Source organism: Dromaius novaehollandiae, chromosome 27, assembly GCF_036370855.1.
Source record: "Dromaius novaehollandiae isolate bDroNov1 chromosome 27, bDroNov1.hap1, whole genome shotgun sequence".
NCBI classification, from domain to species: domain Eukaryota; kingdom Metazoa; phylum Chordata; class Aves; order Casuariiformes; family Dromaiidae; genus Dromaius; species Dromaius novaehollandiae.
Genome location: NC_088124.1, coordinates 2,042,230 through 2,176,864, shown reverse-complemented (window position 1 = coordinate 2,176,864; position 134,635 = coordinate 2,042,230). Strand labels below are relative to the sequence as shown.

The window sequence follows — 134,635 nt, the reverse complement described above, 5'->3', positions numbered from 1 at the left end:
CAGCCTCTGCTTAGCTGTCGTTAACCCACAGCTTGAGGATTTTATTTACCAGCCTGACTCTTGCACCACTGAAACATCCTTAGGGGTTTGCTGGGGAGGGGAAATATGACTCAACTGAGGCTATTTCAGGCTGCTGTTGTTACTGCAATGCTCTGCCCGCTCCGGACAGGGTTAGCTCATTTTGCCCGAGAGCTGAGCGATTCCCAGGATAGGCCACGTGCCGTTGCCGTCGGCCGGGAAGAGCCAGGCCTGCAGGAGCTCGGGGGCCGGACGGGTGATGGGGTAGCGGCTGCTGCCACTGCCCAGAGGGCAGCTCTTTGCCCATATTTAAGCAGCAGCATGGAAACACACGCGGGGGACGTCTTGGCTTGGGGACGTTTTGTCTGGGAAGAGGCTTCGGCCAGGGTTGTGACTTGGGGGGGGGTGCAGGACTGGCTGTAAGGACTGCCTGGGAGGCAGGGAACCCCTCACCCCTCTGTACCGTAGCAGGCCTGAGGTGAGCTTTATTCCACCTGTATGCCCTACAGGGTAGCAGGGCCTGCGCGGAGAGCTCCCTGGCTGTCCTCCACCTGGATCCGACCTGCCCTCGGGATCCGAGGAGGAAAGGCAGCAGCTCCCGCTGCCCTGTGGGGCAACACGGTCGGTGGCTGGGGAAGGGCTTCCTGCCCTGTTATCTCTGCGCTGCCTAAGAGCTTCCTGCGTTTTAGTGCTGATGTTGGGGCCGTCTAACTCACTGCTGCGGCTGGGAGGAATCGCACTGCTCCTGCCTCCGAGTGCTTGAGGGGGCTCAGAGCTCCCTTTGCGGCAGCCACCCACCCCCTGTACAGTCCCTTCTCTACACCCACCCCCTGGGTACCCGGATTAGTGCAGACAGCGCTCCAGGAGACTCCGTGCTGCATCCCAACACCCAGAAGCACAGCCACAGCCATCCTCTAGCCATCCAGCTCCCCGCCTCATCTCTGCAATAGCACAGCTAGAGAGGAGCGTCTTCCAGGCCCCCGGACACCCAAGAAACGAGACAGAGGCTACCAGCACGACAATAACTATTGACCTTTTTATTTCAATCAGCTACAGCAGCTCTACATTCTCCTAAAACACTGTCCTTCCTTTACTACCACAGACAGCGAGGGAGCCAAGTACACTGCAGTGGCAGCAAGTCTTTTTAAAGCTTAGTATTAAATATTAAATATTCTCTCATTTATGTTTACATTACTTTGTCAAGGAAAGGAGAAAAAAAAAAGACAATTAAAACTTAAGTTACATGAATCTGTGCCCGTGCCCCTGGGCAGCAGCGCTGGGGGCTGCAGGGCTGCCCCCAGCAAGGCAGCTCTGCTGCAGAGGGATATGCAAACTCTCCGGCCCCTCGGCCTGGTAGTGCGTGACTCTGCTCGCTCCGGCGGTGAGCTATGGAAGGGGGTGCTCGGCTGTGCCGGGAGTGGGGTATCCGTGCCCTTTGCTTTCGGAAATCAGCATGCCTGGAAAGGTCGGACAACCCCGGTGCAGCTAAAACACCGTCTGGAGGAGGTGAGGCCTTAGAGCCAGCCCTGCCGCGTGCTCTGTCGCCTCCCCTCAGCCCCAGCAAAGTGCATGGGAAAGGGGGTGAGGATTTGGTCAACAGGAACTTCGCTAAGAATTTTTCTGTTTCTTTTTCCTCTCTCTCTTTTCTTTTCTATTTTTTTTTTAAAAAACAACCCCAAACAGTTTTGAGTCTTCCTTTGATTTTTTTTTTAGCAAAGACAGAGTTTAAAAAGCACTTAGGAAGCTTGTACTAAAATCACCAGCTGTTCTCAGAGGAGAGAGTCATCTGTGCACCCCCCTTCAAGTCCGTAACGAAATTCCTGCAAGTTCGAGACGCCGTAGAAGTGGACAAAGGCCGCAGCCACCACAAGGACGTGGAAGATCTGATGCGACTGGAACTGTGGGGAAGCAGAAAAGCCCTTTGAGTTAGACCAAAGGGGGACAAAGCAATGCCAGGAAGATCTCCTCCATGCTGCTCTCTGCACCACCCTGGAACCGTCCTCTGAGCTGCGCTTTCCCCCTCCTTGTTGCTCTGAGGCAGCGCTTTCTGCCTCATATTTTAGCCCTGCTCTCTGCAGCTGTTCAAGGCAGGCTGCCAGCGCACACGCTGGAGCACATTGCAACAGCCTGCCCCGTGGCGGGACACCTCCCAGCCGCCTTCTCCTCATCTCAGGGCAGAGGAAAGGCCACATCCTGCACCCCTTCACCCCCAAACTCGCCGCTGCTTCCCCGAAACACCCCGCTCACCACTTCTGCCCAGACCCCATCGCGCTAGAGCGAGCCGCACTCACCCAGATGTCGAACTTGCCCGGGAAGAAGCGCTCGGGTATGCGGGCGGCGTACAGCCCCGCTCCCGTGATGTACATCACGGCCATGAGGAAGAACCAGCCCATCTGGCCGACAGTGGTGGCTTTCACAAACCCTTCGGCGATGGTGAAGTGCATCGTGGGCACGACGCCGCTAAGCCCCAGCCCCAGAAAGACGCCTGGGGTGGAGAGATCAGCAAAGGGGAGCTCAGCGTGGGCAGGGCTTGCCTCCCGCCAGCTCCCCTCACACCCTCGTCCTGCACAAAGGGAAGCCCCCAGAGGAACTAGCACCTTTTCTTCACTCAGTCCTGAAATATCCAGCCCCTCGAGGAGAGACGGCCGCCAGTCATTTGTTCGGTGAAGCCGCGTGGAGCTCAAAGGGCAGGTGCTAATTAGCAGTGCTCAAATTTTCAGCTTTCACATCTAATTAATTCAGTCGAAAGCAAGCGGCGCTGCAGCGAGACAACAGCCCAGAGAGGCTGCAGCTCGTACTCGCAGCGGGAGACTGACTGCCCAGCGGGCAGGCAGGATTTGGCCCAGCCGGCGGTCTCGCTGCACTCCCACAGCGGAAAGCGATCCTTTCCACGAGCGGGGAGCTGCGATCCTGCTGCGTGCCAGCACCCGCACCCAAGAGGCCCCGCGTGAGAGTCTGGGCTGCCGCGGGGGGTAACGGCAGGGCTGGGAGTCCCATCGTGTCCCCTGCCCTCTTCCGAGGGGGTCTTGACACACCGCGCTCGTGTGGGTCACAAGCCGGTTGTGCCACCCGGCCTCCTGCTCAGCGCGTCTCTCATCAGGTAGCGAGGACGAGGCGACGAGAGACATTTTGCTGCAGGACCCCCCGGAATGCAAGTTCAGGCAGAGGCATTTCCATGCTCTGGTGCTCAGCGCGTAGCTGGCAGGGGGACGGACAAGGGAATCTCTTCCTCTGGATGAGCTGCGGCTTCGTGCTGCCAAAGCGCTTCCCGGAGAAGGCGGCTTCGCGCAGCACAGCCCCAGACCTCCCAACCACCACTTACAGGGCTATTTTTAAACCCTGCCTGCCTGTTCCAAACCTCAGGAGCGCTGAGTGCCAGGTGGAGCTCAGCCCTGCTCGGCAATGGATTCAAACCCCCGGCACAGCAAGAGGAGGAAGGAGACCTCTCACTGCTGGGAGCTGCTGCAGGGCAGTGCGGTGGTCTGGGGGGAACTAATTCTGCCTGTGCAGGTGCTCAGAGCTTTTTGGGGTACCCGGGGGCCTCGCTCCAGGATCCCGGCCATGCAGGCCCTCTGGGAACAGCTCTCCGAGTACCGGCACGCGCGCGGGGCTCTCCTACCTGCTCTTGTCTGCCTGTGCTTGGGGGTCGCAAACCGGTCCCACTGGGCCACGATGATCGCGGAGATGCCCAGGACACAAACGATGGAGAGGTAGATGAGTCTTGGCTGCGGGGAGCAGTAGAACGAATAATACAGCCACGGGACGAAGCTCCCCATGATCAGCAGTGCAATTCCTGAATAATCCAACCTGCAGCCAAGGTGCAAAGAGAGAGCGTGTCACGGGTAAGCCTGGAAACCCGTCCCCCACCTGTGTCCTCTTGGCAACAGCGTGTTGGTACCCTCTACCCTGTCTGCTCCCTAACGGAGTCACCACGGCCAGACAGGCAGCCACGGCCGCCCGGGTGAACGCGACAACGAACTAAAGCAGCGCGTTGAGAGAGGAGAGGGGCACAGTCAGGTCTCATCAACACAGAGGGGAGACAGGAGAAAGATCCCAGGCCTGTGGCTTCTCAGGATGCAAGTGGAGCTTGGCAGGAGCGCCAGAGATGAACGGCAACTTGCTGGATACGCAGAAACCGCCCGGGGAGGATGTGCACTCAAGCAGCCACAGCAGGATGCAGGGGACATTAGCCCTTGCGCATACGGATTTGCCTGCTGTCCTTCACTGCAAAGTGCTTTCGATCTATTGATCGAGGAACTGTTCCACCACCAAAATGCAGCCACTTGTGTTACCCCCCGCCACCACGGCAGCTGTGCGAGTGCTCTGCCCGAGTACGCAAGGACGTTTCTGCTCAGGGCACTGCAGCACTGTCTGTTTGGAAGACACGAGCCCACAGGATCTCGGGGGGTTGTGCAAAGGAGATTGGCAGGATTTCCTAGCAAGCAGCACGCAAGTCAACACCCCTGAGAGACTTGCGTGTGCAAGGTCTTACTTGAAAGCTTTGCTGCTGTTCTCCCCGCACCGTGAAGGCTGATGCGAGCTTAATTCTAAGAGCAGTCCGTGTGCTGACCTCAGAGAAGAGCATTGGCCACAGCCCAACATTTCCACTTTGCTGGGAATTCTGTTTGTTTTGTTTTCTTCCAGTTTGGTTTTAGGCCAAGTTGGATCCAAACCAAAGATTTTGAGAACATCCAGTAAATTGGAAGCTCCCTAGTTGCATGGCTGACCTGCAAGACTGAGACCCCTCCTCATTTCACTGCCACGAGAGGCACGAAGGCCTTGGGACCCTTGGGAATCACAGGTTCCCAGGGTCCCTGTCCTCATAGACCCATATTCTCAGGGGGCTTTTGAGTCAGCAGCTCCAAGGTGCCCCAGCACAGGGCAGAGCCATCCAGGATCCAGCTGTGGTTCCCTCTGAACTCCACGCTGGACTCGCTGAACTCTCCCTTCCCCCAAGTATAAGACATGTGGGACTCAGCAGTGCAGCATTTTCCAAGAGGAAATGCTGTGAGAAGTCAAAACCGCCTACGAGACCACTCCACCACACTTTTGCTGACTCACTTTGAAAAAGTCCGCGAGACCTTCTCCGAGTGACAGTAGACAGTGTGGAAAAGCCAGGAGAAGCTGAGGCACAGCACTGCTCCGAGGAAGAACATCCCAAACACCACCTTCTCCTGGAGGGGAGCCATGAAATACATGTTGGGCCGCAGCATGGTCAGGATCCCCAAGCAGAGGAACAACACGAAACCTGTGGACAGCACACCAAGCCGGCAGTCAGTAAGACGAGGCAGAACCAGGGTGGCCCAACGCAGAGGCAAGAGGAACCTCATGGCATGGCAGGGTCAGAGGCACGATGAGACTTGGGGTTATTTTAAGGGCCATTAGCCCATCCCTGAGCTTCAGAGGAAAGTGTTATGAGGTACTTTGTTACACCAAACATATATTTTTCCTTCCCTAGATAGAAACGGCTCACTTGACCTGTGCTGGCAGATCCAGCAAGCAGCGCTGGCAGAATGGCCACAGCGCAGCCTGGTCTCGCCCTAGCCAGCCCCTAAAGCCTCGGCTCTCCGTGCTGCCCCTCCGGGAGAGGGTCCTCCCGGTCCTCAGCTCAGGTCGGGGCTCTCTGCAGAGAACCAGGCAGGCACGTGTCTGACCAGGCGTCCCGGCAGCCTGTCAGAAACCAGCAGATCCTGATCCTCCCCAACCCATCCGTCAGCTCTTGGGGAGCGCGGGCAAAGCCACAAACCGTTGCCAAGCTCAGACCTCGGGCCCTGCAACGCTGCTGTGAGGAAGTGCCCTCTTCTCCCCACACAGTCCCTTCACCCAACGCCCCAGGTGCTTGTAGCAACCACAGCCACAAGGAATCAAACTGCTTTTCCAGTGCTGCTGGATCCAAGCTGATTCAGAGGAAGTGGAATTGGCCCTGAAAGAACCTATTCCGAGTCTGTCAGGACTCCTTTAAATACAGTCCTTGGGCAAGATGAGGCCTGGGGGTTCTCACTCTCAGGCATCTCATGACTGAGCTGCTTGTGAGCAGGACCAGGTGGGCACAACCGGTCCTGAAAGAGGCCTCAGGAGGCCTAAAATAGCAACCAAGGAGGCCTTGAGGCAGGGTAAAGCGGGAATTCCCTCTCTGGTGCGACACACCAACCCCACTAAGCCTGGGTGCTTCACGACCACACGAGTTTTGCTTTGGGAGCTCCACCCTGCATCGGAAGCGAAGCATGGAGCGACGCAGCCGCGATGCCAGCCCAGGAACCCGCGAGCAAAGCAACCACAAGCCGTGTCCCCTGCTCCTCTGCCAAAAGGCTCGTTTGGAGGCAGCGAGGGGTGGACCAGAAGACCAAGCAAGTCCCAATTCTTAAGCAAGCCGGCCTAGAAGCAAACCCAGCGTGAAAGGCCTCCCTTTGCTGCGTGCATCCAGGGCAAAGCACATCTTCCGCCCCACGGCAGCGCCGCTCAGCCCCACGGCTACCGACCCCGCCTCAGGCACCTAGCAAGTGCGTCCAGATGTTGCCCGTCTCAGTGTGTATTCGGAAGATGCTCTTGAAGCAGGCTCGGAAGGACGGCATCGGAGGTCTGTGTCCATGCAGGAGGTAATCGTTATCCTTCAGCCAGTCAGGCAGCACGTCGTAGGGGATCACACGCCAGCGCCCTTCCCACACCTGCAACACACCAACCCGTGCTGGTGGCCGCTGGGGCTGGCACTTGCCAAAGCATCAAGGCAGCCCAGAAGCTCGGGTTTACTCGCCCCAGGGAGCTTAAAGTCACACACAGAACAAAACCACCAAGACTCTTCCCTACAACCAAGGCTGAAAAGGCCCCGTCACTCTCCCCTGGAAGAGGAAGTTCAACTTTTGCAACATCAGACACCCTGTGGGACCCCTTAAACCACCCACATCCTGCAGAGAACTTGCCACATCCCACCTCGGGGAGCTGGAGACGATCCGCACCCTCTCATTTAACCCGTCAGCACCATGAGCAACCTCTCTGCTCTCTGCAGCGGGGAGCTCCCTTCGAGTTTGGTCAGGGAAAAGGGATCTCAGCCTTGTGACAGAACTGCCTGGACCTCAGCCTTATGTCACCACTCACCCAAAACAGGAGGCTGAGAGTGCAGGGGGTCAGAGCGAAGGCACCAGGCAAAACCAGCAGCAGGGCTTCACGCTCCCCTTCCCTGCCTGGATGCACGCAGAGGCTCTCCAAACCGCTCCTGAGGCTGGGCACAACCTCCAGCCGCTGATCGGGAGCGCCGACGCTTCCCAGCTGCCGCCATCCACTTCCCCCATCTCTCCCCAGAGACGCTGCTGGGTGCAGGCCCAGGCGGTGAGCGGAGCCGGAGCAGGCCGTGGGCAGAGCCACCCGGCTGCGCGGCCCAGCCCCACACTGGGGCGTTTGGGCTCCTCTTATCTCCAAAATCGGGGTCCAGGGATGACTACAAACTCCTGTACCTTATATACAAACTCTTCCATCTTCTCCATCGCGTGGTGAGCCTGCAGGGGCAGAGTCAGCACACGGACCACCTCCTCCTCTTCCTCGCGGGTCGCTTGGCATGGCGGGTCTTCAGTCTAGAGGGAGAAACACCAGGAGGAAATCATTCCGGCTCACTGGAGGAACGGGAGCACCGGAGAACAAGTCCTTCCTAAGAGCACCTGGGGGCTTCATCCCTCCCTGAGGGGAGGGACAGGACCCACCGGTCACCACTGCTTACGCAACGTGTTACTGTCTTAACCATCCCAGGCAGGCTAATCCCAGATTTATTCTTGTTTAAAGGCAGGATTACAGGGGAGGATTTTCATCCTTACAACCATGCCTGCAGGCTGAAACGGCCACTCGGTCCAGCCAGGCCGACTGGCCCAGGAAATCCGACTGTCTGTCTGGGCGATCATCCTTCCCAGTGCTCTTCCGCAACTGCGGCGAACAATCTGCTCGTCCGGCCTCAATTTCCTCTCTCCTCTTTTTCCACTAGCAGGTCTGAGGTGGTGATTTCTAGCCCTAAGGGCCACAAAGCAGCTGAATGACTAAGAACACCCCGCTCGCTCCAAGCAGCCGTGCTGGCATGCAAAGACAGCACATCTTGGCTGACACCTCTGCACAAAGTCTATGCCTGCACAATAAGAGAAGTTTTCGGGCCGGATGCTTGGACAGCTTTGAGCCCAGCGCGGGCAACTCGTCAGCTTTTTGGGTGACGAACACCTCACGCCCTTTCTGCGCCGACTCAAAGCAACTACTAGATTCAGGGCTTTGAAAAACACACTCCGTTTCCAGCCTGCGCCCTCCAAGCTGCTAATGGGATAAGGGGCAAATTTCTAGGTTAATCCTCAAGGACAGCGTTGCGGAGTCTGGGCAAGGAGGAGCGGATCCGGCCCCACCGAGGCCGCTCGCCAGCTTTGGGCCGAGCAACGGGGCGAGACACTAGCGGAGCGGGAGGGGTTGAGGGGCGCTGGGGGCTTACGCTGGCCGAGCCGGCGGCTCCCTGGTCCCCCTTCTCCTCCAGGAGCGGCCCCAGCTCGGCCAGCTCCAGGTGGGCTCGCTCCCGGCCGGCGGCAGCCGCCAGCCCGTTGCCCTGCCCGGCGGCGGCGGCTTTGCGGGACGCCATAGGGGCGGCGGCGGGAAGCTCCTGGTGGCCGAGGGCTGGGGCGACGCCGCGGCTGCCGGTGCAGGTCCCCTCCGCGTCCGTGTGCCGCCGCGCTGCCGGGGGAGGAAGAGCAGAGTCACCGCCACCGGCCCCGGCAGCCCCCCCCACCCCCCCCCGTTACCGGGCGCGGGCCCTCAGCGCGGCTCCCCACGCCCACAAACCGCCCGCGACCGACGGGGACCGGGACGGGGACGGGGACCGGGAACCCCCCCCACCCCCACCCGGGCGCTCCCGGCGGCGGCACCGACCTCCCCCCCGGGCCGGGCCGGGCGCCGCGCCTGGCCCGGGGCCGCCGCCACGACCGCAGGCGGAGCCGCAGCGGGGCAGCGGCAGGCCTGGACACCCCGCTCAAAGCCCCGGGGCCGCCGCGGCGCCGCTGCCGGCGGAGCCTCCCCGCGCCGGGCGCGCACTCACCGGCCGCTACATCCCGCGCACGGGCGGCGGCGGCGGCGGCAGCACCGGAAGCGACGCTAAGGGAACGAGCTGCTTCCGGCCCGCGGCGCCCCGCCCCGCGGAGGAGAGCTCCTCCGAGAGGGCGGGGCTACGCGCTCTCGTATTCTGATTGGCCAGCGTCGCCGTCTCTCCCTCTCTCTCCCCGCCCCACCGGCCGCGGTGATTGGGCCAACCGCGGGGGAGCCTCGCGCCGCGGGGAGACGCTCTAGCCCGGCGGCGCGCCTCGCTGGCCGCGCGCGCGGCCGCCCTCTGCGGGCGCGGAGGAAGAGAGAGGGACGAAGGGGGGGGCGCCAGCTGCGGGAGTCCCGTGATGGCGGCGGGGATGGGGGGGGGGGAGGCGAGGCCGGGAGGGGGTCCTCACCCCGCGGCCTGACCGGGGAGCGGCGGGATGGACACCCGGGGCACGAGGGCTGGGCCTAGCGCTGCCTTGGGGCCTGCGTTACCATGACAACATGCCCCGTTACCGTGGCAACGGGATGGAGACCACCAGGCCCCTGGGCCTGCTCAGTGGCTCAGGCCTGGCGTCGCACTCAATACTGATGAGGCTTCCCCCGGGGGGGCCGCGAACACCCCACGCAAATGTCCCCAGCAATAATTCATGGCAGAGCTGGCCCTCGGCCCGCCGCGGCCGGATCCTCTTTCCCCGCTCGCCAGGGCCCAGATTTAATTACCTCCGCTCGCGCCAGCCCGGGGCCGGGCTCCCTCCTGCCCTGCATCCACCTGCCCGCACAATGGCGGATCCTGTTCCCCATCAATCATTCATGGCGCCGTGGGTGGAAGGGGGTTTCTCGGGGGGCTGCTGTCAGGGGGAGGGGGGGATTTTTCCAGCCTTTCTAGCGTCGAATAGGCGCAGGCAGAACCGAAGCGAGTTGGAGGTGTCCAGGTCGCCCGCTGCCGCTGTCGGGTGAGCGATGGTGGGATCCTGTAGGGCTCGAACCATTTGGGGAGCAGCGGGGCAAGGGCAGGCAGACAGACCGCGCTGGGGACATGGATTTCCGTGGGGACGTGCCGCGACCCTGGGGAACCGGGGGGCCTGTGGGGCTCAGCGCCTTTGTGAGGATGCTGCGGCTCGGCCCTGTCTGCGCCCGGAAATCTCCAGTGCGGCTTTGGGGGCCCTTGGGAAGGGGGCAGTGTCTTGCCATGGGACCGCCGCTGACCAGCTCCCCACGGCGCCCTGGCTATCACTGCCCCCCATAAGGAGCTGGGGCTGGAAAAGCTGGGAAGCTGGGAAGCATGGAGGAAGTTTGCAAGCAGCCAGCATCCTCCCAGCCCTTTCCCAGGGCCTGTCCCCATCTGTGCCCCCACGGTGGCAAGGGAGGTCCCACCTCCCACCGGAGCTGGGGTGCAGGATGGGTGCTGGGACCAGCTGTGGTCCAGGGCTCTGCTGTCCTCTCCGCAGGGACGAACGCTGCCGACGTGCTGCCGTGTCTGCAGAGTTGTGACCACCTCATCCCCTCGGCATCCCCATGGGTGTCCTGAGCTGCGTGAAGTACCTGATGTTCATCTTCAATGTGCTGGTGTTTGTGAGTCCACCTGGGTCCGGTGGGATGGGTGAAGGGGAGCTGGTGCCGTGCCTGGAGCTAGAGATGGCTGGTCCCATCCGAGCAGAGCCGGTGCACGACGCTCTGGTCTCTGTCACACTCAGGGGACGGGTGGCACCAGCCTAAGGGAGGTGACCCCAGGGGACACTAGAGCATCCCCAGTCCCCTGTGGGATAGCCGGGGCTGGTCCCTGCTCCCCGTGACCACAGCGTGTCCCGCAGGCTGGGGGCACCTGCCTGTCAGGCGTGGGGGTCTGGGTGGCCGTGGACCCAGCTGGTTTCCAGGACATCGTGGCCTCCAAGGCCGTGCTGAGCGCGGGTGCTTATCTCCTGCTGGCTGCGGGCATCGCCCTCTCGCTGCTGGGCTTCCTGGGCTGCTGTGGGGCCCTTCGCCGGAGCCGGCCGCTGCTGCTGGCGGTGAGTGAGAGGAGTCGCAAAGGGAACCGCGGGATGCAGGGAGCCACGTGGGCCGGGTGCCGCTGGACGTGGGGCGTTATGGGATGCAGGGAGCCGGGGGATACAGGGTGCTGTAGGATGCTGGGGGTTGCAGGACCCAGGGTAGCTTCAGGTGAGTCTAGAAACCTGTTTCTAGGCAGACACCACAATTTCTGTGGTATTCCCCGACTCTGACAGCTGGTGCTCATTTTTAATGCTCAGCCTTGGAGCTGTGGTGCTAAGGCATGTGTCGGTCCCCACAAACTGCACGCTGGTCCCTGCTCCCCGTATGCCTCCGTTCGCCGGTCTCGAGGGCGGAGGGGATGCACAGGACAGGCAAGAACGGCTGCAGAGGCAGGGAGGAACAGCCGGAGCGAGCTGTACTTGGAGTCAGGCTGGTTTCCGACCCCTCCGTCTCTCTGCCTTCCAGTTCTTCATCCTCGTGAGCCTTGTCTTCCTCACGCAGCTCGTGGGGGCCGTCCTCTTCCTGGTGCACTGGAAACAGGTACCATCCCCCTGCCCTGCCGCGGTGCCCGGCGTGGCCAGCCCCACTGCTCCCCGCGTCGTGCCGTGGGGTGCAGCGCTGGGCAGGGGTGGTTGGGGGGGGCGCGTGGGCCCCTGCGGCCCCCGTCCCTGGTGCTGGTCCTGTGACAGACCACACTGATCCTGCAGATCAGGCCAGAGCTCTTCCTGTCTGAGCTGCGGAGGAGCTATTGCGGGGACGAGGACGCCGAGGTCTTCTCCACGGCCTGGAACACCCTCATGATCACGGTGAGCGGCTGGGGATGGCCACCAGACTGCTGAGGGGTGCGAAGCACCTGTGGGCCCTGCTGCGGCCCACCGCCCTCAGCTCGGGGTCACCCTGAAAGCGGGGAACAGGCTCATGGACCCCAGAGAGAAACTGAGCCGCCCACTTGGCTTTTCCCCCTGCCAGGATGCCCTCCCTCTGTCATCTCCCTGGTGTTTTGACAGCACGTTGATGGCATTTCCCTTCCATTTCAGTTCTCGTGCTGTGGCGTTTTAGGGCCTGAGGACTTCGGGAACGGGTCCCGGTTCCAGGAGCTGCACCCGGGGACGCCCTGGCCACAGGCGTGCTGCACCCGGGATGGGCTCCTGCCCGTGGGTGAGCTGCGGGGCTGGGAGCAGTGCCGGGAGAGGAGCCCTGGCTACATCCACGAGCAGGTAGGGCCGCACGGGCACCCACCCTGCCCCACCGCTTCCCAGGCACGTGCCGATGGGGCCTCACCACCCTCTGCCCTGAGCCAGAGCCTGGTGCACTGCCTGTGCTGTGGGTCTGCAGCCCAAAAGTTCCCCAACTCTCTGGCTCATCCCATCCCACCACGATGCCCTCCCACATCCTGATCCCCCCCAGACCTTGGTGGCTCTCTGAAGCTCCTTGTGCCTGCTGCAATGGAGTCCCTGAATCATCTCCCTCCACCCTAGGGCTGCTTCTCCACCGTCGGCAGGAGCTTGCAGAAATACACCTCTGTCCCGGGGGCTTGTGGCTTGGCCGTGCTGGGCATCGAGGTACCGAGCGAGGGGCTGATGGGAACGGTACCGGTTATAACCCAGGACGGGGTGGGAAGGGACAGTGCTCTGCACACATGGAGGGACCACAGATCTGCTCAGGCAGGACCCACTCGTGCCTCTAAGTCCCATAAGCACAGCCACGAAGCGGGTGCACCTCCAGCAAGGCTGTCTCCGGGGTATAAAGCTCTTGCCAAACTCCTGCTCCCTGGGGCAGAGACAGATAAATGGAGGGATGGCTCCAGGACTGAGGGAAGGGGGAGGTTTATTTTGCTCCCACAGCACAGGCCCAGGAGAGGGAGGGTAGCTGCTCAGCAGATCTCACCGGAGTCAGAGGTGCCTCCTCAGTGACAGCTTTTGCTGCGCAGCATATGGACAGCTGGTGCACGGACCTGCGAGGGGGCACAGCCACCACCCCCTGCCTTGCTTAGGCCAGGAACAGATGCACTGCAGGATCCTGTAGTCCTCAGGCTCTCAGATTTCAGCTGGGGGCTGCCACAAGGGGCTGGGGTGGTTGCAGGCTGCTCTTGCCCTCCAGCAGGGAGATAACCGGCTCCCCCTCTCCTTTTATTTCAGATCTTTGCCATGTTCTTTGCCTTTTGCCTTTATTACAACTTCGACTGAGCAGGACGCTAGGCGCAGCGCTCCACGACCACTGTGAGTGCAGCAGAGACAGGACAAGTGCTTTGGAAACAGCAGCAGGCCAGGACACTCCACTCTCTTGCACATCAGAGCACGGCTCTTTAGTTTAGCACTGCGATTACTTCCCCAGGCAGGAGCCTGGAGTCCTGCATCTGCTCCAGTGGTCAATTAAGGATGGCCTGATCCGCTTTCCTTGGAGCAGAGACAGGACACAGGTTAAATTCCTCGCAGACAAACACGCAGACTCACTAGGAAAGAATTTCCACAGTTTAGCACTACAAACTAGTTCAAATACATCTACTGCTTAGCTTCTGCTTTCAGCTTGCTTTGATGCAGAGACAGCAAACTAGAAGCTGCAATGCTTGATCCCATCCTCCCTCCTCCAAGAGGATGCTGGAGATCAAACGCTGAATTGGTATTTCCAGTCTTGCTTTCTTCAGCATGACAAACCAGGAAGAAATGCATATAAATTAAAGCTGTGTTTTATTTATGAGAATTATTCACAAAAAGCTAAGAAACAGAAAAGTGAAACCTGCTGCTGCTACATAGCCATTAAAAGATTTAGTTATACCTTTGTAAAGAGAAAAGAACAGTGCACAGCCACGAAAACCACTTAAGAATCTAGGCGAGATTTCTTCTCCTTCTTGATGATATTACTCCCTTTTCTTTTCTGTGGGATAGATTCTTTGGTACTCATTTCACTTTGGTTCATTTCCTTTTCCGAAGCCTTGGAAGCCTGAGATAACAAGAAATAAAGCTAACGGGTTTGAATAATTCAGTTTTACAAGCTATTAGCACTGTTGTGTAATCCCAGCGCTGCGTGGGTGCGTACACCTTAGAACATCGTGCACTCCATGAAGATCAGAATGACTGCGCTTCCAGCGTTTATGCAGTGACCCTTAATTATCCTGCTCCCACTGCTGGAAATTTTGGAAAGGGGAAAATGAATGGCACATCCAGCTACAGACTGGAGATTTCACATACAGAGGGAAAGTAGAGGGAGAATTTTGACAGGAAAGCAGGATTACAGTTCTGCCTAGAAGTGCTAGATACATTTATGAGCCAGGTCTCTATGGGGCTAAGTGTGTTACTGTAAAGATCTCTTCACCTTGTGTCTTTCTAACAACCACAGCAATTAACTTGCAAATGTGCTTGGTAGAGTTGGAGTAGCGAGCACCAGTCATGGAGCTTTCAGGTTAATAAACAAAAAAACCCTCATTCCTTTCTCGGAAAGCACATTGTCCAAATGAGGTGTAGGGAAAGAAAGCAGCCAGGTAAAGGAGAAGGCCAAACAGAAGCTTCAAAAAACTTTTCAGAGCAGGTTTTTTTCCTGCTTAAATGCAGTTTATTTTTATGCCACCAATCTGAGCTAGGTCAGGGTGCAGAATGAAGAAAATAGGAAGCGTGATAGCAGGAAGGCTGCATTCCGCTGGGGATTAGGGAGACTAGTCAGTGCTGGAGGAGATATTTGCAGGAGGAGGAGGAAACCAGCACTAGCTGAGCATAAGGCACAACCACAGCAGAAGACTGAGTTTGGAAGGAAGCTCAGGCAGAAGCAGGGCTGCAGAATCCCAGGGGAAGGGTTTTGTCATACTTCAATCCCACTCGCCCCTCATTCTTCTCAGAGAACACTGCAATTATCTGTGACTGAACAAATCATTTATTTGGGAGGAGGGATAATTTGTCCTCCACACAACCTTTCCCCTTCAGCTGGGGCTGCTCAAATACTTATCAAAGAAGTAGATTCTCCGAAGGAGACAGAAATCTTGCCTCGTTGGAGAGTCTGGGGAGCAGAAACACCACTTAGCCACTCAGTGGCCGAGGCACCAGCTCCACCTGCTGTTACAGCTTACAGGTTATTAGTTGCAGCAGCTCAGCTCTTCCCAGCAAGCTGAATATTTGCCTGGCAACAAAGGCAACGTTGCTAGCCAAAACAGAGAGCTGCCTTTGATCAAGGTTCCTGAAAAGCTAATACAGGGAAGACACTGTACAAGTGCCACCCTTCAAGTGCTACGAGAGCCCCAAGTAAGGATCCCTCCCAGTGGAGAGGGACAGAAAGGAGACACCTACTTCCCCCTCCTCCATCCAGACTTCAGGGCTGACATTTTCAGTCACTACATCAGATACTACAAAGTGAATCTAATAACCTTAAAAAAAAATTAAGAATAATGAAATTAAATACACCATCCAAGAACAGAACAGAAGGGGAGGAAGGAAAGAAAGCTGCTAAAGATGGCCTCACAAAGTAATTGTAAGAGAGGCAAATTCAGGCAAGAAACTGTTTGCAAACATTGAGCTACACTCAGCAGAGAAAACATGGTGTTTCTTACCCTTTTTTGCTGGCTTGCATATTTCTTAGTCCACTCTTTGGCATTTGTCAAGAACAGTTGCTTGTTGTACTTATACTCTGAGGACTAAACGTTAACAAGCAAGACAAAGACAGAGACTTGGTTTAATACAAACATCATGCAGCGCAAGATACAGAGAAGCCGAGACCGAGGTCTGGCTTTAGGACTCCCAGAACCATACCCAAAACACTGCAACCACCTGACACAAAGCACTGATCCAACTTAAAAATCATTTTGCCTGTTTTGGTTTGCTTGGAGAACGCACACTACTGTTTGTACTGGCAGGCTTGATGGCAAGACATTTATGGTCTCTTTTCCACTGCTGGCATGAGCTCCCCATCACATGCCCTGGCTGCTTTAGGGAAAGGCAATCATGTGCCCAGGCCTGATCCAGATCAAAGTTGCACCACTGCGTAATCTGCTAGTGTGCTAATCCCAGGCGAGCAAAGGAAGCACAGCCTAAATCTAACGTGCTGTTCCACCCCAGTTTGTGGCCCGCAGCCACGAGAAGGGAAGAGAGGAGATCACATACTATGTCTGCCATGAGAGGGTCGTCAGGGTTGGGCTCTGCCATCAGCAGCTGTATGGAGGTCAGCAGCGTGGAGATATTCAGGGAAGGCCTCCATGCACCCTTCACAGAAACAGGGCAAAAGCAGCAGTTAAACAGGGAGAAACCTGCACACAGGCTACCTAGAGAAACCAAGATTTACAGCATTTACCAGCCTCCCCACATCCAAAAGAACTGGGAGCCACCTGTGGGAAGCAGAGCAGTTAAACCCACATGGAAAACACCTGATATTTTCTCAACACACAGGGTACAGCCTCCCTGAGGAAGCCCAAGTGACAACCACCGGTTGTGTCCTACACACCTATCACCTGTGTTGCATTGATATTGGGATATCTGGGCTGCTTTCTGAGTGCTACCTAACACCCTTTGGCTCCAATCCTTAAAAAGCCTTTGAAGCTTACATGGAACAAAGTCGCTTATGTTCCAGTCTCTAAACAAAGGAGAGGCCTCACACAACCTTTTACTCGTGTGTTCCTATGTACAGAAGTCAGTAGCAGACAGACATTTAATAAGGCTTTTACAGGCAAAAGATAAGGAGTTCATTATCCTCTTCAGGCTCACTTACCCATGCACAAGTAGCACTATCGTACCTTTGGTGGTAATTTAAGAACATCCAGGCAAATCCTTCCAGCGGAGTCAATGTTAGGATGATAGATAGGGGTCAGAAAGCGAATCTTCGGGGGCTCAAATGGGTATCTATATGGGATAAGCACCATAATAAATAAATAAATAAATCTTTTTATATTTGTACCCCATTTGCCACATCACCCAAGTAGTGCTATCATCTTCTCTCAGCCATTTACTAACTGATATCCTTTCCCACAGATTTTTGGAGGAAGCAGTGCTAGGCCTGGCCACTCTGCCTTTGATGCTTTCAGCTGTGTCTGACTAGCACTTCCTGGATAGAGAGCTTTCCATGAAGAAGCACACATGATAGGAAGTTTTCTACTCATGACTGAACTACTTTTCAGAAAGCTTTGAAACAATACAGTAAGTTAGAGATCTTCTCAAAGCATTTTTAAATTGTTAATCACACACCTTGGTGCCTCTAAAGTGAAATAAGCATATTAGCAAATGGAAACAAGTTACCTTCCATAAATGAAGGGCCTCACCTAAACTAATCAACACATTCTTTGCGAAGAGGCTGAAGGAGAGACCCAAGCAGTAGCACTCTGTGTCCAACAAGCTAATCCTGCTTTTTAGCATGCTTATATCAAACATCTTATATGAGTTAACTTATATTTGAAGGAAAAACACTACACTACCTACCTGACTAGAGTAACTTCATGTCACTGCCCACTTACCTTTCAGGAACAACTATTTCCAGGTTGAATATTCCCTTCTCATATGGTGTGTCTGCACTTCCTAAAATCTCTTAAAAGCAGACAAACAAAAAAACCACATAAGCATTACATTCAAAACACTTGAACTTGTCCAACAGTTTCGAAATACCACCCAGTAATGCAACTGTAACTCTGCTCAGATCCACCCAAAAAAGCTGCCACCTTGTCATGAAACCACTTCCACTCCACTGTAGTCAAAACAGTAGCAAGATTTACAGAAGGTCCAAACAACATTGAGTTATAAAAGCAAAATTAAAAGGGATGGGGGGGACAAGATGGTAGAAAACCAAGCAATGACAGGACTGCCACATACAGTCTGCATCACTAGTACTCTGCTGAGTTATACTCTGTGCAAGCAAGTGAAAGGCTGGGAGAAGATGTGACATTTCACTAACTCCTGGTTGATCTTTTCTCTTTGCACTTTGGCCAACTCTAGATATTCTCTCCATTTGCTGCAACACCTTAAAGCAAGTGCCAATTTCAACTTTTGAAGGAGAGAAAGATCAGGTTCTAGTCTGCAAGCCATGATATAACAACAGCTGGAAGAAACAATAGAGAACAAGCTCAGGGCCAAGAGATGACATTTTGCATAAAGGTAGGAAAACATTTAGGGTAAGGAAGGGTAAAAATGTCCAGCAGTGCTTCTTTTAAAGTTCCTTCTGGAACTCAGAGCTAAAGATTAACTATCCCTAAGAGCCATAGGCTAAGTTATATTAAAAGGAAGACTAAAAAAGAGGCTAAGCATTTTCCAAGAACTCCGCAACTCCATGCAACCTATAAAGTGTATGTTACTCCCCCAAAAATCCAGCCTAGCAGCAAATTCTAGCGTATCCCTTACTTAAAGGCCCCACCAGAGAAGTACATACGAGCTCGCAGGTCATCTAGCTGGTTTTCATCCTGCCAGCAGGTAACGCCCGGAGGCGGCTCTGCGGCCAGGAGAGCGAGCTCCCTCTTCAGCCGCGATGCTCTCTGCATGGTGCTGAAATCGTAACGGACTGAGTTTTACAGCCAGCAAAGCTGGAACTTCACAAATAGCGTTTTATATTGAGACATTTGCAGCTATGGGGAAATAACCCGCGTTAACCCCCGGCCGGCCCAACCCTGGGACTCACCTGCTCACCCCCGGGGTCAGGAGTCCTCCCTGCATTAATGCCCCCAGGACTCACTTTCTCCCCCCACAGACTGGAAGCCCCCCCCCAGCCTAAACACCCCCCCCATGGAGACGACCCCCTCCCCCAAACTGTCTCCCCTCAATGGGACCCCCCCCGGGCCTGATTCACCCCCCCCCCCACGGTCATGACCCCCCTCCCCTGGTCTCGCCATGGCCAGGACACCACCCGGGCCTGCCCCCCCCATGGCCAAGACCCCCTCTCCCCCGGCCTGGCCCCCCCGGCGGGACCCCCTCCCCCGGGCCTGACCCCCCCCCCATGGCCAAGACCCCCTCTCTCCCGGCCTGCCCCCTCCAGCGGGACCCCCTCCCCCGCTCTGGCCCCCGCCATGGCCAGGACCCCCTCCCCAACCTGCCCCCCCCATGGGACCCCCCCCTCCAACCTACCCCCCCTCCCGCGGCCTCACCCCGCAGCAGGAGGCGGCAGCAGGAGGCGGCAGCAGGCGGGAAAGCGCCACTTCCCCCAGCTGCCTGGCAACGGCGGAGCGTCCCACCCCCCTCTCCACGCACAGCCAGCGCTGATTGGACAACACCAAACCCCGCCCCCTCGCGACGGCCGCTCGAATTCGAAGGGAAGGCGCGCTGCCATTGGAGGAGCCCCGCGGGCGAGCGCGCCAGCCACGCCCCCTAGGGCAGGGCCGCGCCGCGGAGGGGGCGGGGCCTAGAGCAGCCATCCGCCTGCTGCCCGTTGGGTGGGGGCGCGGGCGGGAGTGGGGGGTGGCCGCGGGGGCCTGTGGGACACTGGGGGAGCAGGGCGGGTGGGAGCCCCCCGGCCACCCCAGCGCCGAGCTGGGCCGCACCGCGGGCCTGTCACCTTCAGCCCCCGAGTGCGCAAAAACAGCCCCCTGCCTAAAAAGGCAGGGAGAAAGCACCCAAATCACACACAAAATAAAGCATTGGCCCCCCCGGCTGGGCCCCCCCGGCCCCATGACCCCGGCGCTGGGCCGCCCGCCACCCAGCATGGTGCCCGCCATGGAGCGGCAGCGGCGGCGGCCCAGCCCAGGAGGCCCCTCCTCTGCCACGATGGATGGCCAGCGTTGCATAACCTCCCGCTGCTGCTCCCGGCAAGCCGGCTTCGGCCGCCGGCTAAGCGGCCTCGCGCGGGCGACACACACGGGCCAGGTCCGGCGGCTGCCCCCCGCGGCTCGCGCACCTCCGGGGCCGGAGGAAGGAGGTAAACATGGACGGGGTTTAATCCGGCAGCGAGGGGACGGCTGAGCCTCGGGCAGGCGTCTCGGCGACGGGGTCGGATCCGTGCCGCTGCGAAGGGCAGCTCCCACCGCTCCTCCCTGCCTGCTTCCAGCCCCTTCCCCTGCTCCGGCTGGGGAGCCCTCCTTTTCCCCGTCCCCGACACCGCGGCGGGGTCTCTGGCTGCCCGAGCCCGCGGTGGGAGCCGCGTGCTGCTGAGGACGGGCTGGGCCAAAATTACGGACACATCCCAATCCCTCGGCGCTGCGGATCCGCTTCCCGGGAAAGGCGCTGCTTGAGGGTCTTCTTTGAGCAAATACGCACGTGCACTTCAGCATTTCATTTTATTGTGCCTCATCTACCGGCGCAAGACAAATAATTTAGAGGGGTATTAGAGCAAAGCCAGCCTCAGGTCTGACTCAGTACCGAGACTGGGATTATATAATCCAGTTAATACAGAAATACATTCCGTTTCGGGGCCAACCGAGGAATTGCTCGAAAGCTGGTGAAATTAAAATACAGTTTAACAGCTTCACGGTGATGATAATTTAACTTCGAAAGCCCGAAACGCAGTTTCGGATGCTGGTTTGCAAAGCCAGCTGGCTGACACGCGCTTATTTAAAGCTCTTTAATTACAGCGCTAACGCTTCCTCAGCGGACAGGCTGTACTTTGAATAAACTGGAGGACAAAGTGTGTCCACAGAGGGAATTTTATAACCGTTGACGCTTTCCTTCCTAGAGGAGCCTGTGGGCCTCGGTTTGTACGCGGCCGGGGAGCACGCTGCAGTCCTCCTCCTCCACCGGCGACTGCACAAAAGCCTCAGGTCGCTCAGGACGTCTTTGACGCAGAATCCGCCTTGACACGTGTATTTACGCGCCGGCGTTTAGGTATGTTTAAACCTGGCTGACGAATTTCCCAACACTTGCAGGAACCGGAGCGGTGAGGCTCAATTCGGCTGGCGAGGCTCCGGGCGCCGCCGCGTCCCTCCGGCTGATCTCCGCGGATGGAGGGAAACGCTTCCCAGCGGGAGAGGTGCCATCAGTCATCGCAGCGCTCGCCCTCTCCGGAGAGGCTGCCGGCAAACCCCCGAGGTGAGGCTCAGTCTTGCAATTTGCAGTGTTCCCTGCTCTGGGTTGCGGCACGTCTCTCCCAAAGCATGTGGATACATCAGGTGCAAGGCATGTTTTCTCCAAGTTGGTTGATTTTCAGTTAACGGAGGTAACGCAGCCATGGCCGGGAATCGGCCCGCTCTTGCTGGGTGAACAGCTTCATTTCACTAGTTCATGGGGAATTAATAACTGGATAAATCCTGGCATGGAGGCGGCTGAGGGCATCTGCTCCACCTTCCCCTCCATCACCCCTGTCCCAGGGGGCCTTCCCCTTCCTCCCGACGGGGCAGCCCGTTTCGGCAGGCCACACATCTCTGCTGCCATGTCGCCTCTGGTGTAACAGCCTTGTTTCTGACTGTCCCCACCGGTGTAGTGGCCTCGTTTCTAACTGTCCCCTCCGGTGTAGCAGCCTCGTTGCCGACTGTGTCGCCTCTGGTGTAAGGAGCCTTGTGTCTGATGCTGCCGGTGGGCCTGCGCCACTGATCGCTCCCTGTTAACTCCCACCGCTGCGTCCGGTCCCAGCTCGGCCCCAGCCTCTGCCTGGGACCCCCCGCTCCCCCCCCCGGCCCCACACCAGTACCACCCATTACCCCCAGTCCCCTGTGCTGGGATCCTCCAGAGCTGCCCCCTGCCCGCACCCTGGGGCCCCCTATCGCCTCCAAGCCCCCTGCCCCAGCGCCTCTCTGATCCCCCAGACCCTGCAGCTCCCCTTGCCTCACTCCCAGTATCTCCCAGTCCCAGCACTGGTGTGCCCCCGCCGCCCACGGCTCTGCCCCGCCCGCCCCGCAGGGGGCGCCCGTGGACCGCCGCCAAAGGCCGGAAGGGGCCGCGACGCTGCCGGGGATGGGCGGGTAGCAGCCCCCCCCCCCCCCCCCCCCCCGGTGGATGGAACGGTCCAAGCGGCCCAGCCAGAGCTGCGCGGGCGGATCCATTCCCGCAGGACGGGGGCCACGGTGGCTCCTCCCGGAGTTCTGCAGGCTTTGGGGGGCCCCATGCTGGTGGCACCCCATAGGCTGCGTGGGGCCATGGCACCCTGTGCTTGGGGTGGCCCGGTAGACTGTGAGGGCTGCACAGGCTGTGTGGGGCCACAGGGCTCCATACTTGCATGAGCCCCACAGGCTGTGTGGGGCCGTGGGGCCTTATGTTTGGGGCAGCCCCCAAGGCTGTGTGGGGCTGTGATGCCCTGGGCTTGGGGTGGCTTCATGCTCAGGGTTGTCCCATGGGGCACATGGGGCCACGGGGCCCTGTCCTCACGGCAGCCCCATAGGCTATGTGGGCCCCTGGCTTGGGGTGGCCCCATATTCTGTGTGGGGCCCTGAGCTCAGGGTTGCCCCATAGGCTGTGTGGGACTGTGGGGCCCTGTGCTCACAGCTGCCCCATAGGCTCTGTGGGGCCCTAAGCTTGGCGTGGCCCCATAGGCTACGTAGGGCTATGAGGCCTCATAGGCTGTTTGGGGCCCTGAGCTCAGGGCAGCCCCATGAGCTCTGTGGGTCTGCGATGCCCCAGGCTTGGGGTGGCCCCATAGGCTGTGTGGGGTTGGGAGCTCAGGGTTGCCCCATAAGCTACGTGGGGCTGCAGAGCCCCAGCCCCAGGCAGCCCCTCCACGAGGCCAGCTGGTGCAGGCGGGCGGCTGCGCAACAGGACGCCGGGGCCCGTTTTAGTGCCCTTGCTGTGATTTGTTACCCAAAAGCGCCAGCCGGGTGCTGAGCAGCGGGAGAGACGCCTCGTTTTTCCTGTTCCTCCAGGATGAGCCGGCAGGGTGGTGCCACAGTCTCCTCCCCGGCAGCTTCAATGCCGGAACAAGGCTCAGCGCAGAGCTTCCTGCAGAGCCCAGCTCCCCGTGCTTGGCCGTGTGCTGCGCTGCTGGGCCCTCGCGAGCCTGCGAGTTTGCGGGTTTAGGTTATTGGGAAGTTGCAACGCGCTGCATCGTGGCTCGGGAGCACAATCGGGTTTGTCTCAGTAACGCTGATGGTGTTTCGGGAAGAGGGCAAGTCAGATCATCTTTTACGAGGCTGGGAAAGCTCTTGATTGTGGGCTGAGCAGGCGGCATAGTCACCTACTCGGGCCGTTTAGGTGGGTGTGAAAAGAGCAGTTTGGTTGCAGGAGCTGAACTGGATTAGAGAATATTGTTTGTTTCTGTGCTCATCTAATGCCTTAATTCTTGCTGGCCCGGTAATGCTAAAAATTAGAAGCAGGTGTGAACGCCACCTTGGAGATGGGAAATGAGCTTCACTCCTTGCACATAGCAATGGAGGGAATGTGGAAGAGAGCAGGTCGAGAAGGATGTTGTGGGGCTTTGGCACAAACCTGAGGTGCTGGCTGGGCTGGTCATGTCTGTTTGCTCTGACTCCATCACCCTGTGAGCGGGGCAACGAGCAGCTTCTCAGACCGAGAGCCAAGGTGAGCCCTCCTGCAAGTTCCCTAAACTCAGCTGAAACAGTTCAAAGGGAAATTAATGTGTGTTAATTCTTACATCAGCTTTGTCTTAGAAAAGTGGTAGTTCTGCGCAGTTATTGTCATGCAGCTCTGCTATAGGGTGAGGAAGGCTTTTCTCCTGAAATGTAGAGGCATAAGGTGATCTCCTGGGGCTAGGAAAGGTGGATAAAACCAGGGGGAAACCAATGAATTCAGATGTTCTCTCAATTCATGTGTTTGAAGGACACTTCCTCCAAGTTGCTCATGCAGGTTTTGCAGCCAGTCAGGGTAACTCTCCTTCAAATGCCTTAAAAGCCTTTTGACATGATGGAGAACATGATGTGTCACTTGGTGAGACAGTGGCAAACCTGAACTCAGGGCAGGATCTTTCTCTCACCTCTTAGGTGTTTTCCAGTCAGCACCATGATTAAGAAAGTAATTTTGTCAGAATAGCAGTATGTGCTCTTGTATCAGTGTTGGACTGCGCTTTCCTTTTCCTTATTTCACCTTGCAGCCTTGCTGCCGCGTAAGCGAGCAGACGTGTCGTGCCGTTCAGATCTGCCTCCTGCAGAAATCCAGAAAGGCTTTTCGCTCCTAGAGTGAGTGCTGCATTGGGTCTTTGATGGGCTGAAGGCTCCCGCAGAGCTGTTCTCCCTGGGAGCCCATTATGCGCCAAAGGCGGCAGAGCTCCTGCAGCCACAGGGCTCTTTGTTCCCGGATCATCCTGCTGCTGTGCACGGAGGGTTTGCTGACGGATGCCGCGGGCCCCATCAGCGATGATGTTACAGAATGTTATTGCAGTAAATGGAGCTCCGGCAGCTCTGTCTGTTTTAATTCCTTCCTTCTGGCGAGCACTATCAGCATGTAACTTAATATCAGGGTTTTAATTTTGGGTCTTGAGTGATTCATTTGGGGAAGAACTGTTCTCTTTGCAGCTAGGTGGTGATACAGCTGCTGGATGGTGGGACCTAGCACGTAGGTATGTGACGGAGAGGAGCAGCTTGGTCCTATATCTGCTTTCTTCTCTCATGAAAGCTTATTACAAAGCAGAACAGACTTGGGTGGAAAGGGCTGAGAGTTGTTCAGAGCTCTCTTTCTAATTGTCAGTTGACTTTGTTCTTTAATAGATTGGGAATCCCAAAAGACAACAGTTTCCTTTCTCTTCTGACAGATCTCAAGAAGACGCCCAGGATGCCACATCGCACCATTCATCTTTTCCGCAAAGAGCTTCGGCTTCATGACAACCCAACGCTGCTGGCTGCGCTGGAGTCCTCGGAGGTCGTGTACCCCATCTACATCCTGGACAGAAAATTCATGACGTCAGTGATGAACATAGGGGCGCTGCGTTGGCATTTTCTGCTGCAGTCCCTGGAGAATCTGCAAAAAAACTTGTTACAGCTGGACTCTTGCCTACTGGTTATTCAAGGAGAGTATGGGGCTGTTCTTCGAGATCACGTCAAAAAGTGGAACATCACGCAAGTGTCTCTGGATGCAGAGGTGGAACCGTTTTACAAAGAGATGGAGGCCAACATACGAAGTCTGGGAGAAGAGTTGGGGTTTGAAGTGCTTTCTTTGATCGGCCACAGTCTTTATGATGCCAAACGGTACGTGATTGCCCCAGACACCAAGCAAGTGTCCCAAGGAAGGTTTATTTTAGATTTAACAGCCATAAGGGAGAAAAGGCCAAGCACGTTGGTCCTTCTAGATCCTCATGTGTTCCTTTTGAGAGAACAGGGTAATCTGAGATGAACCTGGTACTGCTTGCAGGAGAGTTTTTGTGTGTTGGTCTGCTGGAAGCAAATGTGAGTAGTTTTGGTGGGTTGCACAGGTGTTAGGATGTTGGGCTGTGATTTGAGCCTAAAGAGTTTGTTAATTTTCCCCATTTCGACAGTTTAATTCACATCAAATCCTTACATTGGCTACTCTTTTAAACAGAGTGGAAGGAAGAAATTCTTTGACACATTTAACAGGATTTTATATGAATTTTTGTGTCTATTTTTTTTGATCTTTCTAAACAACTTTCACTGGGGTCTGGATACACTTGGATCCAAGATGCTATTCAGACCTGAATGACTGAAGATGCTGAAATTAAGAATAACTGGAAGGTAATCGGTAATAGTTAAAACAGTCTTAACACTCCAGTCCTGGAAAGTCCCTAATTCCTGTAAATGAATGGATGTGTGTGACTTGCTCTGTTGAATTCAAGCAGCCTGTTTGCCCACGTGGTTGTTCGCATGGAAGGGTATTCACAGCCAGGGGCCTGTTCTTTGCAATCCAGCTGCTTCTGGCAGCCTCGGATATGTCACGCATTGTGTAGGCTGCCGCAGTGGGAATGTTTGGCAGAACAAAGCTGCCCAGCTGAGGCTGTGGCTGGACTCCCAGTCCTGTGTTTGCTGCCTCAAGTCCTGGGAGACTGTCTCAGGAGGGGTGTTCATTCACCCAGGGAAGTTTTACTTGTAAAATCTGTGACTTCTGTACTCACACCCACAAGCTGGGGCTGTTCCAGCCTGTGCTGTTGCCCTCCTATTCACTGACAGCTCCAGTTTCCTTCTTGGTTTACATTATTGTGAAAAATGATGTTGTTTTATTTAGAATTTTGGACCTGAACGGTGGGACTCCCCCATTAACCTACAAGAGGTTTCTTCACATTCTGTCTCTGCTTGGGGACCCTGAGGCGCCTGTCCGAAACCTTGCAGCTGAAGACTTCCAGTAAGTAACACCTAAACAGCAAGAAACAGCAAGTCCTTTCTATCTGAAAGAAGAGCTATGGCTAAATGATAATAGGGTGGTTTAGATGTTATGCTGCGTTATTTTTATGCATGGTGAGTTATAGATTTATACGTATAGGGGATATGAAGCTACTGCTTATCCTTTAGGCTTCTGCTAGTGGGAGGGGAGAGCAGATGAGAGGTGACAACGTCCAAAAACTTAAGCTTTTGTGAGGCACGCTTAGACAAACTTTTACAGCTATGTTGACGTTTAACAGAGGAATGACTAAGGACTCATGGGTCTCTTTCTTAAAGGCATTCTCTAGCTCCCTCATGAATCACAGATTCAAGGTGGGAATTGGATGGATGGTTATGGTTTGCTATATGTGGGAAGTTCAGTGGAATGATCATGCTGTTCCTTTCCGGCTTTGTCTTCTCTCCTCCCTTCTCCTGTATGGGAAGGAGGGACCCAGCTCTTATCTCCCAGGACTTGAAGAAGCTCTAAGTCAAGTATATTCTATGTTTAGCTTTGCATGAGGAGAGGTTAGTGATTCAAAGGGAGGAAAGATCGAGGTAAGAGAGACTTGGACTGGGACTGCAGATGCTGGGGGACTTCTGTGTCAGGTGCTTCCTGTGTGAGACACCTCAGCTCTGTGTTAGTAACCTAGGCTTAGTTCTTCCAGTCTTGGAGGATCCCATTAATTCCTGCTCCCAGATAGTCCAGTGATAAGAACCATGCAAGTATTGGGATATATGGAATTTCTTGCACTGTTTTTTTTCTCCTACTTTGTTCCCACATTTTTATTTTATTTTTTTTTGAACTGATGATGAGAGATAAGTGGTTCACGTGCTTCCTGGCAGGCCTGTGTCATGCCAGTGCTGTGAGAGCTGCACTGGCCCCTCCCTCTGTAAGTGTCTGCACCAGAGCTGAGCTCAGTTTTTCCAGGTGAGTAGAAAGATCTCTCTTAGTCTCTGTCTCAGAAGGTCTGTCTTGATTCCTGCTCCCCTGGAGCAGTCATGGAAAGAGCTCTTTCTTCCCCAAGGAGAGTTTCTGGGGTTTCTGGCTGTGTTCTTGTTCCCCTTTGCTCCGGCTGTGCTGTGACGGAGGAGATTTCCTTGGCACGTGGAATGGGCAGGGGTCTACCTCCCTCTTCTGGCTCTGGTTCCCTCTTTGAAAGAAGCCTTTTTTTCACATTAGGAGATGTAGGCCCCCTGATCTGTGCCTGGCTGAGTGTTACAGGGTGCCTCTCCCTGTGGATTTGAAGATCCCCACAGAGTGCCTCTCCCCCTGGAAAGGAGGGGAAACTGAAGGGCTGCAGCGCCTGGAGCAACACTTGATGAACCAGGTTGGTCCTGATTTTGTGGGTGATGCTCTTGGCTCTGGGCTGATTCAAGTTAGCATCAACTTCCCTCCTGCTTGTGGTTGTGTCTGGACCTCAAGAAACCACTGAGCCCTGGAGCCCTTTGTTCCATCTCTAACTGAGATTTTCCCTGCCAGGCCTCAGCTCCTGGCAGGCCAGATCTGCCTTGGCACTGGCTGTTTCTAAGCAGACATTTTACCTGCTCCTAATTTCATAAAGTGTAAAAGATCTTCAGGGTGGTGCTGTTGTACCTAGAGAGCTATTCCCTGCCTTCCAAAATCACCCAGCTCGCTGGGGAGAACAGAGCTTCACAGCACCCATGGATTGGACATAGCCTTGAAGCTGGTCTCAGAGGAGGCTGATGTATTTGGAGATCCTGGAAGAAGATGGCAACCTGGCCTCAAGATTTTGTTATCCTTGAGGGTAGTGTTTGTTGGAGGACTTGGTGATAGGACTATTTTCCACGCGTGGCGTTAAACAGATCTCCGTGACCAAGAAGCCAATAGCTGAGAGCTCTTCCCTGTTTTATTGCTGGATGTGTGTCACCTTGCACTGCTTAAACCCAGATTTCTGTTTTTATTTTAGGGCTGGGTGGCAAGTTTTACTAAGCCAAGAACAATTCCAAATTCGCTGCTTCCAAGCACCACAGGCCTGAGCCCGTATTTCAGTTTGGGCTGTCTGTCAGTTCGCAGCTTTTTTTATAGGTTGTCAAACATTTACGCTCAGGTAAGAAAACACTTGGTCATAGTCAAGCAAATGCAACACTCCTCCATGTCTGGCATGTGATGCTAGGCTTTAACACTCAGATCATTTTGGTAGATACCTGGTGCAAACAAAAACGCTGCCCTACTAATGTCTTCTTGCAGTGTCCTATGAAATCTGTGAAGTGCCTCTATAGGTTTTGTGAAACACCTGTAATTGTATAAGGCTTTTCCTAACTGAGTTCTAGAAATATGATAAATAGGGAGCAATGAGAGCTGGAAACAGCAGGGAATCCCAGGAAAACCGAGCTAAAATAAAAGCAGTTCAAGGTGTCTGCTTGGTGTTTAATGAGGTTTTGTTTTTTTCTTAATTAATTTAGCCTGTTCAAACACCTTTGTTTTTAGACAGTGTCTGTTTTTATCTTAGATGTTTTAAGTGTAGCATAAGCCAAAATCAGATTTTGATTTTCTTAAGAAGAAAGTATGTTTTGAACCAACCCAAGAAAATGTCACTCTGAACCTCCTTAGGGAATCTCTGAGATATGGCTGAGGCACCTGAATTCAGCTAATCAAGCAGTTAGCATATTGATAAGTACATGTTTGGTTTAAAAACATTGCAGTGTGGGTCTGCCTTGGAAGATGGATTGAGAACGCTTGAGGAAATACTGAGGTCTAGCAGAGCTCAGCTTTCTCTGCTTTGGTGCAGAAAGCATTGCTTCAGATCTTGGGTTCTTTGGCTTTCACGGTAAAGTGCTATAAAGCCAGTGATATAGTTAGATTCATCTTTATTTTATGGGCTTGGTAGACACAAAATAAGTGGAAGTGCAATGATATGTATGAACTGATGCTCTGATCTTGTGCATCTTTTGCAGTCCAAGCATCATTCTCTGCCCCCGGTGTCACTCCAAGGGCAGCTTCTGTGGAGGGAATTCTTCTACACGGTGGCAGCAGCAACACCAAACTTCACCAAAATGTCTGGGAACCCCATCTGCCTTCAGATCAATTGGTATGAGGATGCAGAGAGGCTCCACAAATGGAAAACGGTAATAAGATGCAGTGGCACAACTGCTACGTTTCAGTTCAGAGCTTTTCCATTACCTGAGATTGTTCCCTGCTGGCTTTTTGAGATGGTGCTTATAGCAGTGCACAGGAAACTGGTGTAACGAAGCTCGGTGCAGGAGGGCTGATTTTCTTTCCTGCCTTAGGCTCAAACAGGGTTTCCATGGATTGATGCGATTATGACCCAGTTGCGCCAGGAAGGCTGGATTCACCACCTTGCTCGGCACGCTGCTGCCTGCTTCCTGACACGAGGGGACCTTTGGATCAGCTGGGAAGAGGGCATGAAGGTTCAGATCTGTTCTTTTTTGCGTTTGTTTCCCCCACCACCTTTTTCATTATGTAATTCTCTATTCTGGCTGGTCTCGAGAAATCCCAGCAAAAACGTGAACCCGGCAGTAGGAAGCAGCACTGTAGAACAGTGTTTTATCACTGTTCCTCCCCAGAAAGCTCATGGTTTATAAAACTGATACTTCAAAGTCTTTCACTTGAATGTGAGCCCTGCTGTGCTGGGTGAGAGGTCATTCCCATCCCTAAGGCCCAGTGATCTTGGATGACAGTGATATTGGAGACCTGCTCTGTCCATAGCAGGCGTCGGAGCCAGAACTTTGGGATTTGGCTTCCTCTGTCGTTGTGTCCTCTTTGACTTCCTTCTGGAAAACTGTCTTGCTGGAGCATTTCCTGAGTGACAGGGGTAGCCCAGACCAGCGCAGTGCTGTGCTTTTAGCAGCAAGCTTCATCCTTCATTTCCCAGCGTTCTTTTTGCCACACAGGAAGCCATTTCAGGGGTATTTCTCTCCTTCTCTTCCCATCCCCAAAATGCAGGTGTTTGAAGAGATGCTTTTAGATGCCGACTACAGCATCAATGCAGGGAACTGGATGTGGCTGTCAGCCAGCGCGTTCTTCCACCAGTACACCCGCATCTTCTGCCCTGTCCGTTTTGGGAAACGCACGGACCCCGAGGGACAGTACATCCGGTAGGGAGATATGCAACTGCAGCACCATCTGCTTCATTAGTGCTTCCCTCTTACAGCAGGAGCAGACAAACTTGGTCAGCATGAGATGCAAGCCCTTGTGAAACAGGGGTCATAGCAACAATCTGCTTAACACATAAGGAAACTGAGGCACAGAAGCGAAGGGACAAACGTGTGGTCACGCAGGTGACAACTGAGAGGGAAATTGTATCAACTGGTGAGCGTCTGTTGGCTCCAGCCCTGTGTTCAATCATTGGCTGACTTCTTTCCCTAGATGACTTCTGTGAAACTTTTCACAGCTCCCCCTGCTCCAATTGTTTCCTGGACTTTCATTTAAAAGAAGCTTGGGTTTTATTTCCCACTCTGCTTTTAATGAGTCACATTTGCTTCTAAGTCTCAGTGTCCTTATTTTTAGAATGGGAATAATGTTAGTCTCTGAGATGTGGCTGAGCTCTGTTGATAAGATGTGCTATATATAGAAATATTGTGATTATCTCCTTGTTGCTGGTAAAGGTACTGATTAGCCTTTTCATAAGTAGTGGGTGGTTTTACAGCCTGACTTCAATAGGAGTAGGTTGTGTTGATGCCTGTCTGAGGAAATAATTCCTTTTTCCCAAATCTCCTCCTCCACGTGTTGTATCTAGCTGTGCCTCTTACTTGTTAAGATGAAGCCCACGTTGACAGTGTTGGGCAGGAAATGACTCCCATTCTGTAAGAATTTGAGGGTTCTTTTTTTTTTTTTGAAATTTAGGAAACACTAAGACAAAATGTCAGTGAAAATGCTGAAAACCAAAAAATTTGGGTAAAGTCAAAACTGAAATAATATTTAAATCAACCACTTTATTCTTTGCTGTAAAGTTAACTTTTGGAAGATATCGCCATGACGAGATTTCAGAACAAAAAAATAGTTCATTTGTGCAAAATGAATCAAAACTTCCCCATAGATTGTAGTATCAATATGATCATCAGGAATTAACATGACTTAGGTTGGTTTATACTTCTCTTAAATATATGAATATTCGTCTGCAGGGCTGTAGAAAGAAAACACTGCATTATTCCTGTTTTGTAGGAAGTACCTGCCTATACTAAAGAACTTTCCTTCCAAGTACATCTATGAGCCCTGGACAGCCTCTGAAGAGGAGCAGAAGGAAGCAGGATGTATCATAGGTAATTCTGACACCATGCAAATGGTTTTGCTCCTGACAGCTGTCCGAAATAAGTATATACATGAGATGAAAGTTTCATGCTTCCAATGAGAATCACCCATTTATCTTCTAAAATGGATTTATCGAACAGTCTAGCTTCCATCAATTCTTCTATAAAGTTGTTTACTGGAGTCTGATCTCAGAGTATATGATCTTGCCTCTACTTCACGTTCTAGGACTATTGGATCACCCCAAGTTGTTGCCTTTGCATTTTTCTGTCTTGGACACTGGCTCTCTGTAAGCAGTGTCTGAGTACCTTACGCTTTTATGCTTATTCTAACACATCTTTGAGGACAGGGCAGGGTTCTCATCCCTGTTAAGGGATGGGAAATCAAGGCCTAGAACATCTAACATAGGAATATGTCCTTTATAAGGTCATTTCTAAATGGGAGCTAGTTGGCCCTGGCTCTTACAGCTCATGGAGAAAGAGAGACAATGTGACTTACCCTTCAGAAGTGCCTATCTTGGTGCCTGATATTTTAGGAAAAGCTACTAGCTTGCTCTGGTGCAAATTCATTGAAGTGGCATTGACCAGTTCTGCAAACACTGCTGTGTGTATGTTGTGTCAGGTCAAGATTACCCCTTCCCAATGGTGAACCACAAGGAAGTCAGTGATCACAACCTGCAGCTGATGAAACAGGTCAGAGAGGAACAGTACAGAACAGCTCAGCTCACGAGAGGTAAGAGGTGCTGCAGCGCAGAGGCCATCATTGGGGAACTGATGGATTTTGGGGTTGGTTTTGTGTTTTGGGACTTGCTTAAAAACACCATGCGTTGTCATTCTAGTTATTGTTAGAGCATTTACCCCTTGGGACATCCAGAGGAATCAGTGTCCCTTCTCTTTTGGCTGCCCTTTTAGGATGGGAGCGTGCTTGTGCCTGCTAGAGGAATGCTTTCCCAAAAGCAGACCCTCTCTGCAGCACAGAGCTTCTGTAGGTCTGCATGAATGCGATTCCTAAACCCCAGTTTTGCTAGGCATATCTCCAACATGCAGAAATCTCTGCAGCCCTGCCTGCACCTCTTAAGCTGGACCTGCTGCCCAGGTGAACCAGAACATCATTGCTTGTCCTTTTTACCACAGCCTGCCCTGCTCCGTGACAGGAGATATTTGAGGTTCCCATTGGCCACAAATGAGTGAAAAGCCTTTAGGAGAGTTGAATCAAGCTTGGCTCTAAGAAGGTTACCTTTTGACCTTATTTTCTAAATGATTTAAGCACATGCATAGCATGCCGGTAGTTATCAGATAAGGCTGGAATGCTCAGGAACTCTGGGCTAGCCAGAATTGATCAGATATTTCCAGTCACACAGATGTGGCACTTATGGCACCTAGGCTTCTAACACTGAAATCCTAGACCCTCTGACAAGCTCTTTGCCTCAGAGGTGTCCCATGCAGGAAGAGAAGTGGAAACAATGCTTTTATACTTAAGAGTATGCCACAGCAGCCTGCATATATATTACAAAAATCCAACATGCAGCAGTTGATGGGAGTCTCAAGTATTTCTGCATCAATTTGTATGGTCAGATGGAGCTACCTGTTCCCAATTTTGTGTATATTAATGTATCCAGCAGATTGCAGAGTGGTACCTTCCAGACACATCTAGCATATGCTGGCAGTTCTCCCACAAGCCCTGTGGTATGTAGGGAAGTAAATGTTGCTCTGATTGTTCTTGGAGATATGGAAAGTCAAAGTCTGAAAATGGGAGTTGCCAACTCCCAGCATTGTTCTCGCTGCCTGTAAATAGAAAGCATTTACTTGCATGCTTTGTCACTGCACCTGCTATGTCATTGCTGGCTGTTGCACTGAAGTCAGAAAGTGCAAATTTTTGTTCTTGTTTCCTTCTTGCCGTAGATGATGCAGATGATCCAATGGAAATGAAGATAAAGCGTGACCACTCTGAAGAAAATGTAAAGAAAGGAAAAGTGGCTAGGACCACAGAACAAACCTAGATCCTGTTGGGGATTCCCCTCTGGGAACCGAAGAATGGCAAACAGGGAGAGCCAGAGACCAGTTCAGGGAACTCATGTATGGTAGTATCCAGTTGACCTGGACTAACTGTACTCAATACTTGGCCCTGCAAATGGTATCTCTTGTCTGTAAACTGACTCCCAACAAAGCAGTTTTTTTTATCTTGAATGTCTTTGTTAGTAGTTATTCTGAATGAAATTGCTTGTCTGTGAATGGCATTTGTTGCATATGTTAGAAAAATTCAAGCATGAACTGGTTTTGATAGGACATGTTGCTACAGCATCATACAGAATTCAGTTGATGTTCATGCATCTGTATAAATAGTTTTAATGATAAATACTAGTCTTTCCAAAATGCTAGATGAAGGCCAGTTCAAGAATATATGCACATTAATGTTTTCACACATTAGTGTTAAAGGCATGACTTCACTGTCTTGCATAGACAGAGATTTAGGGATTTTCAGATGTGGTTCTTTAATTTCACCCAGTTTGTGCACACAGTCCCCAGTTTGGCGAGATATAGAAGAATGCAGCCTGTTATAAAGTTGTGTGTAGCTCCCATGACTTAAATAGGATTCCTCATGTACTTTAAGGGCAACGTTGCAGAGTATCTTGCTGAGTTAGGACTAATGTACATCTTATTTCACCGTAACTGTCCTTCCTGGCTAGTTTCTCTGGAACTGTAGGATAGTTATTATTTTGATCATGTAGCGCATGTAAACATTTACTATTCCATTGAAACGTCTCATTGTGAAGTTTCACAAGAGTGGATTAGTCAATTATATTTGTTACGACTGGGGTTTGGGTGGGGGTGGGGGGAAGGGTGGGTTTTTAATCAGTGTGGGATGCTATTTTTGCTTTTAAAAGAAATAAATGACATGGAAAAAAAAGTAAGATCTCTAGAGCAATCCATTGTCACAACTAGCATCCGTCTGTCCTCTTCGGAAACCTGGAAGCGAGACAACTCCAGCTGCAATCCAGTGTGTCCGGAGTCCCTCACTTTGAAAGGGTCCATGGACCCAGCGGAGAAGCAGCACGTGGCCCACGTGAACCAGGAGGAAGCCAAGCACTGCTCCTAACAACTCATTTTCCAGCATTGCTGATGAACCACAGGACCTGTCAGAGAAAAGTGCAATGGCAGCAGATTGGCACTGCCTGCTGCTTTTGCAATAAATGTGAAAGATGCAAGGAGTGTCACCTGGATCTGAGAGGCTGGTTGTGTTCTCCCTGCTGCGTCAAGCCTGCATCGAGCTCCTGGAGGAGCATTTTAGCTCCTCTACAACAAACCTGATGATTGCAACGATGACCAGAAAGAAGGGCGGTTACGCAGACCCCTGATGTGGGGAAGAAGGCCAAAGCAGTGCTTGCCACTTTGGGGAAGGTGACTGCTGCTCTACCTGCCGGCATCTGTAATCTGGGAAGTTAATTGGGTTCCTTAGTAATGTATTAATTAATATATGTAATGGAATTTATTGTATCAGTGTCTGCAGTGCTGTAGCCCAGTGCAGGTGGCCACAGGAATGCAGAACTGGTTCTTGCCTCACATTTTAAGGCATAGTCATTGCCTTCAAGCCCAAAATGGGCTGGGCTTTGGTTACCTAAAACATCACTAACTTGAAGACCTTTCTGTTGCTTGAGGTTTCACCGTGAGTCCTAGGAAATGTCTAGTACAGCAAAAGACAGAGCCATCAGCAGCAGTTGGATGTCTTCTGGTGTTCAGCATCGCCACTAACCCTGTGACCCAGGAGATGATTTTTATGGATGCTTATTGGTCATGAACATGCATGCAGCCACAGGCGCATCCTCCCTTGGGGAGAGACTTCTAACTGTGCAGGTGGCACCAGTCAACTGTTAAGGGACCCAGGAGGTTCAAGGCTTCTTTGGGGCTCCTTCTGTTGCAAAGCAGCTGCACAGACAGCAGATGCCTGATCTCACTCAAAGCTTAGCCCTGGTCTTGGTTGGAAAGAACAGGGCTCATGTCTGCATAGAGATAGGGGCAGGAGCAAAGTTTTGAGCAGGAAGCTGCAAGGAAAATTGAGCTCTAAGACATCTGCTTCTGGGTAACAGGGTAGCAATGATTTTAGGAGAAGTTCCTGTGGAAGAGAAGGACCAGTGTCTAGATTATGACCGCCTCTGTTCATAGCAGAAAGACTCTAAGTAAAAATGAATTGTCCAACAAAAATGTTTGTTGGTGCGTCCCCTTCTTCTCTGCTGTTGGGAACCTGACCTGACTTACAGTATTTGCATGTGGAACTGGTCAGATTTTTAAGCCAGCAAAATGCATCTGGGCTTTCTGTTGATGCAGGTTTCTGATATCTAGGGCATGGAGACAACTGACGGCATCTTGGCTGTGCCTGTCTAGTGTGAGGCATAGCTACTCCAACGTGGTGGTGGCAGTATCTCAACCTAGATCGTGTTGAGTGCATTTAATACTGCAGGGAGAGGTGCTTTAAACTGCTGCTGATTGATATTGTTTGAGTTTTGTCATTCCTGCCCCTCCTTGGCTCCCTTGCTCCTTTGCAATATACAGAAAACCAGCTTTGAATTTCCAAGAGGTATTTCTTGTCCTTCCTTCATCCCTTATGAGGCTTACCTTTTAGCTTGCTTTATCTTGTGGGGGTTTGTGAGTCTTGGCAACAGGTGTCTTTGAGCTAGTTGTCCTTGTTTTGTGTCACAGTCTGTGGAAACAGCACTTATGATGCTGTGAATCACGCCATAGGTAGGTATCCAAATTAGGTCATCTGACCACCTGCGGTGACTTCTGCTTTGGGGAGTCTTTTCCCAGCTAGATGCAGAGCTTTTAGAGCTGCTTTAGCCTTCTGACAACAGAGGTGTTGATAAGAGAGCTTCCTTCCCTATGGTTGGAGAAACTTTCACTGGTAACACTGGTTCACCAGTTCAACCAGCTTCATTGGTTGATTTAAAGGACTGAAATCACTAGCTGAAAACAGAAGTGACTCTTTAAATTTGCCCTGGAAGACTCATCCCTGGGTGATGATGGGTGGATCTTTGCCAGGAGTGATGGCAGAGGCAGCTTCACCTCAATAAAGTCATCTCCAAGGCATGGGATCTACTAGAACGAAGCCCTACCTGGGAAGTACTGCTGCGATTGACCTGTTGGTCTTGTGCTTCTGGTGCTGAAGCATTTGGGTTCCAACATCCTTACTGAAGCAAAGCAGTAAGTGCAAATACTTCTAGATGGCTGAGGACTACATGCAGTGACTATCATGGAGATATTTCACACGAGCCTGGAGCTGACCCTGAACTTGGAGCCATCTATACTTCCTAGGGACAACGCTTTTTGGAAGATATACATTCACTCCAAACCCAAGGTACTTCAGTTTCACAGTATGCACTGGGACACAGCTTCAGCTAGCCTGGCTTGGAGTTAAGAGTTAGTTTTGGCTGTGCAGTGTGTGTTTGGATCTTCACAGGCTGTGGAGCATGAAGAACAAACTGCCTGTTCCCTAGACAACTCTATTTGTTTTAGATGAACGGCATCATTTGACTCGTGTCCTAAAACAGAGTTGTGCTTAACACGTCTCTATGGGCAAAGCATAGGCTGATGACGCTGACCAGCCTGAACCTGGAGGCAGTTTAAGGAGGAAATAGCTGGTTTCTAGACTGTGGTCAGGATTTTCTGGAGAACTAGGCTATGTTTTCTCCAGCTTCTGCTGATTGGAGCAGTTCTGAGTATTAAAATTTAAATATAAAAACTTAATCACGATCATAATTTTGGACTGTGGTGTCTGAGTTTGTTTTAAATCCTTTCCCAGATCTAGACTCAAGGGATGCAGAAATCTGCATCCTAATCACTTTTGTTACATTATACAGATAAGTGATATGTCACTTTTTAAAATGAGATTTAGAATTCTAACTAGTTTACTTGTTCTTGAATATTTTACTGAGTTCTTCGGTAGGACCAATCAGTTCATTATCCTCGTGTGTGGTGTAGCAACTAGTGGGAGGCAGTGGAGCGCGCGCCCTGTGGCAGAAAATACTCCTTTCACGCAGGATTTATCACCTCCATGCTTTAAATCATCCTGTTAAAAGTTATAATTCACTCCTCTCTTCTTTATTACTCAAATACTTTTCTTTAATCTAGAAACTTTCCACGCTTGGTCTCATCAGAAAATGTTACTCTTTAAATTAATCAAGTTTTGCATGAACCAATTACATATATAAATATAAAAATAAATATATATAATATATAAAACCAGTGCTTATAAACATGATGCTTGTAGATCCTCAAACTTCCCATTGGAATTTCAAACTTTGGATGAGTTTTGAATTCTTTGTGGTTTAGTTTTGATTGTACAAAAATCAAAAATAAGCAACATTAGCTAAGATTTGGTGGCCTTTCAATAAATTTTCACGCATTATTTTGTTTAATGTCTAGCAATCAGAACAGCGGAATGCAAAATTCTTATAAACCCCCATGAAGCCCTATTCTATTTAAAATAATGTTTTACTATGTCTAACACCAAGTTTACAGTTTCAAGCTGTATAATTAGGAGTGAATTTAGAGTCTTACTGCTTTATACTTGCAAATTTGCAACGCATGGTTGAAAACAGTAATTCCATGTACATTGCTGTGGAGGGGAAAACTACTTTTTGTAGGAGATGCACACATTTGATGACTCCTCACTAAAAATTGCATTGAGAACTAGAAGGCAGCTTATAATTCATGTAGCATTGATTGAATAAGTAGTACATGGATAAGTTTTTACATTAATTTTAAATCAGCATCATCTAGCTCTGTCACAAGTGTTACAAGACTGAAGATGTATTAGGGCATCAGTTATATTAGTCAGCTAAATTTGTTATCTTGTAAAATCTCAATGGGATCAAGTTTGACAAGAGCAAGTGTTTGCAATATCCATAGTGACTGGCAGGGGATGCATCCATCCAACTTGATTTCTTTTCTGATTGAGTTGTGAAGCCCAAAAGCCAAATAATCTTTTGCAGAGAAGACTGGACTAATAGTTAACAAAGAAATGGCTTCTCAGTTTTTGCACAAGTAACTGTTTTCATTAGGGACATAGTGAACTCATGTCAAAAAGAAGTGATGCTGTACAGTCTGGAAAAGGAAACAATCAGTTGGACTGGTATCCCTCAAAGACCAAAGACTGCATCAAAATCAATACTTGTGTGAAGTCAATGGGACTGTTTTCCAGTTTTGCTGAAGCTGAATTATGCCTGGCTTAACATGTTTGAACTTAACATGAGAAAATAATTATGACTATGAAAAAGTCTTTAAGAAATTTTTAGTCTAGCTTCTTATAAATGAAAAAGTAAAGATCTATCTTGCAGTTAACAGAGGCTAGGTTACTTTGCAAATTCAAGGGGAATTTTAAAGGTTTAACAAGAATTGCCTAAGTCTGAAGGAGCCATAAATTTTCAGAAGCCTAAGTAGCCTCAATAAAACCTCTAAGGTAAATACTGTTAGGAAACAGAGAACCTGCTGTGGCTAGAATTTCACTGTAGAGAAAAGAAATGGTTTATATCAGCTCCAATTTTAATTGTACAAAGTATCTGTAGAAAAGTAGTGTCACTGGATTGATTGGTAAATTTTGAGATCACTTTTCGGAGACTGGCTTCCTTTTAAGAAACAAAAAAATTGAGTTAATCCTAAAGATCCTTGCCTTTGAGATGTTCTAGATTAGAGGCCAGTCTCTGTCTAAAAGTGTGATTTCAAAGTACTGGCCAGAACACCATTGATCTGCTGTAAAATAGTAAAAACTTATACAGAGAGATGGAATAGTGCTTTTACTTGGCTCTCCTGGAAGAAATAATGTCCAAAATACATCAGATGCAATACTTCCAGTTCAGTCATGCACCAAACCTCACTCAACAGGATATCTAGATGTCAAGAGAGGGAAAGGAGGGGAAAAAGCTTTTGACTGGGTAGAGTGGCGATTTGTGTTGAACCCATTCATGACCAGACATTTGAGAAACTCTTCTTTGTTGACATACAGTCACGTATAAATCATTGTGAATAGCTTCAGGCAAATTCCTGCTATTTGTATGGCATGGGAGGGCAGGAAGAGCCATGAGCTTTGCCCTTTCTTTGGGTTACAATGTGTCCCTCTGTGTAAATATAATCAGATGTAGGGATATTTCCACATCCACTTGAATGGATATCACAAATTTGGGACCTATTGGGGCTATTTTCTTTAGGGTAGAAGATCGACCTTCTAGGTTAGGTGAGCTCTCAGGACAGTGGCTGTGTTAATTTACAGGAATTGTGCCCTCATTCTTATTCCTCTAAACATATCAAGTTCCTCTTCAAATGTTTACAAGCTGGCCCCTGGAAAGTTGCTTTCAAGACAATGATTTTCACTTCACCCTCCTTTTTTTCTGACTTCCAGCTTCCAATCAGTAGCACGGCCTGTGAATTTGGAACCAAAAAGTTTATTCTGTCTAGATTATTTCTTCAGTCTCCTGAAGTGGCAGCTAGCTCACTGAAGTGGTAGTTATCTCAGAGCAATGAATGAACTACATTGCTAGTCACCAATATTTAGAGAAGCAAATTCCTCAATAGCATAAAAGCCATTTCCTGCATTTACCTTATACAATTTTAACAATCACAGTTTATATTCTCAGGTCATTCTCAGAAAACAGAAAAGCTCAAAATTAACTTTTGAAGTGAAAATTCATTTTATTTATTCATTAATTTTATGGCTCTGGAGCTTTAAAGAAAACAAATTCAATAAAGAGAATAGGACTCGTAACACAATTGCAGGAGATTCACAGCTACAAAGCATGGTACAAGGGAACTCAGTTCTTGAGTTCTAACCTACTGGTCAAGCAGTGTTGCACAGGCTCCCTCCTGAACTGAAATAATGAGGTCTTTCTCCAAACATCCTGAAGTGGTTCAGAGGTTAGATCAGTTCAAGGCCTTCTCTGAGAGGTGGTATGGATGGATTGTGAAGATCATGGTGCCTCTGGTGTAATCGTCCAATGCTCTTCCAGAAGGTTTCTGTCCTCGATATTCCCATGCCATGTTCCTCAACATGAGCATACTGTTGGTTCCATGCTATACAATCAAAAGGTGGCAAGTTGCAAAGTCAACCTTCTCATTGGTTTGGACATGTTGTAGAGAAGAAAATTTTAAAGGTTATGATTTCTCAGGTATATCAAGAAATCACACAGCGTCAGGAGGTGGTCTAAACCTTTGTGGCAGTGTGCTTCAGCTAACCTAGACAAGAGAGCGGCAGGAGGGGAGAGTTTATTTAGAATTCATTTCTAAATATTACCTCAAAGGCTGTTTCCTCCATTTTCCAGCCTCTTGATAGGTTGCTTCTACTGCTTTGTGAGTCAGGTAAGTTGCAGAAGGAAACTTTCCATTCTGTGCTGAAGGTAAAGCTGTTTATGGCCATTCTAACAGAGTAATATGATACTTTAAGTTGGAAGTCCAGCCCTTGCTTGAAGCAGAGCCAACTTCAATGGCAGATCAGGTTGCTCAGGGCTTTGTTCTGCTGAATTTTGAATATTGCAAAGGAAGGCGATCCCACAGCATCCCTGGGCCTCTGTACCAGTGCTTAGCCACATACACAGTGAGTTTTTTTCTTCTATCCAGCCAGAATTTCCTTTGCTGCACCTTGTGCCTGTTGCCTCTTGCCCTTTCACTGTGCACCTCTGAGGAGAGCCTGGATTTGTCTTCCCTATTGCCCCCCAGTTAGGCAGATGAAGGTAGCAATTAGCTGCCCCTTCACCTTCTCTTCTTGAGGCTCACCAAACCGAGCTTTCCCAGTCTCTCCCTGTATGCCATATGCTCCAGCTCCTGATCATCTTAGCAGCCCTCCCCTAGAGTCTCACCAGTTTGCCAATGTCTTTTTTAGGGGAGAGCCCAAAAGTGGATGCAGTGCTCCAGATGAGCCCTCACAAATGTAATGCCTGGAGAAATTCTGCCTTCTGATTCACAAATCCTGCCACTTTTGACCCATTCTATTGCTTCAGGGGGATGGGTGGTAGAGGGAGGAAGTAATGGGAGATTATGGTCATGGAGCAAGAAGGGGAGGAAAGAATACAAGAAGGTCTTGTAGTCTGTTCCCAAGAAAAAGTTCAAAATCAGTAACAAAAAATTCCCAAACAGTTTTTTTTTTAATCTTTATTTGATAGTACGAGGTCAACTACCATGTTTGCCAATACTAGTGATTTTTGTCAGCTCTTTGGGTGGGGGCCAGCGAAATGGACGCAGTATTGGAAGGATGGGATTTGGGTTGTCATGAAACAGGCTGTATTTCATGCCACTGACAGCTACACTCCATATGTGAAGACTTTTTTCCCCAAATCTGACTAGCTCTGAGGCTCTAAATTAGAGGTCAGCCTCTGCCTCACCCAAAGCTCTTCCAATTTTATTGACTGCTGACTGTAAAGAGAGTCAAAGTCTTGGGTGTGACTGACAATCTTAGAATGGGTGTCTAAAATAAATCAGATGAACCATACTTGAAAAGAGTACATTTTTCTCCACTGCCTAAAAAGGGCAGTGGGGATGATTAGCATAGATATGGACATCTACACTGCAGATATCTAGAGATGGATGGGTTGAGGCACTCATGGGTTTTTATATAGCAGTCATACTAGCTAAGTTCTGATCAAAAAGAGAAAGCGAATCTGTCAACACAGATGGAAAAAATAGCTTTGGCAAGCTGCTCATCCACACATGGAGAGGAATCCAACATGTGCTTGAAGTTTCATGCCACTTTGACAAGCTATGGTTGGTAAAAGCAAAATTTCCAGAGATTATTTTGAAAGTTTTTCCCTCCCATGAAATACAGAGATGGATGCTGCAAATCTTGGAGGAAGTACTTATTGATTTATAAAGACATGCCATACAAAGTCATTTACATGGCAGGATGCCTCTAGGAAAGTGAAGGGGAGATAGATGATAGAGGAAAAAAGTGAGAATGAAGCGCTGTGGGTAAGGTGAGGTGGAAGTGAGTGAAGGGGGCAGCATGTGGATGAAGAATTGAGAGGTAACCTGGTGTGAAAGTGTATTTGGATGAGGTGATTAGATAAGCCATTGCCTCATATTGGTGTAAATGAAGCATGAGTAACAAGATAGACAGCATCCTATCAGGGCTGTGAATGTCAAGGAAGGATGTTAGTGAAAGCATGAAGATTCATGAGCAGAAGGAGGCTGGAGAGTCAGAGTAAGCAGAAGTCAGTGATGTAGAGGGCTGAAGAAGTCAGTTGAAGGTGATGCATGGAAAGGATAGGTAGAGAAAGACAACTCATGTTTTATGGTCTTTGGGAGGGTGGTAGGAGGTGAGGGTCATGCAGACAAACCAATAGGATAAGAGAAGACTCTGTGTGTGATGGAATCTGCAAGGGGATTCCTCGGGGAGAGGTGAGAGGTGGCCAGTGAGAGCCAATGAAACTGGAAAGTCACATACATAGCAAGTGCATGTAATTCCTCCCCTGTAATGGTCTCCCACATGTTAACAATTTGCAGGTCAGGGATTTCCTGAGGATGCTGTAGTTTGTTTTTCCAGTAATGCCTAACAGAGGTTTTGTACAAGTGTTTGTCTAGTCTCCCCTCAAACCATTCCTGGAGGGAGGGACTGGTGGAACTTATTTAATGGCAGAGGCAGACCTGAAGAGGGCAGTAACTGAAGGATGGCTGTTAATGAGATGACTTCAAAGAAGTAGGTTCAATATGAGTAAGAAGAGCTAAGTTCAAGGTAATTAGAGAACATCAGAGTGGTAACAAGGAAATGTAAGGACTGAGGAACAAGCCAAGCAGCTACTAGAGCGATAACTGGGAATAAGAGATCCACACACAGTGAAGGGGATTCCTAGTGAGGAAACACTGCAGGGCCCAGCAAAGCAGTCAGTTGGGTGGAGAAACCAGATGGGGCACGTGAGAATGATGAGGGATGCTGGACTATGGGGGCTCCCATATCCTTTGCACAGTGCTGCCCATGGCAGGATGGGTGAGTACAATGGACTTGGTACAGCTTCAAAGCTCTGCAGTCCCATGGTATCAAAGTGGCAAGCTAAGCCATGCAGGAACGCCTAGCTCCATGCTGTCTTGGGGGGCAGCCATTTGGATTTTCTCTTTGCGCCAAACTAATCACAGGAAAAAATAAAGCAGAGCCTTGTCAGTGCCTCCAGGAAATATGTCAGAGTCCAGGTGAACAGGGATGGCAAGAAAGCAACAGCATTTGTGCCTCGTCGTGAGGGCTGGAGCTTAATTGAGGAAAGTGATGGCATCGCACTCGTTGTCTGTGTCAAGGAGGCACGCTGTGGGCGATGGCGGCCCAGCCCGGTGCAGGGCTCTGAGGAAGGCGAGGTGGGTCGAGGATGGTGACACCTGGTGGGACTGTGAGGGTGGCTGGGGCGAGGCAGGGCAGCTACGGTGGCTGGGCCTCCTGTGAGGGCCGGTCTAGACCTCCCCCTCTGCCCCAGGGCCGCCGCTGGGGTGGCCTAGAGGCTCGTCCCCGGGGCCAGGCCCCGCGCAAGGGTCCACCGGGGGCACCAGGGCCATTTCCAGGGCCAAAGCAGCCACACAGGAAGCAGTTCCTCGCCTCCGGGAACTACTTCCGGGGGCGGCCGGAAGCGCCGCCGCAGCTCGCCCCGCCATTTACAGCCGCCGGGCGGCGCCGCGCGCGCTTCCTCCCTCCCCCGGAAGTGGGTGGGGCGGAAGTGGCCGCCGATTGGCGACGGGCGCGGGCGCTCCCCTCGGCGCGGCGGCGGCGGAAGGAAGCGGCGGTGGGCGCGCGGCGGGGGTGGGGAGGGGGGGCAAGGCGGAAGTGACGCGTCCGCCGCGCCCCGCCCCGGTCATTGTTCGCGCTCGCGCCCCTCGCGGCGGGGGTCCCCCCCCGCGGCGCCCGCCATGTCCCGCTGCCCGCTGGGGGCCCCGCGGAGCCGAGAGGAGCGGCCGGGCAGCGCCGCGCAGTTGTGAGTACCGGGCCGCGGGCCCTCGGCGCGGCGCGGCGCGGCCGGGCCGGCCCGGCGCTGCCCTGCTCCTCCCCGCCCGCCCGGGGCGCGGCTGGCGGCGGCGGGCGGTGGGGAGCCTCCGCGCCCCGCCGCCGCCCTCTCCCTGAGCGCGTAGGAGAGCCAGGCCCGGCTAAACAGGGAGAGACGCGCCCAGGTACGGCACCGCCGTCGCGCCCGCGGCCCGGCCCCGCCACGCGCCTCGCCGCCGCCGCCCCGGCCCCGCTGCTTCTCTCCGGGGGGGAGGGGGAGTTTCCGCCTTGCTCTCCGCGAGGGGGCCCCCGCGGGGCGGGAGCGGCGCCGCGGCGGCGGCCGGCGCGCCGAAGCGTCGCGTCGAGGTCCTGGTGCCGCACCGCCCCGTGCCATGCGCCGGGGCCTCTCCCCGCCTGGCTGCGCTCGAGGGTCCGGCTGCGGCTCGGGGGGCTCCAGCTCGGGCGCCGGCGAAACGACGCGAGAGCGCGCGGCTGCCGGGCGGTGCTCCGGCTCCTCCTGCTCTCTGCCGCAGCCGCGTGCTGCTCCCGCTGCCTTTGCTGCCCTCCCGCTCCTCGCACCTGAGCGCCGTCTTTGCCCGGCGCACGGTAGGCTGATTCAGCTCGCTGAGCTGCCGTAACATTGCTGCTTCCTTTGCTGTTAGTGTTTTGTGTTTGGGGGTTCAGGGGACTCGCAGTGTGGTGAGACTTGTGTCAGAGGCTGCTAGGATAGGAATAGGGACGGGGGGCTTAAGGGGTTAAATCCTTTCAGCGGTAGCACAATTTTACAGCGTTAATTCAGCTGTAACATAAACCCGCAGCTGTAGACTCCTGATGCTCGCTGGATGATACTTAAGTCCAACCATGCCAGGGAAATTAAGAATTATCTAAGCTGCCTAAGACTTGGTGTGTCTTTACCTTCCTGGCAGTGTACCTAAGGGACTTTAAATTGGCAGTCTAGCTCCCATGGTCTGACTGCTTGAGTGGCGACTTGGCTTCAGATGGGTTTTGTCATCTCTCTGGAGTTCTCGACTGCTGCATCTGTTTGCCTAACAGCTTCCGGTTAGCTCACTCGGCGCTAAATAACTGAGTGGTTGTTGTGGCTATGAGGTTGTAGCTTTGTCTATCTTGACCTTCTGTGCAATTCTGCCAAAAATGTCATTGCTGAAAGAAGACCTGGTCTTTGATTGGTAGAGCTGTAGGATACAGCACACAGTCTGTCTCCTGGTAATTAGCAAGTCCCGGAATAATTATCTATGCTACAAGAAATATTCTACAATGCGTGAAAAGGTTTCCCTACAGAATTATTGTCAAGAGCAAAACGTTACTTCTGCTGTCTGTGAAAGCTGCTGGATTATAATTGAGTGTTACGTCTTTAGGAATGTTCTGAACCTAAATTCTGGACAGGATTCCTAGCTTCTGTAGCTGCTTATGCAAGCTCAACGTCAGGTTCTAGATTTCATTCAGATAATAATAACAGAACTATTTTTATCAAAATACTCCATTAATACATGGATAAAACATGGCCATGTAAAATGAATAAGGACTCCAATCAATTTATTTTACTTTGTTCCTTGGTATATGCTTCCAATGTATAATCATTGTTAGTTTGCCACTTCCAGAATTCAACTTTACCCATTAAAATAAAGGAAATTGATTCTCTGGAGTTTGTAGTGGCTTGATTGTCCCTGTTTGGTTTATTCATAGAAGATAAAAGTTGCCCCAAAATATTAGTTGGGAGTAAAGACAGACTAAAATGCAACTTGGCACTACTGAAGGAGCGTGTTTCTTCTGTCAGCTTTGAAGTATAATGGAAGCTTAAGCAAGTGTTTCTGTCTTTTTGTTTTTGAGCTCCACTCATCTATTTTTAGATGGCTCTCACATTGGCCAAGATCTTGATATCTATTGCAGTAGCGTGTTGGGATACCTTGGTGGTTGCAATGGATTTGAAGAATTGTTTTATATATTTCAAATAGTCCAAAGCTATTTTTGTTAATGCCTATTTAATACATCTGTATGGCAAAAATTAGGGACATAAGATTAATTTCTAGATATTTGGCATTCTGAGATTACTTCTTAGTAAAAGTAGCAAACAATACAGAATGTGACCTTCAGACAACATTGAAATTGGTGTGTCTGATTGTATGAATGAAGAAAATGGGAGTTTTGATCCGGTTGGGGGAAACTTGGGCTATTCTTTTTATTTACCCAGACTTGTAAGAAAATAATATTAAAAACTTATTCTTAATTTCTGTAGCCTTCTATTCTCTCTGCTTTTATAGGTTGCTTAGTGCCACGCCCATTTTTGAGTTGGAAGCTTTCAATACTGCTATGCCAGCTGTCTAGCTAAAGCAAGTCTGACCTTTTTTAGTTCAAGAAAAGTGTCATCTAGTTGTCGGTCCCTCTGTGAATGTCACAAAACAACATCTTAAAAAAAAATCAACTGAATGTCATAGCTAATATGATGGCATTAGAGAAGAATTTTGACCACTCTATTCCCCCTTTTCTTCCAGGAGTTTATTGTCCTCAGGTTTTCTTCAGGGGTCTGCCTTATACTCAGGCCTTGAGCAATGCTAAAGTATCACGACACTGTAACAATTGAAAGATTTCTAAGTGCATATAAATAACATTTGGGAGAGCTTATTAGAAGAAAGAAGAGCTGTATAAAACTCTCTTGCCTTTATTTTGAGAGTAGGGAAGGGAAGGAGGATGAAGAGGAGAAAGAAAACTAATTCAGTAATTATGAAAAAATAGATTTTTTTGACAAGAGGATTGCTAAGTAATCTGAAATACTATGACATACACTTAAAAGCTGGAACCACCCTTCTGTTTGTTCTTATGCTGCCTTAACAATACTGGAGTTGCTAATCTCTGCAGAATTTGTGGGTTCCCTATTAATATTTTTTTAGAAAAAGAGATTAGCCTCATTTAAAATAAATTAATCTTGTGCTCCTAAGGGGGGGGGGTGGGGAACTGATGGAAAGATTTTTCACTCTGCTTGAGGAATTCTTAAAACATACTCTGAAAGAAAAAATGGCCTACCGAGTGGAGAAAAATAGCTTTTTACTCTCTTCTTCATCACTCAAATGTATAAAGAAGCCTGGAAATGCTTTATTTTATGTTGATAATATATGGAGTGTCAGTCCTACTTATTTCTTTGCATCACCTGAAGAGGTCTTTAGTGACATGAGATATATATGGCGAAGCATTATCAACCTGTATCTGAAGTAACAAAAGCATCTAAAATCTTTGACGATGACTTCTTTCTTTCCTGTTTCATAGATGTTTGAGGTAGATATGTATAAACAAGACTTCTCAATATCTCACCTGAATATTTCCTTTCCTTCCTTCTTTTCTATCTTTTAGCTTTTTGTATTTCTACAATCCTGTAAGTACCTGTTAAGGAATTTGTTGCAAGTAAAAGAATGTTATTGTCTAGAAAACTGTAAATTTTGGGTCTCCTGCTCTTTTTTCATGGAGCGTGAAAATAAAAAGCTACAGTTGTCCTCTGTAATCATGAAAAGTAGAATGAGTCTGGAATTCAGACAAACTGTGGGCTTTTAGGGAAGGTTTCTTCCCAAGCCAGATTACTTAAAAGATCCTGTTTCTAGCACAGCCTCAAGAACAGTTTTGAAAGTACCACTGAAAGGGAGGAGTACACTGATGCAGGGCAGAAATGAGAAGAGTGGAGGTGAGCACCAGACACTGGCTTTGCCTCTGAAGAAACTGTTTATGTAAATGCCTCCTCAGTCTTCTCTCTCTCTCTCTCTCTCTCTCCCCCTCTCTCCCTCTCTCCCCTCCCCCCCCACTCCCTCCCCTCTTTTTTTTCCCCCCTACTTTCCAGCTCTTACATCTGCCACTCCTCCTCCTGCCCCCAAAAGTAGATGTCCCCTTGCTATGACACATGAAGGAGCAGACCTGTTGAAAGGTTTCTTTTGCCCTTTGATACCTCTTTGCAGTGCTAGCTAGTTTGAGTGGAGTTTAAATGCCTGTTTGCTCTTTGAGAAATCAAAAAGGCTGTAGAGGTTCAGCAGTTCCATGTCTACAGAGCTTGTTGAAAATTTGCGTCTGAATTCTCCTTCAGAAAATTCTTATACCTAGTAGAGAAGAAGGGTAGAGAATGTAGATCGTGAGGTTGTGGGAGAAGCATTCAAAGATTCAAAGCATAGAAAGATACAGATGCAAATTACTGTCCAGGAGCTCAGTGCTGATCTTCCTAAGTCTGCATTATCAATAGCACTAGGAGGTTTAAAGTGGCTCCAAAAGTGAGCTTTTTCTGTTCTAATCATGTTCAAACATTCATATATTTCTGATTGCTGCTTTTTGTTTACGCAGAAATATTTAGATGAAGTCATTACCCTCAGTACTAGTCTTTCTCAAGTATCATTTTTGATTCCAAAACAATTCTTGTAAAACCTCTGATGACTGCTTCCACATGGAGCTATGTGGTATACTGCCCATGTCTTTCAGTTTCAGTACATTATTATTTTTAAAACGAAAGTATTGCAGAATTTCCTGCCTACTGCACAAATGTCACACAGATGTCTGCTGTGACATGCTGTATGCGTAGAAGTGAGGCTTTGTACCAAAGCATTGGACGTAGGAGTTAATTCTAAGGTTGCAGCAAGGAAAGCTCTGCGTGCCTAAAGCCTTCCATGTTTTAGACAGACAATAGCATGGTTGTGTGTATCAGCCACCTAAGGGAACCTGGCCCCTCAAACTGCAGCAAGAGCTGTGCTACTCTGGGAGTGAAGAGCACCCTTGTGGCTTCTCATTTGCTGGGAAAAGACAATATCTTGACTGACTTCTTGAGCAGAAGCAACGGTTGGACTCATGAATGGTATCTCCTATTCACTCTGTTCCATGCTGAGTTGGAAGCCTTAACTATTACTACGCTGCCAGAAAAAAATGCCAGTGTATCAAAAGTACTTGCAAGCAAACAGATCTCAGTATGGTTTTCATCTGGACTGGGATTTGGAAACAATCTCAGGTCCTTGTTCTCAGTACATTTATTGATGTAGAAAGTCAATAGGACAGAGCTAAAATGCTCTTGGTGACAGAAAATGGAGCTGGCAGCTTTGCATTTTAACAGTTCTGGATCTGACATCAAGACAGTGAAACCTACTTCCAGTTCATTGGGTCTCTTCTCTTCTGGTGAGAGAAACCCCATTTTGTTCTTATGTCTCTCAGGCTGCCATGTCACTTCTGCAATGCTTTGGGCATTAGATTGCTCTGCTGAGAATCCAGGAGTTTTTGGGGAAGATGCCTTGATTCAGGCAAACTCACGTGAAGCAGGAAAGATTCTCTGTCCCACAGTGGACTTGAAAGGTCATTACTAGCTTGGCATTTGAAATGGTCAAAAGTACGTTTGGATTGACAAAACTGTATCTGTCTGTTTGCTGTTTTGAGTTTTAATCTTCACATGCAAAAAATCTGTATTTACTCCTCGGATGCTACCGGTGCTGATTCCCTGTAATCCTGCTTTATGAAGCCCTCTACTTGCTAGAGTTTGACTTCTGTTCTCCTGAGTTCTTTAGAGCTTCCACTTGTACCTTGATCACTCTTTCTCTTTGTGCCATCTTTTTGAAGGTGACAACCTTCGTAGTCTGTATCTGCCTAAAAAATGAGTGAGTAGGTGAGGTGTAGGCATATGAGTTGGTCACCCTGTATCTCATTCCACAAAGTAGATGTATTCTGCATCTTAACTTCCTTTTCTCTGTATGTCTGAAGTAATTTCTGCTTCCATCTTTGCCATGCAACGAATCTGCTGGTATTTTCCTAAAGCTTTTCTAAAATTCATACTTCTTAGCACTAAGTAGGAGCATTAATTATAGCAGGGAGATGGGAAAGCAAAAAATACAGCTTATCTGTGAAATCTAGAGATAGCAAAATATTTTCCATTTCAGAAAGAAAGGCCCTGTAAGTAGTAGAGGAGGATAATTTAAGGTGTTTTTTGGGTCTTTTAAATTATTTTTCTCTGAAAAGGATGCCATTCCTTGCTACTCTGTGATGTAATAGTTGGATATTATTTTCAGATAGTCTGTGATATTTTGAAATGCTAACTGAGAATATACAGTAAGTAGGTCAGTATAATTTTTGCCAATGAAGTTCCTGGAGATTAGATTGGGAATTTTCATTAGTTAATGTGCTTCTAAGACATAGTGGCACTGGATATACAATTCACTGATGCACTTTGATTAAAATATCTGTGCTGTGTTCACTTATGCTATCTTTCTTTTTCTTTTCTCTTTTCTCTTTTCTTTGTTTTGTTAAGCATTGCAGGCTGTATGTACCGAGTAGTTCAGACGACGGGACCAGATGGAAAAAACCTTCTGAAATTAATTCCAATTTCTAAATCTTCAGGAAGCTTTGTGCCGATAGTTCAGTCTTCAGCCATGCCAAATAATCCTAAAGCGACTATTTCTAGTCCGGTTCATCTTACTTTTAAGACACAGCTTCCCAATACTACTACACCTTCATCTGTTAAGATACCTGTTTTCCAGTCTGCTAATCCTGGAAAGATTATTCTTACAAGGACATTAGACAAACAGGAAAGTGTCAGAGCAGCTTCTGAAAAAGAAAGTTTAACTACCAAATCAGCTGCTAACATCCAGAGCAGTTGTGTTTCAGGTGATAGACTGTCTTTACAGAACATTGCTGTAACAAGTTCATCTAACCAGAGTAACACTGCATACATGTTGGTAAACACAAAAAGTCTTCCAGTGACTGTGAAGTCTCCAGTACTGCCCTCTGGCCACCACCTCCAGATACCAGCTGATGCAGAAGTGAAATCTGTTCCAGCTTCTTTTTTGCCACCTGCAATACAGCAAAAAATACTTGCAGCTGCAGCAACAAATGCATCTGGAGGAACTGACAGTACAAAAATGCCAACTGTTATTTATGTGTCGCCAGTGAACACAGTGAAAACAGTACTTCCCAAGCGTCTGCAAACCATTTGTCCAAAACCTGCCACAGAAGTTTCAAAACCAGTAATGATGACAGCTGCACAAAAGGCAAGTAGTTCTCCTCCGGAGGCAGTGACATCTGATGGTCAGCAGTGCCAGCAAACTCCAATGAAATGGATTGTGCAATCACGTTCACAGTCATCAGCACCTTGCCTTATTCCCGTAAAGTCATCAAATAATATGGCTTCCAAGATCTTGAAGACTTTGGCAGATATGAAGAATGTAGAAGTTAACTCTGCAAATATTTTACCATTCTGTTCCAGTAGCTCTGGTGGAAGCCAAACAAAAATCACCCCTATTAAAGATAATGCTCTCGTCATGTACAATGGGAAAGTCTATTTGTTGACCAAAAGAGGCTCTGATGTTTTGTCGGCCCAAGCTGACAAACAAGCATCTTCCTCTTCTGATGTTTCACTTAAAAAGGAGACGTCCAAACTAATTGATTCTGATGCAGTCACTAAAATAACCAGTAAAGTGGTGAATCTGGTATTGTCAAAAAACAAAGCAGTGGTGCTGTCTCACAAAGATCCGAGAACATGTATAAACTCAGAACTTGCTTCACCAACTGGCTTAAGAAAAGACTTAATGTCTGCACCTGCAGTTCTGGTGACACCAAGTACTAATCAGCAGGACTCCACTGTAAACCAGGGAAAGAGTTTGCCCATCACCAAGAGCATTTCGAGTGGAGTGACCCCTATTACAGAAGTAGGGACACAGGAAAACGTATGCCAAAATGGCAAAGAGAAGAGCTATTCTCCCAAAGCAGCAACTGCTGCTTTACCTCAGTCTAAACAAGAGTGTGCTTTCAGTGAAGACTGGCAAAAGGTAACTCTCTCCAATAAAATGTGCCAATCTCAGTCTGTGCTAAATTGCTATACATTCCTGGTTCTAGTTGAATAAAATGGCTATCATTAAGTTCACGGATTTTTTATTTTTAAACCAGGTGTCCTGACACCAAAAATAATGGTCTAAAGTATGGTTCTTGCTTGGAAAAAAATGAAAATATTTTTATTCAATAAAATCTCACTCTGCAAATGAGAACACGCATAAGGAAAAGAAGAGAGCAGGGAGAAGACTATTTTTCCTCACAGGATAGATTATGTATACAAGTGGAAATGTAGGGAAGTTGTTCATTCTTTTGAGCTCTGGTAGCTGTCTTGTCTCTAATGTTGTTGATCTATAATGTGTTGCCACATTCTTGCAGCAGAGCAAGTGTTGACTGTAGCGTAGGTGTGATGCAATAATGTAAAGGAGTTTGCAGCTAAATGAGAGAGCACATGGTGGAAGAGCGGGGTTTGTCATTCTGAGACAAACTGCAGTGTTACGCTAAGTCAGCTTCTGTTTCCGGTAGCTGAGAGAAACAAAGGCAGGAGTTGCATTTCCTTCCTTTGTGCTATGATGGGGAGAGATCCACCACCTTTTCTCATGGTTTGATGTCAGGCAGAAGAAACTCCCGAGAACTTTAATGGCAACAGTTGTTTCCACCTTTATGCTGCCTACATACTCTTTTTAAATCGTGACCTAGGAAATATCTAGAAAATCCTTGACCTCACATCCCACAAACTCTGTACCCATAAAGAATTGCAGGTCAGGTTTTCAGTAGCTCAGGAGGCCAGGATGAGTTCACTTCCAGATGAAAATCGCTCTGAAGATGGTTTGTGCTTGCTTGTGTTTGACCAGGCAGAAGAAAACTGTCAGCTAAGCATATTTATGATCATTTTAGACATTTCAGTCACTTCTGTTGTTCCTCACCTGAAACATGGCTCAAATAGGCTCTTTTTCTTTTGTGCTTCGTAGTGCCCAGAGTTGGCATTCTCGTTTGCTTTAGCCTCTGTGAAAATAGTGTATCAGATATTTGCTGCTTATTTTTCCTTTTTTGGTCCATAGACTTGGAGATGCATGGGTGCTAGACATACTGATGTGAGATTGGCCTTGAAGATTAGAAACAGTTCAGGTTACAGTGAGGTTAGATACAAGAGATTACCAATTGTGCTGTGTTAATATTATCAACTACAATGCAAATATGGAATGTTTTCAACAGTCTGAAAGTGACACTGTAAAGAACATTATCTCTAGTCTTTCATCATCTTTCTTTGTTACTTTGAAGCTTTAGGATAAGTGATTCCCTTGTTGCATATTTTACTTCTATGGTTTATTAGTTGATTGTGTATTTTCTGGATGTACTTGAGATTTAAATAACTAACAACAATGTTAAATCTATGGTAATATATATGTAATTTCTCAAAATTGGCTTACATGTTAAATGTAGCTCTTGGAAAATGACAAAAAAAGCTTTCCAGTTTTGGTCCAGTGTTTTTAGTAATCCGAGATAGATATATGGAGAGACACAGAGAGACTGATGGCGCTCTCACTGTTCATATATTTCAGATCCAACGTGAGAAGATGGATTCACCAGGAAAGGTTATTCAAATCAAACACCAAGAGAAGCCACATTGGAAACAATATATGGAATTAAGGAAAAAATTTGGCCTCTCTAAGGAGGAGAGAGTATACCTTAAGAGAATACCCTTAAAGACCTCCTGTGAGATATCAGAAGAAAAAGTGTGTTCCAGTAGTAGCTTGAAAAGGAGAAATGATTCTTGCAGTTCATCTTCATTAGATATGGAAATAACAAATCAACATCAGGAATGTGTTGAAGAGGAAAAGGTATCTTGAAATTTTTCAGTGATGAAATAAGTATTCTGCAGCGCATTTAGAGAGTAGCACATGTATAGGCAGAACAGAGCTGCATGTTTATTCTGAACCCTCCCACCCCCTGGATTCATCAGGACAAATTAGTAATTGTTATGGTCCCTGTGAGAATTGTTCCTCGAACTTGTGTATGACAACAGAGCTCAGAGTTATGTGGTTTCAATATGACTTCAGTACGCTGAGAATTTTTCTCCCTTTTTTTGGGTTCAGCTGAAGGAAGTTCAGAAAAACTGAAGAAGTTGCTCTGAAGAAGACTAGATCCTGTAGTTGTGGCTGAAGAGTCAGTCAAAGCCTTTATTCAAATAGAAACCATACCTCTGTATTCTAGAGTGCAATACTTTATCTGCCTTTAGCCTTCTGCAAACAATTGTTTGTATTCTGTAGTGCAATGGATATATGAATAATAAATTCTTGTAAAGTTTTGCCTTTGAGCAGAGGAGTGTTTGAAATCAGGCACGTGCTATTATTTCAGGGCTCTTCAGTCACTCAGATGACTAGATGGGGTTGACTTCCGAAGCGAGGTATCCACTTCGTCAAGTGTGGTTTTATTGAAAGAAATGGAATTTTGTCTGTGTCTACATCTTTAGAGTTAGAAATGTCTTTATAAACTTAATCCTTGTCATCGAGGTTTTCCTGGGTCTTAAGCTGGGAACTTGCTTGGGTGTTTCTCAAAAGGTTCCCTTGATGTGAGGACTTCCATCTTAATGCATTAAAGCGATTTTTATCCATCCACAGTGGTTCTGCTTAGCTCCACAGTGCTCTAAGTTTTCCTCTGAATGTCTCTACTCTACCCAGTCAAAGGCTTTCTCAAGTTTTAATAATTCTATGTTAAAAGCCCTGCTTTGAACAGATCTACTGCCTGTTCTTAGTAAAGTACATTACATTTTAAATAAAACAGGTGAGAGGAATGCAGTCTTGTAGTGGGCAGTATCTCTGATGTTCAAAGGCTTTTTGGAAATGTGAACATGAAGAATTCTTCTAGGTTTTGAATCTTCCCATCAAGTTAGATACCCTTGATAGGCAAAACCTTTTCTCTTACACTCCCGTTAAAGAAGTTAAGCCATAGTAGGAGATGATAGTTACACACAGAGAAGGCAGAAGTGGACTGTTGACTAGGGAAGGAATTTAATACTCTGGAATTCTAAACCTGGGAATTTTTGCCAGTAGATGTTACTGTAGAAGTGTGTTTGCTCGAACTGTTAAAGGAAACTACCTCCACATAATAATCCTAAAAGCCTGCAACAAATAACTCTTGCATTATGTGTTTAATGTACTGTGATGTAATGTAGAATGATGCTCAGTTTAACAGAAGTATGTTTCTTGCCTGTACAGATAATTGTGGATCTGGAAGAGGACTTGTCTAAGAAAAGAAAAACGAAATCCTCACCACTGTTGGACAGTGGAAAAAGAAGGAAAACATCAGTCAAATCAACCACAAGTTCAAGTTCAGAAAACACCAGCCCAAGTTCTGTAGTACTTAATAAAAGCGTTTCACCTCCACCAGACCCGTTGCAGCAGAGTGTTTCCACAGACTCTGTTATATCCCCTCTAGGGAGGGACTCTGAGCAGGACCCATGCTCTCAAAATACTGATGTTACAGACTCAAGTATTCCGATTTTAGTGTCTTGTGGAAATGATGCTTCAGTTATTGAAGGTTCCTTCAGAGATGATGTTTTCCCTTTGACTCCCCCAGACTTGGATGAAACAATCAGGGATGAAAAAATAAAACGACTTAAACAGCTCTTAAGAGAACGAGAAGCAGCACTGGAAGAGATGCGCAGAAAGATGCAGCAAACCTGAAATACTGAAGCTGGTGATCTGGACCATGCTCACCTTCATGTCAGTGACTGCCACAAGAAAATCTGTGCTTAACTGAACTTGAGTTTTTCTGGTAGATGGAGGATCTTACTGAGATTTACAATATGTGTGTATTTAGGAAAGTATAAGTTTCCTCCTAGAGACCAGGAATATGAGAGCTGAATTGTCTAGAATTCTGCTTTTGGGACATCTTTATGTCTCAAAGAATGCAGAAGATAAGCGCTTTTATTAGTGTATTCTCTATATTTTGAATTGAGAGGTTTCTGTATTAGTCCTAGAAAATAAACTTTCCCACTGTGGAATTTCATGGCCTATCTCTTAGAAACTGAATGTAAATTGCAACCCCCCAATTACAGATATTTTTTTGTTTTGCTAATGTTTTATAGTGCATGACAACTTTTGTGAATTGCTGAAAACTGTCAGATTTAATTGTCATAAAAGGTCATTTGTCAGTGTTTAATAAATACTATTTAAGCAATCTGGGGCTTAGATTTTAGGCAGTAATAATGCTGATATTTATAGAAAACATCTTACAGCTCTGGAGATGGAACCAGAACTAACTGCTGAAGTGGGTCAGTGGAGTTATTAGATACATCTCTCTTGCAATTATTGTTGTAAGCCTTTGTAAGGCGTTTGCCACCTGGGCAATGTAGAAGTTTGGGGGTGTGTGTATGTGTCTTTTTTTTCTAAATGGAATTATGTTGAATCAGTACTTGTTGAAGCAGAAAGGGTACATTTCTTTAACCAGGAGTGGTATCTTTAAAAACCTTTGGTTAATTTCTCTTCCATTAACTTGTTCAGTCTTCATTTGAACCTGTCTCTTGCTACTTAAGTTTCTCATTGTAGGAGAGAATAAGCACTCAAACTGCCTTTGCCATCATGATTTTACATATCTCTATATTGCATTTTCCATTTACCTTTTTTTCCAGGATGATCAGACCCTGTATATTTTATCATTTGTTGTATGGAAGCCTTTCCTTGTCTGTCATCCTTGTCATTGAATCTCGTAAGGCCCTTCTGCAGTTCTTCAAAGTCAGGCTTTATTGTTACTGCCATGAATAACTTTGTACTGTCTGCAGCTTTGTTGCTTTAGACTCAGTTATTTTTTTTTGTCTGTTGCTGGCTGTATTTGGACATCACAGATCCCTGCAGACCTCTGCTGATGAGCTCTGTTCACTTTTCTCTGTAATTGCTTTTTCTCTACAAGGATCTTCTCTATTAGCATGTGGATACCTAGTATATGTATAGAATTTTGGTGAAAGACATTGCTGAAAAACTTTGGAAAGACAAGTAGGCTGTATTAACCATATCTCCCTTATTAATATGCACATTGACTGTTTGGAGAACAACAGTGGATTAATGAGGTAGGACAGCCTTTTACAAGGGAAGAAAGAGACGGTCCCTGTTTTGAAAAGCATAGAGTAGGCCAAATATAGAGGAGATAATACTCCAAACATACACAGTGATGGGTGAAGAAGAAAGGTATGTAATGGAACTGAGGTCTTTAATGATTAAAATTACTGTGTAAGAGGCAAGTGTCTATGATGGAGCAAGCAAGTTTGGGTGATTTTACCATGGGCATCCATGGGCTCATCGTGCAGAGTGAATGTTTTGTGGGCGAAAATCCCATAGTTTAGCATAGGGAAGCAAACACCTAATGAAGGACCAGTGCGCAGTGGAGCGAATGATGTGTAGGAATTGGCCCTGCCGGCCAAGGTATCTCATGAAATTCAGCCCCAGTGTCACAGAACTAGGAGCATCTGTTAGACAGCTGAGTGCCTGAGGAAACCACTGAGTTGGCTGGACTAGTGAACTGCAGACTCTGCCAGTGAGGCTGAGTCGCTCCTGGAGCAGGTGTGTACAGGTGTTCAGGCCCTTTATTGGTAAATATGCAAAGCAAAGAGGATAATTTGTGGGAGATTTTTTTTTCTAGCAGTGAATGGCCTCAGGCCCCTGAGGAAGACATATGTTTGCCATCTCATATGTGCATGTTCCTGAAAGCGTGGAAGAAGGATAATTTATGCTAAGCCTGCCTGTCAAATGAAGCAATAGCAAGGATGCAGTCATTTCATGTGGGAAGTGGAAAAGTTCCTCACACATGGGATAACATTCCAAAAAGGGAGTGACACTGCCTTATGTCTCATGTCTGGTGCTACAGTCGCCAGTTGTGATGTTCTTTCAGATGTCATTCGTCTAGCCTGACTGCTTTCTGGCAAAAGTCTTTCCTCTTCATTTTCCACTGATCTCTGAAGAAATTTATGAAGCTGAGTTCCTTTGGCCCTTCCTTTGGCATAGAGGATTCCAAGTATAAAGTTCTGTGATGCACCACCTTTTTACTTTCAAAGCCTCTTTTCTTCTAGCAAAATGGTCAGTTAGGCCTGAGTTTTCTCTAGAGGCAATGATAAGATAGTGAAAACTAGGAGAAGAATACTCTCTGCAAGATTTTTGAAGAAATGCAACCAGCAAGATTTAGTAGAAAAAAGTGTATGGGCTGTTTCCTTGCGAGCAAAGAATGGAAAGCACTTAGTGCAGTTCAGAAAGGCAAAGTGAAGTCATCTGTGGAAGAGAAAGAAATAACTTAGATGTTCCAAGAAAGGCAAATGGGTTACTGAGTGCCAAGAGAAAACCCGTCATGCTGATGGGTGAAAATTGAGGTAACAGCAACAGCAAAGGGATTCCAACAGCCAAGGACCTTGCAGGTTGTTGGAACTATTCCTCTTCCATCCACGTTACTATCTGTAGCACAAATTATATTTTTCTGCGCTGTTATTCCTTGAACTCCTGTGATTTACTATGAGTTTAATTATGCCACAAAGGATAGAGTTCTTTTGGGGACCTTGGCTGCAGCTCCAAGAGAAAGTTATTAGCATCTGTCATTACACACAGCCTTGGATGGCAGAAGGTTTTGCAGTTATACACCATGCTTGCTGTGTCAGGTGCATAGTATCATGAAACCCATGGATTTAGGCTATGAGTTAAAGCTATCACTTTCAAGCAAACATTCAGGAAGAGTCAGTGAAAGACCATTAAGGAATTTCTTGGTCTGAAGAGCAGAAGTGGCAATGAATGCTGGACAAAACAGAGCGGGAAGCAAAGAAAATATTGGGCCAACTGCCAACATCAACCTGGCCTGGTGACTTGGGAGTTTCTTCGTAGAAGAACTATTACTGTGCAAAGATGTAATTTTTCAGCTAGAGGACAACTCACTGAAGCTCTGGCATCTCTGTACAAGGACACAAATCTATGGAGAAGTCTGTGCCAGCTATTTAGCTTGAGAGTTCACCTGGAAGCTATCTACCCAAGAATGCGTCAGGTCTGATTTGGTCCTCACAAGTCAGCTGCTGGGGTTGGACATGTGTAGAATAACTGCAAAAGGAGTTAATCTGCAGATATTTATCATCAGGGATGTGCAGATTTGGCTTTCAAACAATGGTGCTTACAAACTGGTTTGGACCATGTTGAAGTGACCCTAGATTTCCTGCAGCAAATGTGATTTGAGTAGACAAATACTGACCAATTTCCAATGGCATGGTCAGCAGTGGGAACAGATACTGAGGCTGAGTTTGGCATAGCTGTACCTGTCCTCATCATTGGATTTGGGAGGCACAGAGCAGTTACAGTGCGGTCCAAGGAGTGCTTCTGGGATATGGAAAGGAAGATGGTGCTGCTTTCCCTAATAAGACTTAAAAGCCTAAGTAGGCTGTACTGGATCAGATCAAAGATACATCCAGCCCATTATCCTGTCTCCAACAGAGACCAGTGTGGGAAAGGAAATCAGTAAGAACAGACCAGCAGTGGATGCCTAGGAAAGAGTACAAAGACACAGCAGTCGTACATGAGACTTTGGAACTTCACTGAGATTCTCATTTTCCAATGACAGTAGCTCTTAACCAGGCATGATATCTTTAATACCCTTTGGGTTTCTTTTTCTTTTTTTGGCCTGTGAAATTTTCTAGTAACGAGGTGAGTATAATCAGTCTTCATGTCACCATCTCCAAGCAAACAATGATTTGGTAGGCCTTTGTTGCCTCATTCCTCAGTCTTCTCTTTTTCAAAACTGAGAAATTCTGTATGTGTCCCCTGAACAGAAACCATCCCAAACCGTTGGTATTTTTGTTATCCTTCTCCATAGCTTTTCCAGTTCCATCATGATCTTTTTCAGATGGATGGAGCAGAACTGCTATTCTGATCAAAATCTCATTGCACTATGGAGTAACACAGTGGCATCTTGATGTTTTCTGTTTTGTTCTCTGTGCCTCCCCTAATCTTCTTAAATTCCATTGCTCTTTACTACTGAGCTATTTTCATGGCCTGATCTACTAAACTTGATGGTCTCTTTGAATATAGTAGCTCATTCAGAGCTTATTACTGAGTATGGAAATACACAATTTTTTCCTCCACTTGAATTAATTTTTATTTGTCCCTTCTGAGTGTCATCTTTTATTGCTCAGTTATTTGGTATTATGAGAACCTTCTGCAGCTTAATTGGCTTGAGAATTATGCCATTGTCAAGTTTTGTCATCTTGCTCTTCACCTCCTTTCTAGGCAATCTCTGACTGTTGAAGAGTATAGGCTGCAACAGAAATCTTTGGGACTTGTTCCGTCCATTGATAAATCCTAGCCTTTATTTCTTTTCTTTAAACCAGCTCTTCTCCCACAGCAGCCTGTTCTGTTTTTTTGTTTTGTTTTTAAGAATCAAGGCAGAAGGAAGTTCAGGTGTATTATCAACCAGAGATCCCTGTTTGTAGGGACACCGATTCCTTCCATAACGCTAATGGACTGAGGAGACAGGTTGTCTCTTTACTAAACCCAGAGGGACTTTTCTTCAGTTGTAGAGAATTATAATAGAAAAGTGAAGACCAGTCTGAACAGAGTATGAATAGCCATGGTAGCAGCAGAAGCAGCGAGTGGCAGGAAGGCTCCAGGAACAGCTGCTGTTGATGGCACTAATATTAGCATGTCATTGACATCCCAACATGTCTCCTCCATGCAGCTACTGAGGACCTCCAGCTCTGGAAACTAAGGACAGCCTAAAAGAGGTGACAGCCAGCACTCACACTAGAATGAAAAGTCAGGTCTTCTAAGAGGTGATGGAGGGAAGATAGAGAACAAGATAGGAGTCACAAAACATCCAGATAAAGAGAGGACAGTAACTAGATCCGAATGGCTCACAGATACGGGGCAGGATGGACAGACAAAAGATCACAATCTGTCATCTCCAGAATGGCACAAAAATAGGCACATCTAAAGCCAGTTCATGGTTGCTGACCCAAAAAGAGCCCAGGAGTTGTGAGAAGGACTCAGTAGCTGGTTTCATCCTCCGTGTCATGGCAAGCAATTCTCAATGAGAATTTACTTCAGCTTGTTCATCTTTTATTCCTTTAGGGTTCTTGTATGAACATAATCTCATATGAATATATAATCCCATTCATTCATAATGCCGTTACTGTTCGTTTTGTCAATTTGTTTTGCAGCTTCTTATGCAACATCTCAATTTCAGACAGATCCATCAGCGTGTTAGCTGTAGAGAAAGGTTCTAGGATGGGAACCTTCCTAAGCTCCTCTGTGATGATCATGGATACCAGTATCTTTTCTTCTTCTTTTTTTTTTTTATAAGGTGGTAGCGTTATAATCTTTGAAGGCTCATTTTTATACCTTGGTCTACTGTTCTTAAAAACATGCCAGCAGACATCCTCCTGATGTTTGAAAATGGGTTTATTGTCCCTTAAGTCATTTGCTCATTTGGATGTGAGTTCAGCTTGTTCAATGCTTTTTTCTTGCGTCTAATGGTTGCCTTAACCCACACCAACCATGTTGGTTGTCCACTTCCATCACAAAGTCTTTTTTGGATAGGTGAGACATGTTGGCTCTGAGCCTGCAATATTGTGTCTTGAGACAATCTCCAGTGACCCGCAAGCTTTTTGCCCTTTGGGCTACAACTTTTAATTCTCTTGATCTTTTAAAATTGATGGTGGCATCAGTTACCTAGTTGTTTTTCAAATAAAAGAGTAAGAATGTAGTAAACTTTATTTTAGTGCACAATGAGACAGCTAGAAACAGCTTCCCTTCATACCACTCCGAGCTCTTAGCTAGCATCCTTACCCAACATCTCTTTATGCTCTCTGAACATAATGCTCCCAGTACTTGCGAAGTCCTCCAGTTTTGTCTTTGTATCTTTACTACATCTTTCTTCTGCGTTCTTCTCTCTTGCTAGAGCAACCCTCAGCAAAGCCATCCAGTCCAATTGGCAGCCTCCCATTTGGCTTAGTTTTGAGTGGAAATATGTACTTATTTTTGTATTCCTGCTCTCCCATGTGAGACGTGATGATTACGCTTAACACAATATGACAAACAGGCTGTCCAAGGGGAAAGGCCAGGATTCACGGAGAATTTGAGTGGCTGCTGGATGTTGCCTCCTTAGCAGGCTTTTCTTTCTTTTTAATGGATGTCTGATGTTACCATCCTGTTGATCTTAGCAAGAAGGATGTGACTCCTTGGCACACTCCAACTCTGGTGTTTAGGTGTCCACAGGTGCCTCCATCCTCAGTATCCTTGCAGTAGCTGGTGTGGTGCTCATTTCAGAGCATGCTTTGGGGCCACCTCACACACCTGCTAAGCAGCTGAGAAAACCAGTCCAGAGTTCAGTTGTGGTCTGGCAGGAAGACACTGGGGTCATTTAGGAGGAGATTTCTCTGACCCAAGCTTGTAGTACACTGCAGTCAGCAGTGACTGGAGGGAGAGCCAGTTCACAGGGCCTGGTGAGGAGAACAAGTATGAACTCAGCCACTCCATCACAGTCGTCAGCAAGGAAATGCTGGTGAACTCAATGAGGTTGCTGCAAAACCCACGCTTGTCTACAGAGCAGGTACATCTCAAGGCTTGTCCTCATCAAGGAACAGCAAGAGCACAGCTGTTCCCTTACAGAGGATGAGCTGGGAGCTGAGGGTGACCCCAGTGCAGGCAGTGCGTTACCAGCCAGGGCACAGTCCCACAGGACCTGGACTGGGTGGGCAGAGCAGGGTGCTGATAATAGGGTCTGTGGGCAGTCCCAGACAAGGTGAGATGAGGAATCGGGTCCAAGGTCCATCCAGGCAGTTCAGTCAAGAGCAGCAGGAGCTGGAGACAGGACCGCAGTGCATGCCTGAGGTCTGTGCAGAAGACAGGACTGGAGACAATGTAGGTCTGAGGACCATCCCCCCCCCCCCCCAAAAAAAAAAAAAAAAAAAAGCAAGGCTAGAGATAGGTCTGAGGGTACAACTACTGCATAGCTCAAGCTACGACTGGTGCTGAGGCCTGAGCTTAAATGGAGCTCTGGCACCATGGACAGAGGGTGTGGGAGGAGGTCCCAGGTGAGGCTGGTGAGGACAATGAAGGCCTGTAAGTGCCCTCAGGGCCATATAAGTTCTGTAGCAGGGAGGGTAATAGATTCTAGCAAGTCTTGCTTTGACTGCCTGCATCCTTGGCCTTTTCTCAACCTTCATCCCTAGCCAGCGTCATCTGAACTAGCATGGCCCTCTTCCTGTGGGAAGATGTGCCACCAAGGGCCCTCAGCAGAGGAGGTAGAGTACTGCCCATTGCTTAGCCCAGTGCTTGGAGCAGCTGTGCCTTAAGCAGCCCCTGAAGAATGATCTGTGTTGATGGGAATGGAAGGGGGGAGGTGAAGGAGGCAATGCTGGGATGGGAGCATGTGATTCAGGAACAGCTTGCTGGGAATATAAAGGAACCAGAGGGGTGTTTGAGGGTGCTACCAAAAGTTGTTGCTTTGATGAAGGGTGAGTGAGAAGGAAGAGGTTTTTCTTTCAACATGTGTGTTATATAAGCTGTTAAATGATGGACTGGGTCCTGAGAAGAGTTTGATGATCTGAGGTTGAACTTCTGTGGATCTGAAAACAAGCAAGAACCCCAGCAAGTGGTACTGAGCTGGTAGGGGGAAACCTGAAGGTGGTTTGGGTGAATCTGTGGGTTTTTCTGTGTGTATGTTTCTGTTTGTGTGTTTGTTTTTTATCTGCAAATTCAAGAATGTGCTGCTTTTCCTTCTGGCTTTAGATGGAACTAAAGCACTTGCTAGAGTTTGGACTCTGAGAAAGTCTCTTTATAGTTGATGTATAGAAATTATTATATAGTTGATGTATAGAAAAATAATTGTTGTTGTGCCCCTCTGGAGTGAGGTCTGGATAGGATGTTACCCAGGGCCAGAGGCTTCAGGTTTGCTGAGCTTCCAGCTGTGCTGGTCTGTTGTAGCCAGCTAATCAGAGCAGTGCCACTGCGGAGAGGGCTGGACTTTCTGGAGCAAATACAGCTCCCCTGGCCAGGCTGGCCAACACTTAGTGTATGTGTTTGATAGCGCTCCATGGGGGAGAGATACCAAACAGACAAGAGGAAAGCAGTGCTGGATGTCAAGGGAAAGGGGAGAAGTGCCCTATGATCAGATAAAACCCTACCAGAGTCTTCTTGAGAAGCTGAACAAAATATCTGGGCTTTTGTTTCTGCTCGTGTCAGGAAAAGGGCATCTGCTTTCTTGCAGGGGTCAAGTCTCTGCAAACCCAGGGCAGTAAAAGGCTGTTGTGATGAGCTCCTGGATAAACCTTGTGCTTGATGAGAAGTAAATAAAGGCATGGAAAAGGGGGTTTCTGCTGGCCGAAGTTTCATATTCTATAGGTTGTAATAACTAACCTTACCATAAGGGTTTACATACTGCATCACTACAGTGCATGTAGCTAACTACACAACTCTTCAGGGGGCCCTTGATCCCTGGGGATTTATCAGCAACTAATACATGATACTTGGAGAAACCTTCCCCAAGCTATGGAGCCCTTAGTGCCTGAGACTCAGTTAATGTTAATGATATTTGCTTGTCTTCTTACTCTAATGGCTTCAGTAGTTCATAAGTTTCTTTGGGGTTTGTTGTTTTTTTTGTTGTTTTTTGGTTTTTTTGGTTTTTTTTTTGCTTGCAAAACTTGTTTTTGCGCTGTGAGCCATCTGAACTCTGGGCTAAACCAGGCTGCAAGTGCTAATAAAGCCCATCTAAAACAGGGATGTCTGGTTTTAAGCTGGGAAGAAGGAAGCTGCCCAGGGCAGCTGTTGCGGAATGACCTACCTTACAGTCCCAGACTGTGTGGGTTCTGTGTGGCATAGGGGTGGGAAAGGAGACTTACTGCCTGGCTCTACAACTTGTCTCAAAGATCAAAATTTACTGCACAAGTCACAACAGTACAAAGCAACAGTTCTTACTAACAGAAACTTAGCTCACCTAGAAAGCTTTTAGTGTAATTAGAAAACAAGTAACGCTAACAGTAACTACTTAGTAAGCAGACAAAGCTAGCTAATTTATACTAACTGTGACTACCCAAATGAATGAACTAGGCAAACCAATTCTAATTAATCTTACCCAAGCGTTGCCTGAGCAGCCAATGTACACTCAATCCTGGGGAAGTAACTGCAGGAGGGTGTCTCCATCCCAAGGGGATCCACAAAGAGCCAAAGACAGCCTCCGGGGCCAACCTATTTATACCCTTAAGGTGAAGATGGAGTCATGAGGCCAGTTGCAGTTCTCTCTGCGCAGTCGCAGTCCCTAGCTCTTGGCTGCTGCAGGGTTCAACTCTCCTGCATCGTTGTTATGATGATCGCACCCGCAGTCCTGGGGTGGTGGTGGGGTGGCTGAACACCCCCAACGGCAGGCTGGCTGCCTTGAGCACTCTTCAGCACTGAAGGAATGAGTTTTGGTGACTGCAAATGACTGCTTTACTCTTGCAGTGGTGGTCCCAAGGAGAGATCCCATAGCTGGGGTAAGAAGGAGTTAATTCCAGTCCACAATGATTAACACTGCCCCAGCAGTGAAAGCAGGTGTTGTCTCTCAGGGTCCTGAGGAGGAGGAGTTAATTCCAGACCACAGTAACTAACACTGCCCCAGCAGTGAGAGCAGGCTTTGTTTCTCAAGGTCCTGGTGCTCGAGCAGGCCTTATCTCAAAGTCTTGACATCCTCCCTCTCGGAGTGTGAGGCGCAGGAATGCAGAGCGCTTGTAACTGGCACCAGATGGTGGGGGGGAAGCTGGGAGCATCCCAGTTTAAATGCCTCTCCTGGTCCTTTATGTGCCTCTGCAGGCAGAAGAGTCTTCACCACTGGCTCAGGAGAAAGCTGCCAACATCTCGTGTTCTCTAGCAGCGTGAGCCATCCTCGTGCAGGAGGAAGCACTTTCTAAAGCTTACGTAGCCATATACTCAAGTGACAATTTAGGAGGGAAGCTGGGCTATTGCTGTTAAACAGGGCTTAGGGACAGCTTTGCTTTTGTACTCCGTAGGTCTGTGTGTAATCAAATAATTAATCCTTTACTTTGGTAGAATTGGATCAACTGTGTTTTAAGGCTTCTGGCTTGAGCTTGATGAGGGAGCGTACAGGTGTGGGAGATTGTTCCTATGAAAACAACTCAGCATAAACACTGACATGTGCATGGAGCATCTCACCCTGAAAGCTTTGTGGAGCTCAACATCTGGAGCGCACACTGACAAGCTGCAAGAGCAGCTCAAGGGCTGGCAGCACAATGTATGACATCTTTTGGAAGCAGCAAGAGGAATGAGCAGATGGCTTATGGGTTGGTGACTGTCTCGTGGGAGTATTAGGGACATCAAGGCTACAAGGACATATGTCATGCTATGCTATGTGCTCAGTTTGGAGCTGGTTCTTTCCCCTTCTCTCTGGAACATGAGTAAAATGAGCAGGATGAGTGCTGCATGCTCTGAATCTTCCTAGACCTGAGCTGTAGGGACACTATGCACATGAGCTGAGGGACAGGTCCAAGAATTCAAACAACTTCAGGTGGGCTGAGAGAAAGAAGAACAAGTTTGGAATAGAGCAGTTTTACCCTGGAGCAGCCTCATTCCTTATGACTCCTCTCCAGGAGGTACTGAACACCAGAGCTGGCTACCTGTCATCTCCTGTCCTCTGGAAGAAATCGTGGTGTAAAGAGAGAACTTTCCTCATGGGTGGCTGAAGTTGGCTCTGGTGTCCTCCAGCTGTTTGCAGAGAACTTCAGCTCTGGCATAGAGTATATGTCACGGGTCAACTCCAGCTACCCAAACAAAGGTGCCACAAGCATGGGAAGGATGATGTTGGAGAGCAGCTCTGGGCTGAACTTGGGGGCTCTACACATCCAAAAGGCCTTGGCCTAGGGAACACTGGAGAGAACAGGGCAAGGGACTGAGGGGGATAAATTCTGTGCTGTTTCTCCATTGGGTGTGGAGGAAGTGATGAGGAGACCCAACTTTTTAATAACTGTCATTTAATTCTTCCATGACATCTGCATGTGTAGAAATGTTACAGGTTGGTTTACAATACTGATAACATTCGCACTGCTGAGTGGGTAGTGGATTAATAGCAAAGCCATTCATGTCAAGTTGAATACAATCACTTCTTATTTTTTTCTTATACAAAATAAATGCTTGGAAATATCAGTTATTGCTACTAAATTCCTGAGTTATGTTGAGGACATGTTCTCTTCAACTTCATTAGATACTTCCTGCTACCAGCAGTGTCTGTTCGTCATTCATAAAGCTCTGCGGTGTGTTATAAAGGGTTCGTCCGTGAAGGCTAACAACTGCACGCAAGGAGACTTTCTAGATAGGAAAAAGAAAAGCAAATGCAACTTAGGGGTTTGTCATTTCTTCAGCATGGACAGTTTCTACGGTCAAACCAAATACCCTGAAATGCAGATCACCTCCAGAACTATTAACCTGACTACCAAGCTGTTCTCCTAGAGTGACTCCACAACTTGCCATGCAATTTGATGGCAAACTTCCCCTGTGACTGTGATACAGAGCTTGAATTTCAGGAAGGAGGTGACTGTGTTATTCAGTGTTGTTAACACACTAGGAGCAGATCCTACTGAGGAAGAAAGGACTGTATTTAATGCTGTTCATGCTACAGGTCTTCCAGTCTTGATGACAATGATATAAACTGTTTAGTTTAGAAGCTGGTAAACACAGCCCATCTTGCATAATATCAGGCTATTTAGAGTTTGGTAAAGCGATGTTTAATGTAACTTCATTTTACCTGAAAGTCACGGATATAGGTGAGAAAAAAGCTGAGAAAGGAGAATGCTAATGACCACTCTGAGGCAGTACTGATGATGTGAGCTGTGTAGCCCTGTGTAAAAGAAGGGAGAAAAATCAGTGTGAGAAGCTACTCTTGAGCCTGCAATGGCACAAATAAGGTGTGCTCTGATGACATCTTGCATCTGTCAAATATTCCCTGTGGAAAAGTAAATTCTCTGGACTATCTGGAGTCTTTAAGAGTGAAGTACTGAATTCGGAGTGAGAATGACCAGGAAAACACCTGCTCAGCTCAGCTGGGATCACCCCTGCCCAGAACTGAATCTCAAGTGGCTGCAAGTGAAGGGTCCATAAAAAGGGCTTGACATGGCCAGTAACAGAACCACTACACAGAAGTACTGTCTTCCTAAAAAGATTGAGGTGCTCCCTTGGAGGTGAGCAGACTTCTGGAAAGCCCCTTGCACTTCAAAGAAGCAGGGGAAAACTCTCAGCTCAGCCTGGAGAGTATTTTCTCCAGTAGATGCCCACCCCTCCAGCAGTGGCTGGGGAGAAGGGGGAAGGCCAGGGAGGTAGGCAGAGCCATCAGGAAGTCCAGACCCTGCCCCCCCCCCCCTTTCCTCTGCTCCACTTGGGATCCCACCACTGTGGGATACTGGTACTTACCACTTCAAAAGCAGCTATATTGTTTGTGTCCTTTGACCTTTTTCTCCTCCTAACTCCACCAGACACCCATCTAACAGCAGTCAGGAACTCCTGCAACCAGCTAGCACATGCAATCCATAATTTACAGTTATAACACTGACTGTGAATCTCTGACCAGACAGACCAGTATCTTGACAACAAGTTGAGGCAGCTCAGTTACTGCCCATGAGCTTAATTTAAAATAATGCTAGAAGCTGCAATTGTTTTGCTTCAGCCTGTAGTTGCATACTGGTTCAACTGGTAAAGCTCACTGGTCCTGTGCCAGGCCAAGTACTGAAAGCACAAAGCTATCTGCAAGAGCAGTAAATTCCCAGATGGATTTGTCATTGACCTTGCAAATAACGTACATATTCCTTCACTGGAGAACCCCAAAAGGCAAGCAAATCTGTACGGTGTGATTAGAAGCCTTAGCTTACCAAGTGTTAGGTTAGACTGTATTAAACTTCATTTAAGGAACATGTTTTACAGTGCTGAGTATGGTGCTACTCCCATGAATTTGCTTTATTTTCTCCACTCGAAATCACTTACTCTCTCCTGTGGGTCCCAGTGCAACTTTTGTACTAAATTAGTTCCATACAGGCCACTATATAAAACAACAGAGGAAATAAACACTGTAAAGGAATATGTTAAGGAAGATTTAACACAAAGCATTAGAAACTTAGAAGTTTCAAACTCAGCTCTGGATTGTTTCAGCCTGAGGCTGCAAGGAGACTTTTGGGTGTTTTTTTCCCAAAGCCTCCTGAGCGTAACAAATAGTAATGGTGACGTGAAGCAGACCGTTTCACATCATTCCCTTCAACCTGTAGGTTGTTTCAACAGTCAATTACTGCCACACTAAAAAAATTAATTCTAATCTAAAATCAATCTTTGTATTCTGGATGCTAGATCTTGTTATACCTTCTTGATCAAATATAAGGTCCTTATGAAAGCATTTGGACTATGATTAAAATGTGAACCATACTATGCACCTTTTTTTTGTGATATTTTTCCAGTTTAATAGTGTCTGCACCTCTTTCTCTGATTGCTTTTCAACTTCTCAACCACCTTGAATTCTTGATGTGTGGATTATGCTCTGGCATACCGTATCCTTTGAAATAGTGCCAAATACAGGGCTATTAACTTTCCTGTTTCCCTTTTAGTCCACTCAGGGTTTGATAGCTGGTTTGGTACAACAGCCAAAAAAACTCCCAAACAAACACATGACAATGATTCCTTATTTGCCTGGAGACCTGAGGAGTTTCTGCATGTAGAACAACACAAAATCAGCAGGCTACTCTGAGCTATTAAGAAGCTGCACTTTCAACACCTTACAGAGGTGAAGATACACTACATCAAATGCTACTGCCTTTATAAATAAAACTTACATCTTAACTTCCTCAATCCTTAATGGGATTAAACATCAAGAACCTCCTAATGTCCAAGATTAATTTTGGTGGTGAACAAGGCTGATCTTGCTGGCATGTTTATGCCTTTGAGCACACAGACTTCCAAAGCTTATTAAAAATTTGATGTGAATGATCCAGGGAGCTCTTTAGTTAATGATTTGAACACTGAACGCAAGATACCCAGTTCTCCTAATTAAAATGTCCAGCTTTAGTAGTTGTGTGTTACCTGCCTGAGGTACTACTGAAATGGAAAGAATTTAATCATCCAGATACAAAAATATCTGGCTCCCACCCTCTCCCTGGTTACAGGACAGGTAACAAACTGCTTTGCTCTTCCTGTGTTGTAAATTCTGCTGTTTTAGTCCGGCAGCGCATCAGCGATTCTTAGGATTCCTTCTGTCCTCCAGTACCAGATACACTATTTCACACATGGCCATAGACTTCTCCCTCCTATTTTCTTTCCTTAATACATCTAGAGCTGCTAATGTAGAAAATACTCTGATAGCTACCCTTCCCTTCCACTTTTACAGCTGTCTTCACTTCCCTCTAATTTTGGTTAGACCACACTGGTTTGAAAACTCTATAGACTCTGGGCTTGTGGCTTTCTTTTTGGCATTTGTAAAAGGCTCTTAACTTTCATCTAGTCCATACTGTTCCATTTTAAAGTCTTCTCCTATTGTGTTTGGCTCCTAATTATTCAAAGTTGAAAAGCGTGTTCTCCTCTAGCACCCAAAATGGCCAACTTGATGCAAGCTGTAATCTGTTTGGAAAAAGGAGAACTATACAACATCACAGCTTTATTTCATGTTGCCATGCAATTCTGCAGCTAACTCCTTGTTACTCATCACAATTGTCTTCAGTATTGAAATTCCCCACTGGACTAGACAGTCCTTGAGTTAGGACTATCAACTGGCTCTTCGATGCTTCAGGATCAGACATATTTCTACTGCAGATTGAAATTCCCTGAAGTCATGCAGATGACTTCCTTATTCTGTATCAAGACTCCTCAGTAGATAAGGTTCCTTCTCTCTTCTTCATGTCTAACTACCAGTGCCCAGACTATCACTTTTTGTCTGACTGGAACAGATTATAAAATCTTGTAGGAGCAGAAATGGGAGCTCAGTGATCAGCTAGACTCTCTGCCAATGGGAAACTGGGTGTGTAGTTTCGTGTTGGTTTTGGCTGTCAGCCTAGAAATAAGTGGAATTGGTGGGGGATTAAACAGGTGGCCTTGATTCAGTTGCAGAAAGACAGCATCTAGTGATGATTTTGGACTCATGCCTTTGGAATGTAAATTCCAATCCTTAAGTTTTATAGTCCTGTTTGACACAAACATGGTCATAATTTTCAAAATACAATGTTTAACAGAGGTACTCCTGGTTCAGTTTCCTGATATTAAATGACTGGACAGAAAAAGGCTCCTCTTTCTGGAGGGGTTTGCCCACATTTCTTTAAAACCTGCAGCTGCTTCCAGCACTTCAGAAATGAAAATTACGGGAGATGATGGATTCCAGGGTCAAGAGAAGGTTTTAGGGAATGCCTGTCAGAAATTTCTTCTCTGTTGAACTACAGGATGGGCAGGGAGGAGATCAGAGGTCAAATTCCACTTCTGACTCAACCTTGGCAGAACGCTCCAGAACTTTCTCCCAAGCAGGCTTGAGACCATCAAAGGCATTACTGATAACTGCTAGCACTTTAAAGCGCCGCTGGAAGCCATCTGGCACAGTGCATCACTAATGTGCACTGATAGGTTAGTGGTAGTTTCTCTTCTGCTACGTTCTGTACTTCTTTTGGTTTTCTATAAAAAAACGTTGCAGCGTTCACACCTCCAGAGACACTTATTTCTCGCCTGGTTTTTTCCCACTAAGCTCACCTGTCTCAAGCACACTTCTTTCTCCCCATCTTCAATAATCTGTGGTCAAGACTCCTTGTGATAAATTCTTATTTTGTCATTTTCACTCCCTTGTGTGCGTGAGGAGGGGAGAGGAGAAGGGTTAACCATCCCTCTTGTCTCTTAGTAGCCAGTGACTCACTAGTGGGCTTAACCTGATGATTCCCTTTATGCTAAAGTTCCCAGGTTGCAACACAGAATATGACTACGTAGTACAATACAAGCTGTATATCTAAAGATGGCAGGTCACCTGTGGCATATTTTTTTCCTACTGGCAAGTTAAACTAACTTATTTGCAAATAGTATTGTGTGTAGAAGTTGCTCTATTCTATGGTCACACTTCAGAGCAAAGGATACTGCTTGCAATGCTTGAACAACACCAGAGTAACACTGTCAGTCGGATCCAAAAGATGTCTTTGCTGTGAATTTCTGGCTGCATCAGGTAGGATAGGACGGTCTGAACTAGCATATAAACAGCTCCTATTCCAAATGTCAGGCAGGCTCCAATCACATGGATGTAGTATAGAATACATTTCTAGGGAAAGAAAGTATTACTAATACATAACCTGTTTTAATCTTAAACTCAGACAATATTTTTGTTTTGTAAACCTTTGTTTGGGACTCTATCTGCTGAATCATCTTCTTGCATCTGAAGTTAGGCAGTTTTGGAACATGTCAGTACTTAAGATATTTTATTGGAAACCCCACACAGAGTGAGCTAGAAGCCAGCATTTACCAGCCCTCTATATTGCTGCTTTTGGTAAGTTCTTGTGGCTAAGTTATAGATCACAGCTGTATCTTAACTACAGGAATTTATAAATGCTCTCATTAGCTGTATTCAAAGAAAAATGGATGGTAACACAGAAATTGGATGAAGGAATCCCTGCAGTTGGGCAGGTAAGAAGGGTTACGACAGGCTATCTGTTGAGCTTTTCTATCTCTGGAATTTGAATGTTTATGAAGGATAACATAATACAAGATAAACACAACACACAATCTAGTCCGAAAAATTACGTGAAAAATAAAATAGGTTTAGTCCTTTTCTGAATTACTTGAGTTTGAGTATGCTTTGTTTGTCAAACTAATATCTTTGCATATTCAGAGAACGAGGTTGAATCAGAAAGTAATACTTTTCAACTTTAAAAAACAAATAAATAAACCAACACTTTAGGAGAATCAAATGTCAAGTAGTAAAAATCCTTAAAACCAGAAATGATTCCAGCAAAAACAACCAAACTCACAATCTCTGCCATTGAAAATTAGAGTGCATTCAGTCCATTCCTCTAATCACTGACTGGGCACAGTACCCATAGGCAGAAAATTAAGTGCATCTTGCCAATTGTGCAATACAAAGCCTGGCAGCCTCACTGTACTCCCAATCCTGCAGATGATCATTTTATGCCCTAAAACATGAAATTATCTATGTATTTTATCGAGTAACTACTAACATCAGCAATCAGGGTCATGCTTTCTTCACAATCTGAATGTGCACCTTATGGAGCGCAAATGCATTTTAAGGTGTATTGACAGCAGTACAACAAAGATGGAAATTTAAATTGTATTTATGCTGCCAGTTAATAGCCAAAGGTGTGTGCTCTGAAAGCATACGCTGTTCAGTGATTAGGCTTCAACAGAGAGAAGCCTTCATCCTGTATGAAAGGGAAATTAATATCCATAGCTAAAATAGAGCAGTTGCATTGGTTCAACAGCACAAATCAAAATCCTTGCGAGTATGAGCCCTGTGCCATTGCTTTTATTCCCAGGCAGTGAGAATTGTTTGGAGCTCTCTGCTTGATGGTTGTGTCCTCCATGTTCATCTTCACATGTTCTTTCACATTTTGATTGTCTTCAGTATCTAGTGTACTTCAGGGATTTTTAGCTCCTTTTGCCTCTGGGATGGCCCCCAACAGAGCCTGAGCACCACTCAGATATGCTAGCGCATCACTGGCAACTTTTGTGTTGCTCAAGATTAAATGTCATACAAACTGGTTAAGAAATTAACCTATATTTTGATTATCTGGAAATCTACAAAAGTAGACATACCCTCCTCTGATCAGTGGTGGAGGCAAATCATGGAGCAGAACACGACTTGGGCCCTCTTACTTGGTAGAGGAGACTGTGACCCTGGCTACAGCTAGGGCTGTAGAAAAGCAAACTGATTGAAGCTTCCAAGAAATGCAAAAATCAATGTGCTCCCTAAGATGGGGTGTGGAAGCAGTGGAGACCTGTGCTATTGGGAAAAGGGAAGCGAGGAAGGTAGAGCTTTCCTTGTTGCTCTCTGTTTCTAATCCTGGCTCTGATCCAGCAGGAGACTAAGTAGGTGCCATTGCAGCCTCTAGTGGCCGAAGGTACCACCACCGACCTCTGAAAAAATCCAGCTGATAATTAGTATGACAGGTTGGTAACTACACAGCTTTCTTGTGTGTAACAGCCAGTGAGGCTAAATGTGGCCTGGTGATGGTGTGAATACTTGAGAGTATCAGGTTTTGGAAAAACAACAAAAGAGGTATTGTAGAGAAAAATAAAAAATTGAGATACTGAGAGGCAGAATTTCAAAAGCTGACTGAGATTGCAGTATTTTCAAGAACTGGGTAGGTTTTGAAGGAAAATATACCGAAGAGGCAAGATTTTTTAGAGCTAGACTTCTTGTGGGGTCAGCTGTTTTTATTGATGTTATTTCTGGTTATAAAAATTTTCTAATATTTGACATTCGATTCTCCTGAGTCAAAATACAATATACTTTATTTATGGTCTTTTAATCTGGAATTAAGACTTTCAAATCTTCTATAAGAAGGAGACTGAAGATGTTTGCTTTCTGGAAAACTTATAAAATTTTATAACATTTTGGAACTTCATGAACGGCTGCTGACAAGTCCCAGTGGATAAAGCAAGTTATAAATGTGTAAGAAATTCCATACTGAAACTTCAATTTTCTAACAGTTTTCTGTAGGGAATTTGACAAAAAAAAAAACAGGTTTCCACCCCAAAAGTTTTGATTCGAGCCAACCCCCCGTATCTTATCAGATATCTCAGTAAACAAACAGAATTCTGGACAGCCTTAGAAAACTGCAAGCAAAGCACAAACCTGGAAATTTGCAATAATGCAAAGTCCAAAACAGCTCATCAGTCCTAGTGTAAGGCCAATCTTATTAAGCTTGGTGATCTTGGATTTTTCTGGATTCAGAGCATGAACTTGTTTATAACGGACATACATGGTAGCCATACCTATGAATGAAGAACCCAAATGCAGTAAGATCTTAAGCTGACAGGCAGATTGTTCTTTTTAACTGGAAAGATGCTGAGTGACAAAGGCAATTATTTAAAATAAAAAAGCTATGTTATTGCGTACTGAAATAGAAAGTTGAAAGTTGGAAGTCAAAACTGAAATAGTATAATAATAAACATATTGACTCACTGGATTTTCTAATCTCTTTCATTTGCAAGACCTACTAGGTTGTTCCCCCTCGCCCCCCTATAATTACAGCACGATTTAAGTGGACTGATTGCCTTAAACTTGCATTTCTATTTCTTTTACCAGTCTGGGTATCTTTTGAATGCATTTTTCGCCTTCTGGAATTGTCATGCTGGCTTTGTGGATAACATTCCTGCAATATGCTTTCCTCTCAGTTACTTAAGAGTATTAAGATAGATTACTTAGAACTTAGCTTTTGACTGAGAATTATGGGCTGTTTAATGATCTGAATATGGAAATTGTTTAAAATTTTAAACAATTTTTTAGTTTTTTAATTAGTTTAAAATAGTGTACATTTGTTTAAAATAGTGTGCATTCCAGAATTGCTTACAGTTCACCAAAGACAACCTTCTATACTCACCCATGAAAGCCGAAATATTTAGCATAATCCCAAATAAGCATCTTTCAGGAGGTATTGTCCCTGTATCACTGGAAGAAAAAAATAGTGATCTCCATCTATACTAAAAATACTTGCAACCCACCTTTATTTCAGGCTACAAAGAAACCGTAAGAAATGGGTTTGCAGAACCCTCCCAGATATTTTTCACTGAATTTTTCATGACATAAGCTATACTGTGCTAGTTTCCAGAGATGTAGAAATAAGCATGGTAAGGACATGCTATTCTTAGAACTAGGAATGAACATAACTTGGTATAGCTATTCCTTTTATATTCCATATAAAAAGTGAATAAAGAGTAATAAAATTGGAAAATGAAGAACTTGAAAAAGTGAAAGGCCAAAATTAACGTCATATGTGCAACCTTATTGCTATCCAGTCAGGAATGTAGATTACAGGATAGATTTAGTGATGAAACCAAACTTGGTGACAGCAAGAAGCTTTATTCCAAACAGAGGGCTGGAGTTGCACTCCCAATTTTCTCATTCAGCACCATTTTAAGGATGTGTCCACAGAGCCACAACAATTTAAAGGTCAAACATTTGCACAAAAATAGGTAGCTTTAAATAGACTTATAGTTGTTTATAATTATATGTATATAACTTTAATTTAAAAACCTGTTGTTTAAAGCTTGGAGTTGGAGAAGAACTGGCAGGAGTGAGAGGCAACTCACTACTTAGATACAGTTAACAGTGTAATTGTACGAACTTTACTGAGTGTAATTGTATGAACTTTACTGACCTGATGTACGGTACCAAAGGGTCGACGTGGTGTAGGATGATCGCAGTAATGTAAGAAAATATAAAAGATGCAGCTGACCACACAACCAAAGCCACAGGCAAGAAAGAGAGGCCTTGCTGAAACCACCACATTTCAGTGTTGTCTTCTAACTCCAAACACTGAGGAATCAAACACGTAAGTTTACTAAGATTTATCTCAAAATTTTTGCTTTTCTTGAGGCAAGCTGTCTATTCACAGTCTGCAGCTGTCAAGGATGACTCTTCACTACAAAGGCTATGCTGGGATGAAATGGATTTGATGTTGCTCTCAGTCCTGTCCTCCAGACCTGAAGCAACCATTTGACTTCACAGCACAGAAGCAATCATAAATAAGCAGAAATCACATCTGGAAATGTTCGTCCTGAACCTCTTAGATCATTAGAAAAAAATCAATAGTGTCACTTTACTGCGTGTCTCACCATTTGTTGCTGACAGAGGAAGGTCAAGTGGGTCACTGTGAATAACTGACTCCATTTTCTTCTTAACCTGGTGTCGTAACACCATGTTAAAATTAGTGAGGCTGACAGAAAAGGAAACACTAATAGAGAACATGCCCCAACAGCAACAGTTTAATTGATAGTGGCTGTTGCAGAGCGTCTAACTTCCATTAACAACCAATTGGGCAGACATGTTAAAAAATCACCTAAAATTACATTAATATTTGCACTCATCTAGTACCTGTCATACTGTGCAACTAAAAAGCTGTTATAAGTGTTACTCAAATAAGCTCACAAATCTATAAGCAAAAGCTGGCTGCTACCAGCCACACCTTGAAATTCAAGGACTACCTGGAACACAAAACAGGGAAAAGAAGAGAGGAAGAATGAGCAGTAAAGAGTATAGATCCAAGGGCCATCCAGACAAAGATCAAACAACAATATGTGAGAAAATTCTGTTTGGAGAGAAAATAGGAATGAGCGCAGCACTGGGAGGATTTAAGGCTGATGCTGCTTATGGTGTGAACGAGGGACTGAAAGGAAGGAGAAAGAGAAAAGCAAAAAAGACATAGGAAGCATGAAGACTAGGGAGTCTCAGAGGAAAAGAATTTAAAACAAAAGTGGGTGAATCCTGCAACAGATCAAAGCTGATCACTTCCTTGCATCTTGCTCTGGAGACCTCAGTGCTCTTCTGATATGGACCAACTGCACACTGCAGATTATTTGGTCACCAGCAGACATTTGTCTTTCCATAGCATATCATCTTGCTGACCTCTCCCAGTGTGCGTGTCTAGGGCAGCTTGCAGAAGGCCAATTTGGTAGATTCACCACATAACGGGAAACAGTCAGTACCCCTTGCTCATTTACCAGAAACTGGTCACTCACTCAGGTGCTTGTGCTCCTAGTCTAGAATGTTAGTGGTTCTAACAATAACAAATGAGCTCTGGAATGTCTCTGCAACATGATGAAAGCCAGCTCTTACTAATAACTCTTGAAAAGAATATACAGATTATATCTTTGTAAAGTCAAAGGTTCAGCTGCTTGTAAGAAAGATGTTAGGTAGCAGGTAAAGGTATTTAACAGGAGATTCAGTGAATAAGAATAAAATGATTGAATTAAAGTTGCTTAATTTCTGACCTTTAGGATTTAATTTTTAAGGTATGCATAATGTAACATTTGCCCTTTAATGCTAACTTTCATTTTAAGACTGTAATGCAGTAAAAATAATAATGAACTTAACTTCACAATCACATCTCTTGTATGAGTAAACTGGGAATCTGTATGAAAGAGAAACACATATTTTGCCTAGCATTATCCATTATAGATGTATATCCCTGAGAATGTAACTCAAAGCTCCTAGGGGTCAGTCTGATACTTACACTTTATTTTTCCTTTAACATTTAAAAGGTAGTGGTGTCTTAGCTTTTCTTAACTAATATATTTTTGCCTGAAAAAAGTATAACAATAGGCCACATACCTGAGAATAACGATATCGAAGAGAAATGTCACCTCAAGGGGAATCCAAAGTCATCTTTCTGCTGAAGTTCCCCACTCCCTCCATTTCTTTTCTAAATCTTTGAGATATAAAAGAAAATAATCAAGCCATGATGTACTTCTATGCCATTTACTTGATACTATTTGTTCTTTATCTGCTATTAGCCATTGCCTAGGTGGACCTTTGGCTTGACTCAAAATGGCTGTTCCTATGTTCCAAGTGATTTAAGAAATGAAATGCTGTCTTTGCTGAAATATATATGATGGTATGACAGAAAAACAGAAAAATAGAGGTGTTTAAGACTTTCAGATCCAGAGGACCTGTCTATACCAACAGATTTAACTTGAAATGAGAAGCTTATAAGAAAAAATTAAATGCAACTGTTTCAATACAATTAAAATCAGTGCCTATGATCACCACTTTCACCCAATGTGATGCTAGTGTCATATTAAATATGTGGCAGGATAGGTATCACTGCTATGCAGATGCAATGGGACTGAAGCTATGCTGGGGACAGGCTCACAGAGGAAGCAGATTCTCCATCTCCTGCAGTATTTGCATGCATATGCAGATAAACTAATCTGGACTAAGGTGAGGTTAGTAAAGCAGAACAGCTATTCCCAATTGCCCACCTGGAAATCACTCTTATTACTTGATAAATATGTCCACACAGGCAGTTGATCAGCAGTGTCTACTCTAGAGCGAGCCCTGCTGCAGACAAGCCCTCAGTCAATTAAGATTCAGTCTCTCTCTACAAGCTATCCTGTTATGCAGCCAGAAGCTATGGTCCGGACACAAATTACCAGCATTTTCATGTGGTCAGGTGTAAATAGCAGTGTGGTAGCTTCAATTGCAATCTGAGTGCTTTGGTGAGGCACAACTTTCTAAGGTGAGTATAGCTGCAGGCTGGTACATCCAAACGCCATGGCAATTAGAGCTGGTTTGTGCCCAGCCGGAAAGTTACAGCTCCTGTCCTCTCTTACTTTCAGATTCATACACCCCAGACAAACTCTCCTTATGCTTGAAACTGTTTCCTAATTTTTGTTCACCAAATGCTCTCCCTCAGCTGTGCCAAGTTCTTCCCCGGATTATTTTAATCTCCTTTCATCTTCCTTGCCTTTTAAAATTTGAGTGTAAAGTGTAATCGAGTCCTTTTTCATGCGTTATATAGGCAGACTATATATACAGGAAGCAGGAATAAGCGAGAACAGTCTTTGTCCTATGCAAAGTGCTGCGTACATTTACGGCGCTGTCTACCTGAGGCTGTCCAAACTTTGCACTTCTGTGGGTAAGTCACCTCACTGCCAACCCATGGGGCTCTGAAGGCGGAGCGTCTGGGCAAGCACAAGCACATAAAAAGCGTCTGAAATCATTTGGACACAGGATGGAATTGCCTGGCAACTTGCCAGCTGGACAGTCCTCAGATATAATTAATGCCTCATCCTGTTCCATTGTTTTTGACAGTAAAAAGTAAAACATACTCAGCCTCCTTGTTTTTTCACAAGGTCCTTTGCCAACTGATTGTGTAATAGCCATGGCTGGCCTCTCTTTTCAATATAAGTAAATGTTTTCTTAAACATGTATCCTGATCTGTAGATATTTTTGTGTCCTAAGAGTTTTTGATACCACAGATTAATTTCCACAGATCTTTCTTGTGAGATAGGCATTATCAAATCATTATCAAGAGCAAGTCAAGGAAGTGCTTCAAAAGCAAAGATTTTAACCATCTTTGAGTTTTTTCTTTAAATGCAGAAAGCGTGTAGCAGCATTCTGCACATGCTTGAGTATGAGGAATAGAAACTACAGAAGATGTAATGAAAATGTTTCTGAAGGTCAATGCCCGGATGAGCAATAGAAAAGACTGCCTCAACCTGCCTCTTTCCTGCTCTCTCAGGAAGACAGGCAGAGTTAAAACCATACTAAGGGACACTCCTTTTTTTCTCCAGCAAAATATTCCAACAGACACTGTTGAAGGAATAAGACAAAATAATTTGCTGCATGCATTCCTGAGTGAGCACAAGGGTTGGATGGGGATGAGTCATAAAGAGACTGAACGTGCTCATTTGCGTAACTTATTGTCAGGGTCAAACTGATAATAACGGTTAAAGGTTGCTAATCCTCAAAGGACTAAAAGTAAGAAAGTAGGAAATGTCAGCTTTGTTGTTCCCACTGCAGTTTAATGACAGGCAAAATTCCTTTTGAGTCTTTCATGGTACTGACACCAAAAAAGTTTAAGATAGAGATGGTACTAAATCTTTTGGATCTGAGGATCAGCTTCCAGAGAGGTGAAACGAGGCTCTTTATCACCTTGCTAACCCCCTGCTATCCAGAATGGCACGGTGCCAAAGCAAACAGCCAGGCACAAGATACCATGATGTAAGGGTGTATTAATGCCTGCTTTTAGAAACGTGACACAGTGATACTGCCCTGTTGCTACAACCGATTGAGGAGCTGGGTGCTTGGGAGGAATGCATGCTACCTGTCAGTCTGACCTAACCAGCAGAGAGTAGCTGAAAATACGTGAGTATCTAGAAGCAGAGCGAGGAGAGAGTTTCCCACGTTACAGCAGGGGATCAAAGGTGCTGCGAGGTCACGGAGACTGTGCAGGTGCCTGTTGTGCTGGGGGCGGCTCAGAGCAGTAGGAGAGAGGGAAGGAGGGAGAGGGAAAGCGAGGACCAGGGCAGAGGGGAGGTTTAAGAGAGGAGCTGGGCAGGAAGGGGCAAGGCACGGAGGGGGAAACGGAGGCGCAAGGGAGAGGCCTGGGGGCAGGGGCCTGGCTGCGGGGAGGTAAGAGGGTGAGATGAGAGAAGGGGCAGGGGGCTCGACGGGAGTGACAGGGGCACCCGGGGTCACCACGGGGGTCGGGGGACACCGGGGAGGGGGGGCAGGGTGTCGTTAAGAGTCGCAGGGCGTCACTGGACAGCGGGGAGGGTGACCGGGGGCGTCACGGGGAGGCCAAGGGACACCGGGTGACCAAAACTAGATGATCTCTAAAGGCTCCTTCTGAACCTCGACTGCTCTGTGATTCCGTGACCCGGAGGGTCCCTGAGGGGTGACCGGGGAGGCCAGGGGGCACCGGGAGGGTCCCTAAGGAGGTGACTGGGAGGCCAGGGGACACCGGGAGGGTCCCTGCGGGGTGACCGGGGTGCGCGGGGTGACCGGGGTCCCGGCGGCGCCGTGCGTCCGCCCCGGCAGCCGTTTACCTCAGCCTCTCCCGCGCCGTCGCCATGGCGGCCCGGCCCCGGCCTGGCCCGGCCCCGCCCCCTCCCGTCGCGCGCCCCCGCCCGCCTCCTTTCCGGCAGTCGCAAAAGGGGCGTAAAGCGCCGCCCAGTGCGCGGAGGCTGAGGTAAATGCCGGGTGCCCCGCGGTCCCGGTGTGCCCGGGCGGGTTGTGGGGGGTTTCCGCCGTCCCTTCCCTCCCCTCCGCGCTGCCCGGGCCCCGCGAGGGTGGGGGGCGCCGTGGGAAGGGGTCCTGGGGGCCGGGCCTGGGCCTGCGCCGCGGGGCCGGGCTCCCCGGGCGGGTGCGGGCCCGCCTCCTCCGCGCCCGGGGCGGCGGGGCCGAGGGGCGCCGGCCCTGCCCTCGCCCGCCCGCCTGCCTGCCGCCAGCAAACAGGCCCAGGTGAAAGTCCTGCGGGCTCTGGGCAGCGCGGGGTTGTTTGCTCTGGAGGACGAGGCGGCGTTTGGCTGCTTTCCCCCTTGCTCGGGGCAGGGGTGGTGCGGGCAGCCCCTCGGTAAGGGGGAAAAGTGTAGAGCTTCGTTTTTTGTGCTTCAGGTATTTTTCCGGGTTGTCCTGGACAACCCCCGCTGAGGCCTCCTGGGTGACTAACTCTAATTTCCTGATAACTGGGGGTGTGAGTCGGCCTGCTCCCAAACTTATCAAGCTCCTGCATGAGGGAGGCCCTGTTTGATTGCACTCTCCTCCTGCTGGGAGGCTTTTCTGAGTCCGGCTTTCCACAGTCAGGAATTGCCTTAGTCAAGCCACGGAGGGTGGGAATGAGAATACTTATTCTTATGCTAGTGTTGACGTTAGATTTGTGTAGCTGATTTTCTCTTCCTAGTATGGGCCCTGTCATCTTCCTCTCTCAGGCTTTATTCTGCTAGACTTAAGAATAAGGTGTTTTTTTTTTTTTTTTTTTTTTTTCTTCCCCTAGTTGACTCTTGTAGATAATTAGCAAACCTTCCTTATTAGTAGCTTTCTCTACTACTTTTTTAGCTCATTTGGAGTGCTGTGTGTTTCTGGTCACCTGTCTCCAAGAGAGGTGGAACATCACAAGGGTCCCTGTTTGTACTGGAAATGCTGTTCCTGACCCAGCTTTTCCTTTTCACAGCTGTCTCATGGTGGTGTCATTGGACTGTCTTTGACCAGCTAAAGCTGTTGTTATTTCATAGCTCCTGTGTATTTCTTGCCCATTCTGAATGATGTACAGATAATTACTTTCACCTGAGTTAGGTTAAATAAAAAAACCCTGCAAACTTAAAATGACAGCAAAGTGAAACAAGCATTTTTTTCTTTTCTTTTTCTTTTTAAAGATCATGTTTCTTGTTTCTTAAAACTGCCTTTAGGTGGCTCAGCTTGACCAAAGAGGCAAAGCTGCTTCAAGCTTGTTGAACTTGAGACTCTTCCTGAATTTCCCTCTTTCTGATGGACTTCAGATTTTTCTGTATGTGCAGTATTTTTAGTGTCTCTGCTTGGTAAGCTAAGAGGTATGCGTCTGTTTGTTAGATATAGCTAGCTGTCCTGGGGGAGAGAGGTGAGGGGTCTGAGTGTGCTTTAGTCTGTAACATAAATCAGTGGTGTGGTATGTGTTTCAGCTGGTGATGAAATGCAGGCTGGTGAACACAGGATATTTGCTTCAGTAGGCAGCAGGAAGGGTAAAAAAAGAAGAAAAAAAGCAGCTTACCCTTTTGCAGCTACATTGAGGATACTTCTTTCCTATTCTAACAGTGCCCTGAAGATCTTTCTCTTCTAAAGGAAAACAGTTTTAGCATCTCCTTGATTTGCTGATAGCAGATGAAATGCTCTTTAGAGCAGTGCTTGGAAGTTTTTGGTTATTTTAAACCATATCTGTGTTCTTCAATGTGTCTAAACCCTTTATATTGCAGGATCTTATGATTCTTCGTAACAGCTGTTACCTGCCAAATAAAAATTCTGAGGCCAACCAATCCATGAGCGGGCATCGAAACATAAAGAGACGATGTGGGGAGTCACACTTGGAATCCCCTGCGGGCTGCAGTCACGTTCCTGCTGCTGGATGTGTGTTAAGCAAACTAGTTCAGTTGCCTACACCTCCATTGTCAAAGCACCAGCTAAAACGGCTGGAAGAACACAAATATCAGAGTGCTGGACGATCCCTGCTTGAACCACTAATGCAAGGTTACTGGGAATGGCTAGTTGGAAGAGTTCCAGCCTGGATTGCCCCAAATCTGATCACCATCATTGGACTGTTAATAAATATATGTACAACTCTGCTATTAGTGTATTACTGCCCAACAGCAACAGAACAGGTGAGTACCAGGCCTCTGACAGTCTTAGTTTATATTTATTGGGATCTGGTAGCAGTTGGTGGTGTTCTTTTGTGAATTCTATTTGTGGAGAACTATTTCTCACTTAACAGCCCACAGTTTTCATGTTTATGCTATTCTTTATAAATGTTTGTAATGTACTTCTAACGTGTGTGCGTGCCTCCATGTGAGAATGTGCACGCAAAAAGAGCGCGTGTGAATTTTTGGGTTAGTACGCTGCTTGCTGAGTGAAACAGCTTGGTGCTCCTGGGGACAGGTCAAAGGAGTGTCACAGGCCAACAAGCACTGTGTGAAATGCGGTCTAGCACCAAAATAGCTGTTCTGGTAGTAGCTGCGAGGGACTTGCTGCAAGAATGCTGCAGCCTCGCAGACTATGCTTCAGTTCATGTGCAAGCAATTAAGAAATGGAGTTGCAACTGTCATAACATGCATGGCATGTGCAAGTGTCACCTGTTCACTTTCTCTGTGTGTGACAAGACTAGTCACCTCTGGCTTTGTCTGATCTAGAGTTACCACACAACAAGAAATGCAAGTTAAATCAATTGACAGTTAATTGAGTCTGCCTGTGAACCCTGCTAGAATTACAGCACAGCGGAGAACTCTAGATCAGGCAAGGGACTGAGCAGCAAAGTGGTGCAGCTTGGGAGATCATGGCAACCTGCTTCCTCCCTGATTTATGTGACTAAACCCAGCTTATTAAAGCAAACACGCACCTTTCTCTATCCCATCTGGGGCCCTGGCAGATTGTATTGCTGAGATATGATGTGCTGTGAACTGTGTGAACACAAAGTTGTTTTCTTGAGCAGTATGCTGCCTGAGTCATCTGTGATGTGAGAAGGCTGGATGAAGGGCAGAGGATCTGCTCTTTATTCCGAGTGCACTAAAAGCTCATGACCTATCCTCAGGAGAATTGTTGAACTTCTTGTAAATTCTGGTTTCAAGTGTACAGAAGTCCTTTAAAAAGCATTTCAAGTGACTAGTTTCAAAGGCTTCTCTTTCTCACTAGAGAAGCCTTCTAAGACACTTGAAGACTTGTGCACTGGAAAAGCATTATCGCTTGAATATTCATAATCTTAAAAGCTGCTCATGCCTGTATAGATTGAAAAGGGGACTTATTTGATGTAGAAAATATTTTACTTATTTAATAGCTGGGGAACAGCTCTTGAATTCTACTTCTTGAAATGTCTGAACTCCTACACAACCAAGTCTGGTAGCTGAGTTTGAGGGAATATGTCACTTGATTATGAAATACGGTTTGTTTCTACCTGGGCTCTACAGAAGTGTGTTATAGGTTGGAACATCCAGTACTATGCATCCCTGTTTCATATGTGATGTGGTAAAGAGATGTTTACCTCTTCTTCTAGAACTCTGTTGAAATAGTTTTGCAATAGCTTGTGAAATTTTGCAAGTTTAAAATGAAGAGTAAGTATTGAGTGGTGAATGCTTCCAGCGACTCCTTCCTTTTCAGGCTATAGCATCCTTTGTTTTAACTTTCAGTCTGCTCAGATAGCAATATTCCCTGGGGCTGGGAGTTCGAGAGTCATTTCAGTAGAGAGATTTCAACTCGTCTCTACTTCAGCAGCTTAGCAGGTAGTATAGGCTGCTGAACCAGAGCATAATTAACATCTAGAGTACAGTTGTGTTCTGGGTGGTAATTAAACTTCTGAAGTACAGACTAAGCTACACTCAGTGTCAGAATGTCATACTGTTAGCTGCAATCTGCTGTATTAAACCCTGTTGTATATGTAACAGTTTGAGAGTTACTTTGTGCTTAGTGAATGGGATTGTTTTCTCACTTCAGCTGCAAAACAACTTTCTGCAGAGGTAGCTTTCAGCTCTGTCTGCTTTGCCATATGGTACTGCAGCCCTGTGTGCTGGCAGGACAGAGGATGCCATCTCGGTGGCAGAGCTGTAAGCTTGTGCTTTTAAGTGTCAAGTAGCCATCTGAGAAGAAAATAGGGCTTCAGGATTCCAGAAACACAGTTTACTTCTGAAAGCACTGTTGCTTTCAGATGTGAATAGCCTCTTCTTTGTAACTCATTCTTAATTGTGCTTTTTCCCAAAGGCCAGTTGGCACTTCCAGCTGATTAAAGGTGTATCTAGGGGAATGTAGTGCGCTCTTAAAAATTCTCTGGTAGCCACAAAGAAAATAAAATATGGACTGTTCTGCTGTCTGCTTTGTTTGGGACAGAGGGGAACCTACCTAGCAAAGCACTGAGCAATAGAACTGCACTTTCTTTTTTGTTTAAAAAGAACAAAAAGATTTGAATAATAGAGCTGTGAAATCCTATGCAGATACAAACAACATTTAGTAGAAACACATACGCTGATAATGAAAGTGGTATTTAAGAATAGTCAACAGTCTGATTTTTAAAGTTTATAGAGGAAAAAAATTACATGGCCATGAAAGGTAACTTAAACATTGAGTATCAAATCTATACATGAGGAAATAGAAATGGTATCACAGGATGGGATTCCATAGGATCACAACCTCACCTAAGCATGGTCATGTGGGTGTCATGTTCTCCCTTCTCTTGTGCTAGTTTGTGTGAACACATTGCTAAAAGCAGAGTGTGCTGCCAGTTTTCAAGGCAGGATGAACTGAAATCTGTTCTCTCTATATATATGTATGGATTTTTTTTAAAAAAAAAGCTCTACAGGCTGAGACTATTAAGGGTTATTAAGCATAGATTTTTATGAAGTTCATGTTATCTACAAATGGAAGAAAAGTCAGTGTTGCAGGTGCTGTACTACAGAGTACTGAAGTTTTAAAAACTGCAGCTGACATAATAGCTAAACCTTAACTCCAGCAATCTGAGCACTCTGCACTGACACTGCTCTCAAACAAGCACTTCTGCAGCCTGGTAATATCCTGTATTTGGTAATGTTTTAGTATGTGACATCTCACTGAGGTCTTGTTGCAATGACCTCTGTGTTCTTGAGGCAGTTGTATGTCTTGGGGGCTAAAAAAACGTTTGAGTTCCTAAATCACTCCGATGGCTTACAAATTCCCCTACAGGAAGCAAAGCTAGACAAGAGCTTAATTGTGCCCCACTTTGCATATGCGGTGCTATAAATTTTTCAGATGTACAGTGAAGCTTTTCTTCCCGCTTTAGAAAATTTGCTATGCTTATTAATCTAAAATAGTGCTTTCTGTGTCACACTCTTTTTTTGCATTTCATGTGTAATAACCTGTTCTGCCTGCCCCTGTAAGGACCAGCTGTTGAAAGGTAGAGAGGGTCCATGCATGTGACTTTGTAGATTTTTAGATGAGGAAATGTGTGCAAATAAACTGTTAAAGACGACCGTAAGATAGTGTAAATAAAACAGGCCTTAAGGTTTAAAAATCTTTTACCATCATTCACGATTTCTTTCTTAGGCACCTCCCTGGGCATATATTGCTTGCGCATGTGGCCTTTTCATTTACCAGTCTCTGGATGCTATAGATGGGAAGCAAGCAAGAAGGACAAATAGCAGTACTCCATTAGGAGAACTTTTTGATCATGGCTGTGATTCACTTTCCACAGGTATTGTCTTTTTAATTGAAGTATGAAGGTTAAGTCCCTCTATTTTAGGGATCAAATCTGGACACAGAAAAGTCTTGCATTACCTGTTATTGAAGAAATGGACAACTGATATTGCTGACTGTGTAGCTTTTCAGTCAGCTTTCTTGTCTGTGTACAGTGCTCTTAATTAACTGAATACGATCTTTCTTGTATTACACTGGCAATGAATTAAGGATGTGACTAATTCAGTCTGAGCGAGCCATCGGGTTTCTCTGTATGCTTTCTCACAGTGTTAGTTTTGAAAATTTACTAAAAGAAGCACTCAAAGTGCCTTTCCATTTTATTTTAGATCTAACTTATGTAGGGCAATTGCAAGATCAGATATTGAGCCTAAACAGTGGGACAGTAGAATTTCAAATTTAAGACTAGTATGAATAAGACTGGTTGCCTTCAAGGTATGTAGAGTTCATTCAGCCAGCTGGAAGTTTAGCCCTGTTTCGGAAGAAGGGATCAGATTATTTTGATTACTTAAATTCTGAAGCTCTTATACCTTAAATTTTTATAAATAATTTCTCTTGTGTTTAAAAAAAAATGCATAGATACCTTATGAATCTTGAATGACAGACAATGGATTTTCTCAATGGCATGATAAAAGTGAAGAAAATAGGGGAAAATATGTTCAGCAAACATTGGATATGTGAGAAAACTCAGACTCTGGCTGAAGACTCTAATTCCATAAATTGTTGAAGTCTTGAGATTTCTAATGTCATTAACGTCAGTGAAAATAGAGGGTGCTTTGAAGCCCTCAATACTGAGGACTTCTGACAGCTGATAAAAATTTAAATATACTCTTACAGTCTGCTTTTTTTTTTTTTTTTTTTTGCTTTTTTAATGGAAGCATCAATTTCTTAACAACTATGAAATAAAACACATCAGGATAATTTCACACTGTCTCCCCTTTTTTGGGTTCTTTGTTAGATTTGATTCTGGGAAGGTTCTTTACACACATACACATTTTATGTTATTTTACTATGTGACTGATTTTCTTCTGCAGTCTTTGTGGTTTTGGGAACTTGTATTGCTGTGCAGCTGGGAACGAACCCTGACTGGATGTTCTTTTGTTGTTTTGCTGGAACATTCATGTTTTACTGCGCGCATTGGCAGACGTACGTCTCTGGAACGTTGCGTTTTGGAATGTAAGTAACCCGTCTGAAAGGAAAACTGAAAGTTATGCTGCTTTCCTGTCTAGTTCAGTTGTGTGTAATTGTAGTTAAGATCCTTAGAGTAGTAGTAAACTGTTTGTATTCATTTATATGTGCATATAGCTTGTGGTAGCTATTATATGTTGGATCAACAATTAATACTGAATGCTATTTAGCTTGTATTAGGAGTGGAAAAATGCTCTTTTGCCATCTTACTTAAACAGGAGCTTATGATTTGAATTAAACTGAAATAAGGCAAGTACATGATGTTTATTCCCCAAGAATTGAACACTTTTATCAGATAGTGGCAATCTGGTTTTAGTTATTCAGTTAAACTCCTACTTGTCTCTTTATGCATCATGAGAAGTCAAGTAATGTTAATCTTTACTATTACATACAACTCTTAGTATAGTCTGTTATTTGACATCGTGCCTGCAATTTAAAGTTCTGAATCTGTTTTTAGCTGGTGTAGACTCTAGTTCAATGATGGGACCAAAATAGCAATTCCAAAAAAAAAAAAAAAGAAGCTAAAATCTTATTTACTGGTGGGTGGGGGTATGTGGGGAAACAGAACACAAGGACTCAATGAGCTGTGGGATTCATTAGCCCAAATATGGAAACATACATTTGTTAGAACAAATGTATTTCGGGTAAATGTAGTGCAGAATGGCTTTTGCATCTAGAAACCTTTGAAATTTGGCCTTAGTTTGTATGGGATTTTGAAACAGTTCTACAGGATGCATTTTTTATTTATGGTCTGTCCTTATCTGTCCGTAGATATCCAGACACTGCTAAAACAGTACAATCTTGGACCTTTTGTCCACTGTAGCTCTTGCAGGCAGAATACTAATAACAGATTCTCTTGAAACTTCTATGTCTTATGGGTTAGCTCTCCAGAATGGATTTTTAAAAGGTCTGCTCAAAATAATAAGGTGTTGTAATGGTATTCAGTATTTACTGAGAGTAGGAAATCTAGAACCATATTCTAATCTTGATTACACCAAAGCACAGATAGTTTCTGTCAATTCTCTGATATGTCAATGTTAGAAGTAAGACATTTGGCTCAATTTATATACTGTTTTGGGTATCTTACTTTCACACCATACTAAAGGTATCAGTGGTGAGTACTTTTAGCTTCCATTGAACTTTATGGGGCCCTAATAACAAAACTTTTCCAGTTTTTGAAACCTTGGCATGTGCTTTACTTTACAGGTGCAAGTATCAAAACTACCCAATTTGCTTCTGTGCTCCAGACAGATATGTACATTACTACTGGTATTCACTGTAAACTTTTCATCTGTTGGTCTCTATTTTGTGAAAAATCTCTAAGCTTGGAGGCAATATTTTGCAGCAGACACATTGTTATGCCTGGCTTTATATTATGAGAACTTGACCCATCAATATGTAGCCAATGTAGACAAGGTGATAAGGACACAGAAGTACGCATATCATTCTTTTAGATGTCGGACAGCATTGCATAGTAAACACATTTGTTTCATTTGCCCTGTGTCATAAGGTTAATAGACTGCCACAAGCTGACATTCATTTCTGTGGCAAAAACTCTGTGATTACTTATTGTTCCTGTAAATGATTCTCACTGTTTGATACTAAGTTTTTGAAGCTTTTTTTCCACCAAACTTAAAACAAAAAAAACTGTATTTTATCTACCCTTGCAGAGCCACTGGAACATACAGGCTTATGATATTCTTGCTCTTGAATAAGTGCAACTGAAGACAGCTGTTAAAAGGAGCTTATAAGTAGTTAGTGTGCAGTAACTTGTTCTTGTCTCTGTACCTGAAGTGGTCACTGTATGTCAAAAGTAGACCAAGGGGGCTATGAAAAGTGGTGATGTTACAGGAAATGTGACAGCATATCTAACTTGCCTTCCCTTCCAAAGAAGCAGGAAAGGGCATGCAGTTCGTGATTGCTTATTGCATGTGATGAGCTGATGTCCAAGAAATTGTATTTTATTATGGAGCTCTACTTGATAGGTAAAGTGAAAAGGGCTCAGAAGAGCAGCAGGCTGCTAAAGGGCTTGGTGAGATCAGTGTTTTGGTCCTTGCACGCAGTTCAACTTGAAGAGTTAGCTGTATAATCAGCTTGGCTTGCTGAAAAGTCTGTCTTCAAAAACAACCAACCAAATAACAAAAAGTTAGTGTGCGCTTAGTGTGCCAAGTTTAGTGCATGCTTGAGGAACTGAATCCTGATTCGTATTTAATGTTGTTTTGCCAGCCTTGACAATTCACTGAGTGCAGATTCCACTTTGTGTCAAACTATCTGCAGTGCAGGAGTGTTCACCCTGACGGAGGAGAAAATGGGATTGCTTCTGCCAGATTCCTACAGAGTATTGCAGGTGGAGTAAGAGAACTGTTGGTTTAAATGTGCCCAGCTATTGAATATATCAGCTGTTCTGGTTCTTCTCACTGGCAACTGCTGAGTTGTCCTGGGCCACTCTAGGATTACAAAATAATCACTTGAGATAGTAAGATCTCGGTCTGTCTCCATCTTTATTAGGTCTTAGCAGCTGATACAGACCTCTCGGAAAGCAACTTGAATTGGTTAAATATCTCAAAAATTAGCTAGAGGTCAGTGTTGCTTAAAAATCCACAGTGAGGAAGCCGGAAGTATCACAAAACAAGCTGGGTAGGTTACAGTAAGAGTCATTATAACAACATCAGCAGTGCAAAGACAGCAGGAAGCATCACAGTGAGATATAGAAGTTTGTGTTTTGTTTTGTTTTTTTCTCCTTGTTTTAAAGAAACAAGCGGCCTACCTGGGAGCAGGTTCATGAAGGAGCAGGCATATGCTGCACACTTAAAATGATGATTCTGAATTGCATAAAAGCATTCAATATGTCCAGTTCAAATAAGTTGCTTTGTTTTCCTGTCCTGCTTTTCAGCATAGTAACTAGTTTATCTGGGCTGTGAATTAGCTGTGCCAATATACAGAATGAGCTGTGTTCATGGCTAGTCTTATGCAGCTGTGCCATAATTGGTGCATCTCTGGTTTGCAAACAGTGCACTTTCTTTTGTGCAACATGAAAATTGAGCTGTTCAGCCCAACTGGACTTCCACATACCCCTGTGGAAGCAGATCTGTTATTTTAGGAAGACAGGGCAGGATATGAAACACAAACCCTGGGAGGAATTTGCCTGCAGTCAGCTGAGTCCAATTATGATTATTAGCTGTGATATTATTAGTTGTGATTATTAGTTCTTCCTGGGCCAAGCTTACTTCACTTGGATTTACTGCTTCTGCACCTCCTGTTGTGCTGGCTTCAAGGAGAATATTAGCAGCTGTCCCTGTGTTTATGCAGGTTCAGTAATGTATCCAGCCTTAAGCTCAGTGCAGAAACAGTCTGACTGCGGGAGCTATCTTAAATCCAGTATAGTGAGCAGTGAACCTGGAGCTATTAGTCTTTGTGAGATCTGAACTGGTTTCCACGTCGCAACTTAATTGCTGTCTTGAGAGATGTGAGCCCCAGCACCCCTGCCACTGCGCTGGAGCTGTGCAGGCCAGCGCCTATAGCACAGAAACAGAAATGAAGATGTAGAATTGGCTGTGCTGGGTTGGGGACAGCACTAAAATCCAGATTTAAAAAACCCAGGGGGACTCATCAGGGGTCCACATGGGGACATGAAGATGTGGCTGCACAATGAACTCCAGCATTTATTTCTCTTAGGAGTTATTGCATTATCTTGTTTATTCCAAGCTTTCTTTAATTGAGATAATGGAAAGTTGGCATTCATAGTAATCAAAGATGTATATAGACAAACAATGAGATGGACATTAGTTTCTAAGAGTGCTTCATAAAGCTAGCTGACTTACAAAACATGATTTTGAACCATTCATAATTAGATGTTTGGATAAAGTGTATTGGCATACATTAAGAGGAAAGAACTGTTGTTAAGATCATTCATAGAACTGAAAAGTTACAAATGTTACTTTGCTGTTTGAGTAATAGTCCCTAGTGAGTAATAGTCCCTAGGGAAAACAAAAGACAGGCTTGCTAATGAAACAGCCACTGTTGAGGAATGTTGGAGAATCTTGGGGAAAATTCCTTTTAAATGACACTGTAGCAGTTATACATGAGCAGGAACCCCCTTGATAACAGAGCGGTTTAGGAAGGGAAGAACATTAAATTGTCTAATGTTTTGAGCCCTCCAGCCAGTACTACTACAGAGGTACAAAAAAGGTTAGTAAATGAGGGGTTTTTTTTAGAAAACAACTAAACCCACACCTTTTTCTATAGCACTTAACAGAAAAGGAGTTAGTGTGTTGTCCTGGATAGGCGGTTCACACGAAATCTCAGAATACATAGGTGGAAGCCTTCCAAGTCAAGAAAGTTTTGGCACAGTGAGTACTTGCTTTTGGGAGCAGTTTCAGGATCTTGGGATTATACTAGGAGATAAGCAGTTATCACCATAGTTATACCGTTTAACACTTTCCATCTTAGTTCTTCAGCATCTTCTGAAGAACTTTAACACCTCTGTTATTTGCAGAGGAAAGTTTGAGGTTTGGTGTAGAGCCTCTAGATGTCAGGGAGGACTTTGATTCTCTACACTTGTAAAAAGTATGCTTTGAGCTGTAGCTGTGATAGGTATGAAGTTTGCTGCTTGCAGTCTGTCTGCCTCAGTGTGCTTCAGTTACTCATTGCCACTGGTCAGCATTTCACTAGTGCTTTATGTGTGTTTGTATTATGTATAAATATGAGTAAGTGCCTTGCTGCAGTTTAATATATACAGCTGAAAATGAGGGTTGTAGTAAACCATAATGGGTTTTTCCGTCATGATCCTCCTCCGCTTCCTTTCTCTCTCAGAAGTCCTTTGACAAAGTGTTTTAAACTGGGAACCAAGCAGTCATGTGCTGAGATGCTGCTGCTGATTTTTCGGCTGTTATCATTGAAAAATGTTCTTACTGCTGCGTGAAGCTGAGCTCCAACATGATAGATGCAAGCTTCACCTATTTATTTCATCTGCAAAACTTTTAATCTAGCTTAATGAGCAGCAAAAGGAAAAATTGACATGTCAGCTGAAGTGTATTATGAAAGGGAAGGGAGAACAGCTTCTGGTTGATTTTTAATTTTGTTTTTACCTAGAGATAAATTTCCTGTAACTGGAAATAGTTCTAATTCAGTGAAGCATTTCTTCCTTCTGTGCAGTTTGCTTTTTAATGCTATTTATGTATATTGTTGCATCCAAGTGAGAATGCTGGATTGGAATGATTTAAGACTCAATTTCATAATAACCTTTAAAATTAAGCATTTGGACTTCTAACTTGTGACTTCTTAGCTTTTTTTCCCTCTCATGTGATGATGAGCATTTTCTCCTTGGTGCAATGATTTCTTTAAGAAAACAGTCTTTGGTCTCCTGCTCAGATTCATAGTTCGTTGCCCAGCCTGAGTAATCCCACTTGCACGCTTGGTAGATGTGGATATAAGGCAGATGGAAGAATCATCACTTCTTGGACCAAAGTGCTGCTGCATGGAGTACTAAATAATAAACATAGTCCCTTGAGTTTCCCAGCCTCATAACTTCTGTTTTCTGATGAGGCAAGAGTGTCTTTTCTTGTCTGCTTTGTCCTGATACACTGGAGCTGTCACAAGGACTTCTCTGGGTTGGGGAGGAGGAGGATGCACGCACACCCCTCTTAGTATCACAAAGTATTAAAAAAAGAGTTGTATTAAGCCACTGTACCAGTAATGATTGACTTGATTTCATAGCAACCTCCGGTGTAAATATGTGTTTTTTGATGTTTTTGCTTGATTGACTCTCTCAAAAAATCTCTAAGTCTGAACTAAAGCCTCTTAGCTCACCATTTTGGACGAGAAAAGAATTGACTGCGGCTGTCTCTAGGCTTTGAAACTTGATTCAGTGGTAGCCATTTTATACTCTAATTTTAATCAAACCAGGACATTTTAAAAATTGCACGTTGAATATGCTCAATAAATTAGTGTTGACAAGTGTATGTTCTTCACGCATGGCTAGCCAGTTGCATGTTGACTGGCTCAAGATGCTTACCAACTTGGCAAGGGAACCTAGCAGAGCGAAAAGCCAAGCAATACTTAAGTAAAGTTAAGCACATGCCCAGGTTGGTGGTCCCCTTTTAACATTATTTAGGAATACTTAACATTTAGCCACATCTGAATTACAAATACCACTTTTTGTTACTTTTGGACATTGGAATTTTCTTTTTCAACATTACTCAGTCGGCTGTTGTAAATATGTGCAACTTTCTCTTCCTGTAGTCCCTTAAAATAGCAAATATTACCTTTTCTTATTATATATGTGATGTGAAAACTAAACTGAATTTCAGTCTGATAAAGATTTTACTACGTCACCAAGCATGGGACTGTACATCATACCACACTTTTGTCAATGCTCCAACTGTGCAATTATGAACTGTTTCTCTTTTTAATCAATTGGCATGTTACTTGATGGCAATCTGCGTGCTTCTCTTAAACATTTTGATAAGTACTTGCCTTAAACAGGATCTCTGTTATGCCTGAATTTATTGCTGAATCTTTTTTAAACTAGGTGGTTTGATAAAACTTTAATTAGATCAAATTTTAAATTACATTAGTTATAAAATAATGTTTAAAAACCTGTCCCATAGCATTAGATGTGTATGGTAGCCGTGTTTGCTACGGCTTATTTTTAATCTCTTTCTGACAGGGCTGAAAAACAAATGTATACAGGACATATAGTTCAGTTACCACTGAATAGGGCTCTATAGCTCCCTTGGCTTCTTTAACATTATTTGCGGAGAAGTCAAAGAAATGAATGAGTGTGGAGGTGTGAGTCCATGTTGTCTCTCGGAGGCGGCCAGCTGAAGATGCAGCCAGCGAAGCGTGAAGATGATTGCTTTGTAATGATCTACGTTTCCAGTCTACAAAAAAAATGCAGTCCCACCTTTATGTGAAAAACTCATATATTGAGTGTCATTCACAGGTGCGAGCGTGGGGTAGGAAGATGAGAGATCCTGAGTTGTGTTTGATTGTGGCTTTTATCTGCTCTGATTTGGAGCAAGGAATTTCTTGCCGTTTGCTTCCTCATGTGCAAAACGGTGATTTTATTTGCCCACCTGATGGAATTGTGCTGTAAAACGGTAAATTGGATAAGCTCCATATGGAGCTTTGAATGTGCAAAATACTACACAGGTTGCTGTGTTTTTGTCAATTTTTTAAGGCTCTAATTTTTTTTCCTGGTCATTAATTCCCTTATTCTGCCCTTTATGTTATCTCAGTGGTGGATTCGTAATGCTCTAAAGGAGTTGTCCGTATTTTGTTTCTCACGCTGCGATTGAAAAGCGTTTCTAATGGGTTGAATTAGCCGAAGCGCTCAGTAAAATGTCTTGCAATGTTTCTTTCCCTCACGCATAGATTTGATGTTACAGAGTCTGTGCTCTGTACAATAGTAATCCAGCTTCTCACAGGAACCGTGGGGCCCTGCTTCTGGAACTACACGGTAAAGCGAGCACTAATGCTATCCGGCAAACAACGGCATGGACTAAGAGACAGCACCTTTGTCATGCACATAGTAACTGGTATATGAGAAGCATCTTGCGAAGGGTGTTTCACAAGTGCTCCAATATGAGGGGGGAAAAATGTTTGCAAAGTGTGAGTGAACATTAAAAATCCAGTCCAACTGGAAATTGGTTTTGAAAGCATCGTGTTTTATTTAAAAACAAAGCAGAGGCTGTCCATTAAACAGAAAAGTTTGCTTTGGACACTTTTTTTAATTCTGCCACAATTTTGGCATCATGTAAAACATATCCAGGGTTGTGGAAGCAGCTCTGTAAGCATGGGTCTAAAATAATTCTGTTGGAACTGCTTTTTAAAATTGGAGAGTTTTTTTAAATTCAAATACCTTTCCACCAGAAAAAAAAAATTGCTTGGCTAGTTCATGGAATTGTATGCTATGCAATAGCTTAAAAAGCTGCCAGTTATTTGTTTAAAAATAGCTATTTTGACCTATGTCACTTTGTCCTCATAGTCTTGTCATTTAACTGTGCTTATAGCTTCACTGCTAAGTAAGTTCATTTCCTGCTTGTCTTTATTTTTCCGAATGCTTTTCCTTATGTCTGTGCTAAAGGTATCCTTTTCCACTCTGGTTTACCACTCTTCAGAAAGGACTTTCTCTTCCTTATTTCAGCTTTTTACGTATGGTGTATATATAGGTTCCTCCCCCCCCCTCCCCCCCCCCCCCCCCCCCGGTTAAATGATATTAAAAGTGAATGGTTTGGGTTCCTTGAAATTTTTCATATTTGTTGGATGATTCACCAGGGGTTTTCCTTAAATATTCAGGGATAAAAGAATAGCTTTTTAATAGACTGCTCAAAACTGTAACACACTTTAAGTAAAACTATCTTGAGATTTTTTGTGGCAAGGAGATTGTTTAAATATCTTTTGTTAAACCTGCATTGATGCAAATTATGCTGTTTTGTTCTTTTCATTTAATATTTCAGCATAATCTCTGCTTTCAAGAGGCTATTAAAAAGGATCTTTAATTACTAGTTCCACTTTAGATCGAACAGTATTAGCAATCTGGTATATCGTGTTACATCCACTGGCTGCATCTGACACTAAGCAAAATGTCAGTTAAGCCTGCTCTGAAGCTAGTCAAATGACATGATTTTTAAATACTTTTGACAGTATATGAAAGGCTGGAAATACTTAGCTTCAGGAAATGATAATGCATCAGGCAATGACTTGGAGGAAGGAAGAGTTTAATCAAGATTTTAGCCCGTCGTGATAACAACTTAATGACTGTGCCTGCAAAGACACTTAGTTTTAAAATGTTTTTCCTTAACTACTAAAACACTTTGTCTTTTTAAGTCACTCTGTGTGTGTGTGGTTTTTTTGGTGTGACAGGAAGAAACTTGAATTCTGTAGTGACAGTGAATCGGGTAGCAATTTATCATCATCCATTTTAAGAGGGAGTGGAAAGTTCTAATTCTTTGCATAGGTAACCTGGAACCTATAGGCTCATTATGGCCTCCACCCTCGGAAAGGATGCTCTTGCCTTTCGTGGAGAAAGTTTTACAAATAAATAAAATTGCTCTGTGTGGTGGATGAGCTGGGCATAAGCATTTTGTCACTTTTCCTCCAGCAGCAGAATGCTAAGAGTTTGCTTATAGCACTTCTCACACACACACACACACACACACACACACACACACACACTAATTTTTGCCAGTTTTACAGAATAGACTTAATTTTCTCAAATGCTTGCATATGTAGCTTCATGTTCTCTAGCACCTCTAATTTCAGTCTTGGCTACTAAATGAAGATACTAATGCTTCCAAGTCATTTAGCCAGGGGAAAAAAAAGCCTCACACTTATTTTACCCGGCTTGAGGTCAGGTGGTATAGAATTTATTTCAGTATTGCTTTGTTTCTGAGATGGATAAGCTACAGGAAATACATATTCATGCTATTCTTTATCAGATAAACTGTTTTGTATAACAAATGCATTTCTAACAAGGAAGGTGTGGTAGTAAATCTCCATTTAAAAAATACTAGATTACCTGGCAAAACGTGAAGTGAATGGATTACAATTCTTGCAGAATTGGTAGACCTTGTACTTGCACATGTTGGGTACTAAGGCTTTTGAAAAGCCATCAAGGAAAAAAGGAGATTCTTTAATTTTGAAAAAAAGAGAGCTTGTTAATGACGCTTGCTTATGCCTTTAGCCTATGGAGCAGTTATTTAAAAGGACACTTGCATTTTAAAAAACAGAATGCTTGAAGATTTTTGGAATCAAAGCAGCTTTACTGTTTTTGAAGTGTAAATGTGCAGAATTTTAAATAGCTGCAGTTCTGCACCTCTCTTCTTGCAACTTTGCAGTGTCACCCTGCGTTACTTGTGATGGTGTAATTGGGCTTTTGCTTGTAAAGTTTTGCCTCACACCTTGGTGTGTGTTTCACAGAGTAGAAGTGGACAGTTTCAGCTATGTGCTAATATGGTTTAGCACAGTATAGACTGCATAAAGAGGAATCACGGATGACGGAGTTGATGCATGAGCTTGTAAAATGGTCAGACTTTTATAGAAAATGAGATGTTAAAACAGTAATTATGCTGCCAGTATCTTCTATTATTACAGGAAACATAAGTGTGAAAGCTAGCACGTAATCTATACTCACCTTTGGCATGACAAGAAAGGACATACAATAAAATAACGAAGTATAATAAAAATAGAGTAAAACATTTTGCAGTGTGTACAGTGCAATGCTTGCAGTCTCATTGCAAGAATTGGAGAATGTCTTTTGAAAATATATATATAAACATACTGTTCCCTTGTAAATTCAGACAGATGGGGAGTAAAGGATAAAATGTGCATTTAAAAACTCACAATTTTCTTGCCTTCCCAACTTAATTTGGATGCAAATACTTAATGTCCTCATTTACAATCTTTAGTTCACAATGGTAGCTGGTACAATGTTAACATCTTTGGCCAAGTCCCTGCTTGCCAGCTTCGGTTCTGCAGAACTAATGTTTGTTTTTCTTTCTTAACACCAGTTTGCTGCAGAATCAGTATTTTTCAAGGTTGTGGTTTAAATGTTTTTCTCAGCCTTGCAATTAAATGTTCTGTCTACACCTTTTTAGTTTGTTAAACCACCAAGTCTAGGGTCTTTGTAGCTTTGTCTTCAGTATCTAATCTGTTTTTGTTCCTTGATTCTTTGCCTGGATGCTCCTGATGGTCTTAACAACTTGACTCCAGGTCTTCTGTTTGTTTTCTAGAGGATGAAAAAGTCCCCAGTTTATTTGAAAAGAGCTGTTTGGGACTAAGCGGCTTTGTGTCTGTTGAGGAACTGCTGCAATAAGTTTCCGTCCACCTATTGTAGTGCAGGCATGCCTTAGGAAAACGGTTTGTTTCATTTTCTTTATTCCATAGATACTGGAGATCCGTCGCATGTTGTGCGTTATGTCTCTGCATCATCCTAGCAACATAAACTGTTTGGGCAATGCTGGCATGACTCAATTTGTCAGGAAACATCAGGCAGAAAAAAACTGTCAGGTTAGGGGAAGTGTGGCCTAAGTGATTGCTGAAAATATCCCAGTTAAAAAGCTTTAAGAAACCTCCTAAATTTAGCTGTAAAACTTAGGCTGCTAGCCTTGCCCATTTGTTTTTCTTAGGATGTCCACTGCAGCATTTAAGTACATAAAAGCACAAGGAGAAAATAGAATCAGGCTTTGAACAAGCTGATTCCCTTCTTGCTTTGAAATATTTCTGCTTTCCTGCAGGTCTACTTATGGTAGCGGGCTGTTGCTCGTTTTTATTTGATGTGCTGACTTCTGGAATAATAAAAATTGGGGCCTGCAGTACCACGGGCGGCTTCCCCGCTTTTGATTTCAGAATGCTGTGGGGTTTCTTTTACACCACCTATCTTTATGCATTCAAGTAAAAATGTTTTTCACTGTTAGTCAATAAATGATCCACTTAAGTTTGATTTCTAGAGTCTTAGCATAGGAAGATGTGCTTTAATGTACAACAGAATTTTGTATAAAAATGTAATTTACTCTCTGGAATATTTCAGAAGGTGTTTTTATCCCCCTACATTGTGAATAATTTCCCTAATAGCTAAAGCAAGCTAGGTTTTTTTTTTTTTCCCCAGAAGGTCTGTGTGGGCAATACAGAAGGGCTTTAGCCAGTCTGGGTTTAAACCTAGATCAAGCAACTTTTCCCTATTGCCCAGGTTTTTGCTTTGTTGGTTTTAGGCACCTTCCCAGTTCTCCCAGAGCTTAAAACCAGTAAGGTGACTGAGGCAGTTTATGGTTCTTTTTATTACTAGCACGTTTTATCCTGATGTGACTTATGTATACAAGTTAATCATTAAGGCTGAGGCATGAACGTCCTCTAGATCGCCTGATATGTGTGAACGTTTTCCAGGTAATGCTGTACATTACCTCTTAATCTTTCTTAACAAAACCATTGCTGCATTGCATTTTAGTTAGTACTCTCTTATTTTTATTACTGTATTGCATTTTAAGGGCTGGCTAGCACTTTTATGAAACCTGGTAGCAGTCTACATGCCTTGCATTTGGAGGCCTTAATTTTCTTCCCATTTATTCCTCCTTTTACTCCCTTGTTTTCCAAGGCTGTAGCTACACAGTCGCTTTAGCTGAGCATGGTTTTGCTCTGCTGCCAAAAGAGGCAGTACAGACCTTTCCCTGCCCTCTCCGTGGTGCTTGCATCATTCCCGAGGCCACTCGAAATGGATAAAGAAAGCTGATCTGCTGGAAGATGGGGCAGGAACCTTCTTATCTTTTCCCCTTTTTTATTTTTATTTTTTATTTTATTTTTTTGGTTGGGTTATTTTAGCTGAGCCGGTTTCCCGGTGTAGCTGGTGGCTTGAAACTGATGCTGGCACAAGGGAGAAGGGACTGAGCAGTTGGTTTTGGGGGAGGCGAAAATAGAGAAATGGAGAGGCTGGGATGACGGCTCCTTTTTAGCAGCAGCATGGATTTATTCCAGTCTACAGTGATGGTGCCACTGCAGCAGAAATTCTAGCTAAATGAAGAGAGGAACAGCGAGCTGCCTCTCCCTTTCACCCAGCTTCTCTTTCCAAGCGTTGTTCCCTTTTTGTGGTCTGGCTTCGAGGAGTTGTCTGTCCGGATTCCTGTAGTCACGGATTTCTAAGGACAGAAGTGACTGTTTGGCAGTCGAATCCTGCAATAAAATTTCCTAATTGCAGCTTCAGGCCTGTACTCCATTGGCATAGAGCTTATCTTTTACAACGTCATCCAGCAGGGATTTGAGTGCAGGGACAGAGTCCCCTGTAAGTAATGTGTTGCAGTCACTTTTCACCCCTGCTTTTAAGAACTTGCACCTTATTTGCAGTAGTAGTTTAGGTGCTCTATCTTATATCTTTGTCTTCTGGCTTAAGGAGTGCTTTGGTATCTGACATCTTCTCTTTATGTAGAAGTTGAAGTTAAGGTTTAACTCTTGTTGTGCAATATGAAATTCTTATTGCAAGTCAAGAAGGAGCTTTTGACCAAACATCATTCTCCTAGGTCATTTCTGAACCCTTTCCAGCTGCTTCATCCCCTCCTTTTTTTTCTTTAACTGTGGAGGGCAGAACTAAGAGCAGTGTAGTGAAGGCCGTTACCACGGCCATGTCTAAAGATGGTAGCACTATCCTCCTAATCTGAATCTGGACACTGCACCCATGGATTTGGTTATTACCTTCAGTGGGCTATGAATTTCTTCTAAGAAAATTTCATCCGTTTTTCAGAAACCTCATCTTGAATACCTTTCATCCCTCGCTTTGAATGATCTGAATTTTGAAGTATATGACTTTTTTTTTTATTAAGATTAGTGCTGCCAGAAGAAACCTGTTTTACTCTCCAAGTAAAGCTATAAACTTGAGTTGCCTGCATTAGTTACTAGTCACTGTTTCTGTGAGCTTCTTCAGCTACTTTATGTTCTTCTAAATCATTGACAGGAGCTGTGAAATAGGCTAAAATACATCGGTGTTAAATCCGTGTAGGCTTGCTGAGCGTCGTCAGCCCTTCCTCGATTGGACATACTGAAAACATATTTCCGTACTAATTCTAAGAGCTAAGAGGAAGCAATTTGCATTTAATCAGGTGCTTTGTAGCTCACTTTTCTGCATGTCCTGAGCATCTGTCGTTTTTCTTGCAAGGTATTTTAAATGCCCCATCTGTTTGGGGAAGGACTGAAAATACAGATTTTTTTTTTTTTAAAGAACTTTTTACTTTTTCTGGGAATTGATATCTTCCCCCTCCCACCAAACCAGTTTAGATTGCCTTAAAGATTATATTGCCGGTGAAATCGGGATATAGGAGGACCCCTAACGCTATTTCCTGTGTATTTCATCGCTACATGCTTGACGTAGTGAAAAGACAATTTACAAAGCAAAACTGTGTAAAGGAAATTATCTTTATTGGAATCTTCTCTAGCTTTACTCTGACAGCCCCAACCTCCCAAACCAAACTCTTGTGTTATAGGCTGATAGAGGCTGGTTAGTACATGACTATTGCCGCTCTCCCCTCTTCTTTCCTGCCTTTTTATACTCTCGGCTGCTGCCTCACTGCTCATTTACTTTATGACTTTGGGAGGGGGCAGTGGGAGTTTGCAGTAGCAGCAGCAGCAGGGTTGGGTGCCTCATATCCTGTTTGCCTGCTGTCGGCGGTGCTGCCACGTGCCGATTCTGTTTTTTGTTCCCTAGGCGTGTGTCCTGCTCCTAGGGAGCTGTTCAGAAGGTCTCTGGGCTGGTGGAAAGGTGACATTGCACGGCGGGAGCTGGATGCAGTGGTTTTTGACAGGCTGCTGCAAGCAGCAGCCAACGTGTAGAGAATTCACAGTAAGAAAAGGGATCACACTGAACCCCATGTGTACTTGCCCTTCTGCTTTCTTAGCTTTTCGGGCTGTTCTACATGGGAATTAGATGCAGCCTCATAATTATCACTTGTTCCTATTGCTCTGCTGCTAAAATGAAAATATATTTTGGCTAGAGTGGAGGATTTCCTCAAACTGGAACAAAGGCTATGGAAAGAATTTGAGGTGGTGCCCACTGATCTGATATTAAACCTGCTTATATGATCTTGTAGGTCATTTGGCAAAAAAAAAAAGTTCATTCTTCCTGATGCCTATGCAGTTGTGCTTAATATCAGTAGAATCTTTACAACAGCCAAGCACGTATCCAAAGAACTGACTTTAAGTATTTTAGGAAGAACTTTGTGATTAGAGCTAATGCATATGCTGTAAATATTTGGATCCAACCCAAAGGATTATTTTTGGTACAGTATTGCCATGTAAGACAGTATTATATGGCTTCCTATTATACACCAAAAAGTCTCTCTTCATATTTTACTTGCCTTTTTCTTTAATTGCATTTCTGGAATTGAAAAACAGCGGCCTTGTTTTTCCCTCTTGCTAGCACTGAGACTTTTGCATGATCTTTAAAACAAAGTCTTAACTTGAGTCTTTTTTGTAAACTTTCCCTTCCTGCCCTTCTACAAAACCCATTAGCTAGGCTAGAACCAGAAGTGGTTTCTCTCCTTGCTGCGTAGATACCGAATTGTGTAATCTTTAGCAATGCAATTGACTCTACAGTTTACATATGCGTAAGCTCTTCAGGGATTCGAGCTTCTTTTGCGAGTTTGGTGCTTCTCAGAAAGACTATTCATTAAAAAAAAAAATAGAATAGGGAAAAAAGTGGGGACTAAAAATCTTTCCCAACTTTTATAATCTGAAATCAATTTATTTTATTTTATTTTTTTTTGGTGGGCAAGGTTAAAACTGAATACTTATTTCCTGCAACTGATACTGGTCAGTTAAAAGAAGAGTTCCAACTGTTTCTTTTGACAAAATGGATTTTGATCGCACTGTGAAAGTACGGGGGGGGAAAAAAAAACATGGCATGGCTCTTTTAACAAAAACTAAAATATATTTTGCTTTCTAAATTATCAATGCCTCTTTTGTTTTCCTGAGTATTTTTGAATTTTTATACTGTGCATGATAGAGGAGTGCTGCTGAGCTTGCAAATAATTGCCTTGAAATTGCTTTGAATAATTCTGGCTTTTTTGGCTTTTTGTACCTAATCAGAATTGATGTGACTGAAGTGCAAATCTTCATAATAATCATGCATTTACTGGCAGTGATCGGAGGACCACCTTTTTGGCAATCTCTGGTAATTTTGTTGTATATCCTATTTAACGTATATTTCTATTAAGCAGTATAAAAATAAGAGTGAGCTAGGAGAAGGCTGGAAGAACTACCTGTGTAGAAAATCACTTTCATTTGTGAGGGAAAGCTCTCATTTTTCCTCATAAATGGAAATACATATTCTTAAGTATGGATTAAATGGCAATAATTGTGCGTTCTGGTTTTACCAGAGTTATGTAAAGAAACCATTATTTTCTACTGTTTTGCAGGTAGAAAGATATCAAACACTTCACCGACTTAAGCGTGCTGTTTGGATATTATTTCGTCCTTTGCTGAAGTCCAGCTTCTTTTGAGTGATCTAGCCAAAGCTTGAATGAACAGCAGGCTAGATCAGCAGAAGAATACTGAATTGGGTTGAAGCTATGGGGGAGATTTTTGGAGAGCAGTTGGTAACCCTCAGTAGCTAATTTGGTCTGAATGTGGAAAAATTGCCATTTATATATTTTTCTATTTTTAATATATATATATTTACATATATTTAAATGATGGCAATCCTACTCGTGCATACTGACTGCCAGTGGCTGATTACATGTAGATCCTGCAGACTTTAATGAGGTTCACCAGTCCCTGTCAGTTGGCAGACTTATGGGATATCACAATTTAATTTTATTTAGCATTACTGAAGCCCCCCCACCCTGTGGCTATTGAAACAGCATTGCCCAGAGAGAAGCATTGATGCAACAAATTGAGAGAAATTCTGAAGTATTGATTTCATGGAAGGTTTTCCTTCCTGGGTGGTGTTTGTGTATTTGATAGAGCACTTTTCAAGGCGGATGAGGAAATCTTGGTCTATAAGAAAACCAAGAGATAGTCAAAAGTTACTGAAACGCTCTAACCTGAATCACTGAATTGCTAATCTGCTCCATAAAAGTAGATAGATGAACCTTATAATGTTTTAGACTTAATCTCGGTTACCCCAATTTTGCTACATGTGCTTCCAGGTTTAAAAGAAAAAAAGAGGCCCCCCTGCCCCCTCAAGCTATTACATAACCTGTAGAGTAAATACCACCTATAAAATTGAGTGTGGACAGATTTCTAAAGAAAATGATCCTACAAGTCAGCTTCCTGGTGCCAAACTTCTCCAAAGACATTTGTGTGATCAACATCCACAAAGCTGCTATTCTGCACTGGAAATAGGGATTCCCCAATTCATGTTCTTGGTTTCCTTTTTCCCTTAAAAAGAAAGTGATTGCTGCCAGAGCAGCTTCTGGCATGATTCAGTGTAAGATAATGTTTGCATTAGAAAGCTTAAAATTCTTCCCTTTTATTATTTAATAACTTTACCCTTTTCAGCCAAACGCTGCTGCAACAAAACTCATACTAAATGTCAAGACTTTGCTTAGACAGCTCCCAAAAGATTAAAATATTTTGAAATCCAGTGTTGGATTTATGGATGCATTTTTCTAGAGAGCAAACTTCAGCATGTTTCCCATGGCAATTAGGAATTTCCCTTTTTCATTCAACTTGTGAGTTTTCGTTCACGGAGATAAACGTTGTTTGCTTCTTGCAGAGCAAAATATAACACAAAAAACTCTTTTGCTTTAACATTTCATGTGACAGCAAAATTGGTGGTTTGGTGTTTTTGTTTGCCTTTATAAGGAAAAAGAAATTAATGGAATAAAATGTATGGTTGTATGCTCAAACATTCCACTTTCTTATGCTAATGGGAAAAGCAAAACAGTCTGAATTTACTGAATGCAGGATTGTGTATTTTGTCAATCGTCGCTTTCATCAGCTTTCTTTTTCCCCACGAAACAGTGTAATACCTATCCTGGCTTCCTCCTTTCTGTCAGTGTAGGTTCTCTTTAAAGCTTTTTAAAATGCCATTCTGCAAGGCTCCTGGCATCCAGTAACTTCTGGTGGATGGTGAGTACTATTTCAGACGAGACCCTCATTTGGCAAATGTGAGTAAAGTGAGCAAGCTTAGGTGCAACTTGTTTGATATATTTATCAATATGTTTGGAGTGAGAAGTGCTAGAATTGCTTCTATTTTATTCCACAGTGGAATTTTAGAAAGAATAAAGATTTTGTGAATATAAAGTGAGCTTGTTTTTGACCCTTTACGAGTTGTTATCCCTGTTGTAGATGTGATAGTGCACGTAGATACAGCTCTGTGCTACAGCTGGGATCCAGCCTTGCCTGAAGGACCAGCAGAGTACTGTGACTTGAGCTTTTTCTGTCAGTTAGCCAGGAAAGGTTTCTGGAAGGAGAGCCTCTATGTGTCCGCTTACAGATGTCTTGAGTGCTCTTCAGTGTTGCTTCACTGAGCCCTCAGTTGTGCTCTTTTCCTATCAATTTCCCAGACCTTTTTGTTCCCCTAGTTGCTCAAGGCTTTCATTGCACCTAGCAGAATCCAGAATGGGTCTAGAGCTCTCAAATTGATTTTCTGGTGAATGATTCTGGATTTGCTTTAATCCACTCTTTGGCAAACACTGTTTAGTCCATTTGTTTTTATTACATGCTTGTTTTTTCCCTGCAAAATTCAGAATACTCCTCTAACCAGGAGATACCCTGTATTTAGAAGCTTTCTGTGCAATGTAGCCTTTCTCTTCTAATCATCTTCAAAGGATTTAACCGAAAACACAGTTTGCGTATGAAAGAATTGGCCTGTAATACTTTTTTCAGCATTATTATAGTCTTCAGAAGTTCTGCTGGTGTTTGACTTCTAGTGAAGCCTGTGTGAATTACCAGCAAGGTCAGAATAATTGCATGGGCCTTAGTGATATGTGGAACACCAGGCAAGGAAGTTCTGTGGTTCACCTGTGGGTGATCTCTTATTTAAAAAGACGGGGACTAAAATGTCAGTTTGTAGGAAGATCTTTAGGTAAAAACCCCCTCTCTCCCTCCCTTTCCTCAGGGTTTTTTGCCATGCTATTTGCTTGCCGTTGCTCTTAACTCTTGGCCTTGCTGCATCCATTTCATATGCAAAGCAGTTTAGCAGACACTGCCTTTTTATACCTCTCCTCTGACTTCATCTCTGCCAAACTTTTGCAAGTTTGTTTCCTGTTATTTATTTCTGCCAGATAAGTGCAGTCTAAGAGCTATCACTCGCTGCTGATGCAGCTATCAGTGGAAGCAAGAAAGAGTGTTAATAAGGCTCTAGCAAAGACGAATATTATCAGTGTGGTCTCATCCTTCTCCCTTTCCTCAGCATCACTCTGAGCCACGTTAGGAGTGGTTTGGAGATCCTGTTTCGTGTTTTGCCTTTTTTTCCCCCCAGCCTGCTCACTTCCCTTCTCTTTGGGAAGCTTCAAGTTTAATCTCTTCTGATTCCCGTAGGTACAAAGAGCTGCCCTTGTGGTGTTCTTCCTGCAGAAGAGCAAATTCACCCCATTCTTTAAATACCAAGATATCTTCATTGAAGCAGGTGGCAGCACAGGTGCCTTCATGTAGAAGATTGAGATGAGACCTCCAGAACTCCTGTTCCTAGTAATATTAATGCATGTTTGGTTTCAGCTAGTACTCTGTGGCAATCTGTCTTCTGTTTACTTGTCATTATTCTCCCTTTGGCATCTTTCTGAAAACACTTTCTTTGACTAACAGTGCAGCCTGAGCAAGGGAGAAGTATGCTGGCGAGTGTCACGGAGCTATGCCACCTGGGGACCCTGCAGGACAGTGGTTTGGAGGGATGGTCTGTCTGCTCCTCTCTAGGCTCTGTAAGAGCAAAGCATGAAGAGGTAGAGCTTGCTCTGCCTCTTAATTGTCACGTATAGTCCTGAAAAGACCAAGAGGTTATTAAGCTGTTAAACACAACAGAAAGCTAAGAATCTGTATCTGCTATAAGCTATGTTGAGAGTGTAACTCAAGATACTAAAATAGAAACAACTTGACCTCATCTGAGCTTCTGTATGTAGTTGGTCTCTTTGCTCTTTGGGTGCCAAGTGTGTTTATTCAGTTGGGAGTGGTATGACTGCAAATATTGAATTCAGAGACCAAGAAGACTTTAGTAGTTGCATAGATAAAGCTGCAGTTTTCTCTGGGAAGTTTTCTCTCAACATCTGCTTCCAAAACACATTTGTTGTGATTTGTGAACTTTTTCTTTTCTTATTTCCTCTGTTATGCTCAAAACACTGCTGTTAAATGAAGATGACTACTGCCTTTCTTTCAAAGTTGCCTGTGCTCATTTTTCACTTCTTCAGCAACCCCATCCCTTGCTCTCTTAAGCTGGGTGACTCTCTGAGATGACCTGTCTGATCTCTGTCTGCTTCCCTTGTATGGCCCATAGTGTAGAATCTAGTTTTTAAGGATCTTTGTTTAATTATCTCCAATAGCTCTTGCTCTGCCCAGGTTGGTTTTGAGCTGCAGCTGTCAATTTTCATGATGGGCTCAGGAAAAGATCACTGATACACTTCTCTTTTGCCTGTAGGTGAAAGACTTAGCTAGTGAGTTCTCAGTGTTTGGAAGGGTAGTACTGGGAGAAGGTTTCTGCTCGTTTCTCTGCTTTCAATGATTCTTTTCAGGTAACCAAAGAAAAGTCCCACTGATCAGGGAAGTTTGATGGAAGGATTATTGGCAAAAATACCTACTTCTCTGATGTGCTTCCTAGAAATTTACATCTGTGTACCAGAGAGAAAAACAAATATGTTGTTGGAAAGTGGAGTGTTTGAGTGCACCAGAAGTATGTAAACCTAATTTTAGTTTGCTTGTGCATACTTTAACCTCTTGTCTCTTTACCATTAAGATTCCAGTGCTGAATATTCAGGTGAAAATATTCCCAGCTCTCTGTACTGTTGCTGGAACCATATTCTCCTGTACAAACTACTTTGGTGTAATCTTCACAGGCGGAGTTGGCAAAAATGGATCCACTATAGCAGTGAGTACTTGATTCTGCTGCTTTTACTTCCTCTTCAGCACCCTGTGACCTTCCACACATTCCTTCGATTTTGATTTCACATAAGATCTCCTACATGTAAAATAGTCTCCTTTCACTTCCTTGCTGGCTTGGAAAAAAGGTAAATATTGTCTGCATGAGAATAGTAGTTCTAGGAGTCAAAATTTTAAATTTTGAGTGATTAAAAATGCTTATGGTACTTTGATATTTGCTTTTGAGTTAATCATAGAAAACAAATTATGCAAATGCACACTCCCCCAGAGTTCACAAAAAAGCCCAGTGCAAAAATCCATTCAGAAGGAAGTTTGTCAAGAAGGCTGGCTATGGTTTTCATCCTTCTAGAAGACTTGTAATGTTCATATCAGTGGAAAAGCACAAGTGAGGGGAACTGGGAAAGTCTCTTCTGCTTCAGTAGAGAAGATGGTTGATTTTGGAGCCCAAAGAGTTTTCCAAGAACCATTCTACACCAGCATAATTACTATTTGCCTCCCTAAAAAACTGTTCTAGTTAAATTTGTCTAGCTGGCACAGAAAGACAGGCAGTAGTACTGTCTTCTGTCACTTGCTAACAGAAAATTAGCCCTTACCTGTTAGACAAGTGTCAAAACAGTGCGTTTTTTGCTGTCTAAAGCCTCTTCTCCCCCTCATCTTGTTTCTGAGACTGTGACTTAAACTAATTTATAACCTGTACACGAGGCATGTAGTAGGATGCCAGCACAAGAAAGGCTCAACCACATTATCAAACAACGCTCGTTCAGGTTTCACCGCATTTTGTTCCTGCTAGTATGTGTGTTCCGAAAGACATGTTTTTAATGTGATGTTGGTTACAAACCACCTGTCTGCATACCACACAAATACTTGGTTTACTGAGTTTTTTTGCAATGCGTATGTTTTGTTAATTTAACACTTTATCTTACTGTAGGGAACGAGCGTCCTTTCACCTTTTCTTCACATTGGGTCAGTGATCGCATTAGCTGCCATGATCTACAAGAAATCTGCTGTGCAGCTCTTTGAAAAGCATCCCTGCTTGTATATACTTACTTTTGGTTTTGTATCCGCTAAGATAACAAATAAGCTAGTGGTAAGTGCCTCCGAATCACTGAGTCTCTTTTTGTTATCGCAGTAGAACTTTTTTGTAGCTTTTAGAGTTCTCTGCATATTTCATCAACTAACTTTATTCTGGTTTGTGTACTAAAATGATACAATACTTGCACTTCCCTTGTTAAAGAAGTTGTGAAGCGCAGGGAACAGAACACGAGCCTTTATTTGCGTTTGAAATGGCAGTAGTAACCTTCAAGCTCAGGCCCTGGTTACATAGTTAGTGCCAGGACAGTTTACAGTTCCCTAAGTTCTGTTCCTCTTTCCCAACTGCTCATTCACATTTCTGCCATGTGTTTGTGCTCGTGACTGATGAACTGGGCTGTGGGCAGAGCTAGCTGAAACCCTCCTCACATGCAGGTGCAGAAGGGAGGGGAGCCCGTTGGGGGAAGGAGCAGAGGTAGAACTGCTGAAGCCAGCTGAAGAGTTCTGGCAGAAGTTACTTGTCAAGTTTAGAACAATTACTTGGGGTTCACCTTAATTGTAACTACCATTTCTCTCCAGTTGTTTAACTGGTTTGTACCAGGGAACAGACAGCAGTGCTGTCAAGAGGGGAGGGAAACTGCTGTTGAATGGAGAGCTGCTGCCCCGCGCCACCTCCTTAGCTCTGAAGGCATATCTTGTATTGCCATGTGAGTTGGATCAGTGTTGGACACAACCCACATGGAAATAAAGTTATTTTTAACCAAGACCTGTACACCACACAGTCGCATAAACAGTTGTGCTGGTAAAAGTGAGGATGTGGTGCAGGACAGCCTGTGCAGTGTGCATGTGTGTGTGCACACATGGGGGAGGGCAGGAAGACTGCACTCGGGCACAAAAAGGTGTGATCACTGAACTTATACCAGAGATATGGTTATCCTCATCGGACAGCAATCAGCTGGTGAAGTGTGAGGAACACCAAGTGTCTCTTTAAGATCTAGGCAGTTGTGAAGTTTTGTTTCTATGCTCAACTAAACCTGAAATGCACTATTCTGCTTGCAGATTACTGTTTTGTTTCTGGCAGGAGGAAAAGCTTGTAGGCTAGAGCAGTGTTGATTTTTCTCCTGTAGCTAAACTTTGTCCAAATGAGAGAGGCTTCTACTCTGCAAACCTTGCATTTTGTGTAGCTGTAGACTCTCATAGCTACTTAAGTACTCGATGTATCTCATAGCAAATGTGGCTTGAATGAAAACTTTTTTGGCTGCGCATTCTGAAATCACTCTACCTTTGCTGGAGTATGTTTATTGCTTAAACTTTTTTTATGTAGGTTGCACACATGACCAAGAGTGAAATGCACCTGCACGACACAGCATTCATAGGCCCAGCGCTCTTGTTTTTGGACCAGTATTTCAACAGCTTTATTGATGAGTATATTGTACTTTGGATTGCCCTGGTAAGTATGGGCTCGCTTTCTGTTTGCCAGCAATCATTACAAGCATTTTGTGCCCTTCCACAAACACTGTTTGCCTTGGCTGAGGCTAACTGACTCAGCTAGAGGACGATGGGCTGGGGACATATTTTCCTGAGCCAATTTTAAATAGGGCTCATGCAAACTGAGGTAAACAGGGTTTGCTTGGTGGTAGGGACTCTGTGCATAGTGTAAATGGACTTTTAAAGCCATGTAGCAAATCTTCAAAGCTTAGAATAGAGTATTTTGAAGACCTGTGCTGATGCCTTGTTAGCAAGGGAATACAGTACATGTGAAGTGTATGGCTATGCCTTAATCTCTTGAAGACATATACATCTGTCATACTAGCTGCAAATGTGAAGAAAAATCTTAAGATAAACATGTGCTTACAGAGCACTCAAGCTTACTCCACTAAAACAGTGTAAAGCTTTTAATAAATAGAACTGATACATTATGTATTATCACTATTCAGAGTTAATTGGGCATTTCATTTTATGTGTATAGTAGTTATAACTCTTTTACCTCCCTCTCTGACTCTAGAATTAAAATCTGTATGTTTTTATAAAGCTGGAAGAAAACCCAGTATCTTTAGAAACCACAGGAATAAACATTCACTAAAGACAGAGTCAGAGATTTAGTTCCAGAGAAGCAGACTGAGTGCTTTTATTCTGAATAATATTGGCCATGTGATACTTTTACATGTGTTTAGATCCATGTCTCCATGACAATTTTTTTTCCCTTGGCAGATCTTGTCTCTCTTTGATTTGCTTCGATACTGTGTCAGTGTGTGCAATCAGATTGCTGCCCATCTGCACATCCACGTATTCCGAATCAAGTCCTCCTCCACGCATTCTAATCACCATTAGTAAATGGGGGTCACCATAAGGAGAAACAAGGAAGAGTTGGTTTTCTACGTGAAAGGACGTGAAGATATGTAGGAGACTAAGGCAAAAGCAGATAAGAACAAATTAATTTATGATAATCAATGTTGTATAACTTTTATTCTTTGTTATCAGTAACACTCCTTAACTAGTCTCCTGCCTGAGAGAGTGAATTTCAAGTACACCCTAGTCAACTCTACATGTAGTCAACTCTATTGGTTCAATGCCCAGGAAAGCATGCAGGGAGTAATGCTCTGTCTTCGTAACTACCTTGATTACAAAATAATCTATATATGGTGAATGGATCCCCAAACAACTCAAGTTTCTAATGTAGTATAATTAAAGCTGCAATACAACTTGCTTTTAATTTTAATATTTCATCATCTCTTAGTGAAATATTTGTTTAGTGTCCACTTGAAATTTATTTACTAAAGACCTGAGCTGGTAAAAACAGAGATATCGCACTAGCTTGTGTCGCTGAAGTAGCTGACAAGGTCTGAGTCCAGATTGATGCAGTTCATTTGCTTATGCATTGCTGATAAAAGCAGTTTGAGAAAGAACAATCCACTGAGCAGGGTTTGCAAGCTGAAGGGATGACCGGCATGCAAAATAGTGTGGTATCTTTGTCAATTAATTTTATTTTTTTAAAATAAACATTATCTAAAAGACAACTTATTTCTCAATTTTCTTCTGTGGAAAGTCTTTAAAAAGAAAATTTTACTGTTTACTTTTTTATGTATAAAACTTAAGCAAAATTTCCTTTCTGCTCTTAATAAATAAGACTTCTGAGAGCAACAGTTGTCTTTATATGTGTCTGCTGCTCTGTCCTGCTGGGTGAAGTACTTAGACTTACAAAGTGCAATCCTGCCTGCTGTTTAGAAAGCAATTTTCTAGTGCTTTACTTGTGTATAGTGCTGTCATCCCAGGGTTCCTAAGAGCTTTCTCTACTACTTAGCACAGTAAGTTTTTATGCCATTTTAGATGTGGTGGACTGAGTCAAGGTGGCTAAGTTAAATTTAATAGAGGGTTTAACAGGGGAAGTGCTGCAGCATGTGCCACAGGCACTGGCATTCGGAGGGGCATTTCAAACCCTGAATAAAGTGCCTAGGCTTGCTATGCGGAGCACAGGGAGTACTTCCAGAGCATGTTGTGCTGTGGCCATCAGGGAGCTGCTCAGGGACAGTTACTGGGAAACGCTACGAACTCAGTGGCTGAAATCCTAGCCCTCTTCCTGTGAAGCATCTCAGGATGGTAGGAAGATGCTTCTGTTTATTGGGAACCCAGAGCCGCAGCAGTCCTGAAGACACTTGTTTATGTCTCTCCTGTCAAGGAACTGAGCACAGCTCACTTTAATAAAGTATAACATCAATAAATCAAAACACCACTTAGCCGGGAAAGTGGTGACATGTATTTCCTGTAATACCCTAGCGATTAGAAAACATGCTCAGGAAGTGGGAGAGAAAATTCAGTTCCTTCCCCAACCTAGAGAGCTTTTTAAGCCTCCTTTTCCATTTCCCTGGGAGAGTACCCATTGCCAGGGTTATCATGGACAGAGAGGGGAGTTTTCCAGCAGCTGTGTCCTTGGAGAGAGCACAGGAGTGCTTGGGCTAGAGAGAGAACACAAAAGGAGCCTGGCTTTAGCTGCTGAAATGTTTCCCTCTGAGTGGGAAGAACCAGGTCTGGTCCCTGTTTGAGATGTTGCAGGAAGCAGAAGGAAGGTGCTGACTTCCCCAGCTGAGTCTTTAGTGCCTGGACATGTTTGGTCTTGCAGTTTGTCTGGCCCGAGGAGTCTTGGCTTTCTTCCTGCGGGGTGATGCTGTTTCAGCAGAAGCGAGTTGGAGATCTCTTAGGAGCCTTCAGGGCACTCTTGGGGAGCGGGGCACTAGGGAAGGGGGAAAACTCCTGCAGGATGAGGAGGAAGTCTAATGAAGGCCTCTCCACTTCATGGAGGAGCCCTTGAGCTCCTGACTGTTTACAAGCCTGCAAGCAGCTATTTTATGGTGAGGGCTCTTCTGGGGACCTGGTGGGTATGTATTGGGAATACCCAAAGCCTTTGGAAGAGTTTGGTTTCTGTGCCCTGATTCTGACTGTTCTGAGCATACCTGGGGCACAGCTCTTAAGTGTCCTGGAAGTGTTAAGGTCCAAGTGCCTCTATAATGTGAGCACCTCCAGCACAAGGTAGCAGCAGACTCTTTAATATCACAGTTTTCTATATAAGTGGAGTTTAGGTAACTACCATATTTAGTCTTAAATAGCTATATTTGTCTGGGTGAAGGGTTGATTTGGATAGTCTGGCCTCTATTGCTGCCCCTCAAGGGGTGAGCAAGCCAAAGTGCAAGACTGGAATAATTTTAAGGCTCTCAGGGCTCTCCTTATTTCATGATCTGTTTGATTCTTTTCAGCAGCACAAAGGGGTTGCAAAACCCAGGAGATCAGAAGGTCTGTCCCTAGAGTATGAATGGTTGTCCAAGATGCAGGCAAGGGGAATCATGCTCTCCAGTCTTCAGGGTTTTAGGATTAAGCTGCCCCAAATAATGTATCACTGATACTTGAGACTGTGGTATGGTGAAGAATTAAAATCTTCAAAGGGCTGTTTAGGACCAAACTTTCTTAGGAAACATGTCTAAACTAAAGCTTATTGATGTTCCCAAAACGCAATATGATACACCTTTTTTTGAGCTTTTTACTGACTGGAAGTTTGACTGCCTGCAGTATTCAGCCAGCCAGGAACCATTTCCCATTTCTGTCCTGATTAAAGTTTCAGTGTTATCAGGGGATAGTCCCCTCTTCTGAAATGTTGCTGCTTGTAATCCAAGCCATGTAAAGTGTTACTATGGATATGGGTATTGCCTAAATGCCTGTAATAAAATAATGGAATAAATGAACTTTACCCTTGGCACTGCACATTACAATACTGTCTTGTTTGTAATTGCAGGTTATCTTAGATATGCGTGTAGACCTAAGGCTGCCCAAGGAGTTGGGAAAGGGAACAGAATTACTGAGTAAAGCATGCCCTATTTTGTATGCTCAGCCTGATCTTGTGATAAGCTTTTTTCACTTTCTGTTGCATTCAACAGGCACGGTACGAGGAAAAGCTTTTGCGGCAGTGGCCTGTTGAACTTCCTGGAATACCTGAGTCTGAGTATGAACTTTCAAAAAAAATGTAACCTGCTCTCCTTTGAGCAAATTTTCCCCTAAAACCACCCAGGCAAGGTGAAAGTTTCCACGTGGTGTTGGAGTGTTGCCTCTTTTTTGAAGAACTGATAAAGGCAAGGAGCATAGAGGGGAGAGAGACAGGCAGCAATACCTCCAAAAGGCCCTGTTTTTCTTTAATCTGAGTGTCTCAAAGTTTATTTCATACAATTATTTTTCTCTTCATGCCCTCCTACCCTGCTTGCACCAGGTATGTCCAGTGCTGCTATGCCACATGTTCGAGTTTGGAATGGAGCTGCAGAGAAGTTTAATCACTTCTAGAGAGCAGGAGATGAAGTCTGCAGCAATTTTCAGAGGTTATAGCCAGGTGATCTGAGGTAGGAGCTGTGTCTGTTATTGCACTGGAGCAATCTGAAAACACTTAGCAATAATGACTGCGTTGACCCTGGTAGGTTAAATATGCCCAGGACTATTTGCTGGCATTGAGGCCAGCTGGCACACGCCGTACTGTGAAACTAATCTCCCAAACAGGGCAGCTGCATAGCAGGGACCAAACTGCAAATCAGCAATGATTCCTGAGCTGACTCCCAAACTGCGCCTGGGAATTGTTTGTACGAGTGTTAGTTGGCTAATGCTATGCTGGGAAGCATGTTAACAATTTAGCAGAATAAATGAGCACTTTCCAGTTCCGGGAAACATTCCCTGGCACTGTTTTATTTACTATTCCAGACTTAGATCAAGTGTTAGGCAGATGATGAGCAGGAGGAACTGGAATAAGGACTTAAAAATATGCTGTGAGATTTGCTAGTACACTACAATGTGACCTGAACTAAGCTGGATGTGTCCCTGCTGCTAACAAACAGCAGCTGAGTGTCTGTAACAGCAAACACAACGTGCTCAGCTACAAGCAGCTGGTTTAAGACAAGCAGACTGAGCTCAAAGATGAAATAAATAGGGTAATTTTTCTTCAGCATCTGCCCTGACTTTCAGTACCGTGTCCTCTTTGCCGATCTGGGTTGATCACTGGGCTGTGTGTCCTTCCTGCAATATCCAGTTTTTCCACCCTCTGTGCAGGAAATGGAGGGTGTTAAGAGCTGTTGCCAGAGGAGTAAGCAAATATCAGGGTGCTTTCCAGTGTCAGGCTAACCCAACTCAAGAAGCCCTTAAAAATTGCTGCTCTAGAGCAGCATCAGTCACACAGGGCTCGGGAAACAAGGACAGACCCTTCAGGAAGAGTAAAAATGTACTGAAAAGATATGGTAGGAGTTGGGGGGCGATTGGGGGGGTCCTGGGGCAGATTTGGGGCCTGGGCTTGTTTTCTCTCTCTGTTCAGCCTCCTGAGCTGCTTGCAGCTGTGAAGCTGCTGCTGAGTTGGGGCAAAAGTAGTGCCAGAAAGCCCCCTTGCTGCTCCCCTCACTGTGTACCTGTCCTTGCTGTCCCCATTTGTCTTCCCTTAGCGACTGAGAAACTGAGCTGGGAACTGATACGCTTCACAGAGCACAGATTTCTTCATTACAGCGGTAAAAGGAAATGTGCTTTAAGTAACGTAAGGTTGTATTTCAGCCTATTCTTTGATCGATAGTCATGCAAGTTGGTGCCAACCCTTCTACCTCACTGTAGCTAACCCTTGCTGAAATCTCTAGCACTGGCTCCATTTCAACAATTTTTTTTTTTTTAATGTAATCAGTTTTTGCACGCCTTCCTTGCTTTCTGCAGCAGCTAAGGAATAAACCTATAAAGGTTTTCTCAGGCAAAGGCTAAGCAACCACAGATCATAAAATCTAGTCCCTTATGTGACTTCCAATTGTGCATTACTAAGGAGCTACCTTCAAGGCCAGAACTTTGTCTTGATGAGATGTGTTGCACTTCCCAACTGGAAAGGTCAGCATCTTCTCTGAGGGGCAATGAGCAAGCAGGAGAAAGGGGACAAGCAGTCTTTGCAAGAGGGACAATTCTTTATGGCTGCCCTTGGCTTCCTTTGCTGTTTTCTGCTGGTGGGTAAACTTTTTTTAAATGAAAAAAAGCACAGAGAAAAACCAACTAATCTTTAATTTCCTGTAAAATACCTGTAGCATTCTCTCTACCCAGGAGGGGAAACTTGTGGAACCAGGGAAGATATCTACAGTGCCAAAGCCCTCTATTTTTTAACAGATAGTTCCCTTCCTCCCCCCAGCACACATGGGCTTTGAGCAAAAATAAACAATTTTCTTTCACCATGGCTAGAAAGTTTCATTTTTGTTCACAGTTTCTATGCTCTGCGCAGCTCTTTTTTTTTCCACCGCCCCCCTGCATGACTGCACAAACACAGTTACTTTTAAAATAAATGCCTTTTGCATCTGTCTTGTTTTCATTAGTCAGATGCTCAACAGCTCTGAAATTGAAAGCTGTCTGGCAGCCACCTTGCTAATTTTTTTGTGCAAAAATCTCTCACCGTGATGCTTGATGGCAACTCAACGCTACGGCAAAGCGCATAGCAACCCCTGCTTTTGATAAACATCCCAACGCGAGCGCACGTCCAGCAGGGACCGAGTGATCCAGGCTAGGAGGACAAAGCTACATCTCCCATCCCGGCCCTTGCTGGGGAGAAGCATCTGGGCCCGGCTCGGCTGGGAAGAGCCGGGCAGGTCTGCAGCCAGCGCCAGCTTTCCGCGCTGCAATATTCATTGCCCAGATGAACACGTTAGGAAAAGGAGAGGACCATGACCTGGCTTTAAATCCACTGCAGGCATCACCTTTCAGAGGCGGCGCTGAGATGAACCGTGAGGTTTTAAGGGCAGTTGGCACCGAAGCCAGGAAAAAGCAGAATGTCGACATGGTTTGCTGTTGAATTTTAACAAATACTTCCTCCCTGCCCAGGGCTGTTGCTCCGCCGTTTCCCTCCGCTACCAAACGCAGCCCTGTGGCCTTCACAGTTTGATTACAGCACAAATAAATAACCTGCTGGAAGAGAATATTTTCGTTTCTTCAGAGAGCTAAACTGGGAGCGTCGCTCACGGTGGTAACGGCGAAGCAGGCAGCTGCTGCAGAGGAAACAGCACTAAAATCCACCGAGACTTTCGAGTTCCTGCCGCTACTAAGCGTATCTTGATAGAAAATAAAGTGAAACAAGTGTTAATAATAGAAACCTTGGAAATGCATGTGACGGGCTGTAACCTTTTGCAAAATCTAGCTTTGTTTTAATTAGAACTAATTTCCTATTCTTTTTTTCTTTCTTTCTTTCTTTAACATTTACTCTCCAAGCCTTGTTGTCCTGTGGGCAGCTCCCTGGCTTCCCTCCGTCCCCGCGTGGGGTCCCGATGGCTCCGCGCGGGGCTGGGCACCGCGAGAGCTGCGGTTTGTCCCTGCTGCTAGCAAGATTGGGAAAGAAATCACAGCCTGCTCGCTAGCTCTGTGCAAAAGAGTTTTCCAGTGCAATCGTGCCCTGAGGGAAAATAAAAAAAAGAAAGGATAGAAATTGGTGTCCGGACTGCCCACGTGGCTCACGGGGTGCAGGTGGATGGGCAGGCACCGGCGGATGGATCCGGCAGCGTCCAGCGTGCTCTGCCTGCCGATGGGACGCGGGTCGGGTCTGCTGGCAGAGACCTGCTCGGCCCCAGCCCTGCTCTTCGCTTCCCGGGCTGGGCTTCAGGAGTCCCTTCGGTGCTTCTTTTGTTCGTGGTATTCTGTTATTTTCTGCTGGAAATATGCTGCAAGAAAAAGGGTGTTGGGTGAATGTAGATGTTTGGGCCTTTCGTTCCTGTTCAACTTCTGCATTTTTACGCAAAAGAGTGAGAAAACGGGAGATGCTGAGGATGCAAACGCCCACAAAAGTGCCGTAGCCTGAGATTATAGCCAGAAAGCTGGGATCATGCCAGTCCTCTCTCCTAACCCCAAGCAGACCCTGGTCTGTGCCTGCCCTATGAAGTCTGTCCCCAAAAAGGGCAGAGAAGGCAGCAACCAAGCTTGTGCCCAGCCTTGAGCACCTGGGCAGGTCGCAAAGAGGGATCCACCATGAGCACTGGGCTGGCAGGAGGCTCTGCTTTGCCTGGTGCCTCCTGAAGCCCCAGGAAGGAGGAAGGACCGACAGAGCCGGCATGGACCCATGCCGCAGCTGGGGACAGAGATGCATCAGCACCCACTACCCTGAGCGTCCTCTGGGGCTGAGGAGCTGCAATTTCAGGATGGGAAGGAGAAACGGAGTCATTTACCTTCCTGGGGGATCCTGCTCTTCTCCGCTTCCTCAATAAATAGGGAAAACATGTTGGTCTTGACAAACTTCTTCACAAACTTGCGGTTGGTCTTGGAGGCGATGGCTTTGCAGAACGCCCGCTCCTGGAAGGTGCCCTGGCCGCTCTTGCCCCACTTGATGTGCGAGGCGTAGTGGCCGACCAGCCGCACAAAGAACTGCACGAAGGCCTCAGAGACGAGCGCGTTCACTTGCTCGGATGCTGGAAGAGGACACAGAGCGTAAGAGGTGGCGATGGGACCGCTAAACACTGGAAGGATGGACCGGGTTCACCCTGGCTGGTTCGCGGTCTGCATTTGTATCCCCAGAAAGGGTTTTTTGCTTAAAATCTCCATCTGCCAGTGAACGAAGACCAACCCATAGCTAATTTTGCCCAGGGAGCAGGGGCTGCGTTTGCTTTCCAGCGTGGCAATGTCTTTGCATCTTTTGCATCGGCAAAAACTGAGGTTTTCCACAAAATTGGTTGCTCCTGCTCACCCATTTCTCAGAGCAGGAAAATAATCCAAGGGGTTTCCTAGCTAGGGCTGCATTTTGTTACAAATTAGGGCAAAACCAGGCAATTTTAGGAAAGCCGCTTTGCTGAGCGCTTCAGTCGTTGGCGGAGGGCAGCTCGCGCGCGCCGGGCCGGTTATCGAGCCATCGCCTTACTCTGCACGTTGTTGTTGTTGTTGTGCCGGTTCAGGGACGTCAGCACCTCGTTCTGCAGCTTGGCGGGCAGGATCTCCTCCTCGTCACCCACCTGCAAGACAACGCACCGCTGAAGCATCTGGTCCCCGCCAAGCGCCGCGGGAGCCCGGCTGCGCGCACTCATTAGCGGGGCTTTCCGTGGCACCCGTTAATTATTGTGGGCCGCGGTGGCGATGCTGGGAGCGGGCTGCCCGAGTTTCCCTGGGATGCATGTCCTGCGTGGACGCTGCTGCCTGATTTTCTTGGTGGAGAAATCCCTTTGTGGGAAATTCCCCCGGATGGGTGACATTGAGACGGCCCTGACGCTGCGGTGTGAAAGCCACCGTGCAATGGGAAAGGACGGGGAAAGGGGCCCTTCCTAGGGACACCCAGGCCAAACCCACGCGTTGCCCGGCGGGGACCTACCGCCCGGAGGATCTTCCCTTCACACAGGTCAACCAGCAGAGCCTAAAAGAAACCAGAGAACAGCTGGCTTTAGCCTTCCCAAGGCTAAAGGGTCAGGGCTGCAGGTCCTGCCTGATGCTGGGGCACCTAACAGCACCCAGCAGGACAGAGGTGCTGCCCCAGGTGACGGAAGGGACACGCAAGAAGCCCCAACCTCCATCCTCCCTGGCTGGGAAAAGGGCCTGGCCAGAGCTTTCAACCCCAGAGCCAGCAGAAATCCAGGGTGATGGATTTGCCAGCGGCTCCTTCCAGACGCCTTCCCCGCCGCGATGCAATACCTCTTCCATTGGCTGATCCAGGACCCGCTCCAGGTGACGCATCTGGATGCCCACCATGAAGGGCGTGGGGCAGCAGACGGTGTCGAGCAAGCACTCGGGCACCACGGGGATGTAGGTGTGAGCCCACGTGAAGGGGTAGAGGAGAGCGGCCACGGCGTGGATGCACTGCGACAGGACGCTGTGGGACAAGGATGTGTTGTGGGGAAGCCTAGTGCCTTGGCTCTGGTTGCACCGGTGTTGCACGAGGAAGGGGGGGATTTCATGGCTTCGAGGAGGAGCATCCCCCCTGTGCATCCCGCGCTCCATTAAGAGGGTTTTTTTTCCTTTTTGTTCTTTTTTTTTCTTCTCCCCTAAACATGTCGGGACTCACCTGAGCTCCTCCGCCAGGAAAATGAGCCGCCGCTCCAGGACGGCGGAGGCGAAGATGTGCAGGATGAGCTGGGGGCTGAGCCGCTGGAGCAGCGCCTGGAACTCCACGTGCTCCAGGTGGGCGTCCACGGGCCGCGTGAGCTCGATGAGCTGGGGAGGGAGAGCAGGACCCATCACGCACCCGGCCACCGGCGCAAGACGAGGACCCGCAACGGCGGCCATTGAGGAGCCGCTCTGCAATATTGCCATTAATGACAGCGAGGGCCCCCAGCGCTGCCCAAATCTGCCCTGAGAGTTTGCAGCAGCCTTAGCGAGTCCCTCCTGCATGGGATGAACCTGGCCTTGTCCTGCCTGGAGATTCTCCCAGAAAAAGGGGGATATGCAAAGGTGAGGATGCAGGGGAAGCTAGTGGGGATCTGCACTGTGGGGTTTATCGAGTGGATTTTTAACCAAAACGCCTCTTTTCTCCAATGCCTACAAGTCGCTGCCGAGACCAACAGGGACATGCCAGGATCCAGGCGGCTGGCAGCTCGCCTGAGAGCAACAGCGGAGAAAATCCCCTGGGAAAGGAGAGGAGGGATTAGGGCAAGACTTTTGCTAGAAAAGCCACACAAGCTTCCTCCAAAGGCTCTCCACGAGAGTGGACTCGCCGTGCTGCTAGTGAGGATGTCCCGAAGGCCAAATCTCTAGCAGGCGTTTGCAGGTGGCCCTGGCCAGCAGGTTGCTAAGCCCGGCCCACGGCTCTCCCCGCTGCTGCTCCGAGACGGCCAGCAAAGGGTTAACAGCCCTGCCCAGCTCCTCATACAGCCCTGGCCCCTCTCCCAAACTTCCCCTGGGTGGGAATTTCCCCTCCTCCGCCGCTGCCCCAACGCCCTTCCAGCGAAGCGGCACCATCCCAGCCGCCGGCATGGAGCTCAGCGGGGCTGCGCGGCCCCTTTCTGGCCCCGATCCTGCGGGACGCCTCGCTCCCGGCGCTCGCAGCACCCAGCACTCGCGTCCCGCCTCGTTTCCCATTTATCTCTCGTGCCTTGCTCCTGCCCGGCGCCCCAAAGTGCAGCTCTTTCGAAGAACGGCCGCACGCACCCTCCTCCTCGCTTGCCCCCCGGCGCGCTCCCGGCAGCCTGGCCTGCTGCTGGGGCGTTGCGCAACGGGCAAAGCCCTTGCACAAGCCTTCCTGCATGAAGAAATCGCTTGCAGCTTCATAGCCAGCTGGCAAAACGCTCCGCAGGAGGGTCTGCGCTCTCAGATGCATCCCCGCGCTCAGCACTGAACCTCATCTACCCGCGCGTGGGGCCAGTGCCCGGGCAGGTCCCCCCCCGCCCGCTTTCCCACCCTGGCTTCACCGCTGGAGAAAGAAAAAGAAAGGAAAAGCCAAAGGAAAGCGTCTGCCTGTGCTAGCCTGGCGCGGCACCTGGCTGGGAGGGCCGTGCGTGGGCGTGATGAGCCCTGCGGGCACCCTGCCCTCATCAGAGCTGCTTTTCCCAGCAAGGGCCGGGCGTGCTGGAAGCTTGCACGGAGGCAATTGCAAGCCCTCGGCACTAAGCCGGAGCGGGGCGGGTGCCGAGGCTGCGCCGAGCACCCAGGTGTGAAGAGGAAGCTGCCGCGGAGGCGAGAGCTGCTCCGGACCCGGCAGGAGCGGGTAAAGGCCGTGCCGGGGTTGCTCATGGAGCAGGCAACGTTCTCCTCCACGCTGGAGAAAGGTCTCGGGATCTTCTGGGACAAAACACAAGCACTCGAGGTGCCATTTCAGAAACCCAGATCTGGGAAACGCACCTCTGGCTCCAGCTCGAGGCCAACGCAGTGGCCATCCTGGGGCGGCATCGCATGTCCCTCCCCGGTCTGGCTGGGAGCACTGCTGGGTCCCATCCTCATCCTCACTGCTTGCCACCCCCTTCCTGTCCTGGGCGGGAGGTGGCACCTGTGTCCCCTGGGCCAAAAGGCTCCCGGCAGCCCAACCCACCACCCACAGCTCCGGCAAGCATCCGAGGGTGCTGTGGATGCCGAGGTGCTCCCGGAGACGGCCCTGCAACCCCTTGTCGGAGCAGTCCGGGAGCTGCCGCGGCACGCTGAGCCCCCAAAACCCCCCACTGACCTCCGTGCCCGACTCGGGGATGAAGCTTTTAATGGTGACGGTTTTCCCTGGAGCCGGGAAGGGCGATTCCCGCAGGCCCTGCATGAAGGGGTAGATGACCGCCATGGAGATCTGGCGCCTCTTCTCCACCTCGTCCAGGATCTGGGGGAGGCAAAAAGGGGCTGTAAAACCCTGTCAGACATCGGGCATCGGGCACGGTGGCCCCTGAGGCTCCCAGGCCACCACCACCATGGACGGAGCCACCGCGTCCCCACCTTGGAGAAGAGCCCGAAGCAGCCCAGGCAGCTGATGATGCAGAAGACTTCGGGCAGGCGGGTGCCGCGGCCGGCTGGCTGGAGGAGGAAAGAAAGGAAAAAGGGTTTTAGCATCTCCACGGCATGCGGGAAGTGGCTCTCGATTCCCAGCCTCGGAGGCAGCCCCAGGTGCCCCAGCTCCAGCGCGTCCCTGAGCCCGCTGGCAGCAGCTCGGAAAGGAGCTGACTTGCCCGCGATGGGTGTTTCAACATGAAACTCAAAACGCAACCAAAGCACCGGTTTTGGGCCCCGTCTCCGGTTCCTTCGTGCGGGCAGGACGGCACAGCGGCTTGAAAGGCATTTCTGCCGGCACCCGGGGCAAACCTGCTGCACAGACTGCGCGTGGATCCTGTCCGCAATCTCGGGGTTTTTACAGGAAAGCGCCACGTGCCAGGAGGGAACTGGGGACCCCAGTAACCCCAGCTTCATGGGGACATGGACAGCTCTGACGTTTCAACGGGGAAAAAACACTGATCACCTGCCAGGGGATTTTCAGAGCTGGGGCTCCGGCCAAGGATGCAGATGCTGCCATAAAAGCAGAGGGTGCCCAGGTCCCAGATAAAGCAATTTAGATGCCAAAGTTATTAGTCATTTTGTTGCAAAGCCCTTTGGCACATTCCCGAACTTTTCTCTCCCAGACATGTCTTCCGAGACCTCCTGCTCCGCTCACCACCATTAGCCACCTGGGCTAATCCTACCGGAATGGGGACCAGCTCGAGCTCGAGACCAGTCTGTTTTTTCCTTTCCAGCTGGATTATGCTGGGCTCCTTCCCCCAGCCTCCCCCCTGCTCCTCCTCACACCACCTTGGCCCCACGCTGCTAATTTTCGGCATTCAGGCCAATCCTGGGCTACGCAAATACCGCAAACATTGCTTTCCTCCGTCCAGCATCAGGCTGTGCTTTGGGCATGGGAGATGGGAACGTGTCCCCAGCACGGGGACGGGGTGACACGGGGACGGGGCCACCAACGGCAGGACACTCACCAGCAGCCGCCTACAGTAGCCGATTTTCCTGCTGCCGTCCACGTTCGTCAGCACAAAGGAAAAGGTTTCGCTGCAAGGGGAGAAGGGGTCCTGTTTCAGGGCGCTGCCGGGGGAAAGGGGGTCCCCAGGGGCGGCCGTCTGTCCTGGAAGACCGCGGCCAAGCCGAGCCCCCCGCAGCGGGGCAGGTACCTGGTGAACTCGGTGACGGGGGCCCAGTTGTTGCCGTCGGGGAAGCAGAAGAGAGGGATGGCTTTCAAGAGACGTTCCTCCTCCTCCTTCTGCCCCTTGAGCAAGTTCTCGCGCTGGAACAAAGCGACGCCCTGGGTCAGGGTGGCAGAGGGTGCTCACGGCGTCCCCTGCGCCCCGGGGCACGTCTGGTGGCCCAAAGCCACCCCCGGCTCAGGTGGAAGCAGAGGGCATCTGCCCAGCCCTGGGCGAGCACCCCCAAAAGTCCCAGTTCCTGGTGTTTTTACCCCATGGATAATGGGGCAAAGCAGAGGCACCCAGGGCTCCTGCCATGGACCTCTCTGCAAAACAAGGCTCTCCCCCACGTGCTGCCGCGATTTTGCTGCCGGAGCTCCCAGGACCGGGAATGGGATCTCCCTTTGGGGAAACGTGAGACCAGGGAGCACCAAGGGGCTTTTTCTCTTGCGGTTTGTGGGCCCTGGGCTGGGAGAGCAGAGAGGAACCATCAGAGTGATCCCAGCCCATAGCAGGCAAAGCCCTGAGGTTTGCATGTCCAGGTCCAGGGCGCAGGGGTGTTTTTCTGTTCCTCTTCTCCCCGGCTCCAGGGATGGGGAAGAAGCAACCTCCCCATTTCCTCTTAACCTCAGAGGACCCATCTCCTGGTCTCCCACAAGCTGAAAAAGTCTCACGGCTCCTGCAAAAGTCCCTGTGGCTTGTGGCTAACTTCTTACACCTCCCACATCCAGAAATGCGGGGCTAGATACCTTTGGGAACTGGTACGATATCTTGGGCTCGTAATGGCCGTCCGACATCTTCTTCAGCGACACCACCACCAGGTACTCGAAGAAGAACTGGCCGGCCGAGTAGAGGACAGAGCTGTGGTCTCCGGCCTTCCCCTGGGACCCCCGCGAGGGGTTGCTCTCTGCAGCTGGGGTCTCCTCTTTTCCTTCTGTAGCCAAAAGAAAAGAAAAGGGTGCCTGAGAAAGCAAGAGTTATCACGGCCCTGGCCAAAAAAAAAATGGCTTTTGTGGGTCTGTTGGATGAAATCGAAGAGCCCCAGCACCTGGGCAGCATCGGACACCTCTGAGCCCTCCTTCACCCCGACCCAAGCGAGGGCGCAGAGCGAAGCGGGCACACGGGATCCCAGAGAGCAGAAGGTCTCTGGAGAAGACACCCAAGGCGAAGGTGTGGGAATGGCTTTCAAGCTGTTAAATACACTTCCTTCGGTCAAAAACCAGCAACCAAACAGCCCAGGTCTTGTTCGAACGCCTCCAGAGGCGCCAGTAAAACGAATCCAAACCTCTCCCTGCCAGATGCCCTCAGTCCTGGGAACTCTGCTGCTTGCAAATGAGGGACTTGAGAGTTTTCCTGAAGCCGCAGATCCTAAAGCGATGCAATTCCCCGAGACTACGTCGTATTTCTTGTTCTGCTGGTCGGGGAGAACAGCTGGGAAGCCTCAGCTGCCACAACCCGAAGAACTAGACACCAGAATGCAAAGAGCCCCCGTTGGTCCCATGATGACCACGGCCGGGCAGCGTGATGCGAGGGCTGGGAAGGATATGAGTTAAATCGCAAGTGTGAGTCCCGCGGCTGAGCAGCCAGGCCTCGCTGCAGCACTTCCCTCTCCCGCAGCTGCCTGCGACTTTCTACATCTCCAGTTCCCAGCACTGAGGACATCCCAGGCTCAGTCTCTGCTCTGGTTCCAGCCGGGAGCTGGAACGGGAATGCTTGAGCTGTTCCTAGGAAAAACCGGCAGGGAAATAAACTGTGGCTGGGTTAAACAACCAACTCCTGCAATTTGTCCTGGCATCCTGGATTTTGGCCCTGGGCTCTTTCGGCTGTGCCGCAGCTCGGCTGTGGTGGGCTGCCCATTCGGGCTCGGTGATGCTCGGCTCATCCCTCTCCCTCCCCAGCGTGATGTTCCCCTCTGAAAGCCGCGCTGGCATCCTCTAACATGGGATGCATGGGTGATGGACACCCCCACACACACATTTCTGGCTCTCTAGCCAGCCCCTCCAGTCTGGAAACATGTCCCCAACCTTTGTTCTGGGTTATCGGGAGCTGATGGGGCAGAAAAGGTCCACGCCAGCCTGGCTGGAGGAGCTGCGGCACCGTGCCACCAGGTGCCCCGCGTGCTGGGAGGTCCCTTTCCGAGGAACAGAAACGCGTTTCCCAAACCAGCCGCCCACGGCAGCTTTGCCTCGAGGCCGCACCACCTCTGCAGTCAAAGTCGTTCCTCTTGGCAAGGCAAAACTCATCCCGGGAAGCCGCCTCCTCTCCCCTGCCGCACAGCGGTGGGAAGCACGTGGGAGAAAGCCCAGGAGGATGAGACAGGGATGCAGACGACCTCCTGGTTTGTCCTCGGCACGCAAACACCTGGGCAACAGCAGAGCAAGATGCTCCAGCTTAGCGCTCGGCGTTCACCTTGCTCCGTCCAGCTGCCAGGGTAAAGGGAAAGTCCAGCTGGATCCCATCTGCCCTGTCCCTCACGTATCCAGCACGGGATTTTTAGCAGCTCCTGTATTTGAGGAATACAAGACCCACTGCCACGTGAGAGCTGGGTTTGAATCCTATCAACTGGATCTTCAAAAATCCACATGACCCCCTGACTCCGTGGAGTGTTGTCACGCTGGGCTGCGGGGCTGTCCTTGCAGGTGGATCCGCGCTGCCACCGAAGCACAGATCAGTGCAGCAAGTCCTGCTGGGACTGATACCTGGCAGGCCTTCTCCTCCAAGCCACGAGCTAGCATGGGTCTGTTTGCAAAGCCTTCGCGGGCATAGCCTAGTTCCTTACAAGAGCATACCGCATCCCTGGGCTGGAAGATGGGCTCTGGGGACGTATGGGGCCATGCAACGTCCCACAGCGCTGGACCGTTTTAATATAGCATCAGTACTCAGAGCTCCCAGTGACCGGCAGGGTTACCAGTCCCTCACGTGGCCGGTGACGCCGAGGGACACGGGCCCCGTGCACCTGCCGACAAGCCTGCGTGAGACCACGCGAGCGGCTCTACGACTGCTGTGCCTTAGCCCGAGCTGGGGAGACTTGGGGATCACCCCACAGTCCAAGCATCTCTTGGACATGGTCCTCCTGCGCCAGACCAGGGCGCTGGGACTGCTGTGACCCTTCCTTCATCCCTGTAATGATGGGAACGTCCTCGGCTGACCTGGCCTGCGGCGGGGGTCAGTGGGGACGTGGGTCCCGGGAGCAGGGCTGTGGCTGCGGGAAGATGAGAGCCTGCAGCTGCTGTGGATTTTCACCTCTCCCTCCCACCGCAGGCGGCACGGCCAGAGCAAAGGCTGCCGTGCCCGCACGCGCCCCAGGAGCGCCCGCGTTAAAAGGGGGGGGAAAAAAAGGTTTCGCGGCACAAACGGCGCCTGCCTGCGCCCCGCCGGCTTCCCAGCCGAGAGGGGGTTTCCCTGAGAGCCGAGGCAGCGCTGGGGCCTGCTCTGCGGCGGGCCAGAACCTGTTTCTTTCTGCCTGAAGAGCTCCCAGGCTGTCACGCGGCCTCGACATCTCCCAACGCCGCGCGGAGATTTGCATAAGGACGCGGCTGCAGCGGGCAGGAGCTTTGCCCCACGGCCCAGGCGCCCCGCGCGGGCACCCACCAGCCCCCAGCAGAGAGGAAACGGCGTTGGCCCAAGTGAACCATTTCTGCCAAGCCTGAAAACCCGGCGAGATATCGCACCCGCTTCGTGGTGGGAGCTACCTGGCCCAAAACGGACCCCAGGGGCTTGTGGTGAAGCCCAAAAGGGCACCGGCTGCCCCAACCTGCTCTGCGCCCGGTTTCTCCTTGCAGGTGAATCCAGATCTGGCTTGAATCCAGGCTGGTGCCCACCGCTGCCACGTGAGCTACGGTCGGGCAAGCCAGAAAGCCCCGACCGTCGGTCCCCTACCGCGGGAACGCTCGCAAATGAACGATTTCTGCCCCGGCTTTTGAAGGCTGTTGTCCGTGCCGTGGCTCTGCCCGGTGCTTGGGGGCACTGTGCCCCCCCGGATGCCCAGGGCTGTCTCGGGCTGGACGTGGCGTGTCCCAGCCGGGTCCGCGGTGGCCTGCGTGGCCGTCTTGCTCGCGGGCCGTGCCGCCGCTCTGGCGTGTCCTGCCTGCCGGGCTCCCGCGCGCCCGGGGGGCTGCGAAGGGCTTTAGGGACGTGCCGAAGGGGAGCCTGCGGGTGCTGCTGCCCCAGGGGATGGGATAACCCCCCAGGGGATGGGATAACCCCCCAGGGGATGGGGTAAATTCCTCGGGGATGGGGTAAACTCCTTCGGGATGGGGTAAACTCCTTCGGGATGGGGTACGGGTGCACCCCCAGGGGACGGGGTGCTGCCCCGGTGCCGGAGCGGCGCAGGGCTCCGCCGGGGACCCACGCGGGTCACAGGGCTGCGGGTGGCCGAGGCGGTGCGAGCTGGGGGCCGCGGGTCCCCCCCTCCTGCCCGGCGGCTTGCGGCGCCCGGTGCCGGTGCCGCACCGGTGCGCTGCCCACGTGCCCGGGAAAGTCCCTGCTCCGGCTGCCAGCGGCCCCCCCGCTCCCGCAGCCGCGACGCCGGGGACCGGCATCGGCACCGGCACCGGCACCGGCATCAGAACCGGCAGCGGCAGCGGCCGGTCCCGGCGCCCCCTCGGTGCCCGGCGAGGCCCCCCCCGCCCCGGGGCTCACCTCTGCGGCCCGAGCGCCGCAGGCTCCGTCGGAAGAAGTCGCCGATGGTGGCCATGGTGGCCCCGGTGCGGCCCCGGTGCGGCCCCGGTGCGGCGCGGCGCGGCGGGGAGGGCACGGCCCGGCACGGCTTCCGCCCGCCGCGCTTTCGCTTTCCCGGGGGAGGAGGAGGAGGGACGGGACGGGAGGCGACGGGACGGGGCGGAGAGGAGAGGAGGAGCGGCGGGGCCGGCCCGCACCTGGCAGCGGGCTGGGGGCACCGGGGGGGCGGCACCGGGTACAGGGGAGCAGGGGGCACATCTGGGTATGGGGGGCCCGGGAGCACCGGGCACGGGGGAGCCGGGAGCCCCGGGCACGGGGGTCTCGGGAGCACCTGGGCACGGGGGTCCCGGGAGAACCGGCAACACTGGAACCGGGAGCACCGGGAACAGGGAGCACCGGGAACAGGGAGCACATCTGCATATAGGGGTCCTGGGAGCACCAGGCACAGGGAAGCTGGGAATATCTGGGTCCGGGGGTCCCGGGGGCACTGGAGAAGGGAAGCACTGGGCACGGGGGTGTGAGGAGGGCCCCCCCCCAGCCCAGGGGGACGGGGGCAGCCTGGCAGCCCCACTCTGGCACCGGGACACGGTCACTGCTGTCCGCAGCACCCCGGGGACGAGGGGTGGCTCTGCTCTACATCGCCCGGGACGTAGGGCCCTGTCCCAAATCTCCAGCCCCTCTGCCTGGGCCCTGCTCCGCTCCCCCCGACTGCCTCGACGCCTGTTACACCCCGGGAGCCCGGGACTGTACCCAAGGCAGCAGGGCCAGAGGGTGACATTGAACCGTCCCTTCCAGGGGACGGAGGTTTGGGGGTCTCCTGCTCTGAGGCCGTTTCCCAAAGTCACTCTGACAGTGGCTTTCAGATCCTTCCCGGCTCTGGGGAATGATGAGGAATCAGCAGCACCACCCTTTATTACACTGCTGCACTTTCATTTTCAGCAATATCAGCCTCCTCGCAAGCTTCCCAGGCTGGAAACGCGGCTGCAGAAGCTCCTCCTGGCTCCGCTCGGCAACGCCAGCCCGGGCTGTGCTTTCACCCGTGCTGGCCATGCTCCATCGGGCGCAGAGTTATCCCACGTCAAGTGACTCGGAGGCCTCTCGGCCGACTGCTTGGCTCGTCTTGCCCGTAGGTGCCTGTCGGGAAGGGAGGGCAGTTCGTTATCTTTGTGAATGTGCCACCCACCTCTTCCCAAATATGGGACAGAAACGGCTGTGGAGCTGCTCTGCTTTGCTGGACCATCGCTCGCTGTTTTACCCCTTCAGACCCATCAGTAGGGAAAGTCTGTTTAAGACTAGTGATATCTTTAAAAATCCCCTTTCCTTCCCCAGACCCTTAGTGTTTTCTCTACTACTTTTAGCTCTTCCTATACCATAAATAAAGGCCCTTTGGGCACAGTCATGGGTTAGGAGGATTTTAAGTGTGATGAGCTGCGTGCAGTCCTCAGCCTTAGTGTCAGAGTACAGCTGTTTTCTGTGGTGGGACAGATGTGGATTAGATGCCCTACGTCAAATAGCCTCATTTTATAGTTTGTAATACCTCCCATCAGCTTCTGCTTACACGACTATAATACCTATATTTATTGCCATTTCTGCTTAGCCAGGCTGTTTTTTCTTTTAATTGAAATATTTTTTAACTGAAATTTTTTTTTAATTTATTTTTTAATTGAAGAGATCAGCCTCAAGCAAAACAGCCTCGCAGCGCTAAGCGGGGCAGCCCGGCGTAAGCTGCCTGCTGAGCGTCAGCCCCAGCTCAGGGCTGAATTTGCAGCTGGAAAAAATTGCCTTCGCCAGCTCGCAGGGGCGGCGGATGCTTTCAAAGCACGTCTCTGCCTATGATCCGGAGCATCGCAGGTGTGCTGCTGGTGAACCATTAGGATTACTGGGTAATTACTGGTTTGGGGGCCGGCAGGATCTGCTTTGCTGGACTCAAGCTGGTGGAAGAGCGCTTGTGCGGTCCGGAGAAAAGAGCAGCTTATTTGCATGCACGGGCTGTGTTGCAGAGAGGAGAAATTTCACGTTGGCACAAAGCGAAGACAAAAATTTAGGGTTTTTCCTCCTCGATTTTGGAGAAAACCCCCTAAATTCCTGCAAACTGGAGCTACCTTGAGAGCAGCTCCCTTGCCTGGAAGAAATCCCCAAATTCTTTTTTTCTTCCATCTGCACAAACCTGTTCTGTCATCTCCCTTTAAGCCAAGTCTCCGACCGTGATCCCGCTTCGATAACGCCTCGAATCTGCTCACGCGGCTTCTGTCCGCAGAAGAAAAGAGCCGTGTTTCCAGCCACAAAACCTCCCTGCTCCCGGGGAAACACTGTCCCTTTGTGCCCGCCGCACAATCAAGCTCAACCTTGCATCGCTAGAAGAGTTTGAACTTTTGAATGTTTCCACTGAAAGCTCCTTTCTGCGGGAATCCAGCCACCCACTGTGACAACAAACGGGCGCATTGTGGGATCCTCGGGGTTTCTGGCCACCGCAGATGCAAAATTTGCCGTCGTGCTGCTTTGTCGCCGCTGCCAGAGTTGTTCCGCTTTGCCAAACCAAGCCCAGGAAGCTTTTTTTTTTTTTTTTCCCCCTCTTTGCTTTCAGCCCCAGTGCTGATAAATAGAGGCTGGAATTTGCCTTTCTGCAAACATCGTGTTTTCCCATGTTTTCATACTGCAAACATCCAGCTGCTGGGAGACACTGCTGCGAGCTGGAGCTCTCGCCGCGGAGCTGGGGCTGACCCGTGACCGCCGGCCAGGGCTGAGCCCCGCTGTTTCTCCGGATCGCGGCGGCTCCGTGATGGGGGACCGGGGTGTCCCTGCCACCTCGACCCGGTTTGTGCTGGGGCGCAGGGGCTGCGCGGCTCCTCACCCTCCTCTTCCTCCCGGGAGGAGGCTCAGCCTGTGGGCCCTCGACTCTGCTCGGAGCGGAGGGGCTGCTTTTCCACGCCAGGGCGTTTCTCCCACTGGATGGCAGCATCAGAGCAAATAAGTCTCTCCGGGGAGGCCGGTGGGCATCTCCGAGCCTGGCTGGGTCCTGCAGCGGCTGCCCACCTCGCTGGAGAGGGGACCTTCCTCCAGGGAGACTTCCCTTTCTCGCCTGGTTGCCCTGCTCTGGGGAGCTGAGGACGTGCGCGCTCAGCTCACTTGTGTTTATACTGGTTCTGTTGCCGACGTTTCGCTCTCCTCCCTGTTCGGTTCCTTGTGATCAGTCCCGGCTTCCAAAACGCGGGTACCACGTGCCATCCTCTGCCTGCCCCTCTTCCACCTGACGCCCGTGGGTGCACGGGACCTGCTGGGACAGGGAGGCGGAGGGCAAGCTGGGACGCTCCAGCCCACGACTGTGAGTGAAGCAATATCCCGGACTGGGCGAGGAGGAGCGATGCCGGCCCTCACGGGACGGCAAAATCAGGACTTCTTAGCAAGGTGCATATCAACCCCCAAAGGCCCCTGCTGCAATGCCCGGGGTGCAGACAGCTCTGTATCCAAGCCACAGACCCCAGGGATTGAAGGTTGTTCCCTAAAAGAAATCTCATCTTTTAGTTGTTCCCTAAAAGAAAGCTCATCTTTTAGTTTTAGGACCCACTTTTGGCCCTGGCAGTCGCAGAGGGGCATGCCAAGCTCCCGGGGATTAGAAAGCAGAGTAGACCCGACCGCTTTTGCCTGCGCTGAACTGGTTTTAATCTCAGGCACTTCAATGCTGCCTTAGGATTTCTTGGAGCTGGTGTTTGGCAGAGGGGCTTGGGCAGCGCCGAGCTGCCTGCGACGATTGGTGCTGGTCCTCAACGTCCTTTTCAAATATAGTGCAGGGAAACCGTAATTTTCTGGGGCCGTTTGACAGTCAGGAGGTGCTCAGACGTCTCAGCTTACAGCTGATGGCCGGGCTGGCGTCGCTGCACGTGGGGGGGGCATCCATAGATGGAAAGGGTCGCGCTGCGCAGCCCGGCCTCAGGTGTAACACAGGATCTTTCCCAGTTCCTTCCATACTGAGCCAGTTGCTTGTTTTGGGTTAAAATTCCTCTGAGAGCCACGTCCCGTCCCGGTTGGCCCTTGGCAGCATCAGGCCCTTGGTCAAGGGTTAATCACCTGCCCCGTGCAAAGTGTGCAGCTGATTTCCAGGCTGGAGGCACCCAATTTTGACCTCCAGGTGCTTGCTGCCCCTTTCTCCACTCAGTTCAAAGCCTTCCCCCTTCTTTGCCCCTTGGTCAGGTCCGTGGTGTGGAATTAGCGCTTGGCTGAGCCCGAGGAACTCGTGGCACATGTGGATGGAGGCAGTGGGGTCTGACCTTGTGGGTGCCCTTTTTAAGGGCCTCGGGAGTCCCTGATCTGAAGCTTCGAGGTTGAACCTACCTGCCAGCACCAAGGATGCTGGGGACGATGGAGACCACGGGCTGGGGCCGAGCTCAGGGGGTGGCATCAGGTCCCCCCTGCTCCCGCAGTGCCCGTGCCGGGTGCTGCAGCCTCGGCAGCTTGCCCTGGCTCCGGGCACGGGTCGGGGAGAGCGGCAGGGCGGTGCTGGAGAGGGTCAGAGTGGCTGGCAGGGAGCTTAATTCCCTACTTGATAAATAAAAGGAGGAAACTGGGGATTTTCCAAGCCGGGCTGAGTGATCCAGGAAGGGGAGGGCAGGAGCCGCGGCAGCGCCTGTTGTCTGCTGGGGAAGGGAAATCCGAGGGTGAGTCCTGCTCCTCTGCGGAGCGGGGTGGGCACCTGTGTGCGCGCGGGGGTCCGACATCCCCCGGCACGGTGGCCTGGCCCCATCT

General features: G+C 47.2%; 8 protein-coding genes and 1 long non-coding RNA gene across 29 annotated transcripts; 4 read left to right on the top strand and 5 right to left on the bottom strand.

Annotated features, from left to right (window-relative positions):
• Positions 1–1,040: 1,040 nt before the first annotated feature.
• Positions 1,041–9,184, bottom strand: ADIPOR1 (adiponectin receptor 1). Its single transcript, XM_064498228.1, has 8 exons — positions 9,068–9,184; positions 8,471–8,706; positions 7,467–7,583; positions 6,512–6,683; positions 5,080–5,266; positions 3,638–3,825; positions 2,310–2,503; positions 1,041–1,916 (listed from the first exon to the last, which is right to left on the bottom strand). The coding sequence occupies exons 2-8, from the start codon at positions 8,612–8,614 to the stop codon at positions 1,788–1,790; spliced, it is 1,131 nt and encodes a 376-aa protein (XP_064354298.1). The 5' UTR covers positions 8,615–8,706; positions 9,068–9,184; the 3' UTR covers positions 1,041–1,787.
• A 1,049-nt stretch (positions 9,185–10,233) lies between these two features.
• Positions 10,234–13,584, top strand: LOC112983883 (tetraspanin-18-like). Its single transcript, XM_064498339.1, has 7 exons — positions 10,234–10,629; positions 10,869–11,063; positions 11,512–11,586; positions 11,736–11,852; positions 12,084–12,263; positions 12,525–12,608; positions 13,185–13,584. Exons 1-7 carry the CDS (start codon positions 10,573–10,575, stop codon positions 13,230–13,232), a joined length of 756 nt encoding a protein of 251 aa, XP_064354409.1. The 5' UTR covers positions 10,234–10,572; the 3' UTR covers positions 13,233–13,584.
• Positions 13,585–13,716: 132 nt separating this feature from the next.
• Positions 13,717–19,268, bottom strand: UBE2T (ubiquitin conjugating enzyme E2 T). Of its 5 annotated transcripts, none has more exons than XM_064498041.1 (7): positions 19,065–19,268; positions 18,361–18,488; positions 17,471–17,540; positions 16,757–16,862; positions 16,131–16,229; positions 15,581–15,664; positions 13,717–13,986 (listed from the first exon to the last, which is right to left on the bottom strand). In XM_064498041.1, the coding sequence occupies exons 2-7, from the start codon at positions 18,482–18,484 to the stop codon at positions 13,864–13,866; spliced, it is 606 nt and encodes a 201-aa protein (XP_064354111.1). In that variant the 5' UTR covers positions 18,485–18,488; positions 19,065–19,268; the 3' UTR covers positions 13,717–13,863. The 5 variants fall into 5 exon arrangements, with proteins under 5 accessions (XP_064354111.1, XP_064354112.1, XP_064354110.1 ...); XM_064498042.1 differs by having other exon boundaries at positions 18,361–18,568; positions 19,085–19,195; XM_064498040.1 differs by having other exon boundaries at positions 19,085–19,195.
• A 419-nt stretch (positions 19,269–19,687) lies between these two features.
• On the top strand, positions 19,688–35,224 carry LOC112983878 (cryptochrome-1-like). Of its 6 annotated transcripts, none has more exons than XM_026101264.2 (12): positions 19,688–19,851; positions 20,795–20,957; positions 24,562–24,994; positions 25,983–26,099; positions 27,297–27,444; positions 28,045–28,185; positions 29,033–29,203; positions 29,366–29,506; positions 30,042–30,193; positions 31,260–31,357; positions 31,965–32,075; positions 33,245–35,224. In XM_026101264.2, exons 2-12 carry the CDS (start codon positions 20,870–20,872, stop codon positions 33,340–33,342), a joined length of 1,698 nt encoding a protein of 565 aa, XP_025957049.2. In that variant the 5' UTR covers positions 19,688–19,851; positions 20,795–20,869; the 3' UTR covers positions 33,343–35,224. The 6 variants fall into 6 exon arrangements, with proteins under 6 accessions (XP_025957049.2, XP_064354060.1, XP_025957050.2 ...); XM_064497990.1 differs by lacking the exon at positions 19,688–19,851 and adding an exon at positions 20,111–20,277; XM_026101265.2 differs by lacking the exon at positions 19,688–19,851 and adding an exon at positions 20,596–20,689.
• Positions 35,225–43,995: 8,771 nt separating this feature from the next.
• Positions 43,996–56,246, top strand: LRIF1 (ligand dependent nuclear receptor interacting factor 1). Of its 7 annotated transcripts, none has more exons than XM_064498191.1 (4): positions 43,996–44,268; positions 50,556–52,063; positions 53,627–53,905; positions 55,283–56,246. In XM_064498191.1, exons 2-4 carry the CDS (start codon positions 50,561–50,563, stop codon positions 55,748–55,750), a joined length of 2,250 nt encoding a protein of 749 aa, XP_064354261.1. In that variant the 5' UTR covers positions 43,996–44,268; positions 50,556–50,560; the 3' UTR covers positions 55,751–56,246. The 7 variants fall into 7 exon arrangements, with proteins under 7 accessions (XP_064354261.1, XP_064354259.1, XP_064354262.1 ...); XM_064498189.1 differs by having other exon boundaries at positions 50,548–52,063; XM_064498192.1 differs by lacking the exon at positions 43,996–44,268 and adding an exon at positions 44,320–44,461.
• Positions 56,247–67,027: 10,781 nt separating this feature from the next.
• DRAM2 (DNA damage regulated autophagy modulator 2) lies at positions 67,028–81,718 on the bottom strand. The gene is made up of 9 exons (XM_026101229.2): positions 81,575–81,718; positions 78,354–78,450; positions 76,402–76,559; positions 75,625–75,692; positions 74,877–75,016; positions 72,149–72,326; positions 69,044–69,126; positions 67,815–67,907; positions 67,028–67,378 (listed from the first exon to the last, which is right to left on the bottom strand). The coding sequence occupies exons 3-9, from the start codon at positions 76,530–76,532 to the stop codon at positions 67,271–67,273; spliced, it is 801 nt and encodes a 266-aa protein (XP_025957014.2). The 5' UTR covers positions 76,533–76,559; positions 78,354–78,450; positions 81,575–81,718; the 3' UTR covers positions 67,028–67,270.
• Positions 80,869–113,281, top strand: CEPT1 (choline/ethanolamine phosphotransferase 1). 6 transcript variants are annotated; one of them, XM_064498196.1, is made up of 9 exons: positions 80,869–80,891; positions 83,474–83,875; positions 87,273–87,420; positions 88,454–88,595; positions 104,172–104,256; positions 108,973–109,104; positions 110,044–110,202; positions 111,469–111,594; positions 112,356–113,281. In XM_064498196.1, exons 2-9 carry the CDS (start codon positions 83,480–83,482, stop codon positions 112,473–112,475), a joined length of 1,308 nt encoding a protein of 435 aa, XP_064354266.1. In that variant the 5' UTR covers positions 80,869–80,891; positions 83,474–83,479; the 3' UTR covers positions 112,476–113,281. The 6 variants fall into 6 exon arrangements, with proteins under 6 accessions (XP_064354266.1, XP_025957010.1, XP_025957012.1 ...); XM_026101225.2 differs by lacking the exon at positions 80,869–80,891 and adding an exon at positions 81,639–81,717; XM_026101227.2 differs by lacking the exons at positions 80,869–80,891; positions 104,172–104,256 and adding exons at positions 81,639–81,717; positions 95,982–96,066.
• A 4,392-nt stretch (positions 113,282–117,673) lies between these two features.
• DENND2D (DENN domain containing 2D) lies at positions 117,674–130,015 on the bottom strand. Its single transcript, XM_064498193.1, has 12 exons — positions 129,857–130,015; positions 125,965–126,149; positions 125,204–125,316; positions 125,015–125,084; positions 123,993–124,070; positions 123,739–123,879; positions 121,648–121,796; positions 121,278–121,455; positions 120,961–121,002; positions 120,517–120,607; positions 119,831–120,070; positions 117,674–119,329 (listed from the first exon to the last, which is right to left on the bottom strand). Exons 1-12 carry the CDS (start codon positions 129,909–129,911, stop codon positions 119,268–119,270), a joined length of 1,404 nt encoding a protein of 467 aa, XP_064354263.1. The 5' UTR covers positions 129,912–130,015; the 3' UTR covers positions 117,674–119,267.
• Positions 130,016–130,938: 923 nt separating this feature from the next.
• On the bottom strand, positions 130,939–132,512 carry LOC112983857 (uncharacterized). The gene is made up of 2 exons (XR_003259361.2): positions 132,063–132,512; positions 130,939–131,029 (listed from the first exon to the last, which is right to left on the bottom strand). It is a non-coding gene; the product is annotated as an uncharacterized LOC112983857 (long non-coding RNA).
• Positions 132,513–134,635: the final 2,123 nt, after the last annotated feature.

What these genes read in the sequence shown, in the direction of transcription:
- LOC112983878 (XM_026101264.2), top strand. Translation starts at nt 20,870, where the DNA reads ATGGAGGGAAACGCTTCCCAGCGGGAGAGGTGCCATCAGTCATCGCAG. An exon ending in AGCAACACTTGATGAACCAG is followed by an intron (nt 27,445 to 28,044) that starts GTTGGTCCTGAT and finishes TTTTTATTTTAG; the next exon opens with GGCTGGGTGGCAAGTTTTAC. An exon ending in CCCGAGGGACAGTACATCCG is followed by an intron (nt 30,194 to 31,259) that starts GTAGGGAGATAT and finishes CCTGTTTTGTAG; the next exon opens with GAAGTACCTGCCTATACTAA.
- LRIF1 (XM_026101245.2), top strand. Translation starts at nt 44,669, where the DNA reads ATGCGCCGGGGCCTCTCCCCGCCTGGCTGCGCTCGAGGGTCCGGCTGC. An exon ending in CCGTCTTTGCCCGGCGCACG is followed by an intron (nt 44,883 to 50,555) that starts GTAGGCTGATTC and finishes TAAGCATTGCAG; the next exon opens with GCTGTATGTACCGAGTAGTT. An exon ending in TCAGTGAAGACTGGCAAAAG is followed by an intron (nt 52,064 to 53,626) that starts GTAACTCTCTCC and finishes CATATATTTCAG; the next exon opens with ATCCAACGTGAGAAGATGGA.
- DRAM2 (XM_026101229.2), bottom strand. Translation starts at nt 76,532, where the DNA reads ATGTGGTGGTTTCAGCAAGGCCTCTCTTTCTTGCCTGTGGCTTTGGTT. An exon ending in CCTTTGGTACCGTACATCAG is followed by an intron (nt 75,693 to 76,401) that starts GTCAGTAAAGTT and finishes TTTTTCTTCCAG; the next exon opens with TGATACAGGGACAATACCTC. An exon ending in TTGTTCAAGCATTGCAAGCA is followed by an intron (nt 69,127 to 72,148) that starts GTATCCTTTGCT and finishes ATTCCTTTACAG; the next exon opens with TGTTTATTTCCTCTGTTGTT.
- ADIPOR1 (XM_064498228.1), bottom strand. Translation starts at nt 8,614, where the DNA reads ATGGCGTCCCGCAAAGCCGCCGCCGCCGGGCAGGGCAACGGGCTGGCG. An exon ending in GCACAGGCAGACAAGAGCAG is followed by an intron (nt 2,504 to 3,637) that starts GTAGGAGAGCCC and finishes TCTCCACCCCAG; the next exon opens with GCGTCTTTCTGGGGCTGGGG. An exon ending in CGGGCAAGTTCGACATCTGG is followed by an intron (nt 1,917 to 2,309) that starts GTGAGTGCGGCT and finishes GCTTCCCCACAG; the next exon opens with TTCCAGTCGCATCAGATCTT.
- UBE2T (XM_064498041.1), bottom strand. Translation starts at nt 18,484, where the DNA reads ATGCAGAGAGCATCGCGGCTGAAGAGGGAGCTCGCTCTCCTGGCCGCA. An exon ending in ACCCTCTCATGGCAGACATA is followed by an intron (nt 15,665 to 16,130) that starts GTATGTGATCTC and finishes GTTAACGTTTAG; the next exon opens with TCCTCAGAGTATAAGTACAA. An exon ending in ATGCAAGCCAGCAAAAAAGG is followed by an intron (nt 13,987 to 15,580) that starts GTAAGAAACACC and finishes TTGTTATCTCAG; the next exon opens with GCTTCCAAGGCTTCGGAAAA.
- CEPT1 (XM_064498196.1), top strand. Translation starts at nt 83,480, where the DNA reads ATGATTCTTCGTAACAGCTGTTACCTGCCAAATAAAAATTCTGAGGCC. An exon ending in CACCTTTTTGGCAATCTCTG is followed by an intron (nt 104,257 to 108,972) that starts GTAATTTTGTTG and finishes TTTACCATTAAG; the next exon opens with ATTCCAGTGCTGAATATTCA. An exon ending in AAAATGGATCCACTATAGCA is followed by an intron (nt 109,105 to 110,043) that starts GTGAGTACTTGA and finishes ATCTTACTGTAG; the next exon opens with GGAACGAGCGTCCTTTCACC.
- DENND2D (XM_064498193.1), bottom strand. Translation starts at nt 129,911, where the DNA reads ATGGCCACCATCGGCGACTTCTTCCGACGGAGCCTGCGGCGCTCGGGC. An exon ending in TCCCCGAGTCGGGCACGGAG is followed by an intron (nt 121,797 to 123,738) that starts GTCAGTGGGGGG and finishes CTCCCTCCCCAG; the next exon opens with CTCATCGAGCTCACGCGGCC. An exon ending in GAGCAGGATCCCCCAGGAAG is followed by an intron (nt 119,330 to 119,830) that starts GTAAATGACTCC and finishes TTTTTCTTGCAG; the next exon opens with CATATTTCCAGCAGAAAATA.
- LOC112983883 (XM_064498339.1), top strand. Translation starts at nt 10,573, where the DNA reads ATGGGTGTCCTGAGCTGCGTGAAGTACCTGATGTTCATCTTCAATGTG. An exon ending in TCCTGGTGCACTGGAAACAG is followed by an intron (nt 11,587 to 11,735) that starts GTACCATCCCCC and finishes GTCCTGTGACAG; the next exon opens with ACCACACTGATCCTGCAGAT. An exon ending in GGAACACCCTCATGATCACG is followed by an intron (nt 11,853 to 12,083) that starts GTGAGCGGCTGG and finishes CTTCCATTTCAG; the next exon opens with TTCTCGTGCTGTGGCGTTTT.